Raw genomic sequence first — 126,190 nt, forward strand, 5'->3', positions numbered from 1 at the left:
TGGCATTGATGGTGGCGTGATGTTCACACAGGCTGCCACACGGCAAGTCTACTATGATGCTGAGCAACGGAGTCTGCAAAGCATTGACCTCCCTCGTCTCCCTCCAAACACTGCAGGCCTATCTGGATCCTCCCCATCTGCCTGGGGGCAGAGCCACATTCCTTCTGCAGTTCACATGGCATTTGGGCTGTGATGTTCTGAACATAGGGAGTGCCTAGCCCTGTGCGCCATCCCTGGCTCGCTGCGATGCCAGCCCTTGGGTAACACACCGCACCTGCCGTGAGTGCCCACCTGTGGCCGCACCCGTGGGCCGGCACTGGGCGGGAAAGGCTAGGGGCCCATTGCCAACCTGCCCCCCTAATGCCCGCACCGGACGGTGCACAGACACACCTCCCAGCCGCAGAGTTTCAGGGGATGCCGAGTGCAGGGTGAACCCTAGAACTGCTCCCCGAACGGGAGCGCTGAGAGGAAGAGGCACCTCAGGAGTGGGCCAGGACAGCAGGTGGAAAGGGGGTTGCACGGCACCCTCCCACCAGCAGAGGTGGCTGTGAGCTCAGAGGACAGGGAAGGGAGGGTCAGGCACGGAGTACTTCTGAGGAGTCAGGTGGGTCCCGGGTTTGTGTGGCTGGGAGGGTGGGACCTGGCGGCCCTCAGCTCTGGCAGCACCTCCCATTCGGAATGTGCTGGGGGAAGGAAAGAGGGTGTACTCCTTCTCTCCCCCCCCCCCCCCAGTCTAGTGTCCCCAGGGGTCACCACAGGCCACTTTTCTTCTCATTTCTCACTAGCAGGAGAATAGGACTGATGACTGGCCACCAGCCTGTCACTTCTGTGTGGTCCAGTAGGCCGGCCAGCCCCTCACCTCCCCCAGCCTCTGTCTCCCCAGGGCTTCATGGGACTGTTTTTAGATTTCACTGTTAGCTTTCACCATCTCCCGCTTGTGAATATTTCTCTCTTTTTTTCTGAGTCCAGCGCGGCTAGAGAGCGGTCCAGTTCCTGAGTAGGGGCGGCTGGGGATTGAGAAAATGAAAGAAAGAGACGGACACAGAGATGGAAGGAAAAAGCTGGGGCCGGGTGGGACCACTGTCCTCTGGACAGGGACAGGGACCCAGAGCAGATACAGTGTGTTTATTTTATACAGCAAAAAAAAACAGGAAGTTTTACTAAAGGTCAATATAAAGGAGATTATGTGCATTCTTGGGTGGGCCTGAGTCCTATTCATTCCTGGTGCTTGGCTGGATTTAGATAACGAAATCCACCCCCTGGCACCTGGGCTGAAGGTCAAGCTGACAACACTCCTGCCTCTGGCAAAGCGTGTTTCCAGGACGTGGCTTTGCCAACGCCACTGGATTCAGCTGACAATAATGAAAGAAATGCCCATGTGCCTTCCCAGGCGCTCTCTACACCTGCTCCTTCTAAAAACTTCTCCAGCACTACCTTCCCCCCGCTACCCCCCAAGGCAAAAACAGCATTGGGTCCTACCCAGGAGAAGCAGGAAGAAGCAGAACAAGTGATGCAGGTGACAAGCCATTGCCTGGGAACAGGGGCTTTGAAGGAAAATCCGGCCAAAATGATGCCTGGATCAGAGGCCGGGGAACTGCGTTTCCTGCAAAGCTCAGCTCCATCGGAGACTCCTGTGCTTCACCCTGAGGAGCGCCCCCTGAAGGCGCCTGTGGCTCTGAGAGCCACGCCCAGGGACACTGGTGCTGCAGGCTGGTTCTCAGTGGGGGCTGTCTCCAGGGTCAGCCCTGGGGCCACACGTTCTAGGACATAATAATGGAGAGAGTGACAGAAAGGGATCATTGACTCATAGGGTGTCACAGCTGAAAAAAAAGACCTTAGAATCAGTCAGCAGACTTTCACAGAACAGCTACCGAAGGCCTGACAGTGTTCTAAATGCCTTATAAATATTTATTCAGTCTTTCTCACAACCCTATGCAAAGGCACCATCATCGGCACAATTGGCAGAAATGTGAAGTAACGTGCCCAGGAACACACAGCTGAATAGGGGATCACACCCAGTAGGTCTGGCTCCAAAGCCGCTGCACCACGCCCGAGGTCAAGTGCAAGGAGATCAAGCCCGTTGCCCTCCCCCGGAGATGGGAGTGACCAGAAACATGCAGGGTTTGTGGTTTCACCACCCACCGCCTCCCCACCCTTGCCCCCAAAGCAAAATATTCTCTATGCTTTCTTTTTTTCTGGAACTTACCTAACAAATGTCCAAAACAGGGTTGTTTGTGAGTTAGGACGTTACCTTCAAGCCCAGCCATCTGCCTTGACTTCTGTCACAACCTGCAAGGATCTTTTCTCCTTTTACAGAATCCCTAACAGACATTTATTTGACGGATCTGGACCTTTTTCTCCTGAAAAGAAAAATTAGGAACACACCACGTTTTATCAAGACTCACATGTGCCCGGAATGCAGTCCTGAAAAGGCTGAGAACCCACTGATCTCCTGGGCTGTCGCTTCCTTCCCAGCTGCCCCTGCGGGTGGCAGACCCAGGGGTCACAGTGAGCAGTGGCACCCCTGGGCCCCGGCTCTGCCCTGTCCATATTCTGCCTGGAACACCTATGGAGGGATGGGTTCTACATCAAGGCAGACCCTCAGGCAGCCGACCTGGGGGCGGGGGCACGTGTACCTCCCTGGGGAAGAGGCATGAGGAAGAGCAGAAGCATCACACTCCGGGAACTCAGCCTCCCGGGTTGGGACATCAGGGGCAAGCTCTGCCTGCACGGTTGCAGCACAGCGTTGGGCAGACCCAAGGGTTGGGTTTTCTCCAAGGTTTTAACCTCGGCCCTGTTGGCATTTTTGATTGGATAAGATTTTAGGGGCTGTCCTGTGCACTGTGGGATGTCAGCAGCAGCCCTGTTCTCCACCATTAATGCCAGGAGCACCTCCCTAATGGTGACACCCAAAAATGTCCCCAGATATTGCCAAATGCCCTCTCAGGGGCAAAATCACTCCCTATGGAGAGCCATGGTTTAGTCTGATAACTCCAGAATCAACACACACTTTTGAAATGGAATCGAACCCTCCTAGGCCTCCGGATGGGGCCCAGCACTGTCCTAATTTTCTCAAATGACTTGCGATGAGTTATGAAATGGTTCAAGGATGGAGTGAGGGAGACAATGACATTTGGGAAGGATCGTTCAGACACGTCTGATAAATAAACACGGCTTCTCTCTCCCTCATTTAATATTCTTTATAGGAGATTTCAGAAGGAGCCTAAAATAACATTCCACACTTTGCATGCAAGTTACAGTGAGGCCCCAACGTTCTGGAAGCAAAGCTGAGAAAGATTAAAACTCTAAATCTTCTGCATAATAAATGTGGACGTGGACGGAACACTCCCCATTCCTCTCATAGTTCCCTTTCTCCCACCTTTAAACTATTCTTAGCAGCAGGCAGCTTGAGTTTCATGATGATTGGCCATCAAAGCGCCAGAGTTCGGATAATTTATGGAGTTTGGAACGCATGTCTGGAAACCCCAGGGCAAGGGGGAAAGGGCCGCCCTGCGCAGACCACCTCTTTCACATCCCCTTTAACGTCTCTTCCACGGAGTATGCCCTTAGCACCTTCCTTAGCTTGGGCTGCTGTAGCAGGCTATTGGGCGACTTACACAGCAGACATTGGTTTCTCACAGTTCTGGAGGCTAGACGTCCAAGATCAAGGTGCCAGCTGATCCAGGGACTGGTGAGGGCTCCCTTCCCAGTGTGCAGACTGCCGCCTTCTCGTGTGTCATCACAAGGCTGAGAGAGATCGCTCATGTCTCTCCTTGTGGGGCACTAGTTCCCTTCATGAGGGCTTCACCTTTGTGACCTAATTACCTCCCCAAAGCCCCACATCCAATGCCATCATTGTAGAGACTTAGGCTTCAGCATATAAATTTGGGGGGGGGGGGGGGGAACACAAACATTCAGTCCAGAGCAGCATCCAAATTTCTTAATGGGAGAATGTTTCAGCTGGTGCTCATATGCACCAAAGCCATGGGGCAAACTTCCCAGGGGCCCTCCCCCAGCCCCCTGGGATACCTGCACTGTGGTGGTCCGAAGACTAGACCCAAGATGAATCAGAAGTGTAGTGAAGCTTTCAAAGGGAGAGTCCATCCCCTCTGCTGGGGGAGTATGTATTACTCGATGCTAATTTTCAGTAGATCATCTAGTTTAAATACAGAATACATTTTAAATGGAAAGGAGAAAATATTTCTGACAGCTTGTACTGCATTTTGTATCCAAAGAAATCATTTTCTTCTGTGGTGGGCAGTATCCTAAGATGATGCGCCATGACCTGCATCTTGGCAATCCCCTCCTCTGAGTGGGAGAAAACTGTGGATGGGAGATGTTATTTCTGTGAGTGCGTTACAGTCGATGGCAAAAGGGATTTTTGCAGATGCAACTGAGGTCCCCACACAGTGGAATGAATGAAAAGGATGCTGTCCTGGGTGGGCTTGAACGAAGCAGCAGAGTTCTTAGGGTCTCGAGGTCTGAGACAGAGATCAGAGACAGACATGCTCCCGCTGGCCTGGGAGAAGCGAGCAGCCATGTCTGAGTTGCCTGTTGAGGGGTCCACACAGCGAGGAGAATGGCCTGTAGCTGTTGAGAGAATCCCCAGGCCAACAGTCAGCAAGAACACGGGACCTCAGTCCTACAACTGCGAGGAGCGGCATTCTGCCAGCAGCCAGTGGAAGAGGACCACCCGCCCCTTTCCATCACCATTTATGTGACCCCTTTATCCTCCTTGTCCTCCCTCCCCACCCCTTCCCCTCTGGTAACCACCATTCTGTTGTCTGTATCTATGAACGTGTTTGTTTTGTTTGTTTGTGTGTTGCTTTTTGCTTTACATCCCACATGTCTGAAGAGCCAACAACTTGCCTGGAAGTGTGCCTTTCCTATGCAAACGAACCAACCCGGCGCCCACACTCCAAACACCTTCTCTGTCTGGTCCTCGCACCCCTGGAGGCAGCATTCCTCTGCCTTCATGAACCCAGGGTCAGATACCAGACAGCTACAGACAGCCCTTCCACCCGGAACCCAGGGAAATGACCCAGCCCAGGCAACCCTAAGCCTGCGAGTCTGCGTACCCTGCCCCATTGGCTCCATCCCACATGAGCCACAATAAAGGCTTCTGCCCCTGTGTCCCCCTCACTCCTTCTGCCCCTGACGGACCCTGGTGCTTCCCCGTGTGGTCCTGTATGGGAAGGCATACCCCCTCCTCTTGGGGACTATGGGTAACAAACTATCCTTGTAAGAGCCTTTTCATCTCCTGATCTGTTGACATCACCACATTTTATTTTATTTTTTATTTTTTTATTGTCTAAAGTTTTACATATGTCTCCTTTTCCCCCCGACTGGCCCTGCCCCCCAGCCATTCCCACCCCGGGCAAGCCCCCACCGCCCCAGTGTCTGTGTCCATTGGTTATGCTAATACGCATGCATACAAGTCCTTTGGTTGCTCTCTAACCGAACCCCCCTCCACCTCCCCTGCCATTTGTCTCTGGCTCTATTTTTGTTCATCAAATTATGTTGATCATTATATCCCACATATGAATGAGATCATGTGATATTTACCTTTCTCTGACTGGCTTATTTCGCTTAGCATAATGCTCTCCAGTTCCATCCATGCTGTTGCAAATGGTGAAAGTTCCTTCTTTTTTATAGCAGTGTAGTATTCCATTGTGTAGATGTACCACAGTTTTTTAATCCACTCATCTGCTGATGGGCACTTAGGCTGTTTCCAAATCTTAGCTATGGTAAATTGTGCTGCTATGAACATAGGGGTGCATATATCCTTTCTGATTGGTGTTTCTGGTTTCTTGGGGTATAGGGCATCACCACATTTTAAAACAAATTGGTAAAAGCTAATGTCCACACAAAACCCTGCACATGGATGTTAGAGCAGCTTTATTCATCACCACCCAAACTTGGAAACAACAAAGATGCCCTTCAGTAGGTGAGTGGATAAATAAACTCTGGCATGTCCAGAAAATTAATAGTATTCAGTGCTAAAAATACATGAGTTACCAAGCCATGCAGAGACCTAGAGGAACCTTAAGTGCATGTTACTAAGAGAAAGAAGCCAATCTGAAAAGGCTACATGCTGCATGATTCCAACTATATGAAATTCTGGAAAAGGTAGAAAACTATGGCACTAGTAGAAGATCAGTGGTAGACAAGGTTGGGGGAGTGGAGGAGGAAGTTACGAAGAGTTGGAGCACAGAGGATGTTTAGGGCAGGGAACTGTTCTGTTTGATACTATAAGGATGGATACATGTCATTATACATTTGTCCAAACCCACAGAATGTACACCACCAGGAGTGAGCAGTAATGTAAACTATGAACTTTGGGTGATAGTCATGTGTCAGTATAGGTTCATTGATTGTAACAAATGCATCACTCTGGTGGGAGATCTTTATAATGGGGGAGGGTATGCATGCTTGGGTGTAGGCTTGTGTATGGGAAGTCTCTACACTTCCCCCTCAATTTTACTATAAATCTTAAAGTACTCCAAAAATAAATCATCGTCATCATTGTCATCGTTGTCATCATCATTGTCATCATCATCAAACAAGCCAAAGGGTCATTTGGGCAACATTTTCCTCTATACATGCAACTCTCTGAACCCCATCCCCACACTTCAGGGATGTAAATGTGAAATGCAGACTATGAATCTCTGCTCTGATTGGATTCCTTCAGAAATTTCTTGGAAGATCTAATTGGGTATTGAAAAAAAAATTCTTCCCAAAGGAAAACCAACACATCTTGGCTTTTCCCCCTTCTTACAGATTTTTAGTATAAGCTGAAGAAGAAATAAAAGGATGGAAAAGATTTAGCCAGACAAAACAGAACGGTAGGCAGTGTTCCATGTAAAATGCCTGGGCGTTGCAGGCAGCCAATATCCTCTAGTGGAAAAACGCACATATGTAGAAAGTGAGCGGGGCTTCGTATGTCAATGCCTGTACGATGACTGTATCCTGGGATGGCCATCCAGAGGCCCTATCCTGCCTCAGTTTACACATCAGACTTTAAACCCGATCTTCCACACTCTCCTGAACTTCAGGAGCTTATCAAAGGTCTTTACTCTGTTTTTTCTCAAAGAAAAGTAAACTCCTTCTTCTGTTATTCGTGATTTAAGCATTTTCCTCTCAGGAAACAAGTATTTAAGCAAGTGATCCAGCGCTACACGCTCACCTGTAATTTAAAAGAGCTATTATTTACAAAGGAAATTGAGATATATATTTGTAAATAAATTCTTTTATTGCTGACTTGCTATCCCTTTGTAAGTCCTACTCTTTTTAATAGTTCCAGCCACATTGACATAAAAATATGTTTTAAAGTTTTACAATAGTGGTATCACAGAACTAAGTACCTATTGGTACTGCTATAGACACAAGGAAACACACCTATGCATGTACACACCCACATCCCCAGGTCTCGCCCCTTTCTGTACATGTAGAGTATATGGGAGTGTGTCTGTGTGTGATGCTGAAATCAATTAAATGAGCAGTAGTTTTGTAGTGTGGCAAAAACAACTTTAGAAATCGGTATGCCTGCGAGTGATGCCAACACCACAGCATGCTGATTTTGTGATTTGGGGTAATTTAATATATTTTAGCATCCACTTTTCTTTTCAATGAGAATAATTCTCATCTCAGAGGGTTATTAAGATTAAAAGTGACTCCCCCTGCCTGAAATTCCTTTGTCCCTGGCCATTAATGATGATTGTCCATTAATGATTATTGGCATCAATTCAACATCAACAGGAACCCCCAATCTGGGGTGCAGTGAAGGAGGAAACTATTCAGTGCAAACAGCTCAACTGTGACACAGCAAGACAGCCTGGCCCTTAGGCCCTGGGGTGAGAAGGCCTGTGGTGAATCCCCTCTCTGGCTAAACAGCTCCACTCTGCTCCTCCCTGGTCTGCTCCACTCTGGGGAGACATCTTCAGTGTTTCAGCATCTTCAATGTTTCAGCTCCAGCCAGGAAAAGCAGCCTTCAGATTTTGGTGGAAAAGAAAGAGCCAGAGGGGAGCCAACTTATCCTATCTAATAAAGAGGTAATATGCAAATTGACTGTCACTCCAACACACAAGATGGCCGCCCCCATGTGGTCAAAGACAGCCACTCCCATGTGGACACAAGATGGCTGGCAGGGGAGGGCAGTTGAGGGCGATCAGGCCAGCAGGGGAGGGTAGTTGGGAGGGACCAGGCCTGCAAGGGAGGGCAGTTGGGGGTGACCGGGGCTGGCAGGGGAGGGCAGTTGGTGGGGACCCAGGCCTATAGGGGAGGACAGTTGGGGGCAACCAGGCCAGCAAGGGAGGGCAGTTAGGGGTGATCAGGCCTGCAGGGGTGATCAGGTAGTTGGGGGGGGGGGACCAGGCCTGCAGGGGAGGGCAGTTTTGGGGGGGCCAGGTCTGCAGGGGAGGACAGTTAGGGGCTATCGGGCCAGCAGGGAAGGGCAGTTAGGGGCAACCAGGCATCTAGGGGAGGTTAGTTGGAGGTGACCAGGCTGGCAAGGGAGGGCAGTTAGGGGTGACTGGGCTGGCAGGGGAGGGCAGTTAGGGGTGACCAGGATGGCAGGTGAGGGCAGTTGGGGGCAATCGGGCCGGCAGGAGAGCAGTAAGGCGTCAATCAGGCTGGCTGGGGAGTGGTTAGGGGGTGATCAGGCTGGCAGGTAGAAGCAGTTAGGGGCAATCAGGCAGGCAGGCAGGCAAGCAGTTGGGAGCCAGCAGTCGTGGATTGTGAGAGGGGTCCCAGATTGGAGAAGGTACAGGCTGGACTGAGGGACACCCCCCCCCCACACACACACCCATGCACAAATTTCGTGCACTGGGCCTCTAGTATACACAGAAGTACCTGACCTTGATCCCTGATTGGTTCATCCTCATGCAAATGAGGACTCCAAATACTCACAGTCTGATTACTCCAAAAGGCACTGTCCTGATTGGTCATACATGAGCTGCTCTGATTGGTCAGTGAAGATGTTGATGGGGTATAGTGCACAGCTCTGATGGATAGGGAAAGCCTCAGTCCTATTGGGTGAAATAGGATTCAGGGACTGCTCTGTGAGGGCTGCTCAGATGGCAGAACCAGTGCGGGCAGGCAGTTCGGCTCCGGCTTCTCCCTGAAGCGCAGTTTGCCTGAGAGGCCCCTGTTTAGAAATGACTGTGGCTCTGGTTTGTTTTTGTTTTTATTTGAGACCAGTAGCCACCGGGAGCCCTTCCTAGTGGGCATCTTTTTTCTCAGGGCGCACATGGCCTCCAGGGTTTTCTTCTTGTCATTCAAATGCCACTGCTTTATTTATTTATTTATTTATTTAATTTTATTGTTTAAAGTATTACAAATAGTAGTAAGCATCGAACAGACTGTCAAATTACAGCGGGAAGGCTGGGGAGTGTTGGGGACAGGGTGGGGGGAGGAAGAGATCAACTGAAGGACTTGTTTGCATGCATATAAGCACAACCAATGGACACAAGACACTGGGGGTGGGGAGTGGGATGAGGGCAAATGCCACTGCATTAGAAAGCCTAGCCCCTTAGTAGTCACCCAGTGACTCTGTACAGCCTACCTCACAGCCCTTGTTACTGTCTGCTTTGCACATATTCATTTAATTAGACATAACCCGGCTCCCTCTGCAAGGGAATAAATGCCATGTGAGCCAGAACCTTGTCTCTCTTGTCCATCACTCTCACACCCGGTGTCTGGAAACACGCTTGCCCATGGCAGTCACTCAATAAATATTTGTTGGAAGGAAGGAAAGGAGGGAAGGTAGGGAAGAAGCAAAGGAAGGGAGAGCAGGAGGCGGAATGAGAGAGGGAGAGGTGAGGGGAGGGAGGCAGGAGTTTAAATGTCTAACACGATGACAGCACATTACGTAGGCATTCAGTACACTTCAACTGGTTTACCTGTGATTTTTGGCAAGTTTCTTCAACTTTTTAGGCCTCACTCCTTTTATCTATAAACCATTAACAATTATACATGCTACCCATTTGATAGGGTTGCTGCGAGGAACAAATTTTTAAAAATCAAACAAATAAATGCAAAGTATAAGCACCATGCAAGAGTAAGACACATGTTCATTAAATAACTACTAACATTGTTATTACCCCTTCACGTGACATCATCGGGATGAAGTCCTTTGTTTTAATCCATTTAGAACTTAAGTATTATTAGTAGGGACACATTCAAATAATGTTTTCCTTTACAAAAGTTACCATTTATGATTTTATTAATAAATAATTAATAAACAAAACAGAAAATACTAATCAGTGTGTATATTTATTCAGTTCAATATGGACAAAGTTAAACTTTAACACAAGGACAACATGGCCCCTTCATTAGAAATCACGATCTCCTGCCCTAGCCGGTTAGGCTCAATGGATAGAGAGTTGGCCTTTGGGCCGAGGGTTCCAGGTTCCATCCCGGTCAAGGGCATGTACCTCAGTTGCAGGCTCCTCCCCGGCCTGGGCCCTGGTCAGGGCTTCCGCAGGAGGCAGCCAATCCATGTGTTTCTCTCACATCGATGTTTTTCTCTCTGTCGTTCCTTCTCTCTTCCACTTTCTCTAAAAATCAATGGAAAAATATCCTCAGGTGAGGACTTAAATAAAAGAAGAAATTATCATCTCCTTTGACTGATGGCTGAATCAAGTCATAAGAAAATTAGCAGAAAACTCTGCTTAAATTGTTTGAATCCATCCGTGTGTTTCTGAGTAGACAGAGAAGCTGCGTTAACTTTTAGGTAAGAACAGTTTTCTGAACCTCAGCTGCAGTGAAGCAATACGGCAACACGCGGCTGGAGGATGGAAATGCGGGCGGTGATTTCTCCCTGCCGCCTGCAGAGTAGAGGTGTGGTGCCGCTCCTCCCTCTCCAGAGTTTCATTTCTTTAAAAGTTGTTTTCATGAAATGCCTCAAGGCACTCGAAGGAAGCTTTTCTGAGAAACAGATTAAAGTGTGAAGAGTGAGGACAAGACTTCCGCTTTGGGCCAGGCCTGGCCCCCCAGCTGGCTAACCCAGGGACAGGGTGGGGGAGGGAGCATGGAAGGCCAGGCCTGGCATCGCCACCACGTGGCTGGCTGGGTGCTCCCGGGGCTCCCTGAGTGTGTGACCGCTGGGAGACCTGCCCGGGGCCCCCCAGGTTGGCAGCTCCCTCTGTCACCCCCAAGGAGGCGCGCTGCTGCCTCCAGCAGTTGTCTGTGAAGCTGAGTCGCAGGATCTCCGTGCGCATCGGTGCGACTCTCCACGCGGCAGCGATGCTTTTGGGGTTCGCAGCCTCCTTCCTGCCGCCAGCTCTCGGCTCATCGCTTCTGCTCCCGCCGCTGCCTGGCTGGTCCCCCACTTTCCTCGGGGCCCTGGGAAGGCGCACGGGGAGGTCAGCAGCATGAGGGGCGCCCTCGAGAGCAACTTCCCACCCCGGGGCGAGAGGGTCCCCACGCCCTGCTTCCCTCTGTGGAGGGAAGGCCAAGCCCATCACCCACTGACCGCGGGGGTCGCCAGGCCCGGGGCCCCCAGCGGGGCCCAGCGCTGACCATGCTGGGCGGGCGCTACCTCCAGGACCCGCTCCCTTGGTGCCTTCCACGGCGCCCGCCTCGTTCCTCTTCCTCCTCCTCCTCCCGCTCCGGGGTTTCCCTTCCACCCCAGCCTCCTCCTGGCGCAGCTCTGGGCTCCGGAGGAAGAGGGCTTCTGGCCAGACCGCCCTGAGGTTCCTCCGTCCATCCCCGGGGCGTCTGAGCCCGGCTTCCCGTCGGTCTCGGGGGACCTGCAGGAGGTGGGCTCTGTCATCCGGGTCCCGAGGTGGCACCTGCTCAGCTGTGTGTTCAGTGCACAAGGTCTGGGACAGGAGAGGCCCGGCCTCCCCCGGGGACCTGAGGGGCCCTCGGCTGCTGCCATCGGCCCAATATCCTCACATTTTGCACAGACTCACGGCGGGCAGATCCTTTCACCGGCGCCTGCGCACTTCTTGGAGTGGGTCGTCTCTTGACTGTCACAGACACCACCACCAGGGCGCCCACCGGGACCCCCCAGGGGAACGCTGCCAGTCTTGGGACATTTCTCAGGCTCTCCGAAACCAGCAGCAGCGCCCCCACAGGTGCTCCAGGACCACCTGGCCGGCAGGCGGCCCGCAGCAGGCCCTCCGTGGCTGGCAGGGGCCCTGGGAGTGTTCTGTCTCTAAGGTAACCAGGGGCCTAGCAACCAGGTGATCAGTTGGGCTGGGGGAGGGGAAGCAGGTAGGTCTAGAAAACAGTCCCGAACTTGGCTCCGAATAGTAACCCTTCATCCTGCCATTGCAGTCCAGCTCTGGCTCCTGATAGGCCTTCCTTTGTTTCCTGGGTAGGATTCTTTTTTAATTAAAAAAAAAAAAATAGAGCCTGTAAAATCACAGTAAAACCCTACGTTGGTCTAAACCTGCTGGGAGCCTAGCACTGTCTGGAAGGTTCCGCCTCTGACTGGTCCGGGTCTGAAAGGTGAGGCCGTCCTTCTCCCATCAAGTCCGTCTTCAAAGGCTGTGGTCCTCCTTCCACCTCCGTTCTCACCATTTCAGAGCGTGAGCTGGCTCAGTGCCTGAACGGCGCCTGAGCCCCGGTTCCCGGCAGCTTCTGAGGAGCCTCTCTTTAAATTCCCACAAACCTGGGGGACTAGAGCCACGGAGATGGAGTCTCAGGATTCTGTGGGCCAGCACCCCACAGTCAAGGTGTGGCAGGGCCTTGCTCCTCTGCAGGCTCCGGGGGAGCTGCTTCCTGCCTCTCCCAGCGTCTGTGCTGTCAGCCGTCCTTGGTTTCCTTGGCTTGTGGCTGCATCGCACAGTCTCTGCTCCATCTTCCTACGGCCTTCTCGTCTGTGCGTCTCTCTGTGTTGTGTCCTCTTCACGCAGACTGGCACTGGACTGAGGGACAATGCTGACCACGTATGAGGTCATCTCAGTCCTTAACGACATACCTCTGCGGATACTCTGGTTTCAAATAAGGTCGCATGCTTATTTGGCTCCAGATGAACATGACCTTGGGGAGGGCGGCACAATATTCAGCCCATCACACTGGGTATTGCTCCCTCAATTCCCATGGAGTCTTTGGGTGATTTGAAATCCTTAGACTTACTCTTGTTTCCTTGATTCTAGATTTTGCCTTTGCCTAGGGCTCTTTTCCTCCACCCATCACTCAGAGCATCCCTCTTTCAACTTCCTTTTAAAAGAAAAAATTCCATAGCCCCCCAGAGACAGGGGCTTCCCACACCCAAGCTTGGAACCCAGGCATATGAAACACATTTGCGTGGCTCCATGTGTCAAAGCTACCTTGTGGCCACGAAGGGTAAATCGGGGTGCCTGCTCCCAGGTTCTCTGTTCCTCAGGGAGGACTAGGGTTTGTCGAGTAACTCAGAACCACGGAACTTTCCTGTTCAACCTCATTCTAGTTATTTTGGCTCTAAGATAAAGGAAAGTTAATTACTTGCATACTCGATCAGCTGAAAATATCCAGACTGTATATTTTGAGTCTCGATCAATTAGGACTATTTGCCTAGAGGAACCAAATTAATGATTTCCTTCGCTTTCAAGTTGTGGAGAAGAAATGTCTGGCTGCCTTCCTTCTTGCACCCACACAAAGGCCAGCTTTTGTAAAAACAATAGCAACAATAATAATAACCCCGGTGCCTGGTAATCAAGGAATCTGTTTCAGGCAAAGTTTACAAAGACAGTAAACTTCAGGACATTGTGCAAGCCTCTGACCTGGCTGTGCATGGATGCAATGGGCACGTGGTGGTCCTAATCAGTGTCTGGAGAGAAAAGGGCTGGACTGTCCTCTAAGTTGTCAAGCTCAACCATGCGTTGCCTCCTGGAAACTCACCTCCCCTGTTGTGCTTGGACTCACTCCCCCGCCAAATTGGAGACGAGTCCTCATCTCTCTTATCTCCCACTGTAAAGCATGGGTGAAAACACTCGCCCTGAAGGAATTTGAGCGAGAAAATGTTAAGCAAAGACTACCAATGCATTGCTCACAAACAGCAGTTAGGAGGCCTGCTTTCACTTAGCCAGAGCCTAACTAGGAGGGATCACACGGCTCACCACGAGTACAAGTGGGACCATGAGCTGGACGCCAGCACTCAGCATCTGGCCCTGACCCTCATCTGAGAAGCCTCTGCGCTTGAGCCTCATCACCTGAGAGTAAACACTCTTAATGAGCGTCCCGAGAGGAGGTAATAAGGAATTGGTTTTTCCTGTTGATTTTAACCATCTTTCCTCCATTGGGGCTGTCTCTGGAGGCACCTTCTTTGTGGCACTTCCATCAAACATGGCCACCACCACCACTTCCGGTAAGTTTCCTGGTGCAGAGAAGCAGGACCTGGCACCTGGCGCGATGAACGGGCGCCGGAATGGCTGGGGATTCAGCTTACCACCTCCTCTCTGCTTTCCGCGGGAGCTCACACATGCCACCTTGCCAAGAAAGACATGCTCTTGAACTCTGCAGCCCCGTCCCACAATGCAGAGAGCTTAAAAGGGATCAAACACTTGGTGATTTCAAAACACGAGAACAAATATTTCCAAGGCCGTCTCAAAGAGCGCCTTGGAATGCACGTCGATTACTCACTAGATGATGAAAAAGCCAAGGCACACGACGTGCACGTAGCTAGAGGGGAGTCTGCTGGGAAGAATGCAAACGGGATTGGAGAGCCAGGCCGCAGGTAGGAACATAACAGACCTGAAGGTGGGAAATGATGCCCCGTGTCCAGCAGCGCTGCTGAGTCCTGAAAGCTTGGCTTCGGTCCTCCCGGGAGCTCATGGCATCATGCGGAACATAGATTTACAAATGTAATACAGCAAATAGGAAACTGCATGGGAAATCTGGCAAGGGGCTATCTATTTGTCTCTGATTATGTAATATACATGTTCTTTGTGGGAAATATGAAAAATTAGCTACGGCATGTAGAAGAAAATGGAGGTCACCAAATTCTACCATCAAAGGTCACCATTTTCTGGTATATGTACATTTTCCTACAAATTGTACTTAGGCTCTATTCAGATCCACTCAGTGCTTTTTCACTTAGTTTAATCACACATTTAATTGTAGAGTCTGCCTGGCTGATTCCCTAGGACACCGATGCAAACGTAACATCTACTTGAAATCTAGAGCTTTTTCTAGAACATTTATTTGAATTTTGATGAATCTAAAATATAGCCAAATTTGTTTTTATATAAAACTAGAGGCCCGTTGCACGAAGATTTGTGCAATAGGCCTTCCTTCCCCTGGCTGCCAGCACCGGTTTTCCTCTGGCACCCGGGACCCAGGCCTTCACTCTGGCCACCACCTTCCGTCTTCACTCCGGCCGGAGCCTGCAGTCTTCTCCACTGCAGCCAGAGGCCACTCCTGTAACTCCCTCCGCCCCCTCCCCCCCGCCATAGCAGGCATCGGCCCCCCCGCCTGGCCGCTCTGCTCCTGCATATGCAAATTAACCCACCATCTTTGTTGGGTTAATTTGCATACTCACTCCTGATTGGCTGGTGGGTATGGTCAATTTGCATATTTCTCTTTTATTAGTGTAGATATGTAGTATTTAACTATGAAATGTAAATTTTATTATAGGTAAATAAATATACTATGCATAACAAAATATAAAATTATAAAATATATAAAGACTATAAAAAATAAAGTGGATCAAATATTCTTAGTTGTTTGGGAATGGAAGCTGCTATTTCCCTTTACTCTTGGAAATTTTAGTGTTATGTCCTTTAAACACTTCTACTTATCACATTGTTAAGGATTTCATTGCCCAATTTAGGTAGCATCTTTAAAATACTCTATGTGACTGGCAAAAACTGAGTGGTAATTTTTTATATTATAACACACCCCTCGCCTCTACACAGAAGAACTAATATTCAATTAGGGGCTCCTTGGATATAATTTTAAAGCTCTGAGGATGTGGATTTCCTCAAGAAAAAGGAATCTTCAATCCAGCCCTAGAGTTGGTCTGAGGAACTCCTTCAAGTAGATGTAAATTTATTAGTTTACAGAAAAAATAAAATCAACGGGTCACTATTTTTCACTCGATTTTGTGCACAGTTTGGGGCTCTGTCACCACCTGCTGGGCTGTGAGACAATGAGTCACCATATGGCAAAAGGTAAGCATAGAATCACTCCGAAACAGTGCCTCGGCCTGACGTGAGGTGTGCTTCCCACCCATTGTTCTGGTGGCTACTTTAAGTCACAATTTATCCGGCACACGCATAGCATTTCTAAATGGAATTAAATACATCGGAATTTCACGATGCCCTTCTCAGAGTGTCACGGCCCCCCTCAGGCCTCCTGATCTAGACTGACAGTCGCCTTGTAGGGGACCACCCTCTATGTAGGGCATCAGAAAGACGCATGGACTGAAATATGGAGACAAAACTTCTCTACCCAGAAGCTGACAATTTCCCGGATCAATGAGCGCAGCCTCCCTGAGAAGCCATTTGAGGGAGCGTTTCCACCGTCCAACTCACCATAGCCCAGATTCCACAGCTAGAGCTTCATTCCGTTGGCTTTAGTCTACAGAGATGGTGACTACAGAGATGCTTCCGCACGTGCAGCTCTCTCACAGGGAACGCCGTAGGTGCGTCCGTCACTTGCAGCTGTGTTTCTCAGAGAGGTGCGTAGGGCTGCCTGACCCAGTACCCTAGGGTGGGATGGGGGGCGGGGGCGGTGGTTGGACTGAGATTTCTAAGTTTCGCTCCAAGAGAGTCTGATTCTGCAGATCTGTGAAGGGCTCTGAATTTTAACAAGCCCTCCATGAGATGCCTATGAAAATCAGAGTTTGAGAACCAATAATTTATACCCTCAAGCAAATGCATTTATGAATCCTTTCTTGAGAGCAGAAGACATAATTGCCTCGGGGCGGGGTGGGTGGGGGTGTAATTCAGTGATCATCTCTGAAGGAGGCGAAGGGAAGCGGGACAGGACATTGAACAGCCCTGCTTTTCCTGGAGTAGCCCTCTAGGATTTCTCAGGGTGTTCTTTATCAATCTGTGCATTCCTTTAGGCTGGAATCTCTTTTGTGAAACCTATGTCTTCAATCATTTTAAACGCACTTATTTTATATTCTCTTTTGAGTGTCTTCTTCCAGCCCAAGGATTGGAGTTTTAATTCTGCTTTTCATCGTGTACCTGCTTACTCCTGTGTGGAGTATGTTGTGTCCTTGCTTTTTCCCAATATAGAGTTTCTCAAGGGAGGTTTTGATCTGTGCTTCTGCTAAGAATCCAAGGGACATTGTCCCATGGTCTGGGACAATGTTTATGCTAATTGCTTAACGAGGGAATTCCTGGACACAGTGGGGAGCGCACATTGGAACCCTGTCTCTGGGCCTGGGAAGAGCTATGCTAATGGCTTCTTAAGGAGATACCCACCTCTGCACATAAACCCAGACAGAATGAGACAGGCTTCCTCCTGACCCTGCACCGGTGGGTGGGCGTTTCCGGTCCAGCTTCCACAGTCCTGTTCCAATGGGGGAAGCTCAGCTTCCACTCTTGCCTCGTCTGGCTCCAGGCCCTCAACTCCTGCCCCTGCATGGACACTAGAAATGTAGGCTCCTGAATTTCCAAAACCAAAATCCACTCCACTTCCATCCACTCTAGCATCAAATCACATTTCTAGCATTGCCATTGAAAGCTCAGCAATGCATTTTTTGAAATCCTATGATTTCTAAATACCTGTAGCATGAAGCTTTTCAGGTTCTCCAAGCCACCACAATACCCTGACATTTTAAGACCAGTGACCTAGGCTGTTGTTATTCAAACTGATCTTAGGATCGAAGGCTGTTTTCTCGGGTTCAACATAAAGCTGGAGAGTTAAAATATGGGACTAATCCTCTCCTAACAAAACAACAACCTCTAAAAATGAAATTCACATCCGCAGTGGCCCTGTGGATGTTTTCAATGATCACTATATTTTTGTGTTTCTTAAACCTGTCAATACTGAGGTCTCTATTTTCTTGGAAGCCCAGGGCACAGAACAGTGAAACTGTGACTTGCAGAAAACACAGTTCCACCACCACCCAGCAGGTGGCAGAAGTATCACCAGCCTCCAGGGTGCTCCTCCTGAGGCAGGAACCAGAGACCAGAAGAATCGTTTGTCACTTAAAGGAGCCTTTAGGTGGAGAGCTGAAGTTGTGTGAGGTTTGAGGCGGTCAGGGAAATGGATATGCTTTAATATGTCCCAAATAACACAGGAAAATATCTTCTGTCAACTCAACTCTAGTTTAGTTCAATTCCCTCAAAAGAAAGAAAAAACATAGTGGTTCTCTCAACAGTGGAGCAGGACAGAAGGAAAAAAAAAAATATCCAAAGGCAGGGGAAGTCTGCATTTGAGGGAAGATTCTCACCAGGTGGGTCTCTCTGTGATGGTAAAACACCATCTCTTTTACTTACCCAGGTTGATTAAGAATGACTGCCCCAGCCGCCATCCCCTGAAAACAGCCACGGTCAGCTTTGCCTCACGTGGACTTTCCTCTTCCAAAAGGGAACCCCACCTGAACTGGCAACCCCAACATTGAGGGGCAGTCCTGCCCTTAGATTGCCCAATGCGCTGGGTTGTAGTAAAACAAAGGCTTGTCCAATTCTTGTCAACTCCAAGGACATGGAAGGAGATCCTTAGGAGACCAGGCATCACGTGGAGAAGAACAGTCTTTAAAACCCACAGCCCTGATGCCTTAATTTAGATGAATCTGAGTTCCCATTCTACCTCGCACTCCACAGGTAGCAACAGAGACACACCCAGGCGAGCAAGCAGGCACAGCCAGTGCCCACACACACTCCCCTGGAGGGCTTCCTGACCCTCTCCTTCCCTCAACACTGGAGTTGGGACTCCCCAGAAGAAAAACCACGGCTCCATTCAAGTGGTAAGTGATAAAGCAAAGAAGGGTACAGCATGGTTTCTCCCCAAGACAGCTGGGTGGCTCAGACCTCCTGTTCTCCTTCACACATGGCCAAGGTCACCTGGGTTTGGAACTGGAGGCTCAACATGATGGGTAGAGTAGAACTTTAAGATGAAAAATTCCAGGGTAGGAATTTGTCACAAGAAGATGAAAAAAAAGTGATGCAAAATATTCTGATCAGGGTGTGAGTGTGTCAGGGGATGGACAGGAAGATGACCTTGATGGTCTCTTTGAACCGGATTAATTGGAAAAGAGAAAAAGCACTGGGTGAGGCAAGAAAACACTAGGAAACACGAGCTGAAAGATGCTGGTTGTGGTACAGGCCGATACGGGGCAATGTGGAGGCAGGAGGCAAACCCTGAGACCACCTTCCTCCCGCCCACCCCCATCTTCCTGTTGTCCTTTATAGATGCTCTAGAAGCTCAATCATGGAAAGACTACATTATTTGGTTGTAGAGGGAGAGTGAGGCAATGAGAGACACCAATTTTCATCATAGAAATAAGTATATGACAATGGGTATTCCGACTCAGTGATGAGCACTGTATTTGTGAGTGAGCGTGAGTGTGAGTGTGAGTGTGTGTGTGTGTGTGTGTGTGTGTGTGTGTGTGTAAAGCCCCAGGTGAGAAAGGGGTGCGTTCCCTTTATCTGTAACTGATTCACACTGTCTTGTCACCTTGGTCACATTTTTCTCATTTCTCCCCAGGACACACAGTTCTGATTCTGGTTTCTCCTGGGGATTCAACATGGTTAATTTTTGTCATTTGTTCCTTTTTAGCTTTCATGGTAAATAATGGTAGAATAAATTACATGCCTTCTTGAATCACTCAGAAATCAACTAACTTCTGTGTTTTCCAAACACTGGAGTCTTTGTTGAAGTCCTTGAGTACAGATTGAGAGGTTCCATGTCAAAGCTGTCAAAAACAACAGAATTCAAATGAAACATGTTCATTCAAATCCCCGTGGAGTCCTGCTTGGCATTTTCCTTACTTTGCATAGGTATTAATAATAGCCATTCTATTACCAATCCAACACTGCTAAAAGCTAAATGCATTTTTACTTCTCTAATTTTCTAACTTAAGGGGGACACTTTACTAAGTGTCTGGCAAGCAAATTCAATATTTTACTGGACACTCACTGGTGTTATCATACTGAGTATGGTAGTCCATTTAGTGCAGGCCCTAATCCCTGGAAAGTTCTAGTTGCACCTAGACTAGTCTCCCAACTGGGTTCCCCCTGGAGCTCAGGGGTATAAGCTGAAAGTAACAAAAACAATCTATTCATAAGTTTTATTACGAGAAATAAGGGACAAGTGTTTAAGCTTCTAGAAACATAAAGTGTCAATAAAAGCTGAAGCCTTTAGATTTTGTCTAATTACTACTATTAAACATTCTACACAGTGGTTCTCAACCAGAAACTCCTTTGCCCCCAAAGAATATTTGTCAATGTTTACTGACAGTTTGGGTTGTCGTAACTGAGGAAAGGGGTGCTCCTGACATCTAGTGTAGAGGTCAAGGATGCAGTTCAACATCCTACAATGCGTAGGACAGAGGGACCCCTCCCAACAAATAATGATTTAGCCCAAAATATCAATAGTGATCATGTTGATAAATGCTGCTATATCAAATGGTTTTTCTAAAGAGATCAAAACTCATACTACATCACTGGTTTATGTGGATTTGATATTTTTAACACCTTTATTGAAATGTAATTCACATAAGAAACAAATCACACATTTGGAGTGCACAACTCGATGGTTTTTAGTTTGTTCAGAATTGTGCAACCACCATAACCAATTTTATGTTTTTATTGCCCTACAAAGAAACCCCATATGCTTTAGTCATCATTCCTCCATCCTCCCTCAGCTCCTCCCAAGCCCTAGGCAACCACTAATCTACTTTCTACCTCTATAAATTTGCCTATCCTATATAATAAAACCCTAATATGCAAATCGACTGACTAGCAGAACAACCGGTCACTATGACATGCACTGACCACCAGGGGGCAGACACTCAATGCAGGAGCTGCCCCCTGGTGGTCAGTGTGCTTCCATAGGGGAAGCACTGCTCAGCCAGAAGCCGGGCTCACTGCTGGTGAGTGCAGCAGAGGTGGTGGGAGCCTCTCCTGCATCCAGCTCCCACCACCTAGGCAGCACTAAGGACCCCTTGGGGGATGTCTGACTGCTGGCTTAGGCCCCATTCCCCAGGTGCATTGGGCCTAAGCCAGCAGGTGGACATCCCCTGAGGGGTCCCGGACTGCGAGAGGGCACAGGCCGGGCTGAGGGACTCCTCTCCTCCCCCAGTGCATGAATGTCATGCACCGGGCTTCTAGTTTTGTATATTTCACATAAATGGAATTGTACAGTACGTGACCTTTTGTATCTGGATTCTTTCACTCAGCATAATGTTTTCAGGGTTCATTCATGTTATGGTATTCATCAATACTTCATTCCCTTTTATTGATGAGTAATATGGTATATAAATAAACTATATCTTCTTTCTGCATTTATCAGTTAATGAGCATTTGGGTTGATTCCACTTTTTGGTTATTGTGAATAGAGCTGCTATGAACATTCACATACTAGTTTTTGTGTGAAAGTATATTTTCATTCCTCTTGGGTATATATCTAGGAATAAAATTACTATATCACATAACTTTTTGTTTTAGTTTTGAGGAATTGTCAAACTGTTTTCCAAAGTAACTAAACCACTTTAAATTTCCACAAATGAAGGTTCCATTTTTCCCACATCCTCATCATCTGTCTTTTTCATTATATTGTCTTCGTGGGTGTGAAATGGGCTCTTACTGTGGTTTTGATTTGCATTTCCCTGGTGGCTAATGATGTTGAGCATTTTTAATGTTCCTATTGATCAGTCTTGTTTATCCATCTTTGAAGAAACATCTCTTCATATCAATCATCCATTTTTAGTTTAGTTATTTATATTTCTGTTATTGAGTTGTTAAACATTCTTTATACAGACACAAGTTCTTTATCAGATAAATGATTTGCAAATATTTTCTCATTCTATGAGTTGTCTCTTTGCTTTCTTGATGGAATTATTTGCAGCATAAACACTTTTAATTTTGATAAGTTCTAAGTTATCAATCTTTTTTCTTTTGTACTTGTGTTTTTTATGTCATATCGAAGGCTTTGCCTAACCCTAGATACACAGGTTTCCTTTTGTGGTTCCTCTCTAAAGTTTTGCAGTTTTAGCTCTAACATTTAGATCTATTTTGAGTTAATTTTTTGTAGAGGTAAGGAAGGCATCCAATGTCACTCTTTTGCATATGGATTTCCTATTGTCCCTGCACCACTTGGGATAAAGTCTTTTCTGTTTCCCTGTATTAGTACCCTTGTTGAAATTAATAGACCATAAGATGAGGATTTATTTTTGGACTCTTCAATTCTGTTCTATTGATCTACCTCTATTCTTATGCCAGTACCGCACTGTCTTGTTTATTGTAGTTGTGCAATCAGTTTTGAGTCAAGAAGAATGAGTTCTTCAAATTTGTTCTTTTTCAAGATTGTTTTGGCTATGCTGGGTCCTTTGAATTTCCATATAAATTTTAGAATCACCTTGTTGATTTCTGAAAAACAGCCAGCTCAGATTTTGATAAGTATTGCATTGAATCTGTAGATCAATTTGAGAGTGTTGCCATTTTAATAATATCAAGTCTTTTGACCCATGAACATGGAATGTCTTCTCATTTATTTGGGTTTTTAAAAATTCTTTTCGACAACGTTTTATAGTTTTCAGTGTATAAGTCTGAAACTACTTTGTTAAGTTTATTATTAAATATTTTATTCTTTTTGGACACTATTATGCAAGGAATTGTTTTTTTTAAATTTCATTTCCAGATTGTTCATTTCTAACATATAGCAATGTAATGGATTGTTAACATTAATCTTGTATCTTATAATCTTTTTAAACTCATTTATTCTAATACTTTTAGTGAATTCCTTAGGATTTTCTACATAAAATATTATGCCATATGTAAATAGAGATAATTCTCCTTCTTCCTTTACAGTCTGGGTGGCTTCTATTTATTTTGTTTGCCTAATTTCCCAGGCTAGACCCTCCAGTACACTGTTTAATAGAGAGTGGACATGTTTGTATTGTTCCTGATTCTGAGCAGGAAGCATTCAATCTTTCATTATTAAGTACGATGCTATCTGGGGTATTTTTGTAGATGTCCTTTACCAAGTTGAAGAAATTTCCTTCTATTATAGTTTGTTGAGTGTTTTTATCATGAGTAGGTATTGGATTTTGCCAATTGTCTCAGCTGGTTGGAGCGTCATCCTGTACACCAAATGGTTGCAGGTTCGATTTCTGCTCAGAGTACATACCTAGGTTTGTGATATTATTGTTATACCTGTTACCTCTATTTATGTTACAAACCCAACAACAGTGTCCTTAGTTTCTTATGTGATAAGCATTATGGACTGATAGAACCTTGTTTAAATATTATTTAGAACCTAAATTAAATATGTAATTTATGATTGAGACTTCATTTTTAGAGCAGTTCTAAATTCCTTACCAAGGGAAACTGTGAGATAAAAATGAGTGTTGTTTTAAGACAAACAGAGAGAGAGAAACCACTTCTACCTAGCAAGATATAACAATGGCAGCGAAGGGACCTCAGGACTTTGGGATCAGCTCAAAGCACTGCCCGGGCTGGGTCTAAAGATCCTCTCCAAGTCACCAAGGAGAGCTTCGCAGGTGGGTGCTCGTTCTGAACAGGCCTCTGATGCACAGAAACTTTCACAACCGCTTCATTGCTGGATGTCCCTAGGGCTACAGAGACCTGGCCCGCATGCTGTCACTAGTATTACTATAGGGTTCAATAAATATGTGTTTACGCATAAAGACATCTGCTATTTCAGGATGCTAAATAATGAGCAAATGCTTTCTACAATGTGCTATGTTCCTGCATTTTTAAAACTTGCTCAGCATCCTCAGTCAGACAAGTCTAAGAGTGAAATGCAATGCAAAGTTGGCAACGGAAGTGTCTTCTGACTCATGAATAAGCCATCCAGGTAGAGGCGATACCCGTCAGGCAGGTTAGGGACGCAACTAGATGGCTTTCTCCATGCTCAGTCAGTGTGATGTCTGGACACCCCTGGAAGGGAGCTTCCTGAGGGAATCAGGGAATGCTGGGAGTTCAGCTGAGAGGGAGAAAACCAGTGCAGTCCATGAGCAGTACCAGCAGATTGAATAGCTTTCTGGACAGAGGCTCTGTTAGGGAGCCTTTCTGAAAGCAGGAGAAGACTTTCCTCCTTTTCCTTTGGCCATTGTTGGTTAGAACACCATTCCACACACGGCTTTATGTCTTGGCGAACCTCTCTCTTCTGCTGCTGAAAAAGTTGAGCCAGAATTTGGGGTTGTTACTCTTGGAAAAGTAGGTGTAGACTCCCCCATTGCTGCCCCATTGATGTGATGAGAGCCTGGTCAGGGGAATGTTTGTTTCCTCGGTCAGCAATGTGAATGGTAACCATTTCGCCTTTGAAGTGTGGACTATCCAAAATCCTAAGCTATCGAGGACCAAGTGCTCAAACTACTTTAGGAAACTGGGCCCCTGGAGTCCTGAAAACGCAGTGTCTCAGGCCTGTGAAGCATTCTGGACGTGCTGTGTTAGCTTTACTGACAACAACGAGAAATGCAAACACACAAGAGTTGGGTCCTTGATGAACTCCAATCAGAGGTGATTTTTTTCTCTGGAACAGGTGTGTCATTTTTCTAAAAACAGATGATTCAGACTGTGTTGATCTTTCTGTTCTGCAATTGTACCGGTCCATAAACTTTTAATTCGTTCATTTCTTCAGAAAATAAGGTCTGTGTTTCCCCATCACAAGTGCTGGCACGGAAGGGCCGTGCCCTCAGGAGGGTCACCCTGTTTAGCTTACGGAGGGCAGTGAGGGTGGAGCTGGCTCTGGTCTGTTTCCTGATTTTTCTTCGTCACTTGCATAGGCCCACGTGTGTCCATTTACAAAAATACAGACATACCAAAAGTTCTGCATGATTGAAGTGTTAAGCAAATCCAATTCTAATGTGATTAAAAGCAACCTGTTGTCACGCTCTGTATGGCTTTTTTGTATTCCTGCATTAATGGCCCCCCCACCCCAGGGGTGGCGGGGAGGAAGCCCATGTTCTCTTCTCTGCATACCCCGTACATGACCAGTGCAGGACTCGGGGCCCAATAGCTAAGCCCTTTCTTCCCGACACTGTGCTTCTCTTAGGCCTGTTAGCAGCACGAGATAGATTATAAGCGTCGCCTCCCGACTAAAATGCTTGGTTCTGAACCTCTCTTGAAATTCTATTGTAGACCGATGTTCAGACCATTTTTCAGCAATGAAAACTGGCTCCCTGTGAGTTCATGCAGCCTGGTTTACCCCAAAACCCCAGCCCAGGGAATATTCCATGACTGCCCCCAGATGGCTTAGTCCTCGCTGTGGTCCAAGCATGATGGCCTTCACCTGCTCACATCTCAGCAAAAGTACTGACTTCCATTTGTGAGGCCAAGAAGCCATCGAATCCCAGCTCTGTGTTTAGAACCGTCTTCAGCTACAGACTTAGCTTGTTCTTCGTGACTCAGGAGGCCCCGCAGCAGGCCAGCTAGGACGGGGGTGACTCACAATGCCAACAGGGGCTCGGGCTCCCTCTTTCTCTCTACGTAGCCATTCTGAGCACAGGCTTGCTTCTCCATGTCAGGGGGATGGCTGGTCCCCTGGCAGCAGACAGAGGGCCAGGGCGGTGGGTGAAGATGACACATCCTCTTCAGTAAACTCTGGTAAAGAGATTTTCAGATGTGGGTTGGACCCCTCACAGAAAGTCTGGTTGGGATGCTGAGACTGGTGCTACTGCACAGGCACAAACCAAGAGGGCAGGGAAAGTGGATTACTCACATAACGAGGCTTTATGGGGGGAGCAGGGCCGACTCCCAAGATGATCCACAAACAGCTTCAGCGGCAGAGAAAGACTGCGTTGGCCTCAATTATGGAGAGGGGATGAGGTCGGGGAGGGTCCTGCCTGTGGGCAGAGGGTTGTGGGCTTGCCTTTCCCCTCGAAGCCAAAGGAGGGGGTACCGGGCCTTCTCACCAGGGCTTTCTCATCAGCTTCCTGCATGTGGGTCAGAGGAGGAGAAGGGAAGAGAGGGCTTGAAAGCACTCAGACATCAACTAACCAGTCCAGCCCTAGCCAGTCAAGGGCATGTAACCTCAGTTGCAGGCTCCTCCCTGGCCCGAGCCCTGGTCAGCACCCGTGCAAGAGGCAATCAGTTGATGTGTGTTTCTCTCTGTCTTTCCCTCTCTCTTTCACTCTCTCTAAAAATCAATGGAAAAATACCCTTGGGTGAGGATTAAAAAAAAAGAAAAGAGTCTGACTCTATTACCTCAGCAGCCTTCTGCCTACAGGTCCCAGAGCTGAGAAATGCGGTGTGTGAGCTGTGCCCATGAAGGGCGGGCGGCTGGTGCAGGAGGAGTGGAGGGAGGTGAGCTGGGGCAGCCGCTCTCCCCTCTGGCTGCTCTTCATTTGGACCTGAAGGCGGATCTTGGCTGCCCATCTGGATCAGCAGTGCTCGGGCACTTTGCTCACTGTTGGCGGACGGCCAGGTCCAGCAATGTGGCCTTTTCCACGGCACACGGGAGCCACGGGGAAACTTCGAGAAGAGAGCTAAGAGCTACTCTGTGGGCCATCCTGGGACCCAGGGTGTGTGTTCACTTACAACACAGGCCTCCTGAAGCTTGATCCCAAGACACGTACACCTGTTTGTGAATTGCAAAGACAACATGAGCACATGCATTTTTAAAAAAACCAGCTTAGTTCTAACTTCCAGGGTGGAGGCTGGGATAGCTTAAACCCTCAAGGGACATCCTCTGAAAGATTCTCCATAAGAGGAAGAACCTTTCCCCCTGGAAGGAAAAGCAGGGAGAGAGAATTCTATATAATAAAAGCCTAATATGAAAATTGTCCCCTCGACGGGGAGTTAGACTGGGAGTTTGACCAGGGAATGGGGCTGGCCAGCCAACCACCTTTGCAGCTGGGGGAAGGGAGGCCCGGGCCAGCAGCCGGCAGCTGCTAGGTTCCCTACCCATGCACGAATTTTGTGCACTGGGCCTCTAGTGATTAGATAAAGGTGTTCCAATACCATGGTCCAGGACTTGGTGGGGGAAACAGGACCCCTCTCATTCTCGGCATTTCTTTGACCTGTCCTTCCCTCACAAGGCAGTTTTGTACTCAGAGGTTCCTCCCTGGTAAAAAATGACTTTGCAGCCTAGCCTGTTTGGCTCAGTGAATGGAGTGTCAGCCTGCGGACTGAATGATCCCGGGTTTGATTCTGGTCAAGGGCACATACCTCCATTGCAGGCTTCTCCACGGGGCCTGGTTGGGGTGTGTGCAGGAGGCAACGAATCTATGTGTTTCTCTTACATCAATGTTTCTGTCTTTTGCTCTCTCTTCCACTCTCTCTAAAAAAAGATCAATGGAAAAATATCCTCAGGTAAGAAATAACAAACAAGTAAACAAATAAACAAGCAAATAATTAAATAAAATGAAAAGTGACCCTGCAATTGGGAGGCAAGTCGCTTGGGAAGGCGTGTGCATTCACACCTTATCAGCAGGCTGGCAAGTATGACAGTGGACATCTGGGGAGTTCCCGGATGAAGGTCACCTCGCAGGGACAAGTGTTTTCCCCTGGACCGGATGCTGTGCGCCCCGATGGCTGTCGCAGGGGGAGAAAAGGCCTGTCTCCCCGGAGCGGCTGGAGAAGGGCCCAAGGCTAGTGTTTTGGGTTTGTTTTCAGCTTTGCAGGGAGCCAGATGTTTCTGGAGGCCCGTCCACACATCCTCCTGAGAATTCTCCCGGCAACCTCTTTGATGTGACATTTACTTTCCAACGTTCCCGCGGGCCCTTCACAAAGCACCCCGCTTCCCCAGGGGGTCCCGCGGACCCACCGGACTCCACTGGCAGGGATCTGAACACGCCTTCGGAAAAACCTCTTCTGGGGTCCCGACTTATTTTTACTTTTTTCCCTTTCCCCTCTTTTTTGCTTTTGAAGAGCTTAAAATAATAATTTCCATCCTAGCTGGAAAGGCAGAAAAGGTACAGAACGCCAACCACATTTTTGGTACCCCATAAAAGCTAAATAAAAATAATAGTTAAACAATGAATGGGGCACAGCGTAGATGCGAGGTCTTTGCAGGCCAAGGAGCAAACCGAAGCTATGGCCCCGGTCTGCTCCTCCAGCCCCGGCGGCCAGCACCAGGCACCAGGGAGGTGACCAGGGAAACACGGCTGCTCCCGCTCCTGCTCCCGGGGGGACGGCGGGGACGCTCCTCCCCCCCCCCCCCCCCCCCCCGGCTGTAACTGAAAGCAGACGGCTTTGCTGGGTGTCTGCTTCGCTGGGGCTGCCCCACAGTGGAAAAAGGACATTTTTGCCGCGACTTTATCATTTGATACAGATGTTTGGCTCCAGTCTCCTGATCTTGTCAGCAAAATTGACGGTAAAAAAAATCAGAACAAGAACCTTGGTTTATTTATGTTTTCTTATGAGGTGTAAATTTGCATATGTGAGCGTTATTTTTACTGCAGTCCCAACCCGGCTCTGGTTCTGGGATGCACTCCCTATTCCTGCCCTTTGGTAGGAGTAGTGAGATTTATTACTCACATTGGCCGGGGGAGGTTATTTCCACCTCCCGCACCCTCCCGTCTCCAAGGACCACGTGATAAAGTACACTTTGGTGCTGTCCCCCCTTTACTGAACGGCCATCAAGAAAAGTCCACTCCCACCGTGGCACTGCAGCTGGCTCACCCTCTCTTGACCTCTGGATTTTTCAGAGTCGGCAAACAATACAAACAATGGGGAATTCTCCAAGTTCATCAAGGCTAGACCTTCCTTCGAGGGCCCCATGGCCGCATTGCATGGCCTCTGTCCACTTTTCTCGGCTGGAACTGGTTAAAAAGTAGCTAGGAAGTCCTGACAAAGCAGAAGTGGTCATGATAACAAGTTAAGCATTAGCAGGGAAGTTCCCCCTGCGTGTGCGTCTCCGTGCGGGGTCCGGCTTCAGGAATAATCCTACACAGCGCCTGTCTGTTTCCTCTCAAGGGGAACCGAACGTCCTCTGAAAACGCATCTGAGCAGTTGAACATCCATTATGTTTCAGGGAAGCCGTTCCTGCTTCCAAAACAATTGCAATTTTTATGGCGTCTAAGTTAAGGACCTTTACTTTCTTATGGGTAAAGTTCTTGTTTTGTTAATCCTCACCTGAGGATATTTTTCCATTGATTTTTAGCAAGAGTGGAAGAGAGAGGGAAAGGCAGAGAGAAACATCGACGTGAGAGAAACACAGCGATTGGTTGCCTCCTGATCGAGCCTACAACCAAGGTACATGCTCGTGACCGGAATCGAACCCAGGACCCTTTAGTCCACAGGCCAACGCTTTATCTACTGAGCCAAACCAGCTAGGGCTAAAGTTCTTGGAATGCCAAATTACAAGGGTTTAGTCTATTTCTTGACCAAATAACACTTGACCAAACACTGCTGTCACAAGCGACTTCTCTGAAAAGAGAAAAGAAAGAAGAACAAATGGAGGCGTTTGGCCTACAAAGCTGTCTTCCTGGGACTCAGTTTCTCAAAGTGCCCATCGCTCATGAAAGGTTTCCAGGGCCAGTGGTTTCCATGCCATAGTCCCGTGGTCGGCAAACTGCGGCTCGTGAGCCACATGCTGCTCTTTGGCCCCTTGAGTGTGGCTCTTCCACAAAATACCACAGCCTGGGCGAGTCTATTTTGAAGAAGTGGCGTTAGAAGAAGTTTCAGTTTAAAAAATTTGGCTCTCAAAAGAAATTTCAATCGTTGTACTGTTGATATTTGGCTCTGTTGACTAATGAGTTTGCCGACCACTGTCCAGGGCCGACAGGTGGGACCAGCCATCAGTATGGTGATAAAAACGACACAGAAGTGTGTATTATTGCTATTGAATTCCACGAACACCCCTCCACCCCCCTGCTTAGTTCATCTGTTCACCTGAGTGACAAATTCTCCGGGATTTCCTGGGATGAATGAAGACGCGATACTAATTTTTAAAAAGTCCAGGCCAGAGAGCATCACGGAACAGCGTGTACCTTGTTGTAAAATAAAAATAGCCTTGGCCAGCCCGTGGAATGTGTCCTAGCAGCGTAATCAATTCTTTACTGCGGTTTTCCTGCCCGTCGGGGAGCCCTGCGTCACGGAGCGTGGGCGCCAAGTGTCTGGTTTGCGCTTTGGTAAGACATGTTTTTCTTGCTGAGCCTTTTCAGGTTTGCAGTTTCCCCAAGTGCACGGCAGCCAGGTCACCTTCCTGTGCAGTGGGGCACGGCTTTGGTTCCAGACGTCCCGCCGGAGGTCGGGGTACTGGGGTTCCAAATGCCAGTGGGCAGCGTGCGTGGGCCCGCAGCCTGCGCGGTGAGGCCCGCGGGACACCCCCGTCACCTGGCCCATGAGGGGAACTGGCCGCTCAGGGGAACTCGCATCTTGGACAAACAAGCAGGCGCTTCTTGACCCAGGCTCTCTGCTCCGAGCGGCAAATTGGCCACAGAGCACAGAGTTGAGGCAACGGCCTCGGTCTGTTTTGGCAACATGTACTATTGGTACAAGGTCGGCTTTCCACTCTTCCTGAATGGCCTCGCTTTTCAGAGTGACTGACTCTCCTATGTCCTTTGGTCCACACAGACCCGGGGTTGGTCTGTGGGAAGCCCCTTTCTGCTGTCCAGAGAGGGATTGTGCTTAATAGGAGCATGAGGCCCAGCTTCTGTGGCTCAGTGGTTGAGCATCGACCTTTGAACCAGGAGATCAAGGTTCAATTCCTGGGCAGGGGATATGCTCCGGTTACAGGCTTGATCCCCAGTGTGGGGTGTGCAGCAGGCAGCTGATCAATGATTCTCTCTCATCATTGATGTTTCTATCTTTCTCTCTCTCTCCCTTCCTCTCTCTGAAATCAATAAAAACATATTTAAAAAAAATAAGAGCATGAGTCCCCTGAGCCAGGTCTGTCCTCTGGGCTCTTGTCACCTCTCGCCATGGCCGCTTGTTTTATGAGGCAGGATTAGGATGGTGTGCTCCTCACACTCAATCTGGGTCGTTTACCCAGACAGACAATGCAATGAGGGAGCAGCTTCCCAGGTGGACTCAGAGTTGTTCCTACTGCACGTTGCTCCCCCTGCTGCTCTCATGCTCGCTGCTGCCACAGTGACAGTGACCTGGGGTTACCCGAGTGCCAGGAGGTCACATGGGGCTGTGTGGGGAAAAGATTCCCTCCCACACTACCCACACTCATACCCTTTAAGGTCAAGCCAAACAGAAACTCAGAGCAAGAAGTTTGAAGAGAGAGTGCCTCATCCAACCTTGGAACCATCTTAAATCTCCCAAGTCGCCTCCTTTCAAGTTCTTACAAGACTCCTTCCCCCAAGGTCCACCTTTCCTACCACCCAGCACCTTCTCTTCTCCACACCTTCCCCTCCTAAGCTTTTTCCATCTCCTTGGCTAACTCCTCCATCCCTACAGGTCTCTGTCATTTTTGCCGCAACTTTATCATTTGATACAGATGTTTGCCTCATCAGTGACACCTTTCTGACCTCCCATCCACATCATTAAGTCCCCTCACACTCACCTGTTCTCTTTTCTCCAGCATCATTCTCACCTGACAAATTGTATGTCCACATGCTGACTTAGAAGCTCAAGGCAAAGCGAGAGGAAGCCAGAAGCTTGACTGGGCGGGGCTGGGGGGTCTGTTGTGTTCATGGCTGCCTTCATAGCCTGTAGTAGAGTGTCTACATGCTTACTGAGTTATTGAGATTTGGGCTAAATTTTTTAAAAGTTAAGATTTTAGGATGGTTTTACAAACTATAACTTTTTAGAGTTATTTATCTTCTTTCTGACTTTTTTCTACTAGACTGTAATTTTCTAAAGGGCAGGATTATATAAAATATGCATCTTTTATTGTCTGACAGTCACAGGGCAAGCCTTGAACCCAGTGCTCAATAATTGCTTGTTGGAAAGAACCTCCCCCTGCCCTGCCCCCGAGAGCTCCTCTTCTCCCTGAGCGTAGGAAGGCTGTTTCAAATGCTCTATTTTACAGAATCTGATCTCTGGGTCAAGGGCTGGGAGGCTTTATCAGACAAAGGCCATATAGTAAATATTTCCAGCTCTACAGCTCTATCATCTTAGCATGAAAACAGCCATAAACACCTTGTATACAAGTGGGCATGGCGGTGTTGCAATGAACTTTAATTTATGGAAATAGGTGCTGGGCGGAGATGGCCTGTGGGCTATAGTTTGCTGGCCCTGTGCAGTTTTGCTAGACCGTGATGGACATAACATGACCATTCCTAAAGGCAAACTGTTTGGTTCTATTGCATTTCAGAAGTAGACATAAGCGATGTTTGGGCATTAAAGGAGTTTTCGTTTCATTTCTATTGTCCGTTTGTTACCTGAATAAAGACTTTGCTCAGCGACTCCCAAGCTTGAGTCCTCACTTCATTTTCAGATCATCGAAAGCTTGACTCACTTAGACGTGTACCGAGACACTGCCTTTTCTGTTGTCTTCCTTTTTTAAAAATGATACCCTGTCTTCGTGACCATCTTGTTTACATAAACTGAACCTGAGACAAAGCTTCTAGCACTGGCTCCCTAAGCTCTCTGTGGTTAGTTTCTTACCCACTAGACCGGGAGAGGGTAAGAAAGGACCGGACCAGATTAGGTGTGTTTGGAGGAGGGATCAATATGAAATATAAACCAGACTGTACTTCCTTGGTTCTCCCCAGGCCTAATCCTAAGTAATCCTTGGATCCGAGTCGTCTACAAGTGAGGACAAAGAGATGGACTTTGGTCCCTTAGTTGAGGGTCTAAAATTACCCAGAAAACAGAGAGGACCCCACATTTCAGGCTTGACACAGAAACCCGACCCACAGGGCCTTAGAGGAGCCTGAGTGTACAGCCACTGTCCTTCCTCTCTTGGAGGTCACCAAACCAACCTCCGCATGGGTGTGCCTTCCGTCTACCCACGCCCTGCCTACCGCCTGTGTCTGACCTAGAGGGGGCCGGAGATTGTGTCTAGGAGAACGGTGACTCTGTGGCAGGAGCCACCCAGCACACTCCAGGCTCCCGCTGTCTGCACTAAGTCCCAGCCAGAAAGATCTCCATCACTGGTCCCGCTCCAGGCCCTGCTCACTCTGAGGTTCACTGTGACGTAGGGAAGTGGGGAAAGGCACATTTTCCTTTGACTCCTGGGAAAATGTGTCTCCTCCCAAGCCCTGGGGGCAAAGCACTGCAGCTAATGAGACAGTGGGGGTCCGTCCTGTGGTAACTTTTAAGGTATTTGTTCTGCAGAACTAATGGGAAGCAGTAGGTACTCAGGACTAAGAACAGCCTCTTTTCTTCTTAATAAGAGGTCATCAGAGCAACCGGCATTGTGGACTGTGTGTAAGTCCTGAGATCATTTGTGAGCAGACCAAAGGGCCAGCGAAGAGAATTGGACACATCCTGAGGCAGACGACCACATGGACGTTGTGGGTCTAAGATGCTCCTTTTGGGGTCGGTGACTCATCCGTGATGTGCATAGAAAGGCACGGCCCTTCTGTGACCACAGGTTTCTAGAGGCGCCATCATCACAGCGTCTGGAAACAGGAGGAGTTAAGAGGGGAGGCTCAGTGGGTAGAGGTGGGGGCTGGATACCTGGTTTGGAATCTGAGTTTCCCGCATCCTGATTTTGTCCCTAATGTCCTCTCTCCATGTCCACCTCTGTGATTCTCAGCCTTGCCTTCATTCCAACCATCTTGGGACATTTCCTCACTGACCTATTTTGCTTGGCATGATATTTTCAAGACCCATTCATGTTGTCACACTGGCAGTATTTCATCCTTTCTTATGGCTGAGCAGTATTCTATTGTGTATATGCACCCCATCTCCTTTATCCAATCACCTATTAAAGGACACTTTGATTGATTCCATGTCTTGAATAATGCTGCAATGAACATAAGGGTAGACATATCTTTGTGAATAAATGTTTTCAAGTTTTAGGGGTAAAACAAATAAGACAAACAAACAAAAACTCATAGACACAGACAACAATATGGTAGTTACCAGAGGAAAAGAGGGGGTCGAGTCTGGGGACAGAAGGAGATTGGATTTTGGGTGGTGGGCACACAATGCAAAATACAGTTGATGTATTGTAGAGTTGTACACTTGAAACCTATATAATTTAATTAACCAATGTCAGCCCAATATATTTAATAAAAACAAGACAAACAAACCAAAAAACAAATTATCTCAGGACTTAAACACAGTATTGATGTCCAAGCCTCACCCAGACGAAATACAGCAGAATCACTTGACCATTTACAAAGTCTCTCTGGATGATTCTGTGGTCGGGGTTGGGGTCCACACAGCTCTCCTTTATTATTGTCACGGGGCTAAAGCATCCTCCTGGGAAGCAGGAAGGCTACCAGCTGCCTCTGAATCCTTCATGGGGAGCCTCCTCAGAAGGCTGCATCTGCGGCCGTGAGGTCACCTTCTAAATAATTCCCTTCATGTTTTTAAAGACGATGAAAGGTGTCTACAGCTAGAAATCCAACAGGACTCTGTTCTGATGCATGTGTTCATTTTGGACCATTTCAGCCTTCTTCATGGCATGGTCCATGAAGGCTCCTCCATTAACCCCGAGATGACCCATATGGTCTGTGAAGTCATGGGTGGCTGTAACACACAGTGATTCTGTGTGTGGACTTTGAAGTTAGACCAAGAGTTGAACCTCTGTGCTTCCAATCACTCACTATTTCAACTTGGACTTCATCGGAAGCCTAGTTTTCTCACCTATGAAGTAGCAAAAACCATCCCTATCTCATAGACGCTGATGTGTTAGCACCATCGTGAATTTAATGCTTCACAATCATTAAACAAGGCAGTGGGCAGAGAACCCAAATCAAGTCCCCGGTCCACTGTGAGCCTTCAGCCAAGGGCAGCCGTTACTAATAGAACTGAAGTACTAGTAAGTGGTGTGTCTGGGCCAGAGCTCCGACTCCTTGTTGTAGGCTCAAGACGAAGAACTGAGCCCACTAATGAAGTCCTGATTTTTCTCGGAGCAGTGAGCTCACTAGTTTTCTTGTGTTGCCAAGTTCAATCAGACCCAGGAGTATTGGTTACTGCCGGTGTACGATGAAGACAGACATTTGGAGGCACCTCTCGGCAGAACCCGGGCCAACGCAAAACATTCCAGGGCTGCCTTCGATTTGTGTTGGGTTCCCAGCAGCTCCTGTGAGGGATGTGGATATTTCCATGGTCCCCGCTATCTGCTGGGGTCACCAGATGAGCTCTGCTGACCTGGAGGGAGTGTTTCTGAAATCTTGGTTGAAATCAAGGTTAACCATGTAGGCAAAGTGTGAATTTCTCTGATACTCTATTTCAATTTTTTTAAAGAGGGAATATACTACAAACCAGCAGCATTCCAACCTAATCTTAGGAGGTAAATTATGTTTGAAATTGCCCTGCATTATGGCCACAGTACTTGCTACCTGGCGAGCCTGTGTGTGTGTGTGTGTGTGTGTGTGTGTGTGTGTGTGTCTGTGTTAAAGGGACATGTGTTTACCCAGTTATCTACCAGACGGCAGTACCAGGCCCACTCTGCAAATTTAACATCTGGGATTTGCTGTTCACAAACAGCGTGTTTGAGAGCCAGACTTGAACTTAGCCCTCCTGACAGGAGACTTTTAATGTTGGAAGTCATCCTGGGCCTCAGTTTTAAGAAAAAGGCAAAGTTACAGAATAAAATCAGAAACTGAAGGATGCATGGGTGGGTGGGTGCATGGGGGGATTGATTTAATAAAACACAGGCAAGAAAAGAAAACGGTTATTCCGCAGTCGCGTTCTTGGTGGCCACCTGCAAAGCTAGCCTTCTGGCTGAAGGCTGGTGTGGCTGTGGTCACTTTTGTCCCAGCTTGTGCTGGGTCCCATGTTTTCCCGTGTTCCTCAGACACACACATGCTTCAGCATGCATAGCTGTGGGCAGACAATTCCCCTCACCTGCCTCCCCTTCCCTGGAAGAAACCCAACACCTAGCAAACACTAGAAAGAATCTTGCTGACGCAGGCTTCCCTCCTAGCTAAGATTTCATCTCTTGAGCTCAGTGAACTGACAAATGTCATCGTTTCCACGCTTGGCCCAGGTTGGCACGGCCCAAATGGCTGCCACAATTCAGGGTGAGTTTTCACTGTGGACTGTGGCCAGCGAGAGCCTATCCCATGGCAAAGCACGGCAAGCAGCACACACACTCCCGCCCTGCCTTTGCCCTGCACACACCAGCAAACTGGTTATGAATGTACCCGATTCAAGGCCGGGCACTGCAAGTGAAGGACAGAAGGGTGTCTGAGCAGCACCGACTGCTTTTTTTAGGTTCGATAACCAAGATGGAGATAGATTTTCCCGCTCGATCGCTGGGAATACGGAAGTCCTGCAAAAGTCAAGAAACAAGCTCCCCTCGGTGGCATTGACCTTGCAGCTTATCGCTGCGACACCAGGTACCGCAGGGAACTGGCACGCTCTACCTCGGCTTCCCAGGAGCAATCAACAAGGTTCTGTTTATTCACGGAACCTAAACTGTTTGACTACTCAAGTGGTTCCTGATAAAAGCAATCGAGGGAGACCCGCAGCAACCTAGACCTACCCTGCTGTCCTTGGGAGGAGCCGTGGGACTGCTGCTGACTGCAAGCCATTGGAGCATTTTAAGGCAGCTCAGGTCTCCCTGCAAGAACCAGTGGGAGCCCAACAGACCTGGAGGGACCCAGGACCCCGCCAGCCCCTCCCTCAATTCAAACGCAGAGGGAGAAGGGAGAATCTGGGTCTTAGGACGGAGATCAGCACATGACCGTGACCATTCCTGGCTGTGGGTTTAGGCAAAACCAGGAAGGACCCCGTCGCAGTGGACAAGCATGATGGGCTGGAAGAGTGTCCTGACGCTGGCCACCTGCGCTGTGGAGCTCCACTTCCTAATGTCCCCTTAGCCTCATGGGGCTGGCCATGCCCCCCGCCCTTCCTCAGCCACCCTGCACAGGAGCCCTGAGGGGTAGGGTTCTCCTCCTCGGTTCACTCGTGCAAACAGCAGCTCAGAGAGGACAGGGATTGGCCAGGTCCTGCGGCCGGTGCACGGCCATTCTCCAACTGAAGCCACACCTACCTGGGATGAAACGTGCCCCCCCCCACCCTTTATACTGCCCCCCTCACCAGAAAGAAATAATGAAATGATTCATTGTTTGGAGGCAAGGGTTCCATTTCAGGTTCATACTTTCTGTGAGTCTGCACACTGTGAAATGAGAGTCGACTCACTACTAGTAAGACAAACCATTAAGCCTCTCGAAAAGCAAAACAACAACGTTTGCCCAGGAGATCGGCATGGATCTGAACTGATCATCATGGGGCTTGGGGGGCAGGCTCGCCTGGTAGACCGCTGTTCACTACTAACTGATCAACCACAATGCTGCCTCTTGGGGATCACGGCTGCCTGTGTCCGCACAGATTCCAGAAGGGATGCGCACGAAGGCGGGCTGTCAATGATTGCTAGAAGGTCCCCGGTGGAAGCAGTTTGGAGAGGAGCAAGTCCGAAGTCCACACTCACTCCGGGTCAGGGCGACCACATGACAAACCAAAGCTGGTGGGACAGAGCACGGGGCAGGGACAGAATGTGCTCCAGCATTTAATAAACGCACATGCACGGCGGTGCCATCACCCAGGGCTGGTCTCAAGGGGGAGAGGGAAAATCCGGCCGCTCCATTCCCAGCCTTCCAGGTGACATCAAGCATCCAGGCCATCAAGGGTTGTATGACTTCGGTTGCAGGAGCCCAGACTTGCCTCCTAATCCTCCAGCTTCGTTCTTCAGGTTGGACCATCAAGGAGGAGAACAACAAGAAACATGTACCCTTCTGCTGGCATTCTCTACCTCCTCTTAGTTCTGCTCGAGGCTCAGCAATCAGGACACCTGTACTTGACAAGGTGATAGGCAATGACAGGACAAGAGTGACCGTGCACAGCTTTCCCTTTTTTGTAATAAATTTGTGTTGCTTTGGGCACACAGATGACCACTTTTGCAACTTCTCCAGGCAGGGCTGCCGAGTAGTCCCTCCCCTTTGCTAAGGTATTACTAGTAAAGAGTACTAGTAGATGGATGTATAGCTGAGGTTTTGAGTGCCCAGCACCCTCTTTCTTTTTTAAAAAATATATATTTTTTCTTTTTATAAATATATTTTCAATATATATATATTTTTAAATTTATTATTGATTTCAGAGAGGAAGGTAGAGGGAGAGAGAGATAGAAACATCAATGATGAGAGAGAATCATTGATCAGCTGCCTCTTGCATGCCCCCTGCTGGGGATCGAGCCGGAAACCTGGGCGGGCATGTGCCCTTGACTGGAATCGAACCTGGGACCCTTGAGTCCGTAGGCCAACACTCTATCTACTGAGACAAACCAGCTAAGGCCCAGCACCCTCTTTCTATGGTTACACTGCGTTCAGGCCTTGAGAATTTATCACGATTCAGCCAAGATCTTTCACTTCACATAATTTAGCCAATTTGAATTGCTCAGTTTTTCCACACTAACTAGGATATTTGGCAAAAGGTATAGCTTTGCAATGGAAATGATCCCAAAGTAAAAAACCTAGTTGTTTACCCAGTTCTGCTAATAATGAGTCCTGAGAAGTCTCCAAGGCTCTCCTTCTGTGTAGAAATGGGGGTGCTAATGCAGAATTGGGGTTTTGATGACATTTTTCTTTGTGGCTCTGAGGTAGAAATGACATGGATTCACAAAGAAGTGATTGAGGTCATTACAAAGAAGGAAATCCCAGCGTAATAATACCATTAAACGCTAAAACATATAAAGGGCAGGAAAACATACAATGTACATTCAATGGGTTGTGCCCAAGGCCAGGTTTTGAACTTGGGAAAAGTGGGACAGAGACTGTACCTGTGCTCAGAGAGCAAACTCTCGCAGCAAAAAAGGTCAGGACAAGTGAGGCTTGTGGGGTGATGAAGGGGGGGAGCTGCGCCCGAAGATAGCATCAGACATGTTGCCTGTCCATTGAGATCACCAACCCAAGAAGGAAGATGCCCACTGACTCTGATTTGTTAAAGCTGAAATATGTGTTTCATCAATAACTAAGACCCAATGGCTAAATTATGAAAACAGGGCATATTGTAGAATAATTCACTACTCTTGTCTGCCCCATAGATTATTGGAATTATTCAGGGTGATAATAGCATTTTCCGTACTATTCCATTTCAAATATTCTAAATGTGGCTTTTGTATGATATGCAGGGAAATTGTTGAGAAAGTGAATCCTGAGAGTTCTCATCACAAACAGATGTTTTTCCTTTTTTTTTTCTTTTCTTTGTCTTGTATTTATACAAGAAGATGGCTGCCCTAGCTGGTTTGGCTCAGTGGATAGAGCATTGGCCTGCGGACTGAAGGGTCCCAGGTTCGATTCCGGCCAAGGGCACATGCCCAGGTTGTGGGCTCGATCCCCAGTAGGGGGCATGCAGGAGGCAGCCAATCAATGATTCTCTCTAATCATTGATGTTTCTATCTCTCTCTCCCTCTCCCTTCCTCTCTGAAATCAATAAAGAAATATATATATATTTTAAAAGAAGATGGTTGATACTGTGGTAATCATCTCACAGTACATGTAAATCAACCCATCACGCTGTGCACCTTAAACTGATACAATGGTGTTTGTCAATCATTTATCAATAAAACTGGAAACATAAAAATGATTGCATATATAATACGAAGTACAAAAATAATTACATAAATAAAATAATTGCAGAGGTGCTTAAAAATAAATAAAACGAATGTGGCTTTTGGAGTTTGGACTCAAGCTCAACCTACTGTGTGTGAAGTAGTGCGTTTGGCCATCTGGTGGGGACTGGGTCCCTGGCCACAGGTATTTCCCATAAAGCTGATTCAGAGTTGACAGTAAGACTGAACTATTGCCACATCATTGAGATGGTTGGGCTCCGAACAGAAAGTGGATCCTTCTGTTTGCCGTGGCCTGGCAATGGTGCCTCTCCGCTTTAGATGTTGCTTTTCTATTCACTGTCCCAGGCTGTCATCTCCCTGTCACTGATGGGAATTTCCACAGAACAGCCCATTTAGTAAAAGTCGGTCCGGGTGTGTTTAGCATACGGTGTAAGGTTGTACAAACCACCACGTCCCACCTGAATAAGGCAAAAGACCTGAGACATTTTGAAATTATCAACAATAAAAAATTTTGAAGAAGAGCTTAAGAAGCCAACTACTCTAGTCATAGGGGTAGCACTGAACAAATAAGGCCGAGAAAAGGTCTTCCCAGAAACCTAGTGGGAAAGCTGGCCTTGTGGGTGAGCTTTTCAAAGTTTCCTAGACCTTGTGACAAGGCCAGTTACTCCTGTTTGGCTAACAGAAAGCCTCTTGTTATGGGCCCTGGCCAGGTAGCTCAGCTGGTGAGAGAATCATCCTGATATGCCCATCACCCCATCTACTCCTGGCAAAGCTGACTGGGCCAAGGGCACGGAAGCCCAGCTCCCTTGCCGAAGACGCTGTTTTCACTCCAGGACTCTCTCCAGAGTCAGGCAGGGAATGGCCTTGGCCTACAATCGCACTCTTACTTGACTTCCTCCCTCCCCTGACTTGCTTCCCCTACTTTCCTTCCAATTCCTCCAGGAGCACTTCTTTTATTAATTGCACATGAATGTTTGTCTCAACATCTGCTTCTAGAATATCTACTCCTAGAGGAGATGTCAACTCCATGGCTTCCTAACGTAAGGTTCTCTCTGGACAGGCCAGAGGCAGGCAGGTCCCCGCCTCCAATGGACATCCTTCATTCTCATGGCTCCCTACCTTCCAAGGCGACATTTACACGCCTCCGGGACAGGGATGGTGGGAGAAAACTGAAGGCAAATGGCCAAGTCCGGCCTGGCCTGTGGAGGACTCTAAGCTGGTGGGGATCATAGAAAGCTTTGATGATGTTTTAAAAACGGACATACCCCCACCCCAATCGTTCTATATCTAAACCAACTTCAGTAGATCTATTCAAAGGTAAACATGTATTTTTATTCCCTCTCATCACACTTCAAAGCTTTTCATGTCTCGACTGAAGCCAAGATGAGATTGGACGCGCTACAGCATTTTCTTTTCTGGAAATGGTTCTTGGGAAATGGCTCCCTTGAAAAAGCTAGTTCTTGTCATCCTCTCTGCCCAGTTTTTAGACATCTTTTTAGAACTTTGGGTAAAAATCCAGACTTTGGATGTATGTTCTATTTAAATTTGACACATGCAAGAACTTTGCTTGCAATTAATTGGGAGGAAAGAGAGAAAGAAGATTGAAGAAAGAAAGAAAGAAAGAAAGAAAGAAAGAAAGAAAGAAAGAAAGAAAGAAAGAAAGAAGAAAGGAAGGAAGGAAGGAAGAAAAGGAAGAAAAGGAAAGAAGGTGATTTACTGAATAGCCATTCATGTTTGTTTTTTATTTTAGGCCACAAGACCAATAACATTGACCATCTTCAGTTATGAAATGATTAACTGTGTATTTGAAGTAATCTTGTATGGTGGATCCCAGACCCTACTTCTTAGTCTCAGGTTGTGAAGTAAACGAGTTCCAGATTGAGCAACACAATATCTTTTTGTTAAGATTAGTTGTTGTCTTATTTCCATCACTAGCCCAGAAATTTCCAGAAATACTTAGATCATTCAATTATTAAAACATGTAAAATAAATTCTGTCTTCAGTGGCAGAAATCTCGTAGGTGTATAGATGCTTATTCTAGAACTTTCCCACTCACCTCTCCACACTTTAATCACACATTTATATGCCCCTCCCTTTGTGAATTCTGTCAGATCGGCAACCTCAATGTCTAACTTTTTAATATCTCCAAATGAAAACAGGCACACATCACCAAACTGAAGAATATTGGCTTAACATTTAAATTATTTCATGGATTTATATTCCTTTGGACTCATTTTCTTCTTTCATCACTTTTAAGACTGTTATGAATGGATGAGAGCTCTACTATGCATGGTCCTGCAAGAAATAAAACTTTCCAGCATATTAGACCATCATTATAATTCATGTCGTGTATTACTTGATACTCAAAGGAATCTACTACACATGCATATGTATGCTTGCAATAGACTAATTTGAGAAAAATGTGGCCTAATGAAAAGTGCATGGCCTGCGAGTGAGAAAAGCTGTTTGGAGCCTCCATCCACCTCTTTCCAGCTCTGTAACTTTGAGCAAATCAATTGCCCTCTCTGGTTTTCACTTCCTTGCCCTTAAAATGCAGCTAATCATGCCTTTTGGCCTGAACATCAAATTAAAAACATTATTGAAAGAGCTTTTTAAATGGAGGGAGAGTACTCAAGTGTTAGTTTACTAATTAAAGGGGAGACTGTAAATACAAATTAAAACTAAGAAGATAAGAATGAAAATTCAACCGTAATAACAAATTATACCCTCCATTTATAACCTTTTATCAATCTACTTGACAATTATATTTTGGGGGAGTCTATGCCATGTCAGATGTCCCTTGAGGGACACAGAGTGAGGTGAGGTGCAGTGGCACTCTGAAATGGAACACGGAGTTGAGTTGGCACAATTTAGACAGCGCTCAGTGGCATTCAGAGTAAGTAGAAGGGAATGTTGAGATACAGAGTTGGATGGGGATGATATGAAGTGAGGACCTTAAGAATGATGTTCCAGGGGAGGTACCACTTGGGCTAAGACCTGAGCAGTGATAATGGACCAGGTGGATGAATGAAGACCTGAGGCTATTCCAGGCAGAGGGAACAGCCTGTGCAAATCCTCTGAGGCAGGACATGGTCAGAGTCTGAGCTCTGGGTTTTCCCTTTTCTCCACCTCTGCGTGCACTTGTTTTGCATGTGACGTTTACAACCTCCTCCCCTCAGGTCTGTCTGACTCTGCAGCTCTGGAGAGAGACCGCCAGCTTTGAGAGTCGAACCTTGTGTGGCTTCTTCAGTCTCTCCAGCCCTGACATTGCTGATGGTCACCGTTTTCTCTCAGGCTGAAGAGGAAACCCTTGCTTCATGGGAAAGAGAAGAACCAAGAGGAAGAACACTGGCTCGCCGTTCCCACTAGGGAAACGGGGAAAGGAATGACCTCGGTCAGGGCTTTGAGTCAAGGGAGAGGGGAGGAGAAATGATTTTTCAAGGGAGCCATTTCCCAAGAACCATTTCCAAAAAAGAAAATGCTGTAGCGTGTCACACCTTGCCCCCCCCCCCCCAGGCCTCAGAACTCAGGGGAGGTGATATTTCCTCTGCTTCCAATAAAGCATGTCGCCTACTGTTCTCTCCAACTTAAAGCAGCCTTGTCCACCTGGCCCAGGTGCCTGTGTAGGGGACATTGAGCGTCCACTAGGAGTTGACCTTGTACCAGGGCAGGAATCTCGTGGCAAAAGCACCCGCGGGAAAGTCATGGTCTTTCAGAATCCACCAGGGTCTCCACGTGCTCTGGCCTTGGGAAGGTTGGTGGCCCACATGGGCCCGGCCTCCCTCCCTCGGCAGGAAGAAGACACACATCTGTGTCTAAGTAGGAAGCTCGCCGCCTCCATGCCCAGAGACTGGGAGACGGCCCCTCAGTCTCCTGTTTTGAGGGTGGGCTTCTGCCCATTTCTCATGGAAGTGCCAGACTCTGTGCATAGGTGCCGGACACGAGATTCCAACCCGGTGCCCAACCCCAGTTTCTAAGCTCCAGAAGAACCCATCTACCCAACTTCTTGACACTTTCCCATCAAAGAAAACAGCCTATAGGAAAAATCAGCATGGCCATGGAGGATTGCGCTGAGAAACACAGAGCTTTCCCCTGTGCCATTGTGTTGATTCATATTTGATGTGTGTATTGCCTGCGTGGGTTTGTCCTGACGTTTCCTGGAGGCAGGGCTCATTGTCACTATGCATTTGGAATGGGGAGAACAGGAAGGGGGAGAGAACTTGGGGTAAAGGAGAGTTACTTAGAAAAAATAATCTGGTTATTTATTTATAGTTTATTTAGGCAAAGGGACCTTAAAAAGGCTTTGAGGAGAGTGGCTGAAATTTCTTCAAAGAGTAACTGGCGTTCTTTAAAGGGGCAGAGTGTTCTTTTACACAGGTGTCTGCAGAGCTGAAGCAGGGTGGCCATTCGCCTTCTCTCCTGGTCTGTAGATTTCCTTAAGACACACTGCTGACATCATGGTCTCTCTCTCTCTCTCTCTCTCTCTCTCTCTCTCTCTCTCTCCCCCCCTTACTTTCTCTCCTTCCCTCCCTCCCTCCTTCCCTGGCCCTCCCTCCCTCCGCCCAGTCTCTTCCAATCTCTTTCTTTCTCTCTTCAGCTCCTCCAGGTAAACCCTACTCAAGCTTGTACCAACTCGTTTTTGACTGACAGGGAGCAAGGCGAGCTGTCTTCCTTCTAAGGGAACCCGAACACCTATGCTCCCAAGGCGACCTGACCTGCTGGGCTCATCCTCTCCCTGCCGGACAGCAGCTCACCTCCCGCCAGGAGTGTGCCTCGCAGCCCTTGCAGGTAAGAGGCAGGTGGGGGTCAGACCTGGAGCGGGCAGCGTGTGGGAGCGATCTCGGGAACACGGCCCTGGGAACACAAGGTAATGGAAGAGTGGGATTCTTTTCAAACTCTCTGGAATCATTCAAGACGGCCAAGCTTATCTGCGGGAATTTACAAGTGCTGTTTGCATGTGGAAAACGGGTTCTTACTTAATGATGGGGCAAAAAAAGTGCTTTATTCTTGCCTGTGAAACAGTATCCAGATGTTGTCTTGTTTTTTTGCGGGTGTAAGTGATCTAGATGAGGGGGGAAGAACTGCTCCAACTTCTCTGTCCCTGTGGGTCTCTCCTGCCGTCTGTCAGGGCGAGTGTGTTATTGATTCTCAGCGATTAGATAGTTCTTGGGGTCGTTCCCCGGCTCTGATTTCTCCTTGGTCGGTAGAGAAATCAGTTGAGGTTGCCGCAAGGCGAAACCTCACTGGACTAGTTAACAGTCTGCTACCTATCCTTACGAGAAAGAGTTATGTAAGTTTTCCGTGGTAGGTATAAGGAATGTAAACAGTTCTGACTTTGGAAAACCTTCGGAGCCTTGCCCACGACCCCTACCTAACGCACTTTACCGTCTGGGTATGATTTTGTGTGCCTCCCGACCCTGCTCGGCGAGTCAGTGTTACCCTGGGTGAAATCTCCACATTCCTCCCTCGAAACTAGTTTGTTTTAATCTCCTCCCTGCACTTCCGCGTTTAGCTGCCTGGAGGAAATAAGAGTTTGTTGTTCAATGGATGTTTCTTGACCTCACAATTGCTTTTCAGTCCCAGGTTCAGACACTTACAACACATGCCGTATTTCACTTGGGAAAATGAAAGCCCAAGTTGGTCCCACTCCATTCAAACACTAAGATTTATTTCTTATCGGAAAATACCTTAACCTTTTTTTTTTTTTTCTCTTGATCTAAAGGAAGGACTTTGAAAAACATTACAAGTGATTCTTAAAGTTCTTTTTTTGAAAGCTGAAAATCACACTCACACACATAATCAGCTGCTACCCCAGGTCATGTCCCAGGCTGTCTACTCTGGTAAATGTTTAAGCAAATATGTAATAATCAACAATAGCCTTGGGTGGAAACCTCTCTCAATTGAAAATTGTCCTACGAATCCAAAGAAAAGAGTCAAATTCAACAACAATGCCTTTTTCAATGTCATCCTTTTATGAAAACTAGACACCAGGAGACTTCCATCTGAACAACAAAGCACTTACCTCACCCTCAGCTCCCCGGGCTGTGCTCTCCTGGGCTTTATTTTTAGCAGATTTCCTCCTTCCCTAGCTGTGAATATGACAAATTACCGCGGCGACCCAGGGGTCATGTGGCCAGTCTTCACCGAGGGTTGGGCAGTGGAGGAGTTTCACCAAATTGCCAGTAGCCACATCGCAGACGTGCCCATGAAATAACGGAGCTGACGGTCCTCCTCAGAGTTAAATAAACGCATACATCGCTGGGGATTTTATAGAAATAGACCCAGTTGAATTCTGTGATGCTGGTTGCTTAAGGAAAACACATTGTGAAAAAGTCCTCCCACCCTCTTACCACTCCTGCCTCCCCCCAACACTTGTGGTCATCTTATACAAAGTGCTATTTCCCTAATTTCTGCCTTTCACACTTCTAACCAATGTGGACAGCCCTGCTTGGGGGGAGGGCGGGGGAAGGGCGAGCGAGCCCCCAGCCTTCCCACTTCACCGTCCCGGGGAGCCAACAAAAGCAGGTCGCTGGCTGCATTGCACGGGGCTCAGCACACGCCTGCGAGGAGGAGGCTGGAAAGGCTGCACAGTCTCGTCTCGGTGCATGTGTGCATGTGTGTGTGCGTGCATGTGTGTGTGTGTGTGCATGTGTGTGTGTGTGCGTGATTATATACCTAAAGGACAGCGACATGCTTGGTGCAAGGAAAACCACCGAGGTGTGGCTCTAGGCGCTGCACAGAGGCAAGCGTTTCGGCCTTAATCAGTAAATGTCAAGCGGTTGACATCTCCTTTCCTGCCGCACCCCCTCCCCTCTGTTGGGCCGAGCAGCTGGCTTCCTCTCACACGTGGCTTCAGAGGCCAGGGCTGTGCGTAGACTTGCCCGGTGAACCGGTGAACCGTCACAGTCTCAGGCCCCCGCAGAACAAGCCCCGGGCCCCGCACAGCTGGGACGACGGGCCCCTGGGGACCCTTGGTCGAGGCATAGCAACCTCCCCAATCGTTTCCCTTAGCCGTTCATTTATAAGTAACCCAGCTACTGTCTTTTCTCCACAACAACGCGAGCACTTCCCAGCGGAGTACATCGGTGTCTCCAAATGTGTTGTTTCAATTCTTCTTTGAAGTTGAAATAACTCTGCTCCCCAGATAGTCAGGAAGCTCCGGCCAGGTTCACGTGGCTGCTGTGCGTGCAGGGTGGAGTGTGCTGCTTACGGGTGGGAAGTGCAGGATGAGGGTCAGGCCGGGGTTCTTAGCCCCCCTCCCTCCTGCCTGCCTTTTCCCTCCAGGCAGACTGCCACCTTGGGGTGGAGCTTCTGGTGCCCTTGAAGGGTGGGCTGTGTGGCAGGGCTGGGCACCCGGACAGCCAAGGAGCGCAGGGAGTCAGGGGGGTTCACTGGGTGCTGTGCAATGGGAGGGCACAGATCTGACCCAGCACCCCTGGCTCTCTGCTGCCACTCAGGCTGGCTTCCTGGTGCAGGTTATCCGAACAGGGAGGGGCTTGTGGTCTGAGGGCCAGGCCTCCCCCAAGGACAGGAGCACAGGGAAGCCTGCCCCCTACTTGCAGAGGAAGAACAGAGGGTGCAGAGGGAGAGAAGACAGCATATGATCTTTTTATAAATATACTAGAGGCCCAGTGCATGAATTCGTGCTGGGTAGGGTTGGCCGGCCTGCCCCCCTAGGGGCCCATCGGGCCAGGCTTTTAGGGGGAAGGGGCCACAGGAGGTTGGCCAGCCAGCCCTGCCCCTGATCGGGGTGTTGGGGGCTGATCAATTGGGGATCAGGCTGGTTGGCTGCTGCAGCACATGTCATAGCCACTGGTCATTCTGGTTGTTCCCCTGTTTCGGTCGCTAGGCTTTTATATATGTAGATTTTTTATTGATTTTAGAGAGGAAAGGAGAGGGAGAGAGAGAGAGAAACATCAATGATGTGAGGGAATCATTAATTGCTGCCTCCTGCACGCCTCACACTGGGGATCAAGCCTACAACCCAGGCATGTGCCCTTGAACCAGAATCAAACCTGGGACCCTTCAGTCACAGGCTGACGCTCTATCTACTGAGCCAAACCAGCCAGGGCTAGTATATAATCTTAAAAATCAGGGTCTGGGGTAGAAGTTTTATTTGCTAAGTGTTACTTGGTTGAGTTGAAAGAGGAAAAAAAGAGCAGACAGACATCCTGATAAAGACAAGGCAAGCAGTAGTTATGGAGGAGGTGCCGTCCCCTCTGCAAGGCGCTCTCGGGCTCACCCAGACGGCTGTGACGCAGACCGAGACCACACAGAATCCCTTACCGGGTCCCAGGGTTTTCAGCCAAAACCGACTCTGCTCATTTCAGGAAGAAAGGTCCGCGCTCCGCTCCGGAGGACTCTGTGCCTGCATCGCTTCCCCGGGCATGGCGCCTCGGCTGGGGGAGGTCGGGAAACCCAGGGTCACCGCAGCCCCGTGTGCCTCTCGTTCGCGTGCAGCCTAGTTCCCGAGTGCGGTCTGTGCTTCTAGACCTAAAATCCTCCAGCGCGAAATTCCAGGTACTTTCGTCACGGGACGAGATGAGCCAGGGCTGCCTGGTCACGCTCACGGCACCAGAAGGTGCGCGGGAAGAAGAGCGAGGTGCATGATGTTTTGGTGCAAAAGCATGCGTGGCAGGAAGCAATGAAGAGTGAGTCTGTGCTGCCTCAGGACGGAGGGCCTCGAGGAAACATGGGAATGAGTTAGCAACAGAGTAAGTTCTGTTCAGTTCTCCCTGCGGGTCAAATTCAGAGCAGTCTACAGGCGCATGGTCCACATTAAACAGGGCCAGCAGCTCTTCCATGGGGGGGGAGGGGGAGGGGGGAGGGAGGAGGGCAAGGGCCACAGAGCTGCCCTGGCCCCTCTCACCCCCATCCAGGGTTCCGTGTTCAGGGAAATGACATCCTGGAACCGACCACGTCCCTGTGATGGCAGATCACATTAGTCCTCAGAGTCAAACGGGGTCATCGGAGTACAGAGGGGTTGGCTCGGAGGGCAGGCACCGCAGTCAGGATCCGATTCCCAGGGGCTGCTCAGGACCCAGGAACTGGGTGTGGGCTGCCACCCACATCCTGTTTCAGGAGAAGTTGCCTGGGTTCCGGCTGAAATTCTCCTGTGCTTCTCCAGTGCCAGCGGCACCAGAGGCTGATCAAGATGTAATGGAGCTTGCCCCGGCCGGTTAGACTCAGTGGATAGAGCATCGGCCTGTGGACCAAAGGGTCCCAGGTTCAATTCCGGTCAAGGACACGTACCTCTGTTGCAGGCTGCTCCCCAGTCCGGGCCCTGGTTGAGGCACGTGCAGGAGGCAACTGATCGATGTGTTTCTCTCACATCAATGTTCCTCTCACATCAATGTTCCTCTCTGTCTTTCCTCTCTTCCACTCTCTAAAAATCAATGGAAAAAATAGCCTCGGGTGAGGATTTAAAAAACACACACATTTGATAGAGCTTGAAGGTTCTCCAACTTGGGGTCCCTTTTCAAGGAAAACGAGTGAAAAATTGTGACTATGAAATGAGGTACAAAGCTGTGGAGAAGGTGGGAGCAAGTGCAGTGTGAGATTCATCGACTTCATGACAAGCCCACACCGAGTCATACATCATAAAGGCCTGTACTTATTTCTTGAAGCGATGGTTGAACTAATAGATAGAAACTTTAGCTGCTCACTGCCCTCTGAGTAACTCTGAGACATGATCAACGAAAATAGCAAATAAGCATGCTTCTACATACCTAGTGACCAGCGAGGATATATGGGAAATTGATCTGGGTGATATTCAGATTGTTTCCCGTTTCATCGGCACGTTGCCAGAGATGTAGGTCTTCCTGCACGTGGCTGACCTTTAGGGTCATAACCAGGCCCAGGGTAAGATGCTGCCGAAGCTCTGTGCCTCCTGCAGCTGGGGGTGTGGGCTCTAAAGTGAATGCTCCACCGTTTTCATTCAAAAAGGCCATGGACATCAGGCTAGTCGTGAGCCTAGAACTTAGAATGACACTCAAAATGCACGAAGAGCAGGCTTCTCCCGTAACGTGAGGCGAGCCCCAGTGAAATTTCTCGTGTCTGGCAAGAAACAGCCCCTTCTTCCCTGGTTCCCGCCAATGCTGTTTCCAGCCCCAATGGCCGCTGCCGGCGTCCGTTCCCGGTAAGAATGTTTGCTAACCTCGTGCCTCCCGGGCCACATCGTGCTGTCACTCCGTGATGTTTACGTCTTCAAATATTTGCCGACTGATAGTGCGCTCCCTCCGAGTCCTGCTTGCGGAAGAGCACAGGCCGGCTCCCTCCTCTGGCTTCCTTACTTCCCAAGTTGCCCTTTGTGCCTATTCCTACCCCTTGAGGACACATTTGAAGTTTCCCTTCTGCTTGGAAACATCATGAAATTTGGAACCCCATCCCCACACACCTGCTGGGAGTTAAAGAAAATTCATTCGAGAGCCCGGGAGCACCTTGCTCCTTTGTCTCGAATTCTCTAAATACTAAGGAATGAGGACCCGCCCCGACTGCTTCACCTTTTCAAAAGTCCAGGAAAAGCATTTATATATAAACAGACACATATTTACAAGTGCTGCAGTGGTGGGTGTTTAGCCAGACCAGCCATCATGAAACCGACGGTGTATGTGCAGCGAAAATATCTCAGTGTCAACAATGGCACAACACAATGGTGCTTTATTTGGAATATTTTGTTTAATACATTTTAAATCTACAGTTTCCACCTAAGGTTCATATTGAAGATTAAGTGTCCTTCAAAATTCCCCTCTAAACAGTTTTTTTTAAATAAAAAGTGCTGTCACAGTGACATTGATCTTACCATCGCTCTTTAACAAAGGAGCTGGGTGTCAGGTGACATGCCTGGGTTCCTGGCAATAGGAACACTGAGATAATCTGACTGAGAAACACTCAGGGTTCCAGTTCCTGGCACCACCCCTACATGTCCCTTATGCGCAGGAGAAAGACTGGCGTCTCCCAGGCAGGTCAAAGCTGCCTGGGGAAGAGGAGGGCAGGGGAGGGCTCCAGCCTTCATGACTCAATTTCCTGGGAAAAAGGGGGAGACCTCTTAGATGTTGGGCCTCTGCTTCCTGTCTCAGGGGCTTGGGGACAGGAGTGGTTCCCCTGGCCGGAAGGCAGGAGAGGAGTTCTGAAACACTATCACGTTTGACAGTAAGCACCGTCTATTCTGGGAGCGACCAGGCTGGCAGAGGGGGGACAGTTGGGGGCCACCAGGCTGGTGAGGGGTGGGCAGAGGGGGGCAATTGGGGGTGATCAGGCCAGTGAGGGGGCAGTTAGGGGCGACCAGGCCAACAGGAGGGGCAGTTAGGGGCGATCAGGCAGACAGGCAGGTGAGCAGTTAGGAGCCAGTGGTCCAGGATTGTGAGAGGGATGTCTGACTGCTGGCAAGCAGAGTCCTGAGGAGTGTTTTGTGTCATTCTTGCTCCACAAGAAAGAAGGTCTGTGCTCAGAGAGATTGGGGAAACCCATCATTGTCGTCATACTGGGTAGTTCCCTCTTGGAACCTCACAGTCGTCATTACCACATTAGCAATGCTGCAGTGAAGGCATCCCCAACCTTGCATTCCAAGTTGTACAACCACGTTGGACTACAGAACTGCCTGCATGGCCACCTACCTCCTTACAACTATCATTCATTCCTCTGATTAGGGGCACTATTGCACACGGTGATTGGTGTGGGGTGCAAGGTGTCATGTGCTTCAAGAAAGAGCAGGTCACGAAGTCCATGCTCCACTGGACTGTGAGCTGTACCTTGTGGGCCCTAGCTAACCTGCAGGTGACTGGCCAGCCTTTTGGATTGCAAAGTGGCCATGGGCAGGTAGCTCCCCAAGTTGATTTACCTTTAATTTCCTTAAATCCATCTTTTTCCAGGAAGGATTTAGGTGAGTTTACAAAGACACATCCAATGCTGTCACACAAATGTAATGCAAGTTAAAAGTACTACTAGTATAGGAGGAAAAAGGAAGTTAGGGTATGCCTCAAAGAGGTAATTTGATAGAATCATGGACTTACATGATTTTTATCTATTCTTAAAGGAACTAGGAATGAAACTCGTACAGAGAGCCTATCATTTGCGACTTCAGAATTGAATGTAGGGTTTAAAGAGGCTTCATGTTGGAACCTGGAGGTCTATTAGGCCCTCACTGAATCTAGTTTTACATGCACCATATTTTATAATACTTTTGAAAGACAGTGTTTTATTTTTTCCTTTCCATTACTATGTGTATAATGCATTTGTCTATAAGTGAGACTATAAACTTTCTCCTTTGGCTTAGCCTTGTTCTAGCACCATTACCAGAACACCATCAATGACCTGAGCTAGGAACCTTCTCTAGCCCTCCCTCCAAATCCCAGACACCGCTGGTTCATCCCACCTGGCCTTCCTTCCTATGGCCTGTCCACTTCTCTCTCTCCTCTACGGGGTGCAAGCTCATTGGCAATGGAAGTTCTACCTGATTCTTCCTCTGTGTTCTCAGAGCTTGGGCCGAGTTATTCCTCAGGCAATGCTTGTTGAAGCCGCATACATCAACGTGGAGGCACAATTTTTCTTATAACTCCCTTTCCCGTTGCATCATGACCTATGTCCATCGCATCCTGCAAACACACAACATAGACCTTTTCATTGAATGTTTTGAAAATTACCTAGATCTGAAAATTCCTGACTAGTGCCTTTCCTCCCTTGGTGAACGTCACACAGGGATAGATTGGCTGCTGGAATGGCGTACACGGGATGATTAAAGAGGGAGACGCATGCTTATGAGTGACAAGAAACAGGGCACCACATACCTATAATACAGTGGTTGTGTAAAGCCCATGGAAGGGAGATAGGAAACATGCAGAGTTCTCTGGAAAGAGGGAAATTGAAATAAAACAGAAGTAAGCGCCGAGCTGGCAGGTTCGGTGTGGGCGCGTGCACTCAACGTTGGATCCTGGGGAAGAAAAGAGGGGAGGAATGTGCTGCAGTCCTGGGTGGGAGAGGTGATTTGATCCATGGTGTGGCCCATCCAGGAGACAAGGGAATTCACATGATTTCGGTCTCCCTTGAATGCTATGTTTAGACACGGTCTATGTTAGCATACCTGTGGCAATAAGGGTATTTGGCTCTCAATGTGTTTTAAATTGTAAGCTGAAGAGCATTTTCTAAGATTTGCCCATTTTAAAGATGAAATATTATAGGACTGACACTTACAAGAGCCACTTTTCTGTGATTAAAATCACATGCATTTCATCCCGCCTGGGAGCAGCCTGCACCAGTACGTGGGGTTTCAGAGCCGAAGGCTGCACGAGGGCATGTATATGTAAGCATAAAACTCATAATGATGGATATTAACGTGTCTAGCCCAATATCCTGGGAACGTTCTCTAAACTGTGCGTTTGTACAGCACTTTGCTTAGCTTTCAGTATCTGAAAAAGCAGCCTATGACTTACTAGCCCCGTAGTTGGTAGAAATGTGTATTTAATGAGGTTTTTAATCAACTCCCATCAGGATTTGGGTAGCTACATTCTAACCCTCAGCAATTTCCAGGAGACACACGTGGAGAAGCCAGTCCTTGGTCTCGGAGCCTCCGTCTGCTGCTGGGAGGAGTGGGTGGGAATGGAGCAGGACACGCAGTAAAAACTTCTCTAGCACAGGAATGGCTCTGGCGCAGGAGAACGCGAGGACAGTGACACGAGGGCTTCACTAAGGGCTGGGGACTGTCAAGAACCCAGTCCTGGCCCGGTGGCTCAGGAGGTTGGAGCGTCGTCCTGTGCACCAAAAGGTTTTGGGTTCAATTCCCCATCAGGGCACCTACCCAGGTTTTGGGTTTGATCCCTGGTTGGGGCGCATACAGAGGCAACTGGTCAATGAAGTGGATCAATGTCTCTCTCTCTCCCTCTCTCTCTCTAAAAATCAATAAAAGCATATCCTCGGGTGAGGATAAAATAATAAAATTAAACAAGAAGGAAAGACCAGATCCATTCGGGACAGTCGAGAAGGGCATTGGGCATTTGCGAGTGCCTTGAAGAGTGAGCGGGACTGCACAGTCATCCTGGGGAGGAGAAGCCATCAGACGCGCGGGGAACGCAGGCACGGGGTGTACCAGAGGACAAGCACAGGGAGGCCCCTGCGTGCCGAGGGCTGTCTGCTACAGGGATGGAGTGGGAGAGAGATGGGAATGGTCATGACAATGCTGATGGCCACACTGCTGAGTGCTTACCTTGATCCACACAGTAACCGCCCATCCTGCAGGCTTTCCTACCGGCCTTGGTTTAGAGACGAGGGCAGCAGGGAGCAGAGGCAAAGTAACTCACTTGCGGTCACAGGCTTCTGGGGGTGGGGGGGTGAAGCTGGACTTTGAAGTGAGCTCATTGGTCACTAAATGCCACACCCTTACGTGTTAGGCCTTGGGATGTGGAACTCAAGGGCAGGCTGCCTGGGAAGGACGTTTGGGGTTCATTGAAGGTTGCGGGTGTCTGGGGTTCTGAGCTGCAGATTAGACTATCAGTCTGGCTGTGGTGGCCATGGGACTGGGGGAAGGGCACTTGGAGAAGCTGGGTCAAAGGACTGGAGCCCTGGGGCGGAGCAGAGGCCATGGGAAGGGAAGGGAGACACCGTGCAAGCAGCGTGGAGAAGGCAACCCTCTGGGCTGGCACTGGGCTCGGCAGGCGAACAAGGATTAAAGGTAGGCAGGCGGGACCTCCAGGATGCCAGCATTTGGAACCAAAACTTCGGAGAAGTGACTGGACTTAGGGAGAACAGTACGAGGCCCGTTTTGGACAAGTCATTTCCGGGCAGTTGTCCAGGAGAGGCGTCCCAGGGGGTGTTGGAGACACAGATTGGATCTCAGAGCAGGTGCTCCTGGTGAGCGACAGTGAAGTGATGGACTAGGCATGGGCAGGAGGGTCAGGTGGGGTGTAGGATGCTGAGAGAGCATGAAGAGAAACAGGAGGAAGAGTGAAGACTTTGGGGAACATAATTGTGAGGGGCGGGGAAGGAGGAAGAGGAACCGTCCACCAAGCAGAGAGAAAATGAATCATCAGAGAAGCAGAGAGGAGACTGAAGAGTCTTCTGACCCAGTCGCAGCCAAGAGCGGGCATTTCTGAGTAAAACCTGGTTACCAAGAGGACCAGCTTGACCCGTGAATCGGAGAAGGGGAGAAGCACGCTGGGAGGTGAAGGAGCGAAGCCGAGGGGAGTCTGAAGTGCAACGAGGAAAGATGGTGCAGGAGGGCTCGGTAGCTCCCTCCCAGCTCCCTCTCCCGGTGAGAAGTCAGAGGGATGGAGAGATTATTGTTTGGCTGGCAGACCAGAGTCCCCAGATGTCTGAGGGAAGGCCCCTTCTACGCCTGGTAGTGGCAAATGTTTCTTTTCCTCTGGTTCCTGTTCTAAGTGTGGCTAATCCATCCCTTCCCTCCTTGAAGGAAATCAAGTTATTCAATAGATTAACTTTATCATGATTTTGAAAGTGTATGCTTAGCATGGAGGGATGGTTACATGTGTTCCTGAAGGAAGATTCCAGCAACTTAGAACTGGGCAAACACCCGGATTTGACAAATGACGTGCTTTGGTGTTCTGAGTCGCTCTGGATGAACTACAAGCCCATTCTTGAACGTGTTTCCAATCAAAGGGGAAAGGTAATGCAGTGTCCAAATTTGCTAATTACTGCAATGATTAAAGCAAGACTTTCAAGTGCAGCCTTTCATAAACTTGGCGACCTTTTGAACACAAACAGGATCTGACAAAGGTAGTCACACCGTGGAGCGCAAATGAGCAAGCGACGCCAGTTCCCCTGGAGCAGCTCATGGCTGCTGGCCTTGTCCCCCAGGGTGAAGTGTGCTGTGCTGAGACCATCCCCTGGTTTCCCAGTGCCGTCCTGAGACCAAGTTAAACTTCAGCAAAACCAGTCATTTGGAAAACCATGGAGGTGGGTTAAAAGATTTGCAGCCTTAATTCTTTTAGCAAAACATCAAATAATTAATATTTTGAAAACTTCTGGATAGGAGAATATAAATACCTGATAAGAATTCTTGAAGCCCTACAGAAAAAAGGAAAGGGAAGGGAAGGGAAGGGAAGGGAAGGGAAGGGAAGGGAAGGGAAGGGAAGGGAAGAAAAAAAATCCCTAGCTGGTTTGGCTCAGTGGATAGAGCATCAGCCTGTGGACTGAAGGGTCCTGGGTTTGATTCCAATCAAGAGCACATGCCTGGGTTGTGGGCTCGATCCCCATTAGGGGACGTGCAGGAGGCAGCAGGTCAATGATTCTCTCTCATCATTGATATTTCTAATTCTCCCTCTCCCTCTCCCTTCCTCTCTGAAATCAATAGAAATGTATTTTTAAATAAAAAGATGAGAAGGCAGCGAGAAAAAGCCCTGACATTCCTGGAGGTAAGTCCAGGTGTGCGAACTCCTGGCCGTAGCACCCCTGGGTGAGGAGCTGAGCCGCAGGGTCGTAGTGCTCTGCGGGCAGGTGGGGAAAGATCAGCAGAGGCCGGCTCCTTCTTTCCCTACCTCAGGCCTCCACCCTCCTGCACTGAGTCCTCACCGTCTCCCCCCACCACAGCTCAGCACAGGCTTTCCTTAATGCAGCTGGTAAAAAAAATAAAATAGAAAAGTTACACTTAGACGTGAAAGCCCTGGGTTGGGCTCCCTCACAGGCTGCGCGGTACTCCCACAAGCCACCTAACTTCTCAGTTTCTCATCTGTAAGCCTGGAGCCGCTCCACCCACGGGGACAACGGGAACATCAAATGAGATGGTTTCAGGGAAAGTGTTAGGAAGCTGCTTCTGCCTTCTATGAATCCACAGGGAACAAGAATTCTCAAAATCACCCCAAATGACCCTACTTTCCCTTTTTACAGCTTCGTGTGTGTGTGGTTGTTGTTGTGTTGTTGTTTTTTACTATAAAGAAACTCAGAAATCCAGAATCTAACTCACCACCCTCACAAGAACCTTAACGCACAGCTTTAATTCTTTTTAACGCATAAAAGGGATCAGGCCCCGACAGCTACTCAAACTTGAATGAACAAAAGTTGAGATTTGGACGAACTCATTTTCTGGCTTTGCCTCTGGACATGACTGCCGTTCTCCACGGAAACTGAAGCAGAAACCACCCTCGTATTTACCTTTCTGAGGTCCACTCTCTGCTGTTAAAAACCCGTAGCAGCATTACAACGGTAACGTTCTCCTCGGTTTTATAAGGAGAGGAGAGTGACCGGGAGAAAGACTAGGAACTTGGCATACAAGTGAACCATGCTCTGGAATTCGGGTGGGTCTAGGAAAAAGTACAGACTCCAGTGGAAAACATATACGGGTGTGTGAGAAATCCCCGTAAACTAGAAATTGAGTACATACTGCGCAGGCTGGTATGGAAAGAACCCACAGTGCTCTCGGAAATCAGAGAGTAAGTTTGGCACCAAGAGAGCCCCAGGTGTCCTGGGACGTGGGGACGTTTGCAATTGGTAACAGGCTTCTCTGGATCTGAGGGCCCTTGTTAGCATGCGCATCCACCAGGTCTCCCGGAGCTCTGTGCTAGAAAGGCAGACCGCCAAGGTTCTCCATCACTTGACCTCAGTTCCCCACCTCCTTCCTCTCTTCCCTATCAGCCCCGCCCGTCACTTGGTCTGGATTCGTCCCCTCCTTGTTGCCTCTGCCTGTGTGGTCTCATTCCTGGAAGCCATCATTCCTTTCCTTTCCCTCTCTGTCTCATTCTCCCCTCAAGACCCTTTCAGGCCCACTAAGCTTGGCTTTCCCTTCCCCACGGAGCCAGACCACGTCTCCCTGAATTTCATTTCTCTAGGCTGAAGCAAACCCAGCCCGTGTCTGTGCCATGAAGTTCGGATCTATCATGTCCCGATGTGAGCAGTGCGGGCCCCACCTCTTTCCCCAGTCAGATCCCAGGCCCCTGGACAGCCGAGGGCACAGGGCCCGGGGCTGAGCAAGAACCAGCCGCCCCTCGCCGGGTCCTGCTGGCACCTTGAGGTGGGGGCACGGCTCCCTGTTTGTAATCTCAGCCTAATGCCAGGCGAGCTTCATCATCCCCCTTTTCCCAAAGGAGGAAACTGAAAACCAGGGCATGAAATCATCTGTCCAAAGTCACCGGCCCAATTCCCTGAGTCGGCCTTGACACAGCGCTCTGACGTTAAGCAGCTTGCCCCACTGTTGCAACCAGAAGACCTGAGATTTGAACTCAAGTCTGCATATCTGGTTCCAACCGTTACTTCCACTATATCACCTTGCTTCCCTATCAACAATATGCTCAAGACGAAGTTGAGCATGGGGCAATATTAAATGAATATGCGACAATTCACCTCATTTTGTCAAAACCAAGGACAACAAGCTGCAAATCTGACCAGAGCCGCACGCAAAGTCTTAATTCATCTAAAAATCCTAGGTATGCATGTGCATTATTTCTCAATACTTTCTTTTTAGAGCAATTTTGGGTTTACAACTAAATTAATAGGAAGATGTAGGGATTTCCATATCTCCCCGCCCCACACAGGCACTGCCTCCCCCATCATCACCATCACTCAGCAGAGTGGTACCTTTCAGACCAAGGGTGAGCCTTCATTGACACATTGTCATCACCCAGAGTCCGTAGTTGACATTAGGGGTCACTCTCGCTGGTGTACATTCTAGGGGTATAATGATGCGTATCCACCAATACGGTATCACATAGCGTGGTTTCCCCGCCCTAAAATCCTCTGGGCTTCCCTTATTCATCCCTCCCTCCCTCAATTCCTGGCAACCACTAGTGTTTTCCTATCTCCCCAGTTTTGTCTTTCTCACGGTGTCACATGGCTGGGATCATACAGGGACCTCTCAGATTGGCTTGTTTTACTTACTGATTGGCATTGATGCTTCCTTCATGTCTTTCCACGCCTGTAGCTCACTCTCCCCGGGTAGTTATGATGGGACCAAGGCAACCATTGGCCCTTCTTCTTCTTTGATTTATAGTAACAGGCTCTAATGATTTATAAGCATGTTCATGTTATGTATCACCTGGGTCACATATAATTCCATATATGCCACATGCCTTAAAATTTTTTTTAATGTAGTAGCTATGTTTACGGCTCAATTTCTCCAATAGTCAAGGACATTTCTGCGTGGCAGCCCTGCTCTCATCCGTGGAGCCGCCTCCATCTGGGCACCAGAAAACCCTCAAAGCAGCGGGGTCTGAGCTGAATGAGCTCTTATCTTTCCAACTCCTGTTAGTGGCAAAACCCGGGCATCGCCCAGGACAGGTGTTTTTATAAAACTTCCCTACCTGCTTCCGTGAGCTCAAGTTTGGAGTCTAGTCTCTCTGAGCTTTTCCTTGAAATTTTACTTTATAGAAAGTTAAAGCTTTCAGGGCTTTCAGAGAAGTTAGTACGCACCCCCCTCCTCCCATTACAGATGGGGAAACTGAGGCCCAGAGGGAACATGAGACTTGCTGAAGATTCCGACGCATGTATAGGAGCTGGTTCTCCTGCCCCCCGTGGGTCTCCTCGCCTGCCAGGCCTCCTCCTAGCCTAGGGGGAACCCAAAGAGGAAGAGATCAACCCAAACTCAGGGGGATGCAAAATAATGGAACCATCTCCTAGTGTGGAAAGAGAGATAGGAGGAATGAGTGGGAGATAACAGAAAGTCAGTTAAACATTTGCAAGTTTAGAAAAGGTATAAGTTCCTGCTTCCCCTAAACTGCTGACATTTGTCCATGGCTCCCTCCCTGAACTCGCTCATCCTGAAGGCAGTCCTGCGAGGACAATCGCCGGGGACTGAGGGACTGGGCTGAGAGGCATTTATTTATTTATTTTTATTAAAAAAATTTTTTAAATTTATTTCAGAGAGGAAGGGAGAGGGAGAGAAAGATAGAAACATCAAGGGTAGGTAGAATCACTGATCAGCTGCCTCCTGCATGCCCCACACTGGGGATCGAGCTCGCAATCCGGGGAATGTGCCTTGACTGGGAATCGAACCGAGACCTCCTGGTTCATAGGTCAATGCTCAACCCCTGAGCCACGCCAGCTGGGCTGGGGGGCATTTTAGTATTTTTCTAATGGAAAGCGGTGAGCCTGGGTGCTATTCTGTTTACGCCATCTAATCAACCAAGCCCTGCCTGCCGCACATGGCCCATCTGATTCCACAGGTAGTCACATCCTGTGCACAGGTCATCACAGGTGCCCAGGGAAGAACCAGCTATGGCAATGCATGCAGGTCATGGGAAACAAAGGCACACCAGATCCAGCCAAGCTCCCAGGGTGTCCTGTTTGTTCGTTTGGTTTTATTTTCTAGGCTTAGGGTCAGAGGTTAGGGTTAGGGTTAGGGTTTCAGGGTTAGCAGTTAGAGTAAGAGTTAAATTTTAGGGTCTAATTTAGTGTTAGTGTTAGCATTATTACTTGAGGCTTGGCCTAGGGTTAGTGTTAGTTTTAGTTAGGATTGAATTAGTTTTAGGTTTGCGGTTAGGAATAGGCATGGGTTTAGATTTTAGGCTTAGGTTGGGGTCTATTGTTTTTTTAAAATGAACTTTATTGGGACAGCATTGTTTGATAACATTATATACGTTTCAGGTGTACAATGCTCTGAGTGTTACATTGTGTGCTCACCACCCGAAGTCGTCTCCTACCATCACCATAGAGTTGACTCCCTTCCCCTCTGGTAACCGCCATACTGTTGTCTGTGTTTATGAGTCTTCTGTTTGTCTGTGTTGCTTTCTGTTTTTTACCTCCCACATGTGAGTGAAATCATATGGTTCTTGTCCCTTCTGTCTGACTTGTTTCACTCAGTATGATACTACAAATCTGCAATCACCACTTGTTTATAATGATTACCCACCACAAGGGGCCTGGTGTTTTATAAAAAAACACACACCACAAAAACCTGTGACCTAGCACCCAGTCGGGCTCCTGGCAGAATGGTGAGGCCCATGGCAGCTCTGAGAACTGCTGACACGTGAGGCTCGAGGCGATCCTTCCCACCAGAGAGAAAGGGAGAAAGAGAGAGAATTCCTCGTGGCCCCGGCACCTCTGAAAAGGGACAGAACACTGTGCTCCCTTCCAGGCCTGGGTGGTGGCTCTGCTAGCAGGTTTGGTTGTCAAATAACTTTAGAAAAAACTGGAGTTGTATCGGATATAAACACCTTTCCATGCAAGGGAGCTGCCTTTCACCTATTAAGACCAAACACCCATGCTGCAAGCCCTGGTGCCCAGGACCTCTGCCCTGGAGGTGGGTGAGGCTGCTCACTTCCCAGCTCCCGCCTCCTGGGGTGGAGGGCTGTTCCCGCCCACTCCCTCAGCTGTCACCTAAGCAGTAGCTCATAGGTCTGGTGTGCACACACGCCCTCCCAGCATCGTCCTTAGAGAGCCAGGCCCTTCTGCACTTCCCCGGATCTCTGGGCTCTTCAGCTGAGGTGGGCCCCAACACCTGGACTCAAGGTAAGATCCCTTGAGTGGAGTGCTGCCCACTGACCAACTAGGAAAGGGAAAATAAAAGCACTCGAACCTCAGAGGACCCGGTCTTTCTGGAAGGTTCAACCAAAGTGAGGCATCTTGACCTCAGGCATAACGTTTTTCCTACTCTCCACTCTTTAATTTCAACCAGTGCATATCTTACAGATTTGAAGAAAGCTGCAACTTGTGAAACTGCTAAAAAAAAAAACACACGATCAAGCAGTACCGCATGAGATTGCCAATATGGCATTAACTGTGTAAGGAAAACAAGTGATTAACACTGTACCATAAACAAAGGCTTTGGGTGTGAAGCTAATAATAAAGCCTCAAACATGCTTCTAAAAGTAGCAATTAGCTATTCGTTTAAATTAAATTTACAAATAAGTAACTTGCAGAGTGAGTGCAGAGCTTCCAGTCTTATGAAAGACCTGGATTTCAATGAGAAGATGTCTAACAAGCCCAGCTGTCTGGAAAAGCACAGGTACTTAGGTGTGTTTCTTTCAAGATTTTGTGTTATCCACAAGTCTCATTGCATGTGAGAAGTGATGCGATTCTTAAATTGTTAAACAATAGCAGCTGGCCAGTTACCTCTACACTCTGTCTAGTCCACCACATTTTACCTTAGGTTTTCAGGATCTACCCAAGACCTGGTTAGCTCTTATTCACAATTGTTGAGAGTGATAAGAGAGATTCCACTTATATTACTCTAAATTAATCCTAGCTCTGCGAGGTGAGTCTCATTTGTATAACTTTCTTCAATATCCCTAGCTACGGCCACCCTAATATTTGAAAAATCTCCTTTTGCCCTTCTTCTTCTTCTTCTTCTTCTTCTTCTTCTTCTTCTTCTTCTTCTTCTTCTTCTTCTTCTTCTTCTTCTTCCTCTTCTTCCTCTTCTTCCTCTTCTTCCTCCTCCTCCTCCTCTTCCTCCTCCTCCTCCTCCTCCTCCTCTTCCTCCTCCTCTTCCTTCGATAACCTTTAACCAATATCTCTCCCTTTTCTCCCAATATTCACAAAGCGATTTCCCCAGCTTGCATATAAGAACCTATTCATCTCTAATCATTTTAGCCAATCTGTTTCAATGTTCTATCAACTATCTTATTCAATTACCCATAGCACTTGCTATCTCTGCCACCAAAATTTAGGTTGTGCATTTTCACAGGGCAATTCATTTGAAATCCAGGATGGCTCATAGAACTAAGGGCTTTGTGTGCACTAACCTCATAGAGCTGCATTAGCTCTGCAGCTGAATGCTGGACACTGATAGTTAAACATTCGATGAGAATGTTAAACAAGTAAATTAACTCTCAGACTCTCACGTGTGCTCAAATATTCGCCATGGGCCATCCTGGAAGAGAAATTTGAGGTCATTCTGCCCAAACCTCTCATTTTACAGATGAGGAAAACAGGAGTAATGGATACCTAGCGATACTAAATTATAGCTCTTCTAAAACTAGATAGCAGAACTAGTAGGCTTCTTAATGTGCTCAATTACTATACGGACTCCATGAGCTGATGAGTGTGCTGCGACCTTGAGCGTTTACATTCTGTGGTTTTTCAAATGTTTATGTTTCTAATGTAGTATTTGTAAGCCCCAGTCCTGGTAACCTATTACCACAGAGGCCTTACCAATCCTCAGCTCTGGGCAGCCCACCTCTTCCATACCCCAGCAGTGTTCCCAGGCTGCCCAGCCATGGCAAGGACACCATACATGTAACCAAAGATACCAGTTCCTGCCTGGGAGCCCGTTAGGGGCCTTGCAGCTGGCTGAACTCCTTTCTTCATCTCTTATTACCAACCCTACATGCTACTCCAGAGCTAACCCACCTTTGTTTCCCATCCTTTAGTCTGTTCCTCTTACACCAGAGGACCATCATTCCCTAGACTAAGAACTCAGTTCCTCAATTTTCATTCTCTACTGCTCATTTTTTCCCGTATCTTTTATTCTCCTTCTCCACAACTGGAACCTATGTTCAATACATACATATGCAATGGACATATCACTTCTCTTTTCCTCCCGTCTGAGGGAAATAGGTGTCCCTTTCCTTTCAAAGACTTACACCCATCCCTGGAGAACCAGGGCCTCCTTGTCCACCCTCAAATCTTGGACCTCTAGGTCACGTCCCCTTTTTTGAAATCTTGCCTCCCTAGTTGCCCCTCTGCAGAACTGACATAGCTGTTCAGCCACCTGCTGCTCTTTCTCCAGCTTCTTTGCTGGAAAGTCCTCTCTCCTCTTCAATCCAGGCAGTCTCCAAGAATATGCTCTCAGCTGCCTTCTGCTCTTCATATTTTTCTTTTTTGCAAATCTCATTGACTCATATTTGGTCAACTTCTACCTCTTGCGCAATGACTCCCAAATCTTTACAACTAGCCCCAGATATACTTCCTAGAGATGGACACCTCAATGCAAGCAAGCTCAGAGTCAACGTCATCACGATGCCTTCAATGCCATCTCCTTATCATTCAATATTTCCTCTTCATCCAGGCACCAAACCCCATGGTTCTTCCAGCTCCAGTTCCCCCATCACCACTTCACATCTCAGTGGGGCACGAATTCCACCTGGTGGTAACCCAAAGCAGTGTTGCTCCCGAGTTCATGCATTGCTTGGACGAATGCAGAAGCCTCCTTGGACGAAGTCATCTCTCTATAGATACTGTCTCAATCTACCTGTCTAGCTGAACCTGGCTGCTTCTGGCCTGTTGTAAGATCAAACTTTTCTGTTTAACCTCCATGGCCTTTTAAAATCTTTCACCAGTCTAGCTTCCAATCTGGCCTCATACTAACTTTCTTGAGGTACCACAGTGATTCTCAACCATGGATACACATTTGAAACAAATGGGGAGCTTTAAGAAGTAGCAAAACTCAGGCTCCTACTCATATATCCCTCTCCTTGCCCTCATGAGAGATTCTGATTCAATTGGCCTATGGTGGAGCCATAGCATTTGGGCATTTGAAAATCTCCCCAGGTGTTTCTATTATGTAGCCATGTTTGAGAATCATTGGTGTGCTCTCTGACTGCATCAAATGAGTACTCAGGAAAGTACATTACCACCACCCCATACTTCTTTTGTGGGCAATTCCCCATGCAAGCAATCCTCCTCCCCTCCCCCACCCCATTCCTTCTTCCCAGCAGAATGCTTGAAAACTTCTGTGATTCTTCCAGTTGGAAAGAACCCATCCTTCTCTAGGAAATCCTTAGTATGTTTCTACATATCTCATGTGCCCTGACACACACTCCTGTCCCCACTCCCTGTGAGTCAAGAAGACTGTTATATACAGCAATATAGAGTAGAATAAGACAAGGTCCCTGCCTTAATACTCCTATAGTATTTAGAATGAGAGAAAAACATAAACCAATGAATAACATAAGTTTTATGGTAGAAGTATAGAAGTGTTCATGAGACAGGGCTTAGAAATGAAGGATTCTATTTTGCTTGGTGTGATAACAATTTATGTATATGTCCTCTCTTCTGTTGGATGGTATATTTTTAAGGGCCAGAACCATGTGTCATTCACTCACCTTTATGTATTTCAAAGACCACATCTTTCTTATTACATGTTTGCTGAATAATTGAGTCAATGAATGGTAGGTTGGAGATTAGTGGTCATTGGAGAAGAGTGGCACCTCCAAGAAAATCGTGCCATAGTTCAGTGCCCGGCCAGGGCAGAAGGGTATCCCACCAAAGTTCAAAGACCCATGTCATCATTTACAGTTCTAAGCTATATGTGAGTTTTATAACTACCCTTTAACATTGTTCCACGTTTTTTAATGGTGATAAGAATAGCACATTAGAAACTAGGTTCAATTCCTCCTGATTGAGAAGGTGGTCAATAACCTTAGCCCCTTTTATTTTAATAAGCAAATCCTAGAGATAAATGGGCTGGTTTTCTGTCTAATGGGAAGAACTAGGGGATGGGGGGAAGGATAAGGAGAAACGTCTGTACACCCAACAGATCCATGGCTCCCCTCTTTCCCTCTTGACTGTGCCATGATCTTCAAATTAAGCCCTTGGGCCTCTTAAAGATGTGCTCAAGAAAGCTGCTAAAATGGCCCCCAAATGAATGGATATCAACAGGACCAGGAGCCAGTGTGCCTGTGAAAGTAACTGTGCTTCTCCATTGAAAATCTTCAATCCTCCCAGCAGCTCCAGGTCTGATCCACCATCCCACAAGAGATACACTGCCCTTGGGGGGAAAGCCAGATCTGAACACGTACTATGGGAGGGCACTCGTGAACCACAGCAGACGTCATTGACTGAGTGACAAGGTTAGCCCAGCTTCTGGGAGTGCCTGCATCAGGACAGATAAAAGAAGAGTTTCTTAGCCCAGGGGATTTCAACACTATGGAAACTCATTTCCCACAGAGATAGAACAATGTGTAAATATTATAAATCACTCCAAAGAAGCAATTTAGAAAACTTCACATGTAATGATAAATGTGTTGAAACCACTCACATATTTTAATTTATGGACTGATTATTAGTCCATTTTTTATTATTCTGTTGATTCATTTTAGAGTGATGAGTATGAGTCATTACAACTTTTTTTTTTTGGATACCTATTGAATGCCAAGAATTGTGTTACTGTGGGTACAGAGATGAACATGGCCCCAACCCTGCCCTCAAAGAACTTGCCACGTGGAGGGGAAAACAGGTACATTGAGAGAAAATCATGATGCTGTCCTAAGTGTGGTGATGCTACATTTTAGTGGTAAAAGGAGAGTTGGGGGTCTTAAAAGAACCTGCAGAGGGAAAAAGATTGCTGTGGGAAGAAACAGACTTTTGAAAGGTTATATTTGCATTTAGAGATATTTGCTTTAAAAGGGAGTCATTTGGGAAGGAGGTCAAGAAAAAGCTGGAGATGGGCAGGCCGAAGCTATGAAAGGGCAAGGGAGCAGGGATGGAAACGAGAATTATCTAGGTGATAAGATTTAGGACCATGTGGCCATGGTCAAGGGTTGTAAGCGGTGTGGCACAATGCTGACTCCCTGTCAGGGAACACTGACTTTGCACCTTGTGGAACAGAATCAATGGGTGTGGAAAAGACCTTTGAGGAGGAAAGAAATGCCACATTCTTCCATTTCCTCACTGGCTGTGTGATGACTCTTCAGTCCACGGGAGTACGTCTTCACACATCCCACCAGAATCACTAGCAGCTCAGCTGATGGGCACATTTTATTTCTCATCTTATTCAGCACTTCATAGTATTTCATACTATTGCTATGGTCTCCTCCCAATGACTTTTCTGGCTCCTTCTCAGCACCATTTTAGACTCTTCTTCTTCTAGTTCTTTACATGGCACTTTTCCAAACCCCCATATTCCAAACTATTGTTCTCAACAGACACACGCTCCTGTCCCCACTCCCACAGCTTGAGATGCTACCTTCAGGAAGCCTAGACTATGGGTCCCCAACCTCTCCATTGTGTGGGTTAAACATGAACGTGTGGTCTTGCTTGGATATCAAGGTGGTTAGAGACCAAGTCCTGCTTGGCTGCATTATGTGTGTGTGGTTGTGGACCTAGATTCAGGGGAAGCGTCTTTATAATTCAGTCATATGTCACTATTCACTGACACCAGTTACACAGTATAGACGATGGCGATATTGGAAAATGTATTTGCAATCACTTTTGCATAGCACATACTGGCTCAGAAATTAGGCTGAGGCATATGGTTCCAACTGGACCAAGGTAGTCTTTGGGAAGTTGTACTAGGACACACAAACTTGACTCAGTGGGTAGACTTTGTGAATTATTCGTCAATAATGAGTGTGTGTGTGTGTGTGTGTGTGTGTGTGTGTATGTGTGTGTTCACTCACATTTATTGAGGACTGTGTGTGTGTGTGTGTGTGTGTGTGTGTTTCATTTTTCTCCTCTTCTTTGGTCAAGGAGCATTTGAAACCCATTAACTCCCAACCTCAGTGGCCCATCAGGGTGAGACTGTGTGGAGGTAGCTCTTATTAGCCAGAACCTCCCGACTTACCCCCCTTCCCCTTAACATTAGCGTCACAGGACCTTTGACAATCGGGAGTGGCCAAGACCTTGGTTTCCAGCTATGCTTTTCATAAAGGAACTTTCCAGATAGAGGCCAAACCCTGGAAAAGAACGGCTGTCTACAGGACTGTTTGTAATACTGTACGGTGATTTATAAACAATGCTTTTAAAAACATCATAAAGTCCGCTAGTGACCTTGAACTTTCTCCCACAGTAAAAGCCATATGCCCAGCAAGCTTCTGAGAGGCCCCTTCTCGGCCGAGTTCTGTGAGAGAAACCAGCCTTCTGGGCCCCCACACCTTCCTCTTCTTGGAATGAGGTGCCTTCTCCCAGCATCTGCAGGGGTGCTTCCCCATGGCCACTGTGGGAGCGATGAGGCCCGTCACGGACACTGGCTTCTGCGTTCTGTGCTATAGTTCCATGAGCAGCCCTGGGTGCAAAAGGCTGATGCCACCCATAGGGCAGCCTCCTCCAGCCTCAGCCTCCATCACCTGTGCGCACAGGAAGTGCACTTTCTCAGAACTCAGCCCAGACCTCTGAACCCGAATTTGCATTCTAATAGGATCCTCACGGAATCTGCACATTAAAGTTTAATAACCACTAGCCTAAAGCAATGGCTTTGAAATTTCACAATCCCCCTACACACACACACACACTCACACACACACACACACACACACACACACTCACACACAGACACACACACGAACACATACATGAACAATACATACTTTCTTGTGTGCTGTACTAACATAGGATGTACATTATAAAATATGCATAAAATATAAACATTTAAAAGGATGCAGTAGAGTCTACATTTGAACGATTCTATTGCTATTACCTCCTTGCGGCCCGCTCTTGGATCACCTCGGCTCAACCCATCAGATGCCTGTTCTAAGGAAGCAGGTAGAGCTGAGGGGCCCCTGAGGGCGCTGTGGAGGCTGGTCAGCGTGCGGAAGCTGCGTGGGATATGAAACACACATAGAGAGAAATGTGTTGGACTAAGTGGGGTATGTGATACCCCAAGTGCTTATCAACTTGGTCAGTTTGAGAAGTGTAGAACCATTTTCTCTTCAAGGCAGAACATTGAAGGATAGTCCTTGTGCTCTGAATCCAAATCGAGTCTAAGTCTTTATTTCTAGCTCGGTCATTCAAGTCAGTGACATATGTGTGCCCCTCCCCCACCCCACCTCCACCCCCACTTAGTTTGGAACTGGTTCCCCTCTGACCCAGAACATCATATTCCATATCTTCAAATGAGCCCCTCCAGTTACAAAACCTGGACAGCTCTGAGTTCGCTGGGACGGCCTCTGCCCGTACTTCTCCCTCCAACAGTAAGTCCCTACCATTCGGCAGGCCTCGTGCTGGCATTAGGGCTGAAAGACGAATTGAATACCCACCCACAGAGCCTCGTTTAAAGAGAAAGAGAAGTTTCTAAACAGATCATTACATCAACACCTGAAGTTTGGTCATGAGGTGTGGACAGTTTGCAAAAGGCGGAAGAGAGGACCAAGAGGAACTCTCTCCCTGGGAGCCAAAGGAGGGGGCATTTGAACGGGGCCTCAGGGATGAATAGGAGTTTGTCAGGCATGGGTAGCAGAGAAGGAATTGAGGGTCAAGGGACCTGTCTGAGCAAAGGCACTGGGCAGGAAACTGCTTTGTCAGCGTTCCTCTTGGGCGAAGTGCACTCTGCTAACGCAGTCCATGAAAAGGAGCCTTGTGTTAACATGATAGTCGCCCTCACTTGCTGGACACCTGGTCCTTGGATCTCCACAATCGCGCGTGTCTGAGAGTTCCTTCTTCCTTACGGGTTGGCCAGGACAGCGGGTGGAGAGTTTCTCGGTAGGAGCAGCCCATTTACCGTAAGATCCGGAACGTTTGGGAATGGTCTTTGTTGGGGAAATTGACTTTTCAGATTAACTTCATAAAAATGGAAAATCCGATGGAAAAACCATCCTAATTTTGTTTTCCTTTGAAGAGATAACTGTGGTTAACATTTTAGAGGCATTTTGTTTTAATCCTGCCTAGAGAGACCACGAGAGCGATCACACCATCCACTCAGCTTTACCCATGCCTGTCTCTAACTTCGCCTGTTTAGCTTTGCCATGATTTTTAGACTACCTAACATTTCAGTGTATAAATAGTTATAAATGTAAAATCCATCCTTTATTATGGGTGATCAAGTGGGTTTGAATATTTTCATAGTATAACTAATGCAGAGAACATGCTTACATATAATCCTGACATTTCTTATTCCTTCTTAGATAAACACTTACTGGGTCAAAGAGTAGAAATCATTCTGAACTTTGAGTAGAACTTGTCAAATCGCCATCGGAAAAGCGACGCCAAATCACTCTATTGGCGTACAGAGCCATTCACCTCCCCATGCTGGTCCGAGAGGAATGCTGACGTGGGTTTAAAACCTCTGGTCATGACTAGCTGTGTTTCTTGGACCCGGGGCCCCTTCTTGGTCTCCTTTGCCGTGGCCCTGCTCCGCCGGCCCCGGAGCTGCCCGGCTCAGCGTGGACTGCTTCTCCCACACTCTCTGTCCAGGAGAATTCACCTGCTTACATGTCTCAGACTCCATTTGTACTTAGACATGAAAGGCGGTCCTCCTGGCCGGCCCTTCCTTGAATGACAGACACATAGACCCCAGTCTCATCTCTGCTTAGGTGTCCCAGGCAACCCCGTGCACCCCCTCAAACCTCACCCCAGGCGGACCCTCCTGCACTGACATTAAGTACTGAGTGAGACCCGGCTGGTGTGGCTCAGTGGTTGAGTATTGACCTACGAACCAGGAGATCACAGTTCGATTCCAGTCAGGGCACATGGCTGGGTTGCGGGCTCGATCCCCAGTGTGGGGTGTGCAGGAGGCAGCCGACGATGGTTCTCTCTCATCATTGATGTTTCTCTCTCTCGCTTCCTCTCCCTTCCTCTCTCCTAAATCAATAAAAATATATTTTTTTAAAAAACAACGTACCAAGTGAGCTCCAGTCCCATAGGATAGCAAACCATTGGGCAACCGGGCTATCTGATAACATAGGAATGCTTTTTGAATTTCAGAGGAAGGTCCAGTGCCATCTGAGCCAGTAAACTCCCACCATCCTAGTCACCTCATTTTCATGCAGGGATGTCAGGAGTCAGCTTTGGGACCTCATCTGCCTATCCACCCTCACCCCAACCCCCACCTGTTAGAGTTGCCCTTTGAGTCCACCTGGAATGGGGTCCTCGCTTCTCTCGATCTGCTGGCACCGCCCTGGTCCAGGCAGCAGCATTTTAGGCTTGGGTCCCTGAAAGCAACAGTTCACCATACTCTCAGCATCCATGCTTGTGTCTTTCCAACCCACTCCCCATGCTGGGTCAAAGTGATGACTTTGAAAAGCAAGTCTGGCCTGGCCGGTTTGGCTCAGTGGGTAGAGCATTGGCCCGTGGGTCCCGGGTTTGATTCCAGTCAAGGGTATATACCTTGGTTGCAGGCTCGATCCCCGTCCCTGGTTGGGGTGCATGCAGGAGGCAACCAATCGATGTGTCTCTTTCACATCGATGTTTCTCTGTCTTTCCCTCCCCCTTCCACTCTCTAAAAATCAATGGAAAATATCCTCAGGTGAGGATTAACAAAACAAAACAAAAAAAGCAAGTCTGAGCCTCTCTCTGCTGTGACTGAAACTCTGAGGTGCTCCTTTTCCTAGGAGGAAGGCAATGGTCCTCAGGGAGCCCACTGAGCCCTTCACGGCATGGCTCTGGCCTCAGCACCTTGTCCTGTATCTAGAGAGAACCACTGATCGGTTTCAGACAGACAATGACTAATGTCTAGTGTATGTTTATATCTCATCTGCACAGGGCATCCTGGTACTAAACAATTGGCTGTTGTCCATCTGAAATTTAATTTTAACGGGACATCTTGTATTTTACCCAACAGCCCGAAAAACACCACAATTGGGCCAACAGTACTCAAGCCGATTAACCACCGATGGTTAGAACATGTTTTCTCACACTGTTTACCGATGGGTATTGCTTCTCTCGGAGGGCTCAGGCTCTGATAGAATGTGAAGGGAAGTATTTTGACATGTGAAATTTCCTTATTATCACTCAACGTTCACAGAGTCTATGTTTTCAACTTTGGGACAAGCAGACAATTCGGAAATACTGCCAGTTCCTAAAGTAAACGGACTGCAATCCAAGAATGTTGGTGTTAGCTGTGTTCCCCAGAGACCCTGTGCTATCCAGTTTCCATATCAGAGCAATGTGGTCAAAGATTAGACTGACAGTGAGAGTGAATTTCAAAACCTTCAGAACACTCGTCCCATTGTTAAATAACTCGGTCCCAAATCAAGCAAAAGTTGCTCTTGCCTTTTTCTGGGACGAGATTCCAATCATGATAATAATGAGCATAGAAATGACCAAGGAGAAGAATTCCACCCTCGTACGCAGGTGAGTCACACCCAAGTCCATTAATCATCCATCAGAGACCAACAGTTCCAAATTCATTTTAAACAGAAGGAAGCCAGTAAACCAAGCCAGCCTGAAGTCGGTAATGTAATTCTCTTTCTATATCTCCATGCCTTCACATCGTAAAAATATTATAATGCGAGACAGAGAAAGACGTGAGTAGTTAACGGTGGTGCATTCACTGTCTTAGTGAGTGAGAGGTTTATTTAGGGGGAAATCACCTTGAGACATTGCAAATTCTATAACGACGCCTTATAAAAACTCCGGGATCTGCCCTGAGCAGCTTTCCAGGACAACGATGAGGGTGAGAGGAAGCGGCACCCTTGCTTGCTCCCAGTTCTTTTCTCCCTTTTCTCACGCTCCAACTGAGACTAGTTTGAGGTTTCATGAAGTGGAATACACTGAATGAAATCCTTCTCTACCAGGCCCGGCCGGCTTGGCTCAGTGGTTGAGTATTGACCTATGAACCAGGAGGTCACGGTTCCATTCCCAGTCGGGGCACATGCCTGGGTTGTGGGCTTGATCCCCAGTGTGGGACGTGCAGCAGGCAGCCAATCAGTGATTCTCTCTCATCAGTCTCTCTCCCCTCTTCCTTTCTATCTCCCTCTCCCTTCTCCGGCCCCGGAGCTGCCCGGCTCAGCGTGGACTGCTTCTCCCACACTCTCTGTCCAGGAGAATTCACCTGCTTACATGTCTCAGACTCCATTTGTACTTAGACATGAAAGGCGGTCCTCCTGGCCGGCCCTTCCTTGAATGACAGACACATAGACCCCAGTTTCATCTCTGCTTAGGTGTCCCAGGCAACCCCGTGCACCCCCTCAAACCTCACCCCAGGCGGACCCTCCTGCACTGACATTAAGTACTGAGTGAGACCCGGCTGGTGTGGCTCAGTGGTTGAGTATTGACCTACGAACCAGGAGATCACAGTTCGATTCCAGTCAGGGCACATGGCTGGGTTGCGGGCTCGATCCCCAGTGTGGGGTGTGCAGGAGGCAGCCGATGTTTCTATCTCCCTCTCCCTTCCTCTCTGAAATCAATAATATATACGTGTGTGTGTGTGTGTATATATATATATGTATATATAATATTTTTTTTAAATCTTTTTCCACCAGCACTGTCTGCAAAAGCAGATGCCTTCCACTCTCACTTACTTCAGGTCACACCAGAAGGACTCCAACGCTCTGCGCTTCCTTCTCCTTATGGGAACGGGGCTGTCTTGTCTGTGCTGCCTTTGAACTAATGCAGACAAGATCCCAGGAGCCTCTTCTCTGCTGAGAAGATGGGGGCAGCGCCTCCGGGAGGCTAAGGCATTCGGTCCGCCTTGGGCTTCTTTCCCCGCCTCAGACATAAGCTTCCCCAGTCATCTCACAACAATGCAGGTCCGAGCCCTGCTGTGATTACAGGGAGACGGTGCTTATTACCAAGCTCTTCACATGTCGGAGCATGGCAAGGCCAGGGGGGTAGACCAAAGGAAATTTCCATTCTCCCTTCAGCTGCTGCGCAGGCTTACTCTATAGGAAAGTTAGCTGCTATTAAGTAATAACGTGCAGCTGAAGTTGGTCACTCGTAACAACAGACAGATGGATAATGTTTTATTTGGGTTAGCCAGCTCTCTCGCAAATAAAGGGCCTGAAATTAAACTGTCTTTACAAACACTTTCGGCAAATGATACCTCTGACTTATTCCGGTGCTCAGATTCTTTGCCATGGAAAATGGAAAATGAGTCTCCCGTTGAACCCAGTATGTGCTGAAACTTGTCTTTGCCGAGTGGAGAAAGGTTGACGTTCTATGGAATGAAAAAAAATAAAAAAATAAAAAAAGACTCTGTGTTGAGGAGGAAAGGGTATAACTATGCAAACCACATTCAGAGATGGAAAGGGACTTTTTAGGACTTATGGAATTCAAAACAATAACAATGGAATGGAAACATAGGGAAAAGGCTAAATATCTGACCACAGAGGCAAATTGGATCATTAGACGCTCCCATGCAATGCAAAATGTGGGGTTTGTTTTGAAAGGAGCGCTTGTTGATTTTCCAGCGGATAATAGGACAAAAGAAAGGCCGGGCCAAGTCACACGCCATCATCTCAGGCGAACCAGCCACGGGAGCCTTTGGGGGGCTGCGTTCCTTGTAAGCCACGTTCCTGGGCAGCACTGAGAAATCGTGATTCAGAAGGTCAAGTGTGGGCCCGAGAACTGGCATTTCTAATGAACCCCAAGTGATGCCATGCTGCCCTTGGGGGTCCCCCTACTCTATGCTGACCTACCTCCAGTGTCCAGTGAGATGGACCACTCACCTCAGGATATTTCATGATAACCAAGAGAGGTGTCTGCCTATAGAATGGACTAACCTTGCCATTGACGCAGTGACTTTGAACAAATCACTCTCTTTTTTATCCTTCACCCCTCCCCCCCCTCCCCCGCCCCAGACGTAAAGTACAGTTTAGACCAGATTGGCACTCTTCAATGTCCTGGAAACGTCAGATAAACGCCAGTTAGGCAGCTGTCTGTGCTGTAGGACTTCTCAGAGCCTGCGCTGTACAAACACGTGGTATGACTCTCCAATGGGTGCAGACCATGGGGTGTTTAGAGGTTTGGTAGGGAAAGCGTCCCGGTCATCTGACCACATCACTTGCTTTGGGAACACCTGTAATCACCACGCACAGGGGAGGCTGAGCAGGAGGCCAGCTAAGGTCCTTCCGGCTGCAGCTCTCATGGCCCCGGAATCCATGCTCCCTCCTCAGGCCTCCCGTGTTCTCCGGGATGGTACCCCCTGTCCCAGTAGAATAAGCCAGTGGGCCTGAACTTCTGTTCCCTGGGGCACTTCTGGCTACCTGGAGACTCCGCCCGGCAGCTGCCATATTTGTTTATTTAACCCCATGGACTTTCTGTTTCTGCTCCTTTGTTTCAAGGTAGTGAGTCTGAACTTGCAGACAACCCAGTTTACGTGTTTGTGAATTTCCCACGCCGTCTACACAATTCACTGAGCGGCGAACGGTGTAGCGCTGACTCTCGCAGTGTGGTCTCAGAACTGGGGAGCTCCAGGGACTTATTAGAAATGCAGATCCCAGGCCCCTCTCTAGACCTGCTGAGTCACAAACTCATGGCGGCGCCAAATGTGTGTCAAGTCCTCCAGGTCATCCGAATGCTTCTGAACTTGGAGAACCAGGGGTGCAGGGGTAAGGAGCATGGACTTGGGCCCAGACCCTGTGCTCTACACCAGTTGCCTCACCAGGAATACAGGAATGATCACAGTCCGTCTTTCAGAAATGATGTGAGAACTAAATTAATACATGGCGCCTCTGTAAGAAGGGGCACAGGATGAGCAACCAATCAATCACAGCTCTTTATCTAGAACAGATACTAACTCGGAATGAGCAGGAATGAACGTACGCTGTGTTGCAGTGCATGTGAGAAGAGGTGCCCTCTGTGAGTGAGTCTGAGAACAGTGGGTAGATGGGAGCACAGCTGTGGAGATAGACAGATCTGGTTTGCCAACGTGGCCCTCCATGGATTAACTTTATGAACGAGTGCGAATTATCTAATCTAAGTTTAGCGTCCTCATTAGAACATCGAGAAAATACTTTGTTCCCAGGGTTAGTTAGAACACTCTCTGAAAATGCTTTGAGAAGTGTCTGGTGCCCCCTTCTCAGCCAAAGCCAGCAGCGACCTGATGATGATGGCCCCCAGCACCCCCCAGTGTGTCTGTCCTCACAGACCGCCCGGCCACCACGTCCCCAACCAAGGGCTTCCTGCTCCACAGAACATTCGAGTCATGGTATCTAAGGCCCTATTCCTTGCCCTGAAAAGTTGTCTTGTCAAGATACATTTAAATATTGATTGAGAAGTATTTAATGAGAAAACGTATTCAACTTTTCACTTCTTTTCTCCATTCACCTTCTTCCAGTTGGAATCTTGTTCATTTGGACTTTTTCTATTCCGCGTTTTGTCACAGACCAAGATTTAGAGTTTACATTAAGGATAGCCGATGGCTTTACATGTTCCGTTAAGCACAGCACCTTGTAGGTCAGGCCCATCACCCTCCAGCACAAAATCTGTAGAAAGGGTATCTGTGGTCAGGCATTCACTGGGTTTTGTCTCGGTGACAATTCCAAGAATTCAATGGCTCGTGGCAACAGAAGTTTTTCTCACCGTCTGTTGAGTCAGCTTTGGTTCAGCTATAGCTTGGGTCCAAGTGTCCCCTCCTCCTGGTCCCCATAGAAGGAACAGCCCAACCTGAGCCTCATCCAAGACCATGCCATGTCCCTCTGTCCAGGTGTGGCCCGAGTCACCCCACCTCACACTCCATTGGCCAAAGCAGTCACATGACCGCATGGGACACATGGGTGAAAACACACTCCCCTGCAGGGAGGGATTCTATGGACAGATCCTGGTGGCCCATAACTGGCAGCAGCAAACAATGAGCAATTGCAACAATGACCGCAGCTCTTCGAGTTAGATCCCAGTTCCTATAGTTAAGACCGAGGTCATTAGGACAGAGGAAATGGGGTCATGGAGGTGCCATAATCTCAGCTAGCTCTTCCCGCAATGGCAGTGTGATTCTCTGAGGAACCATGGCCAATTCCCCAGCCGCCCAGGAGCTGCCACCCTTCCGGCCGGCCGTCCTCAGTCCTCCAGGCCCGAGGGAGGGAATGGGTCTCCGGGAGGAAAGAGTCATTTCCCTGCAGACAAGGACCAGAGGCCACCCTTGGGGATCCTCTGGGAGTCAACTCGGGCCACCTCATTCCTTCTCATGGAGTGTGTTCCTTTCCAAGGCCACCTGGGCACAGCCATCCGTGTCCTCGGCAGACATGGGTGGAATCAAGAAGTGGAATCAGAACAGGCAGGCCAGCCACTGAAGCGCGTCCTGGACAGCGGGGAGGAGCAGGGGACGATGGCGGGAGGCCAGTGCCAGAGGTCCCGTGTGCCGTGTGGCATGGTCCCAGGATCCAAAGGGAGGATAGCTAAGCCCCACTGATTTTATTGTCAATTACTTTTAAACCTTCTGAGTCCAGTGAACCCCTTGTCAAGCATTTCTTTGCCTACTTAATATTTAAACTTGTGTGCCTTTAAAGTGAAATTTAACCCAGGTATTTTGGATTCATAGCAAAGAGAGAGAGAGAGAGAGAGAGAGAGAGATCACCAAAAAATTGTTTTGTCAGTAATATTCAACATCCAAGAAAGCTTTTTGAGTTTTTGAGCAACTTTTCTTACAAACAGGAAGCTGTTTTTCTAGAGCTTTAAAGTCAAACTCCCATCAAATTTTGATTATAGCCAAAGTTACAGTTCGAGTTGGGGTTCACTCCTCCATACCCACCACCTCATGGAAGGTCAGAGAAGGACTCCCTGAGGCGGGAGAAAGTCCAGGTTTGGGAACCTGCTGCCTCCCCAACTTTCATTTGGTCATTTTTCTGCAGGATCAAAGACCTTGTTTCCCCCCCTCCCCTGCCCCTGGAACACGAGGAGAGAAGTTTTCCCAGCACAGGCAAATGGGAAACTTACAAACTTGGACTCAGCAGGGCTCTAGGTTTTTAGAAGGTATCAGTGTTGTACTAACTAGGAAAAACATCGTTAATACCTAGCACTGGTCCACTGAGTAGCTGGCATTCACCTATCAAGATGGTATAGATTGGACATTCTGGAAACTAATCAACGATGCTTGCATGGCCTGTGTGCAATAGTCTTACCTGAGAATGCTAAGAGGCAGTGGGGGTGGGGGGAGAGGGGAATCACTTAACCTGTATGTCACGGCCTGCTGGTTCTCCACCTGTGTTCCCGGAGCCACAGCATCACCTGCGAACTTCTCAGACATGCAAATTCTTGGGCTCCACCCAGACTTACTGAATCAGAAACTCCCAGCCTTGCAGGCGGTTCTGAGGCCGCTGAGCTTGAGCACCTGTGTCGGGTGGTGGCCAGCACGGGCACAGGCGCCTCCGGGGGCCCCTGCTGTCGCCTGCCAGCTGCAGAGAATTTGGGTGATTCACTCAGCCTGTCTGTGCCTCAGTTCCCTCCTCCTGAGGAGGAATAAAATACTGTAAATTAAGAGCATACGATGATGCCCAGCTGGTGTGGCTCAGTGGTTGAGTGTTGACCTGTGAACCAAGAGGTCACAGCTTGTCAGGGCACATGCCTGGGTTGCAGGCTCGATTCCCAGCAGGGGACGTGCAGGAGGCAGCCAGTCAATGATTCTCTCTCATCATTGATGTTTCTATCTCTCCTCCCTCTTTCTTCCTCTCTGAAATCAATAATTTTTTTTTAAGCACCTGATAAAGTGTAAGTGATAAAGCAGGCATGTGAGTGAGGTTGCTGCTGGATCCCCACAGAGGGATGACGGAGAAAGAGGTCATTTGCCAAACTCACTAACACCCGGGAGAACTGCTCGTAGAAGAGGCTACGCAGGTTGATAGCTGGGACTACTTAATGATAGAAGAGTAACTATTGCAATTATTTACAATCATTGGTAGATTAGAAAAGAAGAGTGAAGTGTAGATACCCTTCTTTGTGGAAGACAGATAAGAAGTGTGTACGAGTGTGAGTGTATGTGTGTGTGTGTGTGAGAGAGAGAGAGAGAGAGAGAGAGAGAGAGAGAGAGGCTCAGGAAGAGGCATTTCAGAAAAGGAGGAGGTAACAGAACCTGTTGATTTGAAAGCGATCACATTCAACGCTGGTGGCCGAGGCTTAGGAACGCTGGCCTTGTTCTTCCTGCCGTGAACCGTCTGCGTGAGGAAGGCGGGTGTGTCCCACTGCCCAGGTCTCAGCCACCTCGCTTGCAAAATGGGTGTCAGATGCCTAGGTACTGACAATCCTTTCAACTCTGATGGTCTGTGACTCAACAACAATAATGCGTTTCCACAGGCGGTAAAAATATTCTAGACTCTTCCCTTCAGCCCGCAGTGTTTACTTCCTCCGCACTTCCCCTTCCTGCCTGCTGCCCGGGCCAGTGGACAGTGGGCCTCAATGGGGGCCAGTTCACCCTCTTTCCAGGGGGCTTCACGGTGGAACTCCCTCCGGAGGGTGAGAATTCCCTCCCGAGGGCTGGGCTTGGGGCTGCAATTTAATCCTGAAACACTCCTGAGCCTGCACCTGGCACCTTGCCAGACTGCCAGGGGTTGGAGATGAATGCTAGGCCCCAGCCCTTGGGGTGGGGGGAGGGGGGTTGCTGAGGGTCCGTTTCACTGGGCCAGTTTCTTTGTAAACACCTGTGAACCCCACGTGTCCCTCTCTCTTCCAGGCAGGAGCAGCACCCCATGGTAGCCCGGTGGGCGAAGGGGAGCCAGGACGGTGCGCCCGCCTTGAAGAAGACGGCTTCTGACCTGCTGAGTAAGTGACCAGGCAGCAAGCAGCGCTGGGGGCACGGGGTGCAGAGAGGGAGGCCGAAGGTGTCTACCCTTGAGTGCTGGCCCCCAGCTGCTCTTTTTCACGGAGAGATGCTAACCCCAAGACCCAGAGGCTGCAGGTCTTCCTGCCCCGGCCACGCGCAGGGGCTCCACTAGGAGGCGCTGCTGGGGTCGTTAATGCTGACACCAGGCCTGCAGGAACGGGGCGGAGGAAGCGGATGCAGCTCTTCCGGCTGGCCCGCTGCCCCTGTGGGAGAGGTTAAGGCAGGAGCTCCATGGCACGGCCTTCACACACCCAGGGCCAAGTTTTCCAGTAGCTGCTTGTGCCCAGGACCCCGTGTTTCACTCACACTCCAATCTGCAGCCTCCCTTCCGATTGCAGCGGCTGGAATGGCACGCTCTTTCCCTGCAGGCTGTTTGTTAAGTGCATGCAGCTACTTGTCTCTGCGAAGCGGGAGTTCTGAGCTTGACTGTGCCCTTGGGCACGCCAGCGTGGCCTTGCTTCCGAAAGTTCCCCCTGGTCCCGTTCCCTGGGGCCACGGAGACGTGAGGCTGGGGGGCCTCACAGACCCAGGCTCGCCCATGGGACCCTGTGCGTTTCTTTTAAATGGATCCCCAAATAAGTGGAATAGGCTTCAGTGGGTAAAATAAATTCGGAATAGCTCATGGCCCTTCTTTGAATGGAAATGAAAAGAGAAAATGACTTTCCTTTTCCAAGAAAAAAGCCAGATCATTCCAGGGGACCTTCAGTAAATGGCACGCTCTCGCTAAAGGAGCAGGAACACTAAAGGGCCTGGAGTCCCTGTATCTCCACGTGTCAGCCTGGGATGGATCCAGTTTCACTTTCCTTGGCGGGATTTGCTGAGGATTACTCTCAAACCTCCTATCGAGGTCCTGCTGCTCTGAAGCAAGAGTACTGCATGAATCACAGGCCGCTGCATACCAGTTCCTTTTTATCACGGGGAGTTTTAACAATTTTTTTAAATGCCATTTGGGGTGGGAAAAATAAACATGCCAACCAGGTAGAGTTCCCCCTAATCAGTCCCATTATCTTTTCAAGGAATGTAGGGGTGACTCAGCTCAGTCCCCGGGCAGGTACTATAAGAGGCTGGGTGGCCTCACACCCGGCGTGTCCCTGTCTGTGAACCAGCAGCCAGCGTGGGAGCCCAGCTTTCTTCCTGGTAGGTCTGCTGGCCCCACTGTTCCATGCCTGCGTGTGTTCACTTGTGCTTTAACTCTTTAAAGTACATCCCCGAGCTGGTTCCGCTTAGTTCTAAAGAAGTAAGGCAGCATGTGCGTGCCATACCGAAATGCCATACCTGATATGGGATATTGATAGCACTTCTAAGATTAACCAGCATATCGATTAAGCTATTTGTCAAGCTTAATTATTCACTACATGTTTGTTTTGTGTTGGTGACAACTTAGTCTTTTCCGATGTAATCAAGATTAGGAGAGGTCGTGGGTTCTAAAGTATTCATTAGATTGGGCGGCCGGGGTGGTGGGGGTGGGGAGATAAATGGCTATTATAGGGAATACCATGCCAAAGGGTAAGTTTTAAATATTTTTATTACAAGTTTTAAAAATTTGTATTTGTATTCTCCATCGCTTATCAAGAACTAACTATGGATGGTAAATTTTAGTTCTATCTATACTGACCCTATGCTTAGTCAACTTCTTTTTAAATTCTCTACAATTGGAAATCTATGGTAGCTGGATATACATAAGCATTCCTAACACTCTGTGGGGTAGATGCATGTGAGTATGGTATCGCAAAGGGAAGATTAGCATCGCATTTTAAACGGGCGGGGGGGGGGGGGGGAAGGGGTGAATGGGGGCTTGGTTTTGGCCCTTTATAGCACTATTTCATTTAACCATCACAAAACCCTGTCCATCCACATGCTTTCATACTCATGTCACATGTTTAGGCTTTATTCTCATGTTACAGATCAGAGAGCTGAGGTCCAGAGAGGTTAGTAGCTTGTCCCGGCTCACCCAGCGGATAACTGGGAGAGTCCACATTGAACCCAGGTTTGCTTGTCTCCAGGGCCGTGCTCCTCACCTCGCCCTACTGCCTTCCTCAAGTCCAAGTGGGTTAGTCTTGCCTGCAGAAGTCTCCTTTCTTCTGTCCATCCACATGCTTTCATACTCATGTCACATGTTTATCCTGGCTCTAGCTGCTGGGCATTCTGCCACCTGTGACAGTGATAAAACGTCTCTCTTTGTCCCTTCCTTAGGTGGTCCCAAGAGGCTGACAATGGACCCCGTGCACCTCAGCATGTCCCGCGCGCCTCTGGTGAAGCACTCGGACAGGCCCCGCGTCATGTCCAAGAGCGGGCACAGCAATGTGAGAATCGACAAGGTGGATGGCATCTACTTACTCTACCTTCAAGACCTGTGGACCACCGTGATCGACATGAAGTGGAGATACAAACTCACCCTGTTCGCGGCCACGTTCGTCATGACCTGGTTCCTTTTCGGGGTGATCTACTACGCCATTGCGTTCATTCATGGGGACCTAGAACCTGGTGAACCCATTTCTAACCACACCCCCTGCATCATGAAGGTGGACTCGCTCACAGGGGCGTTTCTCTTCTCCCTGGAGTCCCAGACCACCATCGGCTATGGCGTCCGCTCCATCACGGAGGAGTGCCCTCATGCCATCTTCCTGCTGGTCGCCCAGCTGGTCATCACCACCTTGATCGAGATCTTCATCACGGGCACCTTCCTGGCCAAAATCGCCAGACCCAAGAAGCGGGCGGAGACCATCAAGTTCAGCCACTGCGCGGTCATCACCAAGCAGAACGGGAAGCTGTGCCTGGTGATCCAGGTGGCCAACATGCGCAAGAGCCTCCTGATCCAGTGCCAGCTCTCCGGCAAGCTCCTGCAGACCCACGTCACCAAGGAGGGCGAGCGCATCCTCCTCAACCAGGCCTCCGTCAAGTTCCACGTGGACTCCTCTTCCGAGAGCCCCTTCCTCATTTTGCCCTTGACCTTCTACCACGTGCTGGATGAGACCAGCCCCCTGAGAGATCTCACACCCCAAAACCTGAAGGAGAAGGACTTTGAGCTCGTGGTGCTCCTCAATGCCACCGTGGAGTCCACCAGCGCCGTCTGCCAGAGTCGCACGTCCTACATCCCGGAGGAGATCTACTGGGGCTTTGAGTTCGTGCCTGTGGTTTCTCTCTCCAAAAATGGCAAGTACGTGGCTGACTTCAGTCAGTTCGAACAGATCCGGAAGAGCCCCGATTGCACGTTTTACTGCGCGGATTCCGAGAAGCAGAAACTGGAGGAGAAGTACAGGCAGGAGGACCAGCGGGAGAGAGAACTTCGGACTCTCCTGTTACAACAGAGCAATGTCTGATGGCGGTGCGCTGGCCTCGGTTCACTCTGCGGCCATTTCCACATCTGAGCTCCTTTGAACAAAAATGTGTGGATGCATTCTTAAACACACTGCACAGACGTGCAAAATCCATCTTCTCCTTTGATCTGGTGGCGCAACAAGCATCTCCACCTTCGAGAGGGTTCCTTGTTTAGATGCTTTGTCTGAAGCAAACTCCCAAAGTTCAAATTTTTGTATTTCGCAGGACTTGGTATAGGGCGATTGCAAACATCCTGCAGGATGGACAGACATCCAGCATGCTGAGAGCGAAGGGAAGGCATTTCTCCATAAGGTTATCAGCTGTAATATAAGGTATTTATGCAATCCAATAGCAAAGGCAATATGGCCTTGAACTGTGGATCAGTGTTCACTCACATCATTGTTTAAACTCTTTTCAAGCAGAGAAAATGGTTTATGTTCTGGAGGCTATCTGTTAATACAGCAAATGGAGCAGGGGGAGTCTGTACTCACAAAATATAATAATTCCATTTCTGCCTTTTCCCAGTGGGCTTAATTGTGCAGCGTGAAATTGGTCAATCAGGAATTACCAGTTGTGAGAACATGTACAGACGGAACTAGGCTGTTGTCTGCACTAATTTTTGCTGGAATGTACTAGCCCCTTCCTATTCAACATATGGCTCCCAGGCCCCTTGAGAACTTATTAGCCACATAGAGGCCAAGGCCCTGCCCCACTTAGAGACCAGAGTCTGTATGGTCAGCAGGCCCCCACGGGACTCACGCACACAGGAGTTTGCAAAGCTCCGCTCTGGGCAGTGCATTTAGAGTAACCTCGGGAGCCGGGGGACATGAGGGTCCCCTGTCCAAGTGGCCTCCAGATTTGTCCTTTTTCGGTTCATCATTGTGCACCAATCTTCCTTTCAGCCCCTTCTTTCCTGATCTATGAAAATACCTTGTCCACAGAGGAAGTGCCACTGACATTCCAAGAGCAAAATAAAACTCTTGCAAGTAATGGTCGTCTCATTCATGCTTAGTACCTGGTTGTCGATGATGGTTAGAACCACAGGACAATGAAGCTGTGCCATGGTCAGGTGTTTGCTCAGATGTTGAAATCTAGCAGGTCAGATGGAGCCACGAGGAAGGAGAGTGGCTGAGGATGAATAATTCATACACAGACCACTCCTTGAAGCATGAACAAAATTTGATCATTTGATAACATGTCAAGAATGTCCTCAGTATTTAAACAAAGCTTGTGCAACTCAGTGTTACAGAGGTAACATTTGCCTTTGGCAGAATTTGGGGACCAGGCACCCTGCATTTCTTTGGAGTAGAGAAAAGATGGGCTACGATTGGCTAAATGTGCGAAAGGTGAATTCTCACTTCATTCAAAACAGGTGGGTTTGCATATTCCCTCAAGAAAACTGTGACTATAAGTGTGTAGGTGCCACATATGTATACACACATGCATACATAGGCACAGGCATGCAAACAACACAGACACAGGCACACACATGCATGTGACACACACACACACACACACACACACACACACAGGGAAGCACACCCTAGGTCTTGAAGCATGATGGTGGAAATTATCAATGAAAGACATTTGCAATTAAAATTTTGTTCTCTAAGATGGGGAACATTGGGACTCGGAGGAAATGGGGAAAGTGGTTGAGATTCAGACTGTCAGTGAAATGGTGACGTGGACCACAGCAAGTGTGGTCGTCTCTTGATGTCACCAGATTTCAAATGTCCTTTAACAGAAAATGTGGCTAACGCCACTGACCTGGAGCAGCCCATCTAATGCGGGGCCAGAATAGTGGGGGTAAAATCGTAAAGGTTCAAAGAACAATCTCAATGCACAAGAGGTTTTGTCTTATTATTCAGGAAATTTTCTTCTGTTTCTGTTGATAACTTTATGGCAGGTTGTCTTAGATCTTAAAATAATTACGTGTACTTAGATATGGCCCCTGTTTGTTGTGATATGTGCTTTTTTATTGTATGTTGTGGTATAATTGGCAGAAGAATAATGCCAGGGGCATGTTTACAGATCTTCTGTCGCACAAGTAAATTCTTCTCATAGTTTGCCATCAATGTCACTTGGAATGTGACCAAGGTTAGGAATCTCACATGCTTATATTGTATATGGTACAATGATGTCGCACAAGATAGAAAAATCTCTTTTATGTTCACTTGGCAATCTACTTCAGCCAAATTTGGAAGACTTGATCATCTGATCTTTTGCACTATATGCAAAAAAAATATGCAGTGTCTTAAAAGCCAATACTCGTGGAAGTCAATAAGTGATATTACAGCAATAGTTTTTCATACATAGCTCTAAAGTCGTGGCTGGTTTGAAACTTAGCATTTTCCAGTAATATTTATTATTACTTTCTACAAAACACTAATGTTGACTCTAATGCTAACAAAGAAAGGATTCTGATGGCAAACTGATTCTATGTGAACAGTCTTCTGACTGAAATAGATTCACGCTTGACCCCCCAACTAAGAAGAAGTCAAACTAATGGAGTGTTTTTGACCCAAAAAGGCTTTTGCATTTTGAAGGGTTTCTAATGCACCAGGCCTTCTCAGTGAGACCATTCAAAAATGCCATGTTCCATCAGAGAAGCCACAAAGCCATGTCTTATTTCAGAAATAAGATGTGTTATACTTAATGGTACCCAGAAGCCAGTGGTCCCAGAAACATAGCAAAGTTTCACTCATTGGCCCACACAGTGGGCCGCCATTGGGGTCCCCTTCCCCACTCATGGGGATGTTACAGCTCAGAGAGGAGACCAGAAATTGAAATAGCTGGTTCAAAGGAGGGAGATGCCATCAGTGAGTGGACCAGATATTTAGATGCATTTAAACAACCCATTGAATTCAATTTTTAATTCACTGTGATTTCACTATCACTGAAATGTAAAGTAAGGTGTAGAGACATGTGACTCTTCTATTACAGTATGATTCCTTCTCCCTTGCTTAGATGCTCAGTCCTCTTCTATCACCTGGAGGAAGAAGAGAATAGAAAAGAAAGGCAAAGAAGGCACAGGGCCTTTGCACTGGTAGCTCGGTAAAGATCATCTCATCCTTGGCCTTCATTCTCTGTCTTGTCACCATGGTCTAAGGGTCAGACATTTGATCACGTGACATAAGGGAGACTTCCAGTGTCTCAATCTCGGCTTTTCTTTGAAATAACTAGTTTTGAATCCAGGTTATCTCATCATAGCTCCGTGGGATGGGACTCTTTAATGAGAGGCACCAACATTCACAGTCTTGGTTTCCAAGCTCTCTAGTGTGCACCCGACTTCCCGCATTTGCCCCTGGGTAGGTCCAAGGTGCAATTAATGTTCTTCCCCTGGGAAGACGTACACTTGAAGGTCCAAAGCTTGACATTTCACTTCTAATGGATCAACTGTGCACATTTTGCCCTTTGTGAGTTTCAGTTTATCTTTAATCAGAATGACCTGCCAATCAACCAAACCTCGGGCCTGGGTTCCGCAGTGAGTGGTGGGTGTTGGTTCTCAGCCTGAAGGGCCTCGGAGCAGAGCCAAGAGTCTGCACAGTTAGAATGCGCAATGAAATGATATGTGAGAACCTAATTGAGATTTTAAAGAATAAAAGAGTTAACTTCTTGAGGCATTGGTATTTGTCAGTAAACTTTTTCTTGTTGTTATGTTGTTCTGATTTTTTTTTTAAAGAATCTAAAACAAAATCTTCGCCTTTCCAGTAAGGAAGGCAGTGAGAAAAGTGTAAAAATGGAAAGCTAGGGGTTGACCGAACAGCTCTCACGTAAGCCCTTCTCCCAGCGGACAAGAACTTCTTTGCAGGCAAAGCTTGGCCACTCATCTTACATTACGACTGACTGTCATTATATTCTCGGCCTTCCCAGGAGGACCAATTTCCCCAGTCTTTCAGAAACACTGACGGATTAAGTCCAATTCCACCCCCGCCCCCCCTCCGCCCAAAGTTTTTCTACTAAATGCTGACTGACAACAAAACACGAGGCAGAAATAAGGCTTTAGCCCTTTCCCTTGTTCTCATCCTCTGTCCGTCTCCTGGGGGACTTGGTGCCCCCTAAGCTTGATATGTGGTGGTTGGCTGTTCCATCCTGGCTGTCCATTCCATCAAGTCAGATAATCCTGTGGGTTCAAAGTAATCAATCCGAAATCATAATCCTTGGATGTTTATGGATGATGCCCAAAAATTGGGGACAGAAATTTTTCTTTTTCAATTGCTATGTTGCTGGTGTATAAACATAGAAGACAAAGAAAAATCTCTTGATTAGAAGTGAAGGGCAATTCCTAATAAAATTACAAGAATTGATTGTGTAAGATAAGGACGTCATTTAAAAAAATATATTTTTATTGATTTCAGAGGGGAAGTGAAAGGGACGGAGAGATAGAAACATCAATGATAAGAGAGAACCATTGATCAGCTGCCTCCTGCATGCCCCACACTAGGGATTGAGCCCACAACCTGGGCATGTGCCCTGACTGGGAATCGAACCATGATCTCCTTGTTCATAGGTCGACGCTCAACCATTGAGCCATGCCGGCTGGGCAGGACATAATTTTTGATAAGTGCTTAGAGAAGCCAAAGATGTCATATATGTATGTAAATGCCATACAACTCTGACTGTAATCCCAGAATTAGGAATGCCAGACTTGCTGTGTATGCAAGACACGTCTCCTGTACTGCACTCTGGATGGACTTTATTGAGATCTTCTAAATGTCCTATCTTCATTTTTATCAATAAATTACAAAATTGCATAGGCAGTTAGAAAATAAACCTTCACATGTAACTGGATGTCTTGTATATTTATTTGGTAATGCTGCCAACCTTACAGAAAGTATTCACAGAATCCCAAACTATGCCCTTCTCTAGAAGAGCAAAGAACGAAAGTCCCTTCCTTACAGTGGTTCTCAACCTTCCTAAAGCCGCGACCCTTTAATACAGTTCCTCATGTTGTGGTGACCCCCAACCATAAAATTATTTTCGTTGCTACTTCATAACTATAATTTTGCTACTGTTATGAATCATAATGTAAATATCTGTTTTCCGATGGTCTTAGGCGACCCTGCTAGCGGTTCTCAACCTGTGGGTTATGACCCACAGGTTGAGAACCGCTACTGTAGAGCCTGAGACCATCGGAAAACACAAATATTACATTACGATTCATTAACAGTAGCAAAATTAGTTATGAAGTAGCAACGGAAATAATTTTATGGTTGGGGGTCACCACAACATGAGGAACTGTATTAAAGGGTCACGGCATTAGAAAGGTTGAGAACCACTGCTTTAGAAGCTATGGGTTTCATACAACTGGTAGTAGAGAAAGGGGGTATTCAAAAAATTTTTTTTCTTGGTTTGCTCAATTAGTAAAATAAATTTCAACCAATCATTGGGGGCCTTTGATACAGTCTGTGCAGCATAGAGCAGGATGCTGTTTGAGCCTGTCCATCAAGGGGAAGCCTCTAGTGTTGGGCTCAGAGCCCCCCTCCACCTGGCATGCCAGAGCCCTCATTCCCAACCCCCTGTTGGAGAATCAGGCCACGGCTTTTGTGGTCCTGACCAGCAGTGGATGGGCAAAGCCAAAGATGAAGGAGGCAGCCTGAAAGTCCATCACCAAGGTTTTTGCTTAGCAACTCTCATTTCATGAAGTAGTGCTTCACTGTGATCTTTATCTGAGGTCAAAGCTTATCTAGTATAAAGCCTTCCCACTCCCTTAAGAAATCCAAAAATACTCAAGTTAAGGGTAGAACCCCCTCAAAATTAGACTCCAATGGAACTACTACAATTGATTATAGAGTACTTATTTCCCCCAAAAAAGTCAGAAGTTGTTGACTCTGAGCTAAGAAATGTGATCTCTTTGGCTTATTATACCTACTATTGTCGCTATTGCAAATGTCCTTCATATTGTTTAAAAAGTAAAGAGCTTCCAAGAAGGTGTTTGGAGAGGAGTTCAAAGAAATGCTTTTGTTTTTCATTCACTGAAATTTAACTACATTTTTCATCTGCAATCAAACCTTAAGAGTAAGGATGTCGTATTAAAACAAATCACTGCAGGAAGTATGACTGTACCAGGGACTTTTTACAAAAACAAACTTCCAGATCACAAGAGGAAGCTGTGTTTGTGCGCCGCCAGAGTGTAAAATAGCAGCCAGGAGAGGAAGGCAGGGTAACAGCCAACTTGGATCTATTTTTGAAGAATTATTTCTGTAGGGTGTCATGGAATTGTAAGTTACAAAAAAGAACGCTTTGGTAAACAGACTGCTCGATTCCAAAAGGACCCACTCCAAAATACCACTTAATGGAATTCAAGGGACTGTTATGAAGATTAAAATCCCAAGTCACACACAGATTTTGCAAGCAAACAGTCCCACTCCTGGCAAAGCCCGGCGGTGTTCTCTCCCCAGAGTCTGGATCGGGCCTCGGTCTCCTGCCATATATCGCTCTGTCTGATCTCTATACCGTGGCACGCGAGTGTCCTTGCTTTCCTCTGATTTAAAACTGGTCTTAAACTTGGATTTGCCTTTAGCAGAACAGTGACCCATGTTTCTCACGGTTGAGCTGCTATGAGTGCATGTTGGAAATCTCACACTGACTGATATGTACACTCTGTCACCGCTGAGCCCAAGCTTCCCGTATCAGCTTTAATGATGTACTCTCGTGGTCTACAAATCCATACCTCTATTTGTCAAGCCATTTCTTGTTTTCATATGCTCTCCATCACCTTTCTTTTCCGATATGTGGAATCACTCTAATCTGTGAAACAGTAGGAAATACAAATGTAGTAAAGCCAACTCCATAGTCTCGAGTCTCTGTTTATTTCGTCAGAGTGGTGATGGTGCTATTGTGGTGCCCTGTGGAGACGAAGCCAGTATTTCCTGAGAGAGCTCAGAGGTAAACGCATTCAAAATAGCTGTTTCCAATGGTCGTAACGACAGTCATTTGGGAATGGCTCCATCCTAAGAACTTACAATGTTAGTTTCCATCAGTGCCTAAAGGACTGCATTTTGCTTCCTTTCTCGTCAAAGAAAAGAACTGAAATCCCTGCCTCGCCCCGCTTTTTATAAAAAAATTTTGGCCTTGATGCTCTAGTGATTATTTCATTCTAGCCAACGATTAAAGATCAAGTCATTATTTAACAGCAACCTTTCAGCACCTCACTGCCTACCAAAGTCCCTTACATTCCATAGCTCGTTTACTTTGATGGATTAAATGAAAGAAAACATAATTACATAAGCCTTAAGACACCATGTGGGTGCCATTGTAAAGCAACACAGCCATTTAAATCCACATGGCAGAGACAAGCACCCGGGACCACTGATGTCCTGGGAGCACTTGCCTGGGGAAGCACACGCAGACACGTGGCTGCCACAGGAGCACACGCAGACACGTGGCTGCCACAGGAGCACACGCAGACACGTGGCTGCCACAGGAGCACACGCAGACACGTGGCTGCCACAGGAGCACACGCAGACACGTGGCTGCCACAGGAGCACACGCAGACACGTGGCTGCCACAGGAGCACACGCAGACACGTGGCTGCCACAGGAGCACACACAGACACGTGGCTGCCACAGGAGCACACGCAGACACGTGGCTGCCACAGGAAGCACACGCAGATACGTGGCTGCCACAGGAGCACACACAGACACGTGGCTGCCACAGGAGCACACTCAGACACGTGGCTGCCACAGGAGCACACACAGACACGTGGCTGCCACAGGAAGCACACGTAGACACGTGGCTGCCACAGCCCCAAGCTTCCAGTGTCTCTTTGGGAACCTGCTCTTTGGAACCTTGGCTCATTGGCTGCACCATTCTCAGTGGTGGCAAGACTGATCTTTGAGTGAGAATGTGGCAGCTGGCAATAAGAAAGGCTGGTCATAGAGCAGGAAGTCAACTTTGCAGATGCTGTTTGGGGGGGAAACCCACCACAATGCTTTCCAGAAAGCGCACAGTGACCTGGGATGTAGCGACGAAGCTCATCCACAGAACACGCTTTATTCATCCTAATCTGCACGGCATTTCTCAGACACATGTTATTTTCCACTCTTACCTCAAGCATCCGCTTGCCTTACCAGGTGACTTTGGCTGAGAACTGAGCTCTCCATGTCCCAGACATAAGACAACTTTGCCTTCACCACACCATGGCCTTGGGGCCGTGACTATGGTAATTGTCACAGCAGCATTGGGTTCTGGGCTGGGAACAAGGCATCCTGGCAGCCATAGCCCTCTTCTCAGAAGTCCTTGCCTTTGTTCGCCTGTCTTCAAAAATGTCAAACAAACAAGCTTAATGGTTAAATTTTCATGCAGAAGTTCCTATTCTTCCCAAAAACTGAATATTTTTCAAGTTTTCTACCCCTTTATTTGAATGTAACACTTCCATGATACTGCTCAGCACGTGGTATATTTGAATGTCCCAAATGTGTTTTCCAGTCCCAAGGACCACTCTCTCATTCTTGGTCTGCCTCTGTTGAGTTTGTGAGACACTCCTGCTCTCAACAGTCCACCTCCCTGTGCACTGTGTACATGTGCGTAAAGATCGGCCACATCTGCTAAAATAAGACTCACTACCTCACACCCACACAGAACAATGTGTGCTTCCCCTTGCCCCACCCCCATCACGAATCTGACATGCCACCTGTGAAGTGTGTTATCTCTTCTGCTCATACAAGCCACACACACACACACACACACACACACACACACACACACACACATCTCATGACTTCTGGTCACTCCTTGGATTTGCAGAGAGCAAACAATACTTATTCTGAATGCCTCACACAACTTCTAATATTTAATAGTCCATTTTAGACCCAACGAAGGAGGTAGGACACGTCCAACTACTACACTTTACAGGAGAAGACCTGAATGCTCACCGAGGTTCAGTGCTTCACCCAGTGTGACCCGGCGAGCCAGTGCAGTGAGCTAGGTCTTTCCCTTCTGGCCGAGTGTTCTATACCCAGAACTTACAACATGGGACTCTCATTGTACAGCTGAATTCTGTGTGAGACGGGTCAAGACCAGGGCCCCAGTGAGGCAGAATGGATCACCCAGGGAAAGCATGAGTTTAGGGATGGAAGGGTTATCTGAAGGCCTAGCGAGCTGCCAGGGGTCCGTTATTCAGGAGCTGGGCCCATGGAATATGAAGCTGAGTGCTTCATATCATGTCTACCTTCTGAAATCAATAAAAATATATTTTTTAAAAAGAGCCACAGGCCTGCTGGAGGCTTGTAAAGTCAAACAGTTGGCCAAAGGATAGACATGGAGCAGACAGGATTAAGAAATCTCAGAAAAAGGTCGTGGTGACCAAGTAAATGTACTTAGTTTGGTTCAAGGTTCCTTACATCCTATATAATAAAAGCCTAATATGCTAAGTGTATGGTTGACCAGTGGGCCGTTCAACCAATCAAAGCATAATATACTAATGATATGCTAAGGCCACTCAACCACTCGCTATGATGTGCACTGACCACCAGGGGGCAGACAGTCAGCCAATCAGGACTGAGCAAGATGGGCTGGACACACCCTGAAGCACTCTTTCGATCCCTCCCTGGCTGGCCAACCTCCCACATCTCTCCCCGGCCCTGATCGTGCACCAGTGGGGTCCCTTGGCCTGGCCTACACCCTCTCAAAATCCAGGGCCCCTCGGGGGATGTAGGATATCTGGTTTCAGCCCAATCCTGCAGGCCAGGCCAAGGGGCCCCACTTGTGCCCGAATTCATGCACTGGGCCTCTAGTTCGTTATGATTGTGTCAATGTAAGAAACATCCAATCCTGTGGAGAATTTTTATAAGAGTTTATTTGAGCCAAACTGACAACATTGCTGGGGAGCAAGATCTCAAAGGCTCCATAAAGTCAGTTTTCAGCTGCTTTTATGCACTTGAAATGAAGGAGGGGATGTAAGAAAGATTACAGGAGGGTGGGAAAAGCAAGTGGGAATGGGATTACAGGATAGTTAACAGGACTATGTGCTCTCTTGAGGGTGGTTATGCTTATTTCAAACGTGTGCTAACCTAGATGTACAGAAACAATGGACAGGGCTTGCTTAAGGCAAAGATAAGCCTTTTTCTACAAAGTTCTATGATTGGTGTGTGACTATTCTCCATGACCTGCTCGGTTAGGAATTTAGGATCAGGTGGGCTCTATGAGGCTACTTTCCATAGAACCTTTTTTCGTCCACAATTGCATCCTATCTCCTTAAAACAGGTGGACATTGTTAGGATGCCCATTTTATAAATGATAAAACTGAGGCTCCAAGAAGTTAAGCAATTTGTCCAAAGTGACATAGCTAGCAAGTGACAGAGTCAGGCATAGAACCCAGGACTTACCAGAGTGACAGCCTTTCTTCTTCCCCGAGCTCTCTCCTGCCTCCCGGGTGGGCCACCACACAGGGTACCCAAAGGAGCTGGGAGGCGGTTGGTACTTGATGTTCTTGGAGCAAATAAGCCTTTGCTTGGCACTCAAGTGTTTTTATCAAGAGAAGTCGAAACTGCAGCTGAGTTGCTGTGTGGCCACACACCTGACTCAAGCTGAATGGATGCTAAAGAGCGGCAGTGCAAGTTGTAGGGATTTTGCTGGAGTGGATGGAGTGGGGAGTTTCCAGCTGGATGTTTGGCTGAGCTCAGGAACCTGATTTGCAAGGATTTATACTGGGCTCTGCACTGGACTCTAAGATAGGTCACCATTTTAAGGTCTTGGCTGATCGAGCTGAGAGACAGAGAGAGCTTTGCAGAGATGAGCAAACACTACGGATCAGCAGAGCTCGCTGGAATCCTATACTGAGCATCAGGGGCCTGCTGGGCCTGGGAGTGGGCCCCGCACACTCAGTCATGCTGTGACAATGACCTGGGCTAGAGCAGGACCCAGACACCAAGCAAAGCTCCAAGCGCAGGGCAAGGGAGTCCCTGGGAACTGACTGTGGAGGGAGGTTCTGAGGATGGGTCTGAGGCTCTGCAAACCTGTTCATTTCAGGGGCAGATGGGCAAAGGGAGGGCCCGTGGGCGGAAGTGCATCAGAAAGCACAGCAAAGGGTGAGGCCAAGGGAGTACAGTTCAGAAGCCGGACCCAGACCCAGGATCCACGTCAGAGAAAGGACCTGGTCTTGGGAGGTGTCAGCGAAGAGGAGAAGCCAGACAAAACCTAAGGCTGGAACCGGAGCACAAGGACGCTGGCCAAGACGGGAATGGAACTGGGTAAAACACTAGGCTTCCTCACTGGAAGGTGCGGTTTCAGGAGAGCAGGACCAGGGCAAGGCACACTCGGTGAGGATCCAGCGTCTTCACTTCCCCTGAGTGGGAAGCCACAGTTTGGGCACCAGTCAGTGCTCCCCAAGGCCACGGGTGGAGGCCAGGAGGCATGCACACCCCCACAGCCATAGGTGTGTGTTTCACTGTCGGGTAGAATGGTTCCTTATTTATTTAATATCTACTCAACCAAACTAGGCTCTTTAACAATTACCTGATCACCAAGCCACACCCTTAGAGTGTGTGGTCTCCACATTAATATTGATTTGGCAACATTCATTGTGCTAAGCAGATAAAAGCTGATTCCTGAAGGAGTCACGTGATTTGTATCTTTTCCTAGTAATGCCATGACAAATGACCACAAACTGGGTGGTTAGAAGAACAGACACTCATTATCTCACAGTTCTGCAGGTGTGAAGTCTGAAACCAGGTGTTGACAGGGCCACGGTCCCTCTGAAACCTGTAGGAGAGGACCGTTCCGGTTTCTTCCAGATTCTGGTGGCACCAGAGATTCCTTGACTTAGCAGCATAATTCTACTCTCTGCCTCTGTCTTCTCAAGGCTTCTCTCTGCCTCTTCACATCATCTCCTCAATGTCTGGTCCATGTCCAAATTCCCCCTTTATATAAGGACACCAGTCATATTGATTAGGGACCACTTCATGGACCCACTTTAATTTAATTACCTTTGGTTTTTTGTTTGTTTATTTTTAATATATTTCTACTGATTTCGGAGAGGAAAGGAGAGGGAGAGAGAAACATCAATGATGAGAGGGAATCATTGATAGATTGCCTCCTGCATGTCCCCTACTGGGGATTGAGCCTGCAACCCAGGAATGTGCCTGACTGGGAATCGAACCATGACCTCCTGGTTGGTAGGTTGACGCTCAACCACTGAGCCACGCCAGCCGGGCTTTATTACCTTTGTAAATCCCTATTTTCCAATAAGGTCGCATTCTAAGCTGCTGGGAGTTAGAAATTCCACATATCTTCTTGAGGGGACACAATAGCTGATAACACTATGCTTCCCTATCCATGTCATTATGGCTTGTCTGCACTTCATAGTTCTAGCCCTTGGAAGAGATAAGGACTCCCCCTCAGTTATGGTCATTGCCATGGACTTCCCAGTCCTGCAGAAGGGCACGCAAAACCAGCCTCCAGCAGATGCCCTTCCTGGTTTGATCATAGCTGCACAGAAGCTGGGCCAGTGAACACGCTTAGGCACTCCTTAGAGGATTCCTGGTTCTCAGGGCAGAGAACAAGAGTTTTCTCCCTTGGAAATTGTCTCCACTGGTTTGTACACAGGAAGACGTTGTAACCCTCGTTTCCAAATGGTCAGAGGCAAGTTAATCATGTACTGGGCTTCACCTCCCGCGTGCTGAAGAGCTTGCTGATTTCCCAACACTTGAAAGTACTTGACTGTTAGATGCATTTCATAATTCTGTGTCTGTCTTTTTTTGGCACTTGTGTCTCCTACTATAAAGGTTGGGAGGGACCCTCCCTTCAACTACGGCAGGCTTCTTCAAGGTGTCTCTGCAGCCGTCACCGGTCCACAAGCTGACGTATGCCTGCTGGGTCCTCTCACTTACACCACTTTGTTGCATCAGGTAGCACCACGTTGTTCCAGGAGCAATGCTCTTATACAATGTCTTCCTCCCCAAACCATCTCCTCCTCTAACACTGGGAACCGGAGACCCACCTGGTCTTCCCCCACTTCCTCACCACCAGTGTCTAAGCCATCACCCTGTCCACATCACCCCTGAAATGGCTCTCAAGCCTGTTTCTTCTCTTCCATTCAAACTGCTGCTCCCATCACCCAGCCATCATCATCTCTCATTGGTTTTTGTTGTTGCTGTGTTTTGACCAGGGCTAGTGCAGGAATGCTGGCAGCTGACTGTGGAGGATGACTGCACTCCATGCATCATCATCTCTCATCGGTTTTTGTTGTTGTTGTGTTTTGTGGTGTGTTTTTTATTTTTTTTTTTAAGTTTTAAACTGGCTACACTGCCTCTAACCTTTCTCCCTTCCAACCCATCCACCCCACTGTACACAGAGTGGTCATCCTAAAATCATAACTAAAATCTAATCATTCTACTCCCTTATTCCAAAGCTGATTCTTCATACACATGTCCTAACATGGGGTGAATGGCTCCTCTCGAGCTGGCTCCTGAATACCTTCTCCCTTGTCATCCCTTGCCTTCATGTTCTATCTTCAAACAGCCTGAACTATTAGCAATTCCCTGAACGTTGCCTCCTCTTTCCAGCCTCCGGGCTTTTGTTATGCTTCTCCCTCTGTCTGAGAAGTCCCTGGCCAACTCCCGCTGGCTCTGCAGGCTACCTTGTATGATGGGCTTTCTTGACCATGCCTATGGGTCCCTGATAAACTCCTGGGCATTTTATGGACTCCCTGTGATGCATAGCACCCACCTCTCAGAAGGCTTTCCTGAGCGAGTGACTGAGCTTACCCAGCCTCTGGATAACATCCCACAATGGATCAGCTGTGTCTCCAGAGCCAGGCCTTGCCACGGGCTGTTCCCAGGCCCTCGCTCACTCAGGTCAGTGGCTGACCACTGGTTCTTGCGATACGATAGAATGGGGTGAGGTGAGATAATGAGACATTTGCCTCAAGTGCAAAATGTCAGGGGCGCTAACAAACTAAGTAGTGAAGACAATACTTTGCAGCAATATTTTTTAAAATCAAAATTATGCCAAAAAATCCATGGTAGACAAACTATCAATATTTTAAATAAAGATAGGATCAGTGAGAGTGCTCAAAGGAAAAGTTATGGTTTCAGGTGTTTATTTTAGAGAAAAAGAAAAGTCTAAAATTAGTGATTTAAGCTCCAGTCTCAAGAAGTTAGAAAAATAAAAGCAAACTGAAACCAAAATAAATGGAAGGAAGGAAATACTAAAACAAGACAGAAACCAATGGAATAAAAAATAGACAAACAATAATTCTGCTTGTGGTAACGAACTTACCCTGCCTCGGAGAACAGGTATCTATACGGGGAAAAAATACATAAAATCAACTACCCAATGACTCCATAGAGGGAAGGGAAGCAAGTAACCTTCTGAGGTAAGTTGAAACATAGGAAGCCAGGGGCGCAGGGGAAGTTCCCGTCTTTCAGCCTTGCCCTCGGGACAATTGCAGCTGTGATGTGTCAAATGTCAACTAAAACCCAATGAAAGGCCACCATTTTTCTGGTTTAGGAAAAAAGGGATGGTACCCAGGGCAATCAGAGCTACTGTAGGGTGGGGGAGATTCAAGAAAGGAGAAAGCATGGCACAGGAATCCCTAATTCTATGCATACATGAACTCCAGAAAAGTCTGTGGGTGACCACTGACCCGTACACACACAGGGTTGACTGCAAAGTCCAACCTAGAACAGGCTACTGCGTCACCAACCACAGATTGAGTTTGAAGTTTAATCTGACCATGTTGATTGCTACTAAAAGAAAAACATCAGTCACTTCATGAACAGAACTCAGAATCTCTATAACATGGCTCTAACAATGTTCAGGATTCAAGTCAAAATCAAATGGCATATGAAGAACCAGGAATAAGTGACCTACTCTCCAGGGAAAAGACAGTTAACAGAGGTCAGCCCTGAGGTGACAGTTGTTAAAACTATGCTCAGCAAGGTAGAGAAAATATAATGAAAATGAATGAAAAACAATTTTAAACCTCAACAGAGATATAGAATATATAAATAAGAACAAAGTTGAAATTTTGGAACTGAAGAGAAATATATCTGGAATAAAAAATTTACTAGATGGGTTGAATAGCAGAATGGAAGTGAAAGAAGAAAGTATAGTTAAACTTGAATATAAGTCAGTTGAATTATATAAACTAAAGAAGAAGGAGAAAAAAGAAAAAAAATTAACAAACCGTGGAGGCCAAGGGGATAATGCCAAATGTCTAATGTTTAGGCAATGAGAGACCCAGTTGTTCCGTTCTTAGACATACCCAAGTGAAATGAAAATGCATATCCATTCAAAGATGTATGTGTCATTGTTCATAGGAGCCTTATTTCTAATAGGCACATGTTCATCAATAGGTGAACAGGTAAAATGTGGTCTATCCATACAAAGGAATATAATGAAGATTAGTGACCTACTGATGAAGACAACAACATAGATGAAATCATAATGAGGATTAGAAGAAGCCAGAACAAAAGAGGATATACTATGTGAGTCCATCTATGTAAAATTCTAAATATGCCCCATAACCCACAGTGATAGAAGCTGAACAGTGACTGCCTGGGGTCAGGGCTGGAGAGGCTGCACAAGGACCTGAGGAAACTATTGGGGGTGACAAAAGGTTCTGAATTTCATTTGTGGTCTCTGCACCACTCAAAACTAAGTTCTAGAGATGGGCTGTATGACATAGTACTTACAGTTAACGTTACAGTTTTGTGTACTTTCAAGTATGTTAAGATGATAGATCTCATATTAAGTGGTCTTACCAAAAAAAAAAAAAAAAAAACACAACACAACAATAGAACAGAAAGACATTTTTGGAAATGATGGATAAGTTTAGCACTTTGATTGTGGTAATAGTATCACAGATGTATGCATATATCCAAATCATCAATATATATACTTTCATACACAACTTTTTGTATGTCAAGTATACCTCAATAAACACTCACTCACACACACACCAAGCAGAACAATTTAAATGGATGCTATTCTTTTCTCTGAATTTTACTATAATAAATTGGATTAAAGAATTACTAGGCATGCTAAGAGGTTTAGTCAAGTTTCCTGCAGGTCTGAGAAATAGTTTATCACTTTTCCCCCCAAACTATTTTAATTTAGTAAAAAACCACTGGGTTTTGGAAAATGTGTATGCCAGCCAATGTTTGTTCGAGTGAAAGTTCACACTTTCAGGCAGGTGTAGGCCCAGAATGACCCACATATTCAGAATGGGTGCAGGCCAACGTCCTGAAGGAATGGATTTGGAGATCTCCATCATTTCCAAAAATGTCAGGTTCAGGCAATGATCCTCTTCCAGGTTACAGACCGCTACCCACTCCTCACTGTATACTTAGTCTCATGGTGAAAAGTGGGCTCGAGTGCTCTCTGGGGTGCCTTTTATGAGGGTCCCCATCCCTTTCACAAAAGCTTCACCCTCATGACCTCCCGAAGGCCCTTCCTCCTAATACTGTTACCTTGAGGGTTAGGATTTCAATGCAGGGATTTCAGCAGGACACAAACATTCCATGCATAGCAGATGCTATCGTCTCCACCCCATGCTCCTAGGAGCAGACTTACTCATTCCAGAGGATGGGAGCAGTGAGTGCTGATGACTCCCAGCTGCACCCCTCAATGGGAAGTACCATCAGCCACAGACCTGCCTTGCCCAATCTTAGACCTCCTCCCAGGGGATGACTGTCACCAATGACTGGCTTCTATAGGGACACATACATTCATCTTCTTTCCTCCATTTGGGACAACTCTGCAGGATCACTCTGGCTGTGGAGCTCCGGGAGATACACTGAGGCACCAATTATAGCTGCATTTTGGGTCAGTTTCTCCCTCTGCTCAGTTCCACCATCCTCACTCCCTTAGATGGATATCTCCCAAGGACACTCCCCAGTAAACTTCCCCAGCCCGCGCTCTGAGTCTGTCTCAAAGGGCCTATACAAAGACAGCACCCTTTCCTGAAATTGGCCTGAGAGTGAGTCTGCTTTCAGGATAGTCCCTTACCCACCTCAACCATCACTGCTCTCGGCTGAAACACATCGATGGCACAAAGATACTATTTCTCTGACTCAGCAAGGCCCAGGACCCATAGGACTTCTGGCCTCCCCATCCGATAGATGTTTCTGTTCCTGGTGAAGCTTGGCATTGGAAGCAGTGCGGCGGGTGTGTAGTGGGATATCCTGAATACAGAATAGCCAGGGCAGTTTAGGTCACTGTTCTTATAAATGCAAACAAAATGCTTTGTAGGACTATCGGATTCTTCGAGATGCATTGCATGAGGTATGGAGATGAAAATTTTATGAGATTCCTTTCAGAGCTGGCGTGTTCTAGTCAATAAAATACTTAAAACCTATTTTGCAGAGTCACATAACATTCACGCTAACCGTCATAAATCATCATCTTATATCATCTTGTACAATAATGTATTTTGTCTTATTTACTACCAAGGAATAGACTTTTTCAATCTTATGATGAAAATATTTAGATGTCAATTTACAAATACCCTCAGGGGTAGAGAGATTTTTCATCATTCTTTTAAGGTGTATGTGAACCGTATGGAGTATAAATATCAATGGAAAAAATACCACTCATACCTGCCTATGTTTTCACAAAATTAGTACATAAGAAAAAAAGAGTAAGGCCGATAGAAGACCGAAGTATGTACTATCCCTCCACGGGGATGAGGAAGAAGTGTCACCTCCTACAACATGACAGTCACACATTCTGGATTTTCTGAGTAGACCCTAACCTCCAAGATGTTAATCCGTTATCCTTAGAATGGCGTGTAAGGCTGCCAGGTAACTTGTCCTCTTTGGGGGTGGGGGAAGGGACATGGAACACAGAGCCCCCATAACCATGCACGCACCGTCCCGCCCAGACGACAGAGGGTCCCTGAAGCCCAGAGGTGAAGTGTCCCTGGCTTCCTGACCAGGTGCCCTGACCAGCCCTTCCCCTGCACTTCCCAGCAGACCTGGTTCCTGGCAGCTATGACGCCTTTGCTTTCCTTCCAGGTCTATTTTTACCTAAACATGCAGATTCCCCACCATAGGTCCCTGTTCTTTCTCCTCAAGGACCCTTCTCTGTTTTCATAAAGGAGGGTTTCCCGTGCCGACCCCTGGTGACCCGGAGTCACAGCTAGCTTCCTTGCCGTGGGCCAGCAGCCCCCTCTGCTAGCTGACCGAACAACCTTGTGTTTGCCTTTGAGGAAAAGAGCCTCATGTGATCGTCGGAACTTCAGCCAGAGGACACACGTGGGCAGAGTCTCCAAGTGCCATAGGCAACAAGCCCCATGTGAGGGCAGAGACATGACATCATCAATAGTCATTGCTGCTCCAAACACACCTCTGGTGGAGCCTGAGGTGCCCCTGGAGTGATGGAGGTTCCCATTCCCTTGTAGCAAAGTCAGGAGTCCCAGCCATGGAGAGGTGAGGAGGCTTAAGTGGACATTTCCAGGGTGGTCCTCACCCTGAGATCTTGACCCTTGAGGTTATACAGGTAATTAAGCTTCTGAGTCTCACACTCAGATCTCATATGTTTTCCACCAAAAGGTTTGATGCCTGACAGGGTTCCAGAAAAATGCATACTATTGTCTGTGGTAGCCATGTCTTTAATCAGCTAGTCATACAGCAACGCCTTAACTGTGAGGTTATTTCATCTGTAATGCCTAGATCTGACACCTAATGAGTGCTAAACAAGTGTTGATAGAATGAATAATCACTCTGATTTGAAAGGATGTTTATTGAGTTCTTTACTCCAGCAAACACAGGAAACCACTGTTTATTAGCCCTTTCACTCTAATTTTTCAGAGTTTGCAGAGGTTTCTTTGCAGGGCTTCATCACCATGCCAACCAGATATAAAGATCGCCCTCATCAACTCACCTGTACTACCTTTGATCCCATGCACTCATGTTCTCCAATGTTTCTAATAGAAGACACACTTCTAATCATAGTCACGTAGACCAGAAGAAATGGAAAACTCCACCTATGCTAGAACCTGTGTCTACTAGGATCATGAAAGGATAGAGTCATGTTCATCCTTAATTTCCCTCCCTGGCTCTCCCTGGCTCACTCCTCCCTTTCTGATAGGCCAGCCTCAGAGGGTCTCCAGGAGCACCTGTGGGCCCTTTGCCCTGGAGAAAACCTCAGCTCCTTATTACAAAGATGTTACTCACTGATGGCCCCACTCTCTCTTCCCTGCTTCTAGGACAGGGGTTGGATCTCTTCTATCATCTTACTTCCCTAGTGGATCTCCAAGTGGGACCAGGAATGCATGGAGAGGTCCAGCCAGGAGGAAACATCCCCTCCACAACCATCTTCCCAAACTCCTTTCACTTTCCCCACCTCAAATGCCTCACTTTCCCCAAACAATCATAAAATAGAAGCACGATTCAGGATGGAAAGGTCTCTGTGAAGTACGTAAATGCAGGCTATCTACCACAATGCACTGTTATCACACATTCATAACCATGTTTATAACTACAGGGTCCTGGCCTTGCTTTTGCTTCAGAGACACTGACTTCATAAATGCCCCTAAGGCAATACAGGCTAGAGCTAGGTCTTCAGAGCATGGCAGGGATTAAGTGAAGATGAAAGACCAGCCCCATTCACCGGGAAGTCTCCCTAACATGGACTGTGAAGAAATCCTGGTCAGTCCTCCCCAGCTCAGAACAATCAACAAGCCCTTCCTCACTCTCAGTGAAGTCAAATGCAACAGCTTCACACAGTGAAGACGGCCACAGTTGACTTGGGTGAGAAACAGCCTTTCCCATCCATGACAATGGCCCAGCAGGGAGGGTGAACTCTGATGAGCATCTGGTTGACCACAACTGAGGCTGGAACAGTCATTTCTGCTGACACGACCATCTCCCTCTCTCCCCAAAACACTTCCTCTGTTATCAGACAGAGCGAAGCCAGGAAAAAGCCTGGGAGTCGAGTGTTTACTTGGCAGTTGAGTGTTGATAAAATGTTGGCCTTGGTGTGGCTGTGGGCCCGGCGACAGGGAGAATCGAGGAGCAGGTGATAGCTCTTAAACAATACCCGCTTCGGGGTGTTCCGCCCAGCGTCTGATCACTTACCCCCAATACTTGGCTCAGGAGGGCCGTGTTTATGTGGAGTCCGGCTCAGGGTCACTTGGTTGAGTGACAGCCATTGGTGCGGGTCCCACAGTGAGAGTCCTGATGCCAAGAGAGATTAGGAGCTCGCCAACAGGAAAGGAAGGAACAAAAAGAGCCGCCCAAGTCACAGACGTTGCCAGGTTGCTGGGCTGATAGGAGCTTGTGTCTACTTGCGGAAAATTAAAATCAGTCTCTTGTCCAGTCAAAATAATCTTCAGACTGTCTGCAAACCAGAGATGGTAGCATGAATTTATAGGCCTTTTTTCATATTGCGAGTGCAGAGAGCAGAGAGTGAGTGGCGTAGCAAAGAGCCAACTTAAGACTTAAGGCTTCACTCTATTGAGACCAGAGCCCTTCTTTGCCGAGGCAAAACAACAACAATAGTGACAGTAACTATGATCACAGTTATTGCCATCATGATGACAGTGCATTCAATAAACCTCCGCTGAGCTGTTTGCTTCCTTCTGCTGCTGGTTATACTTTCTGGCTCCCTTGGGGTTTGCTGGAACAATGTGGCCAATACTAGATTCATGTCCCTCTGACACAAAAAAGAAAGCAAATGATCTCAAGTTTTACAGCCTGAATAATCTCCTCAGACAATAAAAGGACTAAAGATGTTTGCACAAAAGTTAAACCATCACACAAAAGGATATTCCTCTTTGACCCACCTTCTCCCTGAAACCTAAAAGAATGAAAAGATCTGAGTGTTGAGAAACCCATGTTTTCCTCCTGGCTGTGCCAAGAGTTGGCACCGTGAGTTGGCACCGTGTCCTCTTGGGTCCAGGAAGGGGCTGTGCCTGCTGTGCCCACCTGGGCAGGAGAGGTGGAGCCCTCTGAGGTCCACCTGCCCCACAGAAGCAAGGCCTATGAGTGCTGCTACTGAGTCTTTTGCAAGGATACACATTACATAATCATCCAGTTTGTAGGAATTATCCTTAGAGGAATAGGAACTGTGGGTGGGAAAATAAAAACACAAGTGGAAAAAGACAGAAATGTCTCTTTTGTTTTATTCTTCATCTTTAATGACTGAGGACCCACAGTTGCCCTAGTGTCTGGTGTCACAGATTGAGCATCCCACGCCCTGGAACACAGCCATCCCTGATCGTCAGGACACGTAGCACTAGAGACTTATTCAGGGAGTTTTTTTCCAGACGGACCAGGGATTAAATCAGCAGGGCAGGAGTAAGAGGGAGGGTGGAACCATAAATGAGGCAGAGAGGGCAGGAAACTGGGACTTGCATAGTAGACACCATGATGCCTGGCCCCAACTCCCCCTCACGCACCCGCAGCTGCAGGCAGAGCCGTCAGCCCCTTCTCAGGTGGCCTTCGTGGCAGAGGAGGCCTGACCAGGTGGCCCACAGGCAATGACAGATCAGCATCGTGATAAAGCCCAGCACAGTGTCAGCCACCCCCGCATCACGCTGAACTTCTCCCTCTTCCCACGCATGCTCTCCTTGTCCTCCTTCCGCTGGTTTCAGTCTCTTAATGAGCGTTCTATGCTCTAGACTCCATCTCAGAGTCTGCTCCCAACTTGTGACAAGTAGGAAATAGAACAGATGGGATCATCCGAGATGAGGCAAATGAGAAGGGCAGGGGACAGACCTGCCTGCCTTTGAACTGTCATCACCTCTCCTTGTCTGACTGCGGGCAGACTCTGGAGCACAGCGGAAAGCATACAGAAGTGAGGTCCCTGCGCCTGGCGTTCATCCCAGCTGTTGCTCACAACTGAATGGTCTTGGACTAACAACCTCCCAGGGCCCCTGCTCACCCATTGGCAAATGGGGAGACGAATGAGCTCACCTGAGAGCTGAGTCCTTGAGAGGGTCTATTAAGATAATGGATGTGGATGCGCACGGGGAACCATACACTCCATCTGCTAGTGACCATTTCTCTCCCCGCCAACCACAGCTGGGAGAGCCAGGAGGGGCTTGACAACCACAGCCTGAAAGGAGGAGTCTCCACCCTGCCTTCCCGTTCCCGGGATGGTAGGGTGATTGCGGGGGACCCGAGGGGCCAGAATCGATGGGAGCGGGGACCGTGTTGGCTCATTAAACTCTCATGCCATAGGTCCGTGTTTGGCAAACTGCAGCTCGCGAGCCACATGCGGTTCTTTGGCCCCTTGAGTGTGGCTCTTCCACAAAATACCACGGCCTGGGCGAGTCTCTTTTGAAAAAGTGGCATTAGAAGAAGTTTAAGTTTAAAAAATGTGGCTCTCAAAAGAAATTTCAATCGTTGTACTGTTGCTATTTGGCTCTGTTGACTAATGAGTTTGCCGACCACTGCCATAGGTAATATCGAGTACCTGCTACCTGCCAGGCAGCATGCCAGTCCTTCGTGGTGCTCACATGGGGGCATGGACATGCACTAAACAACCCCACAAATAAAAACCTCCCACAGGGAAATGATCCATGTAAGAGGAGTCACGAGGGCCTCCCTGAGGAAGTGACTCTTGAACTGGGAGACAAATGATGGGTTGGAGTTGTGTTGAGAAAGAAGGGAGGAAGGCTATCCCTAAATCTGAGAAAATGCAAGTGCAGAAGAATTCCAACCCCCATGTGGAGAGCAGTAGGCGGCACAGGACCTGGAAGAGGGCTGGAGACGCCTGCAGAAGCTGGGAGTGAGTTGTGGGAAGGGCTGTAGTGATGGGTGAGGACCACATGGGGTAATCCCTGGCAAGTGAGTTAAAGACTGTTAGTTTTATCCTAAATGCAATGGGGAGCCATAGATGGTTTCACATAGAGCATTCAGATGATTATCTTGGCTTCACAGAAAAGGAGGTGGGAGAGAGGCCAGAGTGGTTGATATTAGTGACAGGTGTCATTAATTGATTTAGTAATGACTGGCACACTTACCAGTAATTAAATGAAGTAGGCATCTAATGAAACAGGTACCATTAGGATCCTGATTTTAACTATGAAGAAATGAAAACACAGAGAGAATAAGTAAGGATTCCAAGCAGGTTATCTGGTTGCAAAGCTCCACATTTAACCACACAAAACTAGATAATGGGTAGACCAGATGGATGGCTATTTCAGGATCTAAGTTGGGTAGTAGCATGAGCATGAGGCGCTGAGGCATGGATGTATTTTGAAGAGAAGTAGGAAATTAAAAGACAAGACAGAATTCAGTTGTAGATTGATTATAGGGACCTGGGGAGCTGGACTCAGGGACATGCCGGGGTGGAAGTCAGGGGTGCTACTCACAGATGCAGGGCACAGGAAGCAAGCCAGGTTTGCGGTGTGTGGGGGCTGGGACAGGCGGCAGGGGACAGCATGAGTCCACTTGGACCTGCTGAGCACTGAGGTACCTAGGTGACATATTTGATAGTACTGAATTATTATCAAGAGACATGGTTCTAACCTCCCACAAGATTGCCGCTCTTGCTACTTGGTTCTGACCAATCTGTCATATTCATGAATTTAACGTAAGATCGCAAGTGTGAATTCTTGCAAGCATAGTGGCCCTGCGCCCCAAGGACCTCTGGGAGGACCGTCCGGGAGAGGAATGCTCCTGGAAGCGCAGATGTTTGTCCCTGTTCCGCCACAACAATGTGTGCCTTCACTTCCTTTAAGGAAGCCCCACCCTGGGAGCTTGCTGGAGAGAGGAAGAAGTCAGGCAGAGGGAAAGGAGTTTATTTGAAGAGCGTCCCAGACACTGAAGGGCCATTTTCCCACATGAATAATGGAGGGAGCCATCCCCTCTACGGCAAATCCTTCTCCTTCCTCACCGCTGGCTCCCGGGGGAGGTCAGCACCTCCTGGGACCCCTGAGGAGTGTTTTGCCTCCATTGAGGGGTTTTCTTTGCTGAGGCCTCCAGTCCCAGAGGCTCTGGACCCCATGTGTGTGGCCCCATCTGGGGTGCTAGGCCAGGCAGCTAAGTCACATGCTTTCCTGCTGCCCAGGACACTAGAGACTTCTGACCTTGAGAGTAGGACAGGAAATGGGGCAGCCAAGACCCTGATGGCTGGAAGGAAAGAGGGAGACCCCAAACCCTGGGAAGGAAGCATCTCTGCTTATGACACCTTGGGGAGCACAATCGTGCCTGACTTGGGGACAGGACTTCCTCGGGGAGGGAGAGTTCTACAGACAGGTCTCCCCTTCCCTGCAGCCACGGCACCAGCCACCCTCAAGGAGGAGCACAGTGTCTGCTGAGATGCCTCGAGATGCTGTCACTTTCACATTCGGAACAAGGAGCTGTCACTGTGTGCATATCCATGGAGGACGCGTGCGTGACGCATGCGTGAAGAATGCGATGTTGTACGAGCTAGTTTGTCCCAAGCCTCACCCTCCTGCTGGGGACTGCCCCGGGGAAAAGGGGAAAAGCCCAGGCGGTTCTAGCAGCAGCATGCTGCTCCTTGTCCTTGAACTTTCCCTTCACATCTCCCTTCCCATGGGCCTCCAAGCTGATTTTTGCAAAAAGTAGTCAGTGACTGACAGTCGGTAAACCTGGTCTAGACCTTCCAGGAGTCGCCTCCCTGAACCTCTTCCTCCCTGCCTGCAGTATTCTTAGTGATGCAGATGTGGGAGCTCTTTGTGTTTTTTAAATATGCTCCCTTGGGATTGAAATGTTGGTGTTGAACAGCTGGTCTAACAAGGGTAACGCTATGAAAGGAACGTTAATGTTGGGTATTAATTCTCTAAAAAACAAACAATAAGCCCCTCTGGTGTGGCTCATTGGTTGAGGTCATGGCTTGATTCCCGGTCAGGGCACATGCCTGGGCTGCAGGCTAGATCCCCAGTAGGGAGTGTGCAGAACTCTCTCTCATCATTGGTGTTTCTCTCTCCCCCTCTCCCTGCCTCCCTCTGAAATCAATAAAAATATATTTTTAAAAAGGAAAAAAAAATAAACAATTAAAAACTGGGCTCAAGTCGAGAGAGAGAGAGAGAGAGAGAGAGAGAGAGAGAGAGAGAGAAACAAGTAGCTAAATTTCCCAAGATTGCCACTATATGCATCTAAGTGGGAGGAAAAAAATTCATGAGCACAGTTTTAAAAAAAATAATCGTTGTTTAAAAAGAAAAGAAAAAAAAGCTGAGCTTATACTTTTTGTGTGCCGGGAGAGAGAGGAGAGACAAAAAGCCTGTGCACCTGACCCCTCGCTACCCTTTCACCCGACGGGAGGAGCTCACGTGTCTGGAACTCACGGGCTGGGCTTCATCAGCCACCCCTACGTCCCTGTTTCCTGGAATCTGCTAAAAGAAAATGGCCAGCCAGCCAAGATATTTGACTGAGGTTTGTTAAGAAAACATAGTCTCCGTTTGGGTTGTTTTCTGAGAGGAGGGTCAGAGAGATGTGGTTTAAGTGAGAAAATTGCTCGTGGACAGCTATGGAAACAATGACTCTTTGCGCTGTCCCGCAGGCCCTGGCTGGAGCTGCCGGGAGCAGAGTGGAGCAGTGTTTGCAAATTACCTGGGGACCGCTGGCGGGGTGGACAGCCCGTCCTGGAGGCTGGAGCCAAGAAAACATCATTCCGTGTCAGCTATCAGGGTAATTCCATAGCCGGAGCGTGCACTGAGGTCCTGAAGTGGAAGGTGGGAAGGTTCTGCTCTCTGGAGCCTGGCTAGACTTCAGAATGAAACAGGAGAATCCACTTTATCTGATTTGTCGCCCACACTCCCCAGAGAAGAACGTAGTTCACATCTCTGACGTCTACCCAGAGCGAACCTCAAAGGGCTTTGATTTCATGCTCTTTTTTAAGGTCATGTCAACCAAAGTCTAAACTGTTCAACTTGACCTTGAAGATGGTTTTAGGCAGTTCAAGTCGAAGGTATAAAAACATGAATAGTTTCCATAACTCTGAATCAACCTGGTGAGTAAGAGTAATGATTCTAAAACGCAGATAATTTTACTTATCTGACAAGCAGGATTTGCTTTCTTCTCTCTTCTTTGCATGAATCCTTTGTAGCATAGGAAGTGGATATTAATAAAGGAAGGGAGCAGAGGACATCAGACATTAGTAAGCATCATCCACTAGGGGACCACAGCATAGCCCTGCAAGGGGATTAACGCCCTCCTTTCCCTGTGGAGGAGGAAGGACACTTTCCATCCTCCAGGGCACAGCCATCCATATTGTTTATTGAAGGAAGCTACACCAATAAAAGAGAAAGATGTGAATTGACTGTACCTCCGTGACGCCCACCAGCCAATCAGGAGTGAGTATGCAAATTAACCCAACAAAGATGGTGGGTTAATTTGCATACACAGGCGCTGAGTGGCTGGGGGTGGGACGCAAGCATTCCACACCGCCCCAGCCGCTCAGGGCCTCTGGGCAGCATGGGAAGGCGGAAAGGCAGCTCCGGACCGGAGCAAAGGCAGTGCCGGCAGCCAGGGGAGAAAGGCCCATTCTTACACAAATCTTCATGCATCAGACCACTAGTAAACAATAAAGGGAAAACTCCCTGGCTGAGGACATGCCCAGTAGAAGCCATGATGGCACAGGAGAATGTCCTTCTGCTATGAGGTATGCACAGTAGGAACTAAGATGGTGATTATAAGGGGTGGAACCTAGCCCTAGAAAAGGCTCGGATTGGATAAGGGACGCTGGACCCCAGAAGATCTAGAAAATGGATTGGTTAGGGGGAGGATCCAACACAAGCCGATCAAGTATTGGGAAGTTGATTGGTTAGTTTGAGTGGGTACCTGATCATTCCCAAGCTGGAGATAATATAATCCAAGCTTAATAAAGCCCTCTCTTTCCCTCTCTCTCTTTCTCTCTCCCTCTCTCCCCATTCATTCACACATTCTCTCTCCATAGCAGCCGCCTCTGGCCCAGCAGCTACACAGACTCCAAATTCAGGCCCCAAGCACCAGCCTGGGTTCAGCAATGCAGTGCCAGCAGAGCGCAGCGGGAACACAGGCTACATTAGCCGGAGGAGGACAGGGACTGAGCGGGACTGAACCAGGCACAGCATGTGTGCACACTGGCCTTTCTTCTGGGCTTGATGGAGACAAGGCTGGACTCTTCCCACAGCGGGATGGACGGAGATGATACATCCGGAACTGGGGCAGCCTTCCATGTCTTTCCCAATAAATCTCACCACAACTTCAACCCCCATACGTGGGTCCCGGACATGCTTTCCTTGAGCCTCCATGAAAAGACCCCATTTCCACCAGCAACAGTATCATGTGTCTGTCACCCTCTGTCTTCTGGGGGATAAACTGAGATCATGTAACATTTGCTTTTATATTTGGGGTTAGAGATGCAAAAAATTTCTGCCTAATCACCTTCACTAATCAGCGGAGATCATGAGGCTCAAACGGTGAGGAGGGTCATTCATATAGTCATTCATCAACAGTTCCTTCATTCACTGTGCCTATCAATGTGTGCTCATCCCTGCAGGATGCCTGATGCTGGGCTGGGCTTTGGGCAGGACGAATGGGCAAGACCCCACCCCGAATACAAAGAGCTTTCTGGCTCCTCAGCAACATCCGTAGCACACGGGAAGTCAGGGGTGGGGGTGCTTACTTCTCACGAACGTCCCAGAGAGGGAGAGCACTGAGGTTGGGCCTGGAAGGATGGAGGGGTCCTTGGCAGGGAGAAATACAGCGCCCGGGAGCTCTGGGTGGAGGATTTGACAGAATGAGCAAGCTGAGGCCGCCAGGAATCGGGAAAACGGAGTAGCTAACGTGGTGGCTGTCTGGAAGAGGTAGAATGGCGTGGCGGGTGATTACTGCCAAATGGCAAAACATTGAGAACCTTTATATATATAGTAGCTGGGAACAGAAATGGAATGAGTGGGGACAGGAAAAGGATCTGGGAGAAGTTTAGTCTGGTTTCAGTATGAAGACTGGATTAACGAGATGGATGGAGGTGCAGACCCGGGCAGAAGTCCGAGAGCGGGGCAGTGAGGTGCTAAAGTGGGGCGTCACTGGGGAAGGAAAGAGGAGATGGTCTGAGGAAGGTGCTCTAGACCAGGAAGCCAAGCTCCTGGGCTTAGTCCTGGTCCTAGGCGGGGCAGCTGTGTGACCAAGATTCAACTCCTCTGGCTCCCAGTTCCTCCAGGGGGGAGGGGAGGGGAACTGGACATCCTGGATGGCAGAACCCCCTGTCACCCTTCTGCAACGTTGTGGGGAAGACAGCTCGACTAGTTTGGAAAAGAGACACTCGGAGCTGGAGATGACCTGGGGGGGGGGGGGAGTCCCACACTTTGGTGTAGGTCAGAATTACCTGGCAGCTTGTCTAGAGGTGGGTCAAGAGCCCAGGACCCTCCCCTGGACACTGAGACGCCGACCGGAGCTGCCTTTGGTGCTGCAGACTTTGGGAAACCCCAACCTCATGTCCGGAGTGTTACCCGACCCTCTTGGATTAGAGGAATTGGAAGGCCAGCCTGGAAGGGGCATCCCCATCCCCCACCATAGAGTGGGGGGGCTCCCAGCAAGGTGGCGTCACCTCAGCATCTCTCCGAGGGGCCCATGAGAGCCTGCTGAGCTCCAAGGACCCCAGGAACCACGATGTGATGCTGCAGGATTCAGAGCAGCTGGTCCCATGTGGTGCAGGAGCAGCTGTCCGGGGCCACCATGAGGCATTGCCTGGGACTCACCACAGTCAGCAGCCCCTGATGGGCCTCCTGAGAGCGAGGGGGGCTCGGCCAGCCTCATCCCTTCATCCTTGACGCGCCCTCAGGCCCTGCTGCCCAGAGCGTCACCCAGCACTGATATCTGGAACTTGTCAGATGTGCGGAACCGTGGGCTCGCCCAGACCCACGCCTCAGGCTGTGGGTTAACAAGATCCCCATGTGTGCCCCTAGAGCAGTGGTTCTCAACCTTTCTAATGCCACGGCCCTTTAATACAGCTCCTCATGTGGTGGTGACCCCCAACTATAAAATTATTTTTGTTGCTACTTCATAACTGTAATTTTGCTACTGTTATGAATCGTTATGTAAATATCTGTGTTTTCCAATGGTCTTAGGCTCTACAGCAGCGGTTCTCAACCTGTGGGCCTAGAGCAGGGGTCCTCAAACTATGGCCCGCGGGCCACATGCGGGTGTTTTTGCCATTTTGTTTTTTTACTTCAAAATAAGATATGTGCAGTGTGCATAGGCATTTGTTCATAGTTTTTTTTTTAAACTATAGTCCGGCCCTCCAACGGTCTGAGGGACAGTGAACTGACCCCCTGTTTAAAAAGTTTGAGGACCCCAGGCCTAGAGAATAGAGAAGCTCGGGCTCTGCCTCTGAGCTGGCTGTCCACAGTCCTCAAGTCCAGAGTGAAATGGAAGGGAGGGGAGGGGAGGGGAGAGAAGGAAAAGGGGGGAGGAGAACCCTAGAGACTGGCTCTTCCCGTCAGGGCGGCCTCAGGACACGCCTGCTCTCCTTGGCCTGTCTCCACAGGTGAGCTTGGATGAGGTCAAGTGGGACCAGACGGTGGGGACTGAACAACCTTGAAGTAAAAGCCCTCCCTGCTTGCCTTTCACTCCCTAAGGGGCGCGTGCCCTGTTCCTGTAAGAGAGGTTAAGCTGCGGATTACGGGGAGCGTCACCCCGCCGTCCGAGCAGGAAGTGCACTGAGCCCCGGGGTTGGCGAGGCGGTAACTGAGCCTCAGCTAATCGGGTTGGCGCGCACCTGCAGGTGAAAAGCAAAGACTGGGAAAACAAACAGCACCTGGGCTTCGTCCTCTTTTCTTCTTGTCACGTCGGCCGCTGGTGGCGCAGGGCATGGCACAGACAGCGCCAGCCCCAGGCAGCGGGCATGGGGGACAGGGGAGGGCACAGACCCAGGTTTCCCTGCCCAGCTCCCTGGCTCCGGCCCCTGCTCCCCCTCCGAGAACTGGTTCCGGGCGGGTGCATCTGGGATTAAGACTAATAACCCAGTGCGGCTGTGGAGGGGGGTAGCAGTTTGTGGAGCGGCTCACCTGGGAGAAGTTTCCTTCCTTCACTCACTCCTGCCCGGAGCTGTGCAGGTGCAGGCGGAGGCCCGGGGCTGGCCGCCAGGTCGCGGGGCCTTCCCGCTGAGAACGCTTTGGGTCTGGCCAGCGACGGGGCCAACACCAGGGGGCACAGTGGTCTCCCCACAGGGGGACCCCAGGGAAGGTCTGCTGTGTGCTGAAGCAACAATACAAACAGAACAGGAGCCCTAGAGTCAGAGGAGCCGCACCAACCTGTTGTCTTTCAGGAAACCAGCGCCATCTCCTGGACGTGAGCGGCATGGGCCCAGGCCCCTGGTGGGTTCACTGTCCTCTCCTTTCTTCTCTCAACTGGAGTTTCAGGTTCGAACCGCCCCGCCTTCTCCCCAGAAAAACACTCTTAATTATTTCTTTACAAAGTTCTTGGGTATCTTCTCTCCCCCCAACCCCCACTTTCTTCCATCCAAACCTTCCTTCCTTTCTCTCTAGTTTCCCTGGGCCTTTGACGGTATCTCTGAGTTTCAGTCCTGGCTTCTAAAAATATAACTCCCTCCAAACTTTCAAAGAACTAGCTCTCTAAGAGGATTGTGGTTATTGTTTATCACGAGCTCCTTCCTTCTGCCCTCTGAGCCCTGAGACCCGGGACTCCGCTGCTAGGCCGCTGTGGCAGGGTCCACCTCCACGCAGCCCTCCAGGCCTGTGACCTTGGGCAGTGACTCAACCTCTGGGTGCCCCGGTTTCCTCATCAGTGAAACGAGGCTGACCGAAGATACCACCTAGAATGGTTGTTGTCCCGTTAAAGTGTTCATACCCAAAGCACGGAGAACCGGTCTGAAGTATTAAGAATTGCTGGGCCCGGCCGGCGTGACTCAGTGGTTGAGCATTAACCCATGAACCAGGAGGTCATGGTTCTATTCCCAGTCAGGGCACATGCCCAGGTTGCGGGCTTGATCTCCTTTGTGGGGTGTGCAGGAGGCAGCCAATCAATGATTCTCTCTCATCATTGATGTTTCTCTCTCTCTCTCTCTCTCTCTCTCTCTCTCTCTCTTTTTCTCTCTTCCCCTCTCTGAAATCAATAAAAATATATGTATTTTTGCCAAAACCGGTTTGGCTCAGTGGGTAGAGCGTCGGCCTGCAGACTGAAAGGTCCCAGGTTCGATTCCGGTCAAGGGCATGTACCTTGGTTGCGGGCACATCCCCGGTAGGGGGTGTGCAAGAGGCAGCTGGTCGATGTTTCTCTCTCATCGATGTTTCTAGCTCTCTCTCCCTCTCCCTTCCTCTCTGTAAAAAATCAATAAAATATATTAAAAATATGTATATATGTATTTTTAAGAAGAATTGTAGGTTTTCGGTGGTTGTTCTTTCTCACAGAACTTACCAGGATGGCATATGACTGCCCTTGACTTGGGGGGTCACACCCTCCAGGCCAGCGTCTGCGGCGTGTGCAGAGGAAGCAGATGTGGCCTGGGCCGCACTGGTCAGTGCACACCGCCCACACGCACACATGGCGATTTGGATGCAGGTGCTCCTCGGCCTCACTTGTAGACCCACTGACAACCGTGAACCCCAGGGGCGGTGACCACCACACCCACGCCTGGCAGAGGGCCTGCCCCTCGGAAGTGCTCAGCTCATGGTTTTCTTCTCCATCTCTTTTAAGACCTGGCTTTCGAATGAACCAAGGCCAGGCCGACTGGGTATGATGTTAAGACAACAGGACAATCTCAAGGCCACCGCCCATCTGCGGCTTCTCTCCTCTTTCACTCCGCCCCTTAAGAATACACGTGCGGCCTAACCGGTTTGGCTCAGTGGATAGAGCGTCGGCCTGCGGACTGAAGGGTCCCAGGTTCGATTCCGGTCAAGGGCATGTACCATGGTTGCGGGCGCATCCCCAGTAGGGGGTGTGCAGGAGGCAGCGGATCGATGTTTCTAACTCTCTATCCCTCTCCCTTCCTCTCTGTAAAAAATCAATGAAATATATTTTTAAAAAAAGAATACATGTGCGTGCACTTCCCCTGTGTTTATAAGCTACCTCTGAAAAGGGGATGAAATAAAACATGAGTCTCTCACAACACAAATATATGGAAACAGGTTGCAGGTGAGAGGGACCGGGATTCCGGCTCTGATTTTGATGACGTCTTACTACAAAGGAACGATGCTTCCCTCTTGCATCCACCATCAAACATGTAAACCGGTTCTTTAAGCTTAAGGACACCTGACTGAGAGAAGGACAAAGCAGACCCGATCGTCACAGCACGTCATGCTGTTGAGTCACAAACACGCCACACGCAGTTACAACGGGGGCACATCTGTGTTCTCTTCCCAGGGATCCGCAAAGGAAAACACTTTGTCTTCATTGGAACCGTGACGGCAGCCCTCTGCAAATAACCCTGGCCAACTCTGGCTGTTCCGTGGCCCCTGACGCCTCTGCCCTGTGATACAGTAGGACATGCAGCCACAAGCATGACGAGATTCCACTGCACCCCAGAGGGACCGGGCCTGGGGCCTGGAAGTCATGGCAGGGCAGAACCTGCAGGGGGTGCAGGTTTCACTGACTGCCATGTCCCCCCTCCCAGCCCCACCAGGGCCCCGGTAGGTCTGCTGTCCCAAAGCTTCCAACGTTGGCTCTTCTCTGCGGAACTGCCTCCAAGTTCTCCCCATCAGTATGAGCTGAAAGGACATTTCAAGGGCATTAAGAGCTCTGAGAATGCCGCTCACAGGCCCTAGACACACACACACACACACACACACACACACTCACACTCACACTCAAAACGCATGTGCCCACAGGTCCAATCCCAGGCTCAGGGGAAGCCTGCCCACAGCACACTGGAGATGACCTAGAACTGGCCTCTAACTCACTGTAGGGAGATGAGTGATACCTTAACAATCACATCTCCCAGGTTGTGAAGGTAGGAACTGGGTCTGGGTTCCCAGCTGAAGTGCAGTCCGTGCACGCAGCTCTGGCGCCACCTGGTGGAAGGACGGAATTCGTCCCAGCGCTTGAATGTCAGCCCACCACATCCTGCAGGTCCAGAATTCCTCTCAACTAGTCCTTCTTAAGGTTTGGTGACTCCAGGGTGTGTTCTAGAAATAGTTCCAGCATTGCGCCTTCTTGGGGGGGCTTTCTCCAGCAAGGAGGGGGCACAACTTGGTCGATAAGAATTGAAAATATATTTCAAAGGACTTAGATCTGAGATTGAGGGCCACAAAACACACATACACATACACATACACATACGCACACACACACACACACACACACAGGGACATTCAAAACCACAAGTGTGTGCCCAGTTCCTATCCCAAGCTCTCATGGGGGCAGCCTGCCCACAGCACACTGGCCTCTCCAAACCTGGTCGGGTTCCAGAGTCGGGCAGAAGCAATAAAAACGGTGATTCCTGATGGCCACAGCTGCCTTATCCAGGTCCTGCCTCTGGTTTTTAAAAAAACCTTCTCCTTCTCTGCTGCCTCCGATAAGGGTCCCAGGAGAGGGAACAATGGGAAGCCGGGATCTTCCGGAGGGAGTGGCTTGGAGGACAGTTTACATTTGCATTCTCTGCCCAAGGCCCTTATCAGGGCGATGGCGGAAGTCGTGGGCTGGACCACACGCACCCCCCCACCACCTTCCTGGGGGGCTGTGGGCCCACAGGCTGCCAAGACTTTCCTGGTGAGGGCTAGTGGCTCCGAGCCCCCTTCCCAGGGAGGGAAGGAGAAAGCTCGCCCTGACAACCTGCAGCCCCCACAAGGCTCACCCTGCGGGAGTGGAGGCCAAGTTACAAGAGGCGGGGAGAGCGGGTCCTGAGCCCAAGAAGGAAACCGTAGGAACAACAGACCTACCGTGCCAGAGCCCGGGCCCGGACAGCCCGGCCGCGGGCAGGAAACGGCTCCATCCGCAGGAAGCCTCGGCTGCAGGCCTGGCTGGGAGTCCTGGCCTCTGCGCTGCGCGACCTTGGGCAGGCCACTTAACCTCTCTGAGCCCCAGCTTCCTCACCCGCAGAAGAAGATGTGAATAGCATCGGCCTTGCCATGGAGACCCGATGAGTCAACAGTATGCGTTTACCCGAAGACACGTGGCTTCCCTCCCAGGCCCACCCTCCATGGCAATACACCCAGATGCCAGGCGTTGAATGCATACCCCTGACAAGTAAGGTGGCTCTTTAACTGTCACCTGGAGGAAATAGAGCCAATTTCCACACAACAGAGCAAAACTTACTAAAAACCCCAAACTTTACCCACTTGACTTGTTCAAATCCTGACCTCCACTCTCTCTCTACGGTCTCATCTCTCTCCCCCTGAAATGCTTCCCAAAATATTATTGTCCTTCCCATGCACTCTCCATCCCCCCCAGAACTCATGGCTCTCAGCCCTGCCTGCCCTGGATGGACCCAAAAAATTTTAAGAAGACTGACTCCTGGGCCCCAGATCCTCAATGAACTCACAATTTCAGTGCTTTTAGACAGGCAGGGTGATTTTATGCACATCTAGGGTTAAACGCACTGTTCCCATTCTGCAAAATATGAATCAATTCACCACTCTGGCTTCTGCGAATTCTCCTGTGTGTGTGTCCATGCCTACTGCAGTGGTATTTGTGTAATCAGCAGGCTGGGAATCATCCCACTTCCTCTACCAGGGACAAGTCAAATAAAGCATGGCCCATCCAAGCAATGGCACACCGTGCCGCCATGAAAAATGAACCAGAAGGCATTCTCCAATGGATGGGGCAGGTCTCCAGGGTCCATTTTTAAATGGAAAAAGGCAAGATACACAGCCGTGTGTGGGGGACCTATTCTGCGATACTTGATCCAAAATGTCAAGGAAGATATGAGTTTATATCCTTGGTTTCTTGCATACATACTTTACAAACTATAAAGACGCACATGCACTGAACAATAGTTGTTATGTTGTCGAGAGGGGACCTGGGAGGAGGGGGGCACAGTTTGGGAATAAGGCTGGTCACTGTATACTATGTCATATTTTCAAATTTTCGAATCATTACTTATTCAAAAGCTAAAAATAGGTGAGTTAAACAAGAGAATAAAACAAAGGAGAGGGCACAGCTCACACATGCATTGCCAGGGTCCCGTCAGGTGTGCAGCCACCTGGCACTGAGCTGTGGTCCAGGCATCACCATAGGGCGAGCGGCCCATGGTCTGGTCAGGTCAGCGTGCACTGTGCCCCTGGCCCTCCCATCGCTGCTCTGGGGGCTCCATCCTGAGATTCAGTCCCATTGGGAGCTGTAGAGCCAGCCCATCGCTTTCCATCAGGTGCAGAGTTGCCCCGCCCTGGAAGCTCACCTGTTCTCTGTGTGAAGGTTGCGGGGTGCGGGGTGTGGGGTGTGAGCTGAGGCCTCACCCCTTTATGCTGTCCTCTACTCTCACTTTCCTACCTGGCGCCTCCAGCCCCAGTTTCCTCTGTCACTGGCGCCAGGTGCAGGCCATGGACAGGACAGTGGCTCAAGAGAAGCCAGGGACAGTGGGAATAAAGGTGAAGGGGGAAAGGAATGCCCTAGCAGGGGTCCTCAAACTACGGCCCGTGGGCCACATGCGGCCCGCCGAGGACATTTATCCGGCCCGCCAGGTGTTTTTGCCGCCGCTGCCTGTCCTGCTTAGCAGCTGACTCGTCCCGGGCCCGCAGTGCGCATGTGTGGAATGTGCGCTGCACTCTCCGACTCCCCTACAATGGTCTGAGGGACAGTGAACTGGCCCCGTTTAAAAAGTTTGAGGACCCCTGCAAAGGAACCAAAATCTCATGGGGTAGGAGGACCGAGACCCTGGGAGCAATTCTAGGCCCTGTGGCTGGCTCTGAAAACAAGACTTAGTTTCCGCGCTTGGGGAACTTTCCTCCTGGAGGTGGACTTAGAAAACATACAAACAGGTGAAGGCAATGGTGGTGACAGGTGCGAGGGAGGAAACAGTGAAGCAGGATGCGGGGACAGGTGCCAGGCTGGGCTGCAGCTTTCTGCAGGGTGGAGCTGAAGGGCCCTGAGGCAGGGAGTGGAGGGAGGGAGGGGGTGGTCGGGGGTGGAGTCTCCGAAGCTGCAGAGCTGGCAGGCAGATCTGCAGGGTGTTGTTGGTCTCCCTGAGGACTTTGGCATTTGTTTGTTGCTCTGAGTGAACCACACACCACTCGAGGATTGGAACAGAGAGTGTTTGATTGGATGAAGGTTTTAAAAGGCTGATTCTAGCTGCTGAGTTGAGAATGGAATTGGGGGCCAGGAAGGGAGAGCTGACCCAGGTAGAGAAGTTAGGAGAGAGAGAGGGCAGATTGGGTTACTGTCACAGGAGTTTGCACCTGGGCCTTGCCTGTCTCCCTCATGCAGAGTATACTCCCCACCCTGTGACTGTGAACTTGGCCATGGGACTTGCTTTGGCTCAAGAGGTGTGAGCAGATGCCACCTCTGAGCAGTTTGAGGGCCCTTGCCTGGTTGGCTCTTGTTCTTTTTCCCTCTTCTACAAGAATGGCCGTCCCAAATAGGGAGACTCAGGGGCTCTCCCTCAGCACAGGTCCTAGAACAAGAACACACACGTGCAAAGCCACTCACGCAACCCAAGTCCAACTCTTTTCAACAAATATTTTGGAGTGAGAGCATCTATCTTTGGCCAGAACACCACTCACAGTGGAACAAGCTACAAAGATCCTAGATTTTCTGGCATCAGGGGTGCCATACCAGCCCTATACCATCTACATTTGGATTTTGACATGAAAGAGACACAAACTTCTACCTTGAATGTACCATTGTTTTTCTGTTTTATATCTACAAACAATCCTAAGTAACATATATGTATACTAGAGGTCCGGTGCACGAAATTTGTGCATGGGTGGGGTCCCTTTGCCTGGCTGGCGATCGGGGCCAATCAGGGCTGGTGGCCAGGGAGGGACAGCAGGAGGGACTGCAGGAGGGCTCCAGGGTGTGTCCGGCCCCATTTCGCTCAGTCCTGATCAGCCAGACCCCAGCAGCAAGCTAACCTACCGGTTGGAGCATCTCCCCCCTGGTGGTCAGTGCACATCCTAGCAACCGGTCAGTCAACTGCTTGGTCAGACACTTAGCATATTAGGCTTTGGTATAGATATATATATATTGGGTGACTAATATCTGCTCAAAAAATAAGGAAAGAGAAGTTCTGAGGGGCTAAATGTATACCCAAGGCCAAACAACCAGCAAGTGACAGAACTTAATGCATGGCTTTGGGGTTTGAAAACCCACTGGAGTTCCATTACACTTTTCAAAACCCAGAGTTTCAGAGGCCTGCAATGTCCCTTTATCATCTCAGGGGGTGGGGAGGGAGTATTTCTTTAAACAATATTATTTAGCCTCAGAAAAGCTGTGTGTCAATATATATTTTGTCAATGGAATGAGAGAAGAATCAGCCAAAGATATTTCAGAAGCAGAGGGTGCACCTTGCAGATCTGAGGTCACCCCGGCTCTATCAGCTTGGCCATTCTCAATGTCGGCAGCCATTTTCTAGTTTGGGCAGAACTCACAGGCAGCAGTCCTGGGAAAGCAAGGTGCATTTGTTCTCTACTGCTGTGTGAGAAACCTACCTCAACTCAGCGGCTTAAAATAACAAATTTAATTCTCACAGTTTCTGTGGGTCAAGAATTCAGAAGCAGCTGAGTTGGGTGGTTCTGGTTCAGGGTCTCTCATGAGATTTCAGTCAAACTGTTGACCAAGAATAAGGTCATCTGAAGGCTCGACTGGGGCTGGCAGACTGGCTAGGCAGGGGGTCTGTTCCTCAGCCTGTGTCCCTGTCCATAAGGCTGCTGGAGTGTCCTCATGACACCGCCCCAGAATGAGTTACCCAAGAGAGAGGGCAAGAGGAAGGTCACCACACCTTTGATCACCTAAGTCACACACTATCGCATCTGCTCCACTTACTAGCAGCCAGTCATTGATTCTGGCTACACTCGATGGGTGGGAGTTAAGCTCTAGCTGTTGAAGCAGGGGGGAAGTCACAGGGATTCAGACAATAACTAACTTGCCCAGATGGTGTGGCTCAGTAGTTGAGCGTTGACTTATATACCAGGAGGTCACGGTTCAATTCCAGGTCAGAGCACATGCCCAGGTTGCAGGCTCAATCCCCAGTAGGGGGCATGCAGGAGGCAGCCAATCAAGGATTCCTCTCATCATTGATGTTTCTCTCTCTCTTGCTCTCCCTTCCTCTCCAAAATCAATAGAAGATATATTTAAAAACAAACAAACAGTAAGTAACTGACAGAGGGCTCTGGCAGAGGAAGCAAGGCCTTCGGGGGAATACCGAACCCCATAGTGGTGGAAGTGAACTCTCAGCCATGTCCCAGGAGGAAGCGGAGCATCCTCTGCCAAGGGCGGTCAGGGCTGCACATGTAACAGTACCACCAGCCACTGCTTCAGCATAGCACCCCCGATGGGAGGGAAGCGGGGCTCAGTATGTGCTTACTCTTTTTATCCCACTATTTAAAACGCATTTGCATTGGAAGGTACGTCATCTGTACAGAAGAGTGATCAAAATGAACACACAGCAAGTAAAGAAACCACCACCATGATGGGAAGTAGAGTGTTGTCAGGTCCTTAAAGACCTACTGTCCCTCTTCTTCCTGGTGAGAGAGTCCCTATCCTGACTTTGAAGTAATCAGTCCCTTGCTTTACTTCATATATTCTCTTACCCACTGCTGCGTGATCTCCACACAACATATTGCTTGTCTTTGCCTGCTTTTGAAGTCTAAATAAATGAAACCAAATTGTATATGCTTGCCTATTTGCTTCTTTGATTCAATATTAAGTGTGGGAGGGTCATTTGTTGCTGTATATATTTCCATTTTGCTGATATACCAAAATTGGCTTATCTAATCTGATGTTGATGGAATCTTGGGTTGTTTCCAGTTTTTATTATTATAAGCATCTTGTAGGGACATTGTGGTCCGTGTATCAGAGTGGACTTGTGGGAGACTCCAAGCTTCCTTTGGAATTTCCCTAATAGAATTTTGAGTATACAGTTTATCTGTTCTCCAGTGAAGGCCAAAGAATGCCAAACTGTTTCCCAAAGAGATCAGACCAGTCTCCATTACATCAGGAGAGCCTGAGAGCTCCCCGTGATGTAGGTCCTACATCCTACAAAACAGACATCATGTTGGTTTTAATGTATATGTCCTTCATCACCAGGAGCTTGAGTACTGCCCATACATTTATTGTACATCATGTGTTCACTCTTAGGAAGTAAGGCTTTCAATTATTTAACAAATGTTTCTACTGTTTTTTTCTTATCTATCTATCATCTATCTATCTATCTATCTATCTATCTATCTATCTATCTATCCATCCATCTATCTATATATAAAAGGCTAAGCAACCGTCTGACCACCCGACCATCCGACCGGTAGCTATGATGCACAATGAGCAACAGGGGGCAGACACTCAATGCAGGAGCTGCCAAGCTGCGGTGACTTGGCAGAGGTGGTTCTCGGGAGAACTGCCCTCTCACAATCCGGGACCCCTCAGGGGATGTAGAAGAGCCAGTTTCAGCCTGATCCCCACAGGCCAGACCGAAGGACCCCACCTGCTGTAGGGACCCCGCTCACTCTACAGACCCCCTTCTAGCCACGGTGCCACCCCAGGTGTGGCCGGCTGGGGAGGGACTGCGGGAGGTTGGCTCCAGGGTGTGTCCGGCCCATCTTGCCCAGTCTTGCCCTGCTGGCCTCCTTCTAATTAATTTCCTTTCAATGTGCACGAATCCATGCACCAGGCCACTAGTTAATTTATAATAGTTATACATTCTAACACTAGTGCTTTCGTTTGATGGGTTATAAATATCTTCTCTCAGTGTGCAGTTTGTCCTCTTGCTCTAAAGAACTCTTTTAATGAAAATAAGTTTTTAATGTTAACAGACAATTTTGTCAATATTTATTTTATAGTTTATAGGTTTTGTGTCATGTTTTAAAACATCCTTTTGCACCTCGAGGTCATCAAGGTATTTTTCTGTAGTATCTTTGAAATCTTCTCACTTTTGCATTCTAAAGTTTAGTCCTTGACCATGTGTAACTGATTTTTCTGTGTGGTTTTATGTAGCAGGACTTTGTATCTTTCCCAATGTGGATGTCCAGTTGTTCTAGCTCCATTTATTAAAAAGTCCATTCTTCCTACACTGACATTAAGTATCATTTTGATTATATCAGTTACTCATCTATTTTGGATTTGTTTATGGACTTCCCTTCTGTTCCACTGATATATTTGTCTTTCTCTGAGTTGTCTCATACTGTGATTCTCAAATACTATAACTTTATAATAAGACTATAAGCCCAGCCTGTGAAATTGCATGGCCCCGCCCACCCATGCTGGTCTTTGGTCATTACGGCGTTAGGGCCACAGGCCTTTTTATAATATAGACTAGAGGCCCAATGCATGGAATTCATGCACTGGGGGGCAGTGTCCCTCAGCCCAGCCTGCACCCTTTCCAATCTGGGACCCCTCAGGGGACATCCCTCTCACAATCCAGGACTGCTGGCTCCTACCTGCCTGATTACCCCTAACCGCTTCTGCCTGCCAGTCTGATCACCCCCTAACTGCTCCCCTGCCAGCCTGATCTTGCCCCCAACTGCCCTCCCCTGCTGGCCTGATCTTGTCCCCAACTGCCCTCCTCTGCCAGCTAATTTGGTTCTGATTGGTTGGTTTCTATGGCAGTCAGCGTCAAAAGCTCCACCTCCTAGGCAGCCATTGGCTCCTCACAGTTGACCCAGATTTGGTTCTGATTGGTCGGTTTCTATGCCAGTCAGTGTCTCTGGGCCTATCAACAGGGCCTGATCAGAAAGGCGGGGCTGATCAGCAGCCCCAGTGGAGGCCTGAAGAGAAATGAAGGCGTGGCTGCTGGCCAGGCCCAGAAAGAAAGAGAGAGGCAAATGCTGATCAACAGATGCCACAGAGGCTACGGATCAGACCCTACTTCTCTCTTCAGGCCTCTCTCCGGGCCTGATTTGCAGCTCCCTCAGCAGTCAGTGCTGGGTCACCATGCCTGTAGCCATAGCAGTCAGTGCTGGGTCACCACGACAACCCAGCACTGACTGCAGGACTGACTTCCAGTTGGTCGAGCCTCCAGTCATTGTGGATGTGACGGACCCAGGATTTTTATATATTAGGATTAAGTATCTGGGAGGACAGAAAACACAAAGCATAGGCTGTGTTTTTACAAAAGTGTCTTGGCTAACATTGCCTTCTGTATAGATGTTAGAATCAACTTGTAAAATAAAATAAAAAATGTTGGGAGTTTTTGATAGGAGTTTCAGTAAATTTCCAGGCCATTTTGCAAATAATAGAAATCTTTATAATACTGGATCATCAAATCTATGAGCAGAATGTATTTCTTTTTATTTAGGTCTTCTTTGATGTCTCCCAATGAAATTTTATTATTTTCCCATAGACATCTTACTTATTTTTATTAGATTTATTCTTAGTACTACATATTTTTATACTATGTTAAATTATATATTTTAAAATTAAATTTCGTAAGTGTATATGTTTGTATGTAGAAAGGCAATTAAACTTTGTTATTCCAAGAGTTTTGATAAAACTCATGAATTTGAAAAATTTGCCTATCGGTTAATTTGGACTTTCTATCTGCACAGCCATACTTTCTGTACATAACAAAATATTTTTTTCTTTCTTCCCAATACTTATAAGTTTTATTTCTTTTTTCTTGTCTTAGTGTTCTGGTGAGAACCTCCAAAATAATGTTGGATAGAAATGGTAATAGGAGGCATCTGTCTTACATTTGACATCAAAGAAAATACTTTTGATTTTAAACCTTTAAATGTGACATTTGCTGTATTGAGGTAAAGAAGTCACATTCTGTTCTTAGTTTGATAATAGTTTATAATATATAGATACTTGATTATCCTATATAATAAAAGGCTAATATGCAAATTGTCCTTTCAACTGGGAGTTCGACCAGGGGGTAGGGCTGGCCAGCCAACTGCCCTCGGCCTCTCTCCTTGGCTGGACCCCACCCATTCACGAATTCATGCACTGGGCCTCTAGTATTAAATAAATTTTCTGTGTCTATCAGATGACCATAATTTTCCCCCTCTAATGTGCTCATGTGGGAGTTACATTAATTCATATTCTCATATTAACCAAACTTTGTGTTATTTTGATAAACCCATCTTGGTCATAATGTAATTTCTTTGTTATATGTGGGTGAATTCTGTTAGCTAATATTTGTTTAATATTTTTGCCTTATATTCCTAAGTGTGATTGGCCTTTTGTACTGTTTTTTTGTTTGTTTTGTTTTTTGGAATACAGATTATTTTTAAAAAATTTTTTATTGTTGGAAGTATTACATACGTCTCCTTTTCTCCCCATTGACCTCTCCCCGGCTGCTCTCACCCCCCAGCACATGTCCTCGCCCCCCTACTGTCTGAGTCCATTGGTTATGCTCATATGCATGCATACAAGTCCTTTGATTGATCTCTTACCCCTCCATCCCACCCTCCCCTACCTTCCCTGTGAGGTTTGATGGTCTGTTCAATGCTTCTTTTTTTGAGTCCAACTATTTTAGTGTTACAAATTGTACTGAAGAGTGTTTTTTCTTTTTATATTCCCCACAATATTTTAGACAATTTTGGAACCATTTGTACCTTGAATATTTGGTTGACTTCACTGATGATCTCGTTGGACTTATAGGTTTCTTTGTGGGAAGATTTCTGACTACGAATTCAATTTCTTTAAGGTCTGTAAGGCATTAAAGGAATTGAACTAGTAGTCATATGTGGTCAGTTTATTTTTTATAAGAACTTGTCAACTTAATCTAATTTTCAAATGAACTGACATAAGTTGCTTTGCATTACCCTCTAATCTTTTAAAAGTTTCTGGCAAACATACTGTTATCCCCTTTTCATTCTTGTTACTTATTTATCTTCTCATTTTAAACCAATTTTACCAAAGATTTGTCAATTTTATTAATTTTTTCAAAGAACAACTTACGTTAATTCTATTGAAGCTTGTTTTTCAATTCATTAATCTCTGCCCTATGTTTACTAGTACAATATCTCACTTTCTCCGTTGTATTTGTTTGTTTTGCTGTTCTTGTACATCACCAATTTTATCCCTTTTGCATTCCAATGTAAACATTTCAGACTATAAATTCTATGTACTGCTTTAGCTACATCCCACAAATTTTGATATACATTTTCATTCTATTAACTCATAAATATTTTCCAGCTTCCATTATAATTTCTTTTTTGAAATGCTATCATGTTCCTTGAGTATAGTTTCTCTTCTTAACTTTTTTATTGGCATCTAGCATAATTCCTTTGGGTCAGAGGAGGACTACAGCGTTGTTGTTTTTTTAATCCTTTAAATGTGTTGAGATTTGCCTAATAAACCTACATCCGTGTTTGTGGTGATTTCTGTAAATGAGCCATGTGTATTTCAAAAGGATTTATATTCTTCAGTTGCTGGGAATGGTGCTCTAACTCCATTAGGTCCAGTTTGTTCATCTTTTTACATCTCTTCTTCATTTTTCTATTGCATCATCAATAATGGAGATAAGTATATTGAGAAAGACACTTAAATCTAGTGCAAGAAATCACATTCTTATTTTAAAATAAAAATGAAATGGACTTCACAGAGGGTTGGTGGGAACTTTGAACCGCATCATCACTGTGGGTTCCTCTGCATCTTTGGGCCTGAAGTGATTGCTCTCTGGTCTCCAGGGCACACTCACTGCCCAAACCTGAAGATTCATATCCTATATAATAAAAGAGTAATATGCAAATTGGCCCTAATGGCGGAACGACCGAGAACGACCGGTCACTATGACACGCACTGACCACCAGGGGGCAGACGCTCAACGCAGGAGCTGCCCCTGGTGGTCACTGTGCTCCCACGGGGTAGCTCCGCTCAGCCACAAGCCAGGCTGATGGCTGCAAGCGCAGCGGCGGTGGTGGGAACCTCTCCCACCTCCTCAGCAGTGCTAAGGATGTACAACTGCAACTTAAGCTGGCAGGTGGATATCCCCTAAGGGGTCCCGACTGTGAGAGGGCACACACCGGGCTGAGGGACCCCCCTCCCCAAAAGTGCATGAATTTTCATGCACCAGGCCTCTAGTGTGTGTGTGTGTGTGTGTGTGTGT

At 48.1% G+C, this 126,190-nt stretch overlaps 1 protein-coding gene and 1 long non-coding RNA gene across 6 annotated transcripts; one reads left to right on the plus strand and one right to left on the minus strand.

Moving 5' to 3' along the window:
- Positions 1–43,969: 43,969 nt before the first annotated feature.
- KCNJ15 (potassium inwardly rectifying channel subfamily J member 15) lies at positions 43,970–87,272 on the plus strand. 5 transcript variants are annotated; one of them, XM_079762060.1, is made up of 4 exons: positions 43,970–44,079; positions 44,308–44,445; positions 78,725–78,813; positions 81,068–87,271. In XM_079762060.1, the coding sequence occupies exons 3-4, from the start codon at positions 78,741–78,743 to the stop codon at positions 82,192–82,194; spliced, it is 1,200 nt and encodes a 399-aa protein (XP_079618186.1). In that variant the 5' UTR covers positions 43,970–44,079; positions 44,308–44,445; positions 78,725–78,740; the 3' UTR covers positions 82,195–87,271. The 5 variants fall into 5 exon arrangements, with proteins under 5 accessions (XP_079618186.1, XP_079618185.1, XP_079618187.1 ...); XM_079762058.1 differs by lacking the exons at positions 43,970–44,079; positions 44,308–44,445 and adding exons at positions 78,100–78,286; positions 78,381–78,507 and having other exon boundaries at positions 81,068–87,272; XM_079762059.1 differs by lacking the exon at positions 43,970–44,079 and having other exon boundaries at positions 44,211–44,445.
- A 13,478-nt stretch (positions 87,273–100,750) lies between these two features.
- On the minus strand, positions 100,751–108,294 carry LOC307097084. Its single transcript, XR_013813334.1, has 4 exons — positions 107,662–108,294; positions 105,459–105,562; positions 105,108–105,166; positions 100,751–102,793 (listed from the first exon to the last, which is right to left on the minus strand). It is a non-coding gene; the product is annotated as an uncharacterized lncRNA (long non-coding RNA).
- Positions 108,295–126,190: the final 17,896 nt, after the last annotated feature.

Source organism: Cnephaeus nilssonii (genome assembly GCF_951640355.1).
Source record: "Cnephaeus nilssonii genome assembly, chromosome: 3".
NCBI lineage: Eukaryota > Metazoa > Chordata > Mammalia > Chiroptera > Vespertilionidae > Cnephaeus > Cnephaeus nilssonii.

Coding starts and splice junctions, on each gene's coding strand:
- KCNJ15 (XM_079762058.1), top strand. Junction 78,508..78,724: donor GGTGGAACTCCCTCCGGAGG/GTGAGAATTCCC, acceptor TCTCTCTTCCAG/GCAGGAGCAGCACCCCATGG. Junction 78,814..81,067: donor GACGGCTTCTGACCTGCTGA/GTAAGTGACCAG, acceptor TCCCTTCCTTAG/GTGGTCCCAAGAGGCTGACA.